The 144,179-nt window shown below is 32.3% G+C and overlaps 5 protein-coding genes and 1 long non-coding RNA gene across 6 annotated transcripts; 3 read left to right on the top strand and 3 right to left on the bottom strand.

Annotated features, from left to right (window-relative positions):
* Positions 1-13,093: 13,093 nt before the first annotated feature.
* LOC127737593 (uncharacterized) lies at positions 13,094-15,786 on the top strand. The gene is made up of 3 exons (XM_052248427.1): positions 13,094-13,756; positions 14,146-14,233; positions 15,105-15,786. Exons 1-3 carry the CDS (start codon positions 13,262-13,264, stop codon positions 15,494-15,496), a joined length of 975 nt encoding a protein of 324 aa, XP_052104387.1. The 5' UTR covers positions 13,094-13,261; the 3' UTR covers positions 15,497-15,786.
* Positions 15,787-26,874: 11,088 nt separating this feature from the next.
* On the top strand, positions 26,875-29,044 carry LOC127737597 (uncharacterized). The gene is made up of 3 exons (XR_007999708.1): positions 26,875-27,016; positions 27,675-27,762; positions 28,652-29,044. It is a non-coding gene; the product is annotated as an uncharacterized LOC127737597 (long non-coding RNA).
* Positions 29,045-48,088: 19,044 nt separating this feature from the next.
* Positions 48,089-61,278, top strand: LOC127737594 (uncharacterized). Its single transcript, XM_052248429.1, has 5 exons — positions 48,089-48,187; positions 52,977-53,141; positions 53,705-53,954; positions 54,697-54,813; positions 60,755-61,278. The coding sequence occupies exons 1-5, from the start codon at positions 48,159-48,161 to the stop codon at positions 61,127-61,129; spliced, it is 936 nt and encodes a 311-aa protein (XP_052104389.1). The 5' UTR covers positions 48,089-48,158; the 3' UTR covers positions 61,130-61,278.
* A 7,958-nt stretch (positions 61,279-69,236) lies between these two features.
* On the bottom strand, positions 69,237-70,607 carry LOC127699243 (thialysine N-epsilon-acetyltransferase-like; the record flags this gene model as incomplete). Its single annotated transcript, XM_052202999.1, has 2 exons — positions 69,237-69,422; positions 70,419-70,607. Coding segments are annotated over 2 exons (294 nt in total), but the record flags the coding sequence as incomplete, so codon positions are not given.
* Positions 70,608-72,252: 1,645 nt separating this feature from the next.
* On the bottom strand, positions 72,253-106,909 carry LOC127737595 (thialysine N-epsilon-acetyltransferase-like). Its single transcript, XM_052248430.1, has 8 exons — positions 106,807-106,909; positions 102,187-102,238; positions 97,799-97,861; positions 89,437-89,618; positions 77,668-77,719; positions 75,722-75,787; positions 74,708-74,844; positions 72,253-72,653 (listed from the first exon to the last, which is right to left on the bottom strand). The coding sequence occupies exons 1-8, from the start codon at positions 106,870-106,872 to the stop codon at positions 72,486-72,488; spliced, it is 786 nt and encodes a 261-aa protein (XP_052104390.1). The 5' UTR covers positions 106,873-106,909; the 3' UTR covers positions 72,253-72,485.
* Positions 106,910-112,169: 5,260 nt separating this feature from the next.
* On the bottom strand, positions 112,170-113,454 carry LOC127737592 (cysteinyl leukotriene receptor 1-like). Its single transcript, XM_052248426.1, has one exon. It carries the CDS (start codon positions 113,423-113,425, stop codon positions 112,331-112,333), a length of 1,095 nt encoding a protein of 364 aa, XP_052104386.1. The 5' UTR covers positions 113,426-113,454; the 3' UTR covers positions 112,170-112,330.
* Between the last annotated feature and the right edge of the window lie 30,725 nt (positions 113,455-144,179).

Below are 144,179 nucleotides of genomic sequence, written 5' to 3'. Positions count from 1 at the left end.
CTTTTAATATATTTTTCTATGAGACATTTTAGTACAAAAATGTGATCCGAAGTGCGAGCTTTCTTAGAAAAACCAATTTGAGTTTTATTTATGATATTATTATCAGATAGACATTTATCAAGTCTGTTATACAGAATGGTATTGAAAAGTTTGCCAAGACTATTATTGATGGCAATACCTCTGTAATTTTCAGGGTTCTGTGGGTTATCAGATTTGAATATAGGAGTAATGTAACTCTCAGAACATTTACTGGGATAAATGCCAGATAGAAGTATGGCATTAAAATGTTTAAGTAAGCAATCTTGAATATAACTCTGTGAAACTTTTAACATTTCATTTGTAATAGTGTCTAGACCTGGACTTTTCCCAGATTTGAATTGCCTCAGGGCTTTTTGGAGTTCACCAGGGGTAATTTTAAAGTCAATCTCACTGAATCCAAAGTTTTTATTTTCTAAAAGTTCAAGTTTACTCTTTATATCTTTTATCTTTGACTTTATATGTTCATTTTCAGGAATTGATGACAACTCAGAGGAATATTTGTACCAGATGTCACCATCTATGTTGTTTTTAGTTTCTTGATCATTTTCATGACGGAGTTCATTAACAAGGTTCCAATAATCTTTTGGATTTTCTGATTCTAGATTGCTTAAACGGTCCAAAATATTTTCTCTAAATTATCTTTTCTTTCACCTCCTTAGTTTGGCAAATTGTTTATTTAGTTAAAAAAAAGAGCCACGCATGCGCAATATCGGATCTTTCGGAAATTTTGATATTAATACAGCTTTATCATTAACATGTTTTTTCATAAGTTTTAAATCTTGGTCAAACCAATTTTTATGATTTCATGTTTTTACCCTTTTCTTCTTCTTTTTCAGTGATACCTTGCATACTTTCTCGTAAATTGAATGAATACTATATGTGGCATCGTTTACATTCTTTTTGTCTAAGACAATTTCGTTATTCAAAAAAATTTTCAGCTCATTTTGAATGACAGGGTGTGTAAATGATTCCTGGAAATTCTGAATACTTTCTGTGTCCCATTTATATCTCAAAGGGAAGTCTTTCATATGACTTTTATTTTTCTCCAATTAGAAAGATGCTAAGATCTTAAAAGTTATTTTGCAGTGGCAATCTGAAAAATTTGCCTTAAAATCTGAAACATTAAAATATAAAATTTGCTGGAGTAGGTTTTGAGAACCTATAGCATAATCAACTACACTGCATCCGTTAGGTTTGAAACATATAAATTTACCGTTGTTATCACCACACATACGCCCATTCAAGATACGTAATTGATTACCTATACAAAATTCTAGCAAGTTTTTCTCTCTGGAATCGGTTATTAAATCTTTACTGACCCTTTCCTCTGTAAAACAGTCTATATCATAATTTTCATCAATTATAGGAACATGGGAGGTGCTGTCACCATCAATATAGTCTTTTTCTGAGCCAGTTCTGGCATTAAGATCCCCTACTAGCAGGATGTCCCCCATAGACCCAAAACTATCAGTTATATCCTTTTCTATAATCTCCAATAGGTCTGTTTGGCTTTTGGGGGCATAGTATATCAAGCACAGATATATATCTTTGTTGAAATTGAAAAAATTCTCTCTTCAATTTTAGCCATAGGTATTCTGAGGTCCCATTATTCAAAAAAATCACACCATTACGAATTTCTTTGCGTATGAGAATACCTAGACCACCAAAATATCTGTTATTTTTAGATTTTGGTCTGCAGAATGGGTAGTACAAATAGTTATCAAATTTCAAGTGATGTTCATATCCAACATGGGTCTCAGTTAATAGTACTAGATCATTTTCTGCTAATTCTGATTAAAAATTCTTATCATTTGACTTATCATAATGTTCTGACAGCAACCCCCCAACATTCCAGCTGCATATATTTAGGCTAGTTTTCATATTGTATCATATAATAATGTATATTTGTATTTGTATATTTATTTGTACACACTAGCCTTTTTTTAAATCTCTTATATCTATATTTCTGTTATATCTATATTTAGTCGTACAATAAATTTGATTATTCCATATTGATAGAACTTTAGTAGGTTTTTCTATATGAATGGGATTTTGAATAAATAAGCATATTCACCTGAGGAAAAAGTATATTCACCGCGCAAAACGTCGCGTGCTTTTACGTGTATAATAACGATACAATGTTTGACGTTTAGTTGGTTTTGGTAAATAACTGTTATTTTATACATATTTTTCTCGCTCGGAACATGGAATAAAACAATTACTGTCTTTTGTTTCGGTAAATATGTGGTTTAATTGACTTTTGAAAAACCTAGTGACATTCACTTCGGCCGTTGGCCTCAGTGAATATCAGTTTTTCAAAAGTCAATAAAACCACACATTTACCTCATCAAAAGACAGTAATTGTATAATATTTCACTCGATATGTTATATAAAAAAAATAATAAAAAAAAAAGTGTTTATTGAAATAATCTCTCTACCTGAGGATTATTAAGCTGATATAGTATTCAAAATAACAACACAGCTCAGTACACTTTGTTTAAAAAGAAGATATTAATGAGGTTTGTATTATAGGTAATGTTGTAGTGTACAGTCTAATTTCTAGGTCCACGTCCATAGCCACGTCTGCCGCCTCTGCCTCCTCTGCCTCTGTAGGGTCGCCCTCTTCCATATCCAGTTCTACCCTGTGTACTGCGTGGAGGCAAATTAAGGGCTTTATCGATACAGTCACGACTATTTGAAGCTAGTACAGCAGTTCCATCAGGAGTAAGATGAAATCGGTCGTGAGCTATATATCTACTCATCACTTGTCCTTTGTAAGCCAAGTTGCAATTGTCGCAAAGGATAACAGAGTCATCTCCCCTGAACTTGGTTTTCATTAGAATTGTTATGAGTTGTCCATTTGAGTTGTGGTCTTCAGAATCGCTTCGCGGTGTTGGCAGGGAGATCACGATCTTGATATTATGAAATCGTGTACGTATATCATCGCATATCCTAGTCATTCTGTCAACACAGTCATTTGGAGTTTTGTTCATTAGCTCGTTCGTTAAGGAGTGTAGTACAATAACGTTTGGTTCACTCTCCAGCTTTTGGAGTTCTTTTTCGGTTTCGTCAATGGTATATGCTGTAACTTTGTGCACACTGTAATCTGATGAGATTGTAGGGTCTATGCTTTCAGTATTTGAGGTGCCCATAAGAATAACGGAAGGTTTTGGTGGCCTAGATATTGGCACAGTATGAAATTCTCCATCGCCTCTACTGGCATGTATTTTTAAACTAAGAATCTCTTTTTCTTTGCCTTCAATATCTTTGCGAAGAGCAGTAAATGATGATTCTAATGATTCTATTTTGTTTTTCCTTTCCCCCATCTCCTTGTTTATTTCACCAAGATCCAAGTCTAGTTTATTTATTTTGTCACTTTGTGTTTTATTTTTCTGTGTAAGCAACTCACATTTTGTTTCCAATTTAGTTTTCATTAATTCTTTTCAAGTGTTGTTTCATGATTTATATGCTGAATTTTGCATTTCAGTTCTCCATTTTCTCTTTCTAAATTTGTCTTTTTGTTAATCATAGATTCTACTTTGTTCATCATTTGAGTGAACCTTTCTTCATTTGCTTGAATGGTATGTTTATATGCAATATCTATTGAAGTCATTTTCGAAACCAGCATGTCAGTTTGTTGTTGACATATTTTATCAAGAGCGTTGGTAAAATGTTTTTCCATACATCTCATAAATTTTTCCATGTTATTGTTTTGGTCCACTGTCTGAGACACTGTACTTTGTTCGTGTTGTTCCATTGTTTGGTTCTCATTTTCTATGTTGGATGCCTATTTAGTGCCTGAAGGGATCTTTACAAAGGTGTTATGGTTAATATCTAAAGTAGCCGTATCTGTGATATCTGATTGTAATGCTTGTTCGGCAGTTTCAATCTTTGTTGAGTCTTTGTCTTCACAAGTTGACACATTATGGGCAACAACTTTCTCGACAATTTGTAGTAAGACGGGGGAAACAAGTGTAACGAACGTATCTTTGTGGTTTCCTTGTATTTGAATTAGGCCAGTGTTTATGTGTAGTTGTATTTTATACAGTAATGGATTTGGCTGATCTGTCTTTGTTGATAGTTCAATACAGATTGTTTTGTTTCCTGTTTTCTCAGACCAGTTGTCAGGTTCATCAAACCACCTCACTTCATATCTGGTCGATTTACCATAGTGTTCATAATATACCAGATGTAATGCGTTGATCCAAGGGTACAGTACACATGTTTCCTATGATATAATCTTTCTAATTCTAATGCCAAATTAGTGTTTTGACCCCAAGTCCACTGAACATAGGAATGTGGTAAGGTTAATCCTGTTTGTGAACGATTTACTATTTCCTAACAGTCATGGGACATATGTGTAGCAATAAATCATAAAAACAAACTATAAAAGTCAGTTGGAAAGAGTTTGACTCATCATGATTGGCACTAAACACAGAAACCGCAAAGGCAAAACAAACAAATACCAATCTAAGAGTAACTGGCGTTCCGGAAGGCCACTTCAAAGCCAGAAAACAATTAAAAAATAAATCAGCTCTAACGGTTTTATTTTTAAAGACGTCATATGCCGTCAGATAAAAGTGTGACCATAAGAATACCTACTTACTGTCTCAAAACTTTGTTGCCGAAACGTAAATAGATGTGTTTTTTTATGAAAAAAAATAACCTCATCACAGTGACAGTTAGTCTGACGTGTGACGGCCTTCTTTGTGATTTACTTGGGCCGTGGGGCGTCAAAGCGCAGTCCATATAGAAAACATGGAAAACGCCAACCCAGACATGGACGGCAAATTTCTGTTTCGAAATCGCAATATATCTATTTTCAAGTAGATAAAAAGAGGTGTTGATTGAATCTAGTTGCCACATATATGACCCCTGCAAACACTGCGAAATTTTGCTTAGTTTATTAATTTTTTTTTTTCTTTTTACAAACACTTGAAGGTGGAAAAGTCTGAAAAAATTAACTATAAATCGATCTATTATAGATAAATTATTTATTTAGATACTCGAGTTGTGAATTCGAATATATGCTAAATTGGATAGTCAATGGAGAGTACAAAAATGTATATACTATGAAATTAAGTGCACTAAATTTCATAGTGTATACATTTCCTTTGACTAACCGTTACTTAGAAGTGTTAAGTATGTGGTATAAAAATAGAAAATTGAATATTCAGTGCGAAGAATAAAAAAAGATTATTAAAACCCTATACCCAAGCGCCTGTGGAAACGACCTGTTCTTAAAATTCATTAAAAAATGAAAATCTTTTGTACATGTAAAACACATTTTCCTTAACTGTTTTAAGCTGAACAGACACACATTTTTAATAGTTATATTCATACAAACACAATATTTTACAATGTCCTGTCACGTGACAATTGCGTGCTCTACACTTTAAGTTATATACTTCAAATACAATAGTTTAACAGATAATACTTTTATTATATACCACTGTGGTATCGAAATAACTTTCAATACGTTTAGTTACCGATGTGAGCAAACTTTTGATTTATCACCTTTATCATTTAAAGAACAGTTGCTGTTGTCATCAGTTCACACACTGGTATATGCTTTTTCAATATCATCTACCGTTTGAATCCTCGACCAATTTGGTCATTTGAAAAGCTTCCGAGATTATATTGGTGACTCGGGTTGATACCATATACTTATCATATTCTTAATTAATATTTGTTGGAATATAAATAGAGAAGTGTTAAGTTGTGGACATTTTAGATATTTTATCTTGAATATGTACACGAGTTGGAAGATTTCGGCATGCATTAAATACTATTATTTTTGTTCTGACTCATTGTTGCCCCTCCGAATTGTAATAAAACAGAATTTTGTCAGATTCAGAGTAATGTGTAATTTGACAAAATATATAATAAATTTTACATTTTGTCAGTGTGAATTTTAATTTCGACCGAGTTGCTGAAAATATGTGCTATGAAATATTTCTAACTTTGAAGGGTGTTGTTTCGAAGCAAATACATGTACTCTAGCGACTAAAACTTCGTTAATTATTTTGATGAAAAACTTTGTTAAAAATATCGTCAAATAAAGCATTCTATCTCTTTTATGTCATGATGTGCTTAAAGGGAATCCATGCAATTTCATGTTGTGTTGTATTTTCGTGATTTTTAGATATATATATCGTGTATATTGAAATCAGATCTATTAAATAACATTGGTAACCGTGCTTGTTTTCGTAAAAAAAAATGAGATATACAACTTAGAATTTTGTAAGTTTCTCGAAGTTTTCGTACATCTTTAAAATTTAAAAACGAGCTTATTTGTCATTTGAATAGCTAAATTGGTTTTTTCAGACGCTCTGATTTTATTTTAATTAGGGAATATAAAATTTCATGTCAACAGTTTTGTTTCATAGATTATCAATAATACAATGCAATAATAATTTATTAACGTCTCACCATCAATAATACAGTATACACATTTCACATTGTAAAAGTAAACTTTTTTGTTTTAAATTATCAGTTAATGGCTAAAGCAGTAGCAAAATCAGCCAGTAGAGCATTAGAATTGTTTATTGTGAAGAGTAAAACTCATGGTGGTTTCCAGCACAAAATGTTTTCAAAACTGTACGGTACTATGGTATGGTCAGTTATTAGTTATGGTGCAGGTATTTGGGGAACCTGTGACTTTTCCTGCATAAATGCAATCCAAAACAAGGCCATGAGATTTTTCATGGGAGTTGGCAAATACACACCAAATTTATTTTGGCTTAAAAAACTGAGCAATAAATTGTACTACATTTTCTTGCACTGTTAAAGACAGAAACTAACAGACAATCATCACCGAAGGTTCTATTATATTCCAAATGCTTAAATATGTAACATTTCCAATGGCAATATGAAAGCGTCAGATGTATTCTTTCTTTCATTTCATTTTTTTCTCTTTACTGTTTATTCAAATGATTTCTAGCTTGTTTGTTTATATTTTTCCCACTGTGATTAATATGAAACAAAAAAAGGGGTATTTATTACTTTGTCATGGTTTTTAAGAGACATGTTTAAATGCGCAATTTTGCTAGTTTATGGATCCAATTTGTATTTATTTGCTTCGAAGCCGCAACTCCATGTCATACATTCTATTTAAAATGTCTGTGCTGGTTTTTTTTTAGGCTAAATGAAAAGCAATATATCCAATATGAGGACAAACATACTTTCTTATAAAAGGTTTATGTAGAATTAAAAAAGAAAGTAAGATGTATCATTTCTTGCAAGAACTGCAACAAATAAGGTTAACTTTTAAATTATTTAACACTCATATAGCCTAAATATACCTTGCAGAATTTCCTAACATATTTCAGAACTTAAGACTTTGGGGAATTTTATTCAGAACACCTGCGTTTATTTTACTTTACTTCCTTAAGGAAGTGTTTTCAAAGTGAATATGTTATTCATGTAACAGTATAAGTTGTCATAATTTATTTACGTTACGTTCATGATATGTTTCAGTTAACTTCTATTAATATTCTGGAACAATAAAAACATTCAATTTGGTTTACAATAAAAACAATTAATATAGGTACCATAATAGTATTCATTTGAAAAACATGAATAGAAGATATAAAAGGTCACACTTCAAAAACATTGGTATAAGGAACGCAAACAACGCCATGACAGTAAGAAGCCAAATTGTTTTCATCATATAAAATGGAAAAGAAAGAATATGTAGTAATAATTCAATATCACTTTACGTACGCGAAAAAAACCAAAAGCAAATGAACAATAGCAAAATAAGATGTGATATGGGTTTTGCTCTTTGTTGAAGGCCGTACGGTGACCTATATTTGTTAACTTCTATGTCATTTGGTCTCTGGTGGAAAGGTGTCTCATTGGCAAGCATACCACATCTTCTTATTCTTATATGATTGCCAATCAGACACCTCTCCAACAGAGACCAAATGGCGTAGAAGTTAGCAACCATAGCCTTAAACAATGAGCAAAACCAATACCGCATAAAAACTATAAAAATACCCCGACTGACAAATGCACAACAATTCAAACGAGAAAAATAAAGGCCCGATTTAAAAAATGTATGTACAAAAAAATAAAAAAAATAAAATATGACATACAATAAACGACAACCACCGAATTGCAGGCTCCTGAATTGGGACAGGCACATTACGCATGTGGCGGGGTTAAACATGTGTGCGGGTGCCCAACCAACCCCTTAACTGTGGCAGTTGCACAATATAAAAAAAAGTTTAAAAGGGCTTAGTTCATCAGATCAAATAAATGAGCAATAACAATCAACAAAAACACTAAAGACGCAATATTCAGATCTGAGAGTACTGTAAATTATTGAAATCTAGTTCAAAGCAAAACAAACAACTAATAAAAAATCACATATCTAAGAATAAAGGAATGCATTGCTTTTCTTCATCTCAAAGTCACAAGGGTCTACAACATGAACCAAAAATTATCACTCTACTAAAAGTTTCAAACGAACAAAGCATTGCGGTTTGAACACAATTTATTTTGCTAGTGTTGATGCAAATGTCCATATAATTAAGAACACAGTTGCGGGATGAAATAGACAAATTGTCAATTCACTTAGGTAAAAAAATTTACATCTGTATATCCAGGTAAAAGTATAGTAACAAGTTCAAAAGTTAGGTAAGATAAAAAAAAAACAATTTTTAATGCGAAAGTAAGCTGTCCTAGAAGATTTTTAGATGATATTGAGAATAACGGTATTTTCAAATATTATTTCATGGACATGTTTTATATCATCACTTAAAAACTACTTCAAAATTGTAATTTTATAAATTTTTAAAACTTCAATTCTATATAAAAACGGTTCTGTAATGATGAGAAAATATAAAATTAGCATCCGTCGCAGCCCCTTTTTTAATGCTCCACTTTAACAGTATTGCTATCCATAGCCAATTATATCATTGCAATAAAATTCAGACGACAGATAAAAAAAACCGCACTCAATCTATAAAAATAATATGCAAATATCCACCAAAGACGAAATGACTAGGGTGTACACTACTACAGATCACATAATTTATACCGGAAACAACGAAATAAATATAACACACATAAAAATATGACAACCACCCTGGATTGGTCTCTGTATAAACCTTATCGTTAGTTCTCAAGAAACATTACTCATATATACTTTTGAAAATGATTCACGATGATTCATAACAAATAGATGAATAATTCTGAATCGTTTCTATGGCACCAGACAACAATTCATAGATCAAAGTGTATTTCCGTTTATTGGCTACAGTTCAGTACAACCATGCATGAAGTCATCAGGCCTACAATTCTATTTTGAAATAATGCTTACAAATGTAAGTGTGTCTGTCAGAATATAATATTTCAGATGTTTTTTTTTCTGTTGCGTATGACAGACTTCGCATACAAACTTACATGTAAAGGAATTCAAATTGCAAATTCTATTCATATTTGTTTTTGTTTTGCTCGAATGACTTATAATCCATAACAAAATAGGGAGATGTTTTGACTGCCATGGGGAAAAATACAACCGAAGAACAGAATAAAACGTTATTAACAACTTGAGGTCGTCGTTCGGCCTTCATCACAATGAACCCATTTCGAATATTTTAATGCAAAAGGGCCCGGGACAATGCAAAATACAAAAACTGATTTAAGCTCCTAATACATAACCATGATAACATGCATATAGGGAAAACAATTAAGGCGCTTGAAAACAAATGACAACCACTGGTTTTGTCTTTACATTTCGGCTGCAAAAAAAGACAGAATATGTTATGTCATCTTCATAACTAAGCTGTAGGTGTAACACTTGTAGTTGTTGATAAATTAAGGGTCGAGAAATTAGTGTTTAGGTTTATTAACTTGTTGTTTTTAGCCTTTCATGTGACATAGAATTTCTTACTTTTGTGCATTCTCTTCGCAGTTTATAAGTGGATTAACTGGCCGCCTTGATACAGCTAAGAGTGCTGAAATTGACATTAATCACTACATGTAACCATAAACAAATCAAAATATTATTCTTGTCAGCCAAATTTTTTCTTTTTAGCTGATGACGTGAGAAGGAAATACTCCAAGGATTCGAGTTCATTGCAAAATATCTAACACAAGATTTGCGATAAAGGTCATTTATTCATAAAGCATAAAAACATAATACAACTGACTGTTATGAACAATTATGTAATAAACCAAAACAGAATAAATGACAATAATTTGTAAAGGTGGGGAATAAATACCGCCACAATCCCCAACCTGTATGAAATATTCCACACAAAATGAACATGGAATATAGTAGGAATATTGTAATGAATTCCTACCAGAAAGGAGTTATATTCTAGTCAGACAGTAGTAGGATTCCACACGGAAAATAGACGAAAAATTTAAATTAGCAGGAATTTCTTAGTAGGAATAATTTGGCGGGAAAATAAAATTCCTACTAGAAAACCTGGTAGGAATTTTTCAAAATTCCACATAGAAAAACATATTTTCTAGTAGGAATTTAAAAATATACAAAATGTAAGTGTATATTCACAAATACACAACTGGGTCAATCATTTAAGTTTGAATATCAACAACAAAGAACAAAGGAAATGTATGGAATAGATTTATTTTTAAAAAGTTGACTTTTGAAATGTATGAGGAAACTGTGATGTATTCAAGCTAGAAATTGTGTTATATATGTAGATGGACAAAACTGTTGATCAGATGAAATTAAAGAGTTATGAAAAAATAATGAGTAAAATTATGCACTATTGTTGAATTAACTAATATATTGGCAAGCAGATAACAATTTTCATATTAAAAGTATAAAAATTATCTTCAATCAACATGAGCCATATTTTCTCATATTTCAATATTGTAGTTGTTTGATCCTTGCAGCGTTGTGTTTCAACACAACTTTTCTTTCTTCTACCCTCCAACTTTTGAATTTGTGAACTGAAACTTGGTTGCATTCAACACAGCAAAATTTGTGTCATTAGCAAACAGGAATCCAGTTTAAGATAATTAAAAAGATTCCATGTAAAAAGATTTTCTAGTAGGATTAAATAAATTCTGGTAGGATTCTTGTAGTAGGAAAATGAACAATCTAATCATATTTCTTGTCTAAATTCCCACTTAAGATTTTCAAAACAGAAAAAAATCCATACAGACTTTTATAAATCCTGCTAGATGGTAGGATTTTACTAGTGAGAAAATAAAAAAATCCAGTCAGAATTTTGTTCATTTTCCATGTCCGTCTACTTTCTATACAGAATCTTTGATTCTAGGTAGATTCCTACTACATTCCTACTAGTGTCTAGGTGGAATCCTACTACTTATTTCGTACGGGAAGTCACAGAGTTGGGGAGCCGCCACCCGAGAAACCTTGGAGATAAATTTTATAAGAGATTGATTGATTTATATAAATAAATGCTTGCTTTCTTTACGTCCATTTGCAATCATTTCATTCATATTTAGGACGACACTAAAATGAAAAAGAGAAAGAAAAAATTGTGTGTATAATATTAAGCATAGCTCAATGTCTGGATGTAAAGGTAATAAGATTATAAAAAAGCAGAGCAAGCCCTGTTGACCTCTACCTTTTATGTTAGACAAGTACACATGCCAATGTAAGGCAAACTCTTTTGATCCCTCCCTACATTTCTATAGCATAATGTAAAAAAAATTACAACTTTTACAACTTCTTATTGTATTCAACCTATAAAAGTCTATTAAATATATTGAGATAAACAAAAATACCTTGATGTCATGTATTTTTGTACGATATGCAGAGTGTAAAACAAAAACTTTAATTAAAGACAAAATACACATGCATACATTTTTATACATGCAGATAAAAGATAAGCAAAACAGATGTAAAGAACAAAACAATAACTTGTAACTTTCCAAAACAAATTAATAAAGTGATAGAGCAAGCTGTGTTGACCTCTATCCATAGTCACATAAAAAGAGTGATTTACCGGTATCCTAAATGAGTTTAATAATGTCATAACACATAACTTAACTACTAGAATGTAGAGCAAGCTCTGTTGACCTCTACTAAGAAAATTACTTTTGGGCAAAGCAAGCCCTGTTGACCTCTGCCTAAGACATAATATAAAAGTACAATCTAATGTAGTTTAGTAGTTCGTTTTTGTAATGATAACACTCTTTTAGCTGTTTAATTATGCAGCACCTATTTGAAACTATGATCCTTGTAACACTTAGGGCTTACGGCTTTAAAATAAAAGGGACTTCAACTAGGACTTAAAAAAAGAGGCCCACTGATGTACCACACGAGAATTGAAAAAGGGGGCTAACTGAAAAAATATCAATTCTGCTTTCTACTTCCACAGTTAAAACCATGGTCCTTGGACCAGTTCAATGATAGTTTCAACCTTTTGATATGAGACTGGCGTTTATTCAAGTGGTGTCCAAAATTAACATCGATACTGACATTAATCACTACATGTAACCATAAACAAATCAAAATATTATATTGCCTGATTATACTGTTCGCAACTAGTCACATTTTTATACATGTATTACAATCAGAAATCACTTATTTTAATATAATAAGATTTTACATAAATGTGTGTTGTATATTGAACATTGAAGGTTTTGTGGAAATACGCCTCGTACTTTTCTTAATGTACGTGCTAACGAATTTACAGAAAAATACATCATTGTTTTAAAAACAACGACACAGATCATACGTTTGTACATGTACATAATACGTCTTGTATATGTACTTTTCTGAATGTATGCGAAGAAGTTTTTACAGAAACATACAGGTACAACAATTGCGGTTTCTGAGGATTTAAACTTTCTGCACTCAGTGATGTAAGGTCTTTGAACCAAAATCAGCGTTTATATTGACCTTCATACTTTTTATATATATATTAAAGTTCAAAGTGTCGAATGAATTTGGAAAAAAAGGCTTGAAGTATGGTTGAGGATAAATATAACTCTTCAAAATCTACGTCACGACTTTCGGAAACAATCATCAATGAGAAAAATTTTGAACTTCCTTCCTTGACCTACTTTAATGTTGGGCATTTCCTAATTTGATCATATATAACATCAGAAATGTAACACAATATTATCTTGGTGTTTTAGTGTTAGAAAACAATCAGTAGTTTTAATTTCTATTAAGTTATCAGTAATCGGGGATAAATAATGATTGAAAAAAGGTATTGAAAAAAATATTGAAATTTTGGATTGATAACATATAGTAAATAGAGACATGGAAAGACCACAGGTTGTGGAAGGACAAAGATACTCTAGTCTAGATAATAGAATAAATGATGAATTTGTTGCAATAGGACAAACAGTATTGCCATCGGCACCACCAAGGACCATGTCTCAACCAAGGCAACAGGTAGTGTTCACAGTGGAAGGAGATACTCAGCAAAGATCTCCCTCATGTCAGAATTCAAAGTGTTGTGTTGTAACCTGTTTGCTCATGTTTTGCCTAGTTTCATCTGCCGTATCACTTGGACTGCTAGGATACGGTATTTTGACAGTTTTGGACGTATATCACTGGTCAGCAGAATCAGTGGATGATTCAAGGTTAGATTCGTGGAAGTACACCGACGAAACAACATTATGTGTTACCTTATCTGGAAAAGATCTTCAACATTCTGGTTGTGCTAAACATCTATTTAATGATATTTCTGATGATAAAAATTACACATGTTGCGTTAGGGACTCTAGACAATATTCCTTTCTTTATCAATTGGTAAGTGTATCTGAATGCGACTGAGGAATTTTTAACGATGTCAAAATGTGTCTAAAAAGAAGCATATCTATATATATTTTTTTATTTATTAAAGATCACATCAGTTATTTTGTAAGGTAAAAAATATTGATGCCTTTACTTTCGGTATTTTATGCATCGATGTTATAACAGTAAAATACAACTAACGATAAACGTAATGACGAATAAAGTTAATTTAAATTTAAATGTTAAAATGCACAATTTGTTTACGTTCGTCCAACATACCAAAACTTTTGCGGAAATAAAAAATGAAAAAAGCCCATGGCACCAATGTAAATGAATAAAATGAAACCCAGGAAATAATGATATCACCATCATTGATATATTTTATATTTAGAAATTTATTTTAGATGAATGAAGAGCAAAGTCGTCGAGCATCCGCTGTAAACAATGACATATGTACCCACTCAAACGCCATATCGGAAGTTTTACACAACGGTAAGTATCCATAAGTGGTATTCATTTCCTATTTTGTGGTGATGAAAGTGTGATGTATGAGGAAAAGTTACATTAATTGGCATATAAAAATGCCTAATAAGTGAAACATCGAGCCTATTTTTAGTTTTGGTTTCGTTTTAATTTAGATAGTAGACATGATGAAAGTAATAGCCCATTAAAATCTTAGATTCAATAACCACGTTTACTTTATTGAATTATCAATCGATGGAAGTAAGTATTCCCTTTCCTTTCAAATATACGCAGGTTCCAAATGATTAATTTGCTCTGAACTATTTACTTTATATTGATACAGAGGAAAAGTAAAATAAAATGTTGAGAACGGGAAGATATCCAGTGGTCTATAATGCGCACTGATAATATGCAAAAATACTAGAAAATAAACGTTACATCACTATCTCAGGTTAGGGGAGGGTTGAGCGCCTGCAGACATCACTAAACCCGTCACATGAAATACGTGCCTTTCCCTAGTCAGGATCCTGTAATTCAGAGGTTATCGTTTGTTGATGTGCATCATATTTATATATTTTTCGTTTTGTACATAAACCAGTTTGTTAGTCTTCTCGTTTAAATTGTTTTACAGTTGTCATGTCGGGATATTTTATAGTTTGCAATGCGGTATGGGATTTGGTCATTCCTGAAGGCCGTGCGGTGACCTATAGTTGTTATAGCTTCTAAGACATTCGGTCTCTGGTGAAAATTTGTCTCATTTGCAATCATACCACATCTTCTTAATTTAGTATCAGAAAAAAACCTTCATCCAACAAGTACAGTTATATCAAGAAATAATCAAATGTATAACCATTCATGAAATAGCAAGATAAAAATTAAATCTTTTCTTATTTATATCTAGGTACCTTAATTTGGAAACCAGCAAAGGATTGTGAAATAAATGGAAAAACCACGAAAGCCAGTCTCTTCGAAATAAAGGAATCTGACATTTATATTGTATATATATCTATAGCTATTAGGTTTGAGAAAACTTACAAGAATCTACCTAATCACCAAATACGAATAAAACTTTACCGACGGCCCGTTAACGGTACAAACGGTATGAACGATGTAGAACTTATGCACAAGACTATGAACGTGAGGAAAGAGTTCCAAAGCTTTGAAAATGAGTTTTTGTATGGAGCATTTAAATTGCAAAAAGGGGAATATATATATATAGAAGTGAAAAATTCTGAATACCTGTATAACTATGAGGAAGCCTCTGCTATTGGATTTTTCAAGATCCAGAAATGAGTATTAAATGATATAACTTTTGTGATAATACGGTTGTTTGTAAAATATAAATATATTTATGATTTTTGTTGTTAGAGACAATTTTACTTCCATTGTGAATTAATCATCCGGTTAAGATACATTTGTAAATGTTTTTTTTTTAATTTGTATTGCTAGTGTACATAGAAAAAAATATTTAGGAAAATCAAACAGTCTTTTAATGTTATACTTCATTTTTATTTCTTATATTTGAAGTCATTAATATTTTTTTAACAGTTTATTCATTTATTAATTAAATCAATTTCCAACTATTTTCTCGACGTTATTCTTAGTAATGCGTTCAACAAAAATATTTTTAAGTTGTACAGAAATTTTAAAGTAAATTCAAAAGACAACTTTAGCATAGATATTAAACATGCATATCGTAGACGGAATAATAGGAAACAATATATTTTCCATGACATAAGAAATGATAAGCAACAGAACATGCGCAATAAATCTACGCTTATATTCCTTTTAAAATATTTACTCAATGAATAAGAAAATAGTTTTAACCTGCAAACAGTAACCCATATATTTTAGAATTGCGTTGGTGCTTTGTTGCTATCATACCCAACTATATCAGTCCTATTCAGGACCGATAACTCTGTCGATATTGTCGGGTATACAATGTTGTTGAAATCAGAGCAATTGTATTATATGTCTCTGTTGAAATGTATACAATAACAAATTTTTTTACACAAGTTTAACTTTATATCGATTTATTGAATGCCTGGATTTTGCTTAAAATATTGAATTAAAAAAATAAATAATAAAATCATATTCAATGAAATCTCGTTCAATTTTGTACGAAATAATACAAAATCCATTTAAATTAAAATTTGAATCAAAATATTTCTTTAAAATAATTATAGAAACATAAATATTAGTTTGATTATCTTTTAAAGCAAAAATTATTTTTTTAAAGATTTTTTTTTATAATATTCATATTTTCTTTAAGTTTATTATGATACATACTTCTTCTGGTTTGACACGGGGAAGAGAAGATATTTATTTGTACAGTTATGAAAACTTTTGTATATCACAAAATTTAAACTCTGGTAATACATGTATACACAGGATGTTTAATGTCACCTGGTTGCTTTTGGTTTGCACGTCTACCTGACAATATATTGTTATGTAACATTACATCCAAAGTCAGAGTTCACCTGTTCGTCAAGTGATGGGATTTTGAAGGTATGGAATATTTATCTATAATAATTGTTGGGATTTTTTTCTCTCTTGGGACGTAAATATTTTTTTGTTCTAAAAGAAATGTATAAATATATTTCTAAAGAAAGATAAATTATACAGAAAACTGGAAAAAAACCTTTTAAAAAAAGAAGAGAAAAAAATTTATTATAAATTTTATTGTTAACTATTTTCTGGTAACAGTATATCCTGGATATCTGTAAAAATAAAATGTTCCCGTGTCACACTTAAAATAATATTTTTTTAATCAATAAATTTTGAAATCAATCATATCGAAATATCACCAAAGAAAATAACAGAAAAATCAGAGATTCTACATGAAAATTAAATTAAATCAAGGAGAGTCTTACTATACAAATCCTCGATTTGATGCAACATTTCCATATACATCATCCGCCATTTTGAAAAATCCCGAAATATTCACTTTTTTAAATCGATTTTTGACCGAAATTGCCCAGAAATTAAACTGTTTTAAATAGTATTTTTCGCCAGATATATGTTTGAATATACTTAATCGAGTTGAAAAGTTTTATTTTTATTAACGGAATTTCTTTATTTGTTATACAAGTAGACATGGGTATCGGTACATTTAGCATTGAGTCAACGGAGAAATAACGAGAAAAAGTACATGTTTTTACGATTCTCCAGTGACAGAATTTAATCAAAAATTAAACTGTTAGGACCAACATTGTTTGATAGAAATATGTTTGAATATCAAGGATTGATTTGCAAAAGTTAGAAAACGGGTCAGGTTCATGAGAAAACTCAACTTTATTGAAGCACCTATGCATTTTATATGGGGCAATATAATACAAAATGGCGGCTAGTATACGTCACAAAAGTCACGTGATGTCTGACTTAGTTGGATATGACCCGTGAAGCTTAAAAGCCAATAGAAAAAGAAACTGCATTTTGTTTAGCTTTACCAAAAATACTAGTTTAACGCCACCACTTGTTAATGAGCCGTCATTTTCAGACTTAAATTGATAAATTCAACTTGTCTAAAACAAACTTCTATTATTGAAGTCCGTATGTTCACCACTACTACATTTTTTTAGTGACATTATGTTGTATGGATGTTGCCTTATAGACGTATAATTACAATGTCACGTCTCTTTTTATTTCTATCAAAATATTTAAGTAATACAAATTCAAGTAGACAGTTTTAAAATAGTCACTTAAAAGGAAAAGTGGTTGGTCCCCTTAGATTCATAGAGTCGCAACTTACTACTTATTTTTGTTTAAAAACCTTGTTAATTGTTAATTTTTTTGTATCATTTTTAATTTATAAAATATCTGATTAAAGATATTTGGAAATCAATATATATTTCAAATTTTTTTAGCGTTCGAAGCACCATCTGGATTTACCTTCACCAAGAAAGTTCAAAGCCGAATATTTGAAAGCTACGGATATAAGAACTGTAACTGTGAAGATCTTAAATACGTTATATCAATATGTTTTTATGTATTTTTTTTTATTCAAAGAGAGGATATTTTATTCGACAATAATCTAGCAAAACGGAAGTAATTTAGCTCCAAATATGGAAATGAAACACAATGTAGGAAGAATTAAAAAAAAAATGAAATAGGAACAGTACAAAATATTCACATCTGACTCTTGTGACCAACCAATACATTTTTCCAAAAAGGACAACTGAGGTATCTTTTTCACACTCTTAAATGAAAAATGTCCATTATAATAAAACTGAGAATGGAAATGGGTAATATGTCAAAGAGACAACAACCCGACCAAAGAGCAGATAACAGCCGAAGGCCACCAATGGGTCTTCAACGCAGCGAGAAAATCCCGCACCCGGAGGTGGTCCTCAGCTGCCCCCTAAATAAAATTGTGTATTGGTTCAGTGAAAATGGACGTCACACTAAGCTCCAAAACATATAAAGGAACTAAAATCAAAAAAACATACAAGACTTACAAAGGCCAGATTAATGTATAACAGTACAGTCAATGCACATATGTATTGTTTCCTCACTTTTCCTATTAAGCTGACATTCATTTTAATAGCTAAACAAGCTGAGTTCATGTACAATCAAGACTAAGATCAAATCATGAGTCCACGCAATGACATAAAGATTCGAACGAAGTCGAATTACTGTACGTCCTGAAAGATAAGGATTTAAAACCAAGATGTTTATGCTTATAGCTCTGGTTCATTGCATGGGTTTGACTTTATTTTTCGCCTTTTTTTCTATTATCAACTCTTCAACGTTTTTTTTTTTAATGTTTTGGACTTTCAAAAAAAATTACTTAACTGAGTGTTAATAAGGAATTGTTAATCAATATTATATTCTTGTAAATGTTTGAAAGAAAAGCAGACTTGATTTTTAAAAAAAAATTTAACGATATATTTCGTAAATCATCCGATAATTTATGTATCAATAAACTGCAGTGGAGTAAAAATATAAAAAAAAGTTCAGATTTTATTTCTTAACAAAAGCTACGAAATAATTCAAAGAAATGGAATACATGAAGAATAATATCAGTTCATTGCGCAATTCAATTGTTTCTAGAGTAACTCATGTGCACTCTATTGTGACCACCATTACAATATAAGCAAAGAGTTCAAACAAATTCAATAAACAAAAGCAAGCATGAGCTGTCAAAGCAATCATTTAAACCAAAAAAAAAAATTACTAAGGCAACTGTGGTGATATAGTTTCACACTGTATTCCTGTGACGTAGTATTGTTATTTTAGCGATATTTTTAACATTGCCACATTAGCAGGAGGTTTGGCTAGCCATAAAACCAGGTTCAACCCACTATGTTTTCTTAAAATGCCCTGTCAGGAATGGCAGTTGTTATCAGACAGTCCGTTTCTATGTATGTTGTCGTTTGCTTTTGTTGTAGTTCAGTGTTTCTGTTGTTCCGTTGTTTTCCTCTTATAGTTGATGTGTTTCCCTCGGTTTTAGTTTGTTACCTGGATTTGTTTTTGCTTAATCGAATAATGACTATAGAACAGCGGTATACTACTGTTGCCTTTATTTATTCATATTCCTTAAAATGTTTAATAAATACTTTTACTGATGCAAATATCGTTTGTATGTTTGACTATATCTGTTTAGATCTCACTAAAATGGAATATTCCAACACACATTTTAACGGTGATGCATTGTAGTCGATAAAACTTGTAAATCAACATACGATTCATGAAAACTTATTTGACAGTCTGTTCTCTTGTTATAAGGTTAATCCAACATCCCACGTTAAAAAGGAAGTATTAGCGCTCGTAAAATATTTTTACCATGCCATATTATTTATGTGCCTGTTCGAAGCCTGTTGTCCAGTAGGGTCGATGGTTCCTGTCTACCACAATTGTTTTTGTTTAATTATGTATTCTTTTAAGGATAACTATTCGGTATACATTTTGGTAAATGCGAAGGTCGTACAATGACCTGAATGGTTTACATCCCCATCATTTAGTTTTCGGTGGAAATATATCTTATAGGCTCTCATGCCTTATTTCCCTACAGCCACCTTGAATCATTTAGTTTGTTTACTTGTACATTTCTTTCCTTAATCAATAAGTCTTTTGTAAATGCTTAATATAAAAACATTTTGGACAAAGCAAACGAGACATTTAAAATTTTTAATTTACTGAAAATCGATCATAGCGGACTATATCTGACAAGGTATGAGCATTAAGGAACTCATAATTTTTAATTTCATTTTGCTGATAATTGTTGATAGAAAAAAAGACAACCTAACTTTCCAGATTCTCTATGCAAATGCTGATGTTTAGCATTTTATAATGTACATCTTTAACTTAATAGCTCTGTATGTACATGTCTGAGATTTTGCTTTCTAAACTTGTAGTTATTATAGTTTGTCACATAACAATTGCTTTGGATGCAGCAGATTCGTAAGTTTACATTTTTGTTTTGCTTTCATTTGACATTCAACATTTAATTATGGTCCCTGGTATGACAATTGCTTCGATGGCAGCAGATTTAGAGAGGTTTCGTAAATTTTGTTGGTACAACTGTCGACGGATTGTTAGCCTCCTATAACACCGGTTCCGTACTCAACGTTTGGAAATTTACATGTTTCACGTCTTACATTTATTGATAATTATCAATATTTTATATGAAACTGAAGACCACACACAATTCCTAACTTCAGACAGACTTTAGAAAAGTTTTCAAAATTGACATTCTGTATAATACATTATGGAAGCATTATCAAATGGCGGTTTTTACATTTTTTTTTACTTCTTTAGTTATATAAATTATCATTTATTAATGCACACTTGGAATATAAAATATGTATGTGTGTAAAGGAAGATAAAAATGAGAACCAGCGCTTCGAACATAGTAAAATTAGGTGTGTTTGATTTGAAATGTATTCCCCAGATCTCTCGTTCTTAAAAGTTTCATAGATTTGGTCAAGCAAAGCAAATAGTGTCCAACGGGGATTAAACACATCTGAAGTCAGATATACACATAAAATCGAGAAACAGAAGACCATGACAACACAAGAGAAGTTAGCATCTGTATAAAAACCCAAACCAAACGAATTGAATAAAAAATACCCCTAAAAACACGATATTAATAAATAATAACAATAATAAAACCCTTCCCAAAACCCCTAAGACAAATCTAACTTAGAAACTTCCCTGAAATACTTCAGTTTGAATTCGAGGAGATTTCCATGATCTTAGGTGGACTGAATTATTTTTCCTTCTTGTTTAATATTAAATTCGTATCCAGTATTTTACATGATCGGGAAGTATATAACGTGAAGTTTAGTTTTATCTAATAGAATCATGTAAACTCTCGATAGAAATAAAGGCTAAATTTTCATTGGACGATCTATTTAATATTTTCATTGAAGATATTTAAAAGTTCTGTTATTTGAAATTTCTGCAAGTATAAAGTGGCACTTATACCCCCTCTACGTATATCTATAAATAGGAAATGTATATGTTTACCATTACTTTTAAATCCACATGTATAAAAATAAAGAAACTAGTAAAGGGAACAAGTGAAACAAAATGGCGAGAGATGGTAGATCTACCGTGGCATATAGTATGCATAAAATATTACAAAACACGATAATAGTTTAAATTGTGTTATTCAACGATATTAAGGCAAACTAGTTTGTCCTATATCAAATATTCAAGGCGCCTTAAAAACATATTTCGTTGTATAAATATTCCTTCATATAATATATGCTTTTGTATTACTGGAAAGGAATGAGTTTTACAAGTACTGAATTCAACCGCACTATAGGTTTAGTGTTAGATACTTAACAATGCGAATGCTTTGTAATCATTTTGGTTCTTTTGCATTATATTTGTAAGACATTGCAATGTCATCTATCGCCGTTTCTATGTTGACGATAGATGTATTTATTAAAGTTATTGGTCACATGATTTAGTAACGGTCAAGTGATTGTTTACTATAAACACGTGTTTGTGTTTATATCAAGCACAGGGTTTATGTTTATGTTAAATATGATTGGATGGCATATACCCGCAATGCGGCTTTTACGGGTATATGCAGCTCATGAGATTCGTTAAAGACATGATTATTACTTAAAGGGTTATTTGAGAAAATAAAGTTATTCGAAGTTTGCCTATAGTTAACGTAGCAGCAGATCGTTATTATGTTTACCCATCCACCTACCCTTTTTGAGTTTATTATTGTTAATGTGGGTATATAAATATATTACATTATATTAATATGTATTTTTCCTCCTTTGTAGATAGCTTTTGATTGTGTATTCTATTATATGATTGAATTGGTAGTGTGCTTGCCTGAATTTATAGTGAAAGACTTTAGTTTGAAGAATTTTGATTGTAATTAGTATATTAAAGGCTGCTACATGTACACCTGTAGGCACACTTATCCTATTTATGTGTTGTTTTATTTGTTAAATAATTTATATTCGTTTGAGCTTGGCGAATTAGAATATAATTATAAAAAATACAACTACTTCGAAAACCCAAAATTATTCTTTTTACTTTTTGTATGAGAATTGTTCTATAAATATGATCACAAGGTCACGCTTGACTGATAGATCGTAACTTACTTAACGGTCAGTTGTACTATTTCATGCATATCCAAGACAATAACAAAATTACAACTTATACAAAAAATATGTTCATCAATGTAGGTCGAACTGAATGATGATCGGGAAATTAAAATAGCCACTACAAAATTAGGGTATGTTGCTGGCGTAGAAATTTTTCTCTAAGGAACTTATCATTTGCAGAAAAGAGAAATAATATATATAAAATTGAAAAATATAAATACTTGTATAACTATGAGGAATCGTCTTATACGGGACTTTTCGAGATCTATGAGAGAGTGATATAACTATGATCGTTTGTAAATATACATGTATTTATGATTTTTATTATTGGACAACAGTCGACTTATATTGTGGTTTAAAAAGTAAACTAACTGCAATCAAATATACATTGTCTGTAAATGCTCTTTGCAAAACATATTGCTTGTACACATGTGATAATTTTTAACATTTATTGGTATAAATTGAATATGTTTTCTACATTTTTTTAGACGTAATTTTTAACAATGCAGTCCTTTCTCCATAAACACGCAGTTCAATTGTACATAATATTCAAAACATTTATTCACTATAGCTATTAATCGTGCATATTGTATATAGAATAAAAGGTACGAATATACTCTCCTACAAATTTAAAATTATTATGGGTGCTAAAATGATATCCTTTATGAATATGTTTGTTCAAAGGATCAATAAGTTTGCATGGATTGTAACTTAATTTAGGTGCTGTATAAACAACATTGCCGTAACAAAATATGATGTGATATCCCGTTTTCATAAGAATTCTACAGATACAGCTAAAAACCAAATTCTTTATATCAGAAACGTTTCTTATTTAAATCAGGTTTAAACCAAATTCCTTTAAATCAGGTTGTCGGTTTTGTTTCTTTCTTATAACGCGACCTTTTTACGGATTACATGTACTTATATGGTTTGGACTATTCTAATATTTAATTTATACAATTACACAAATCCTCCTTTTGTCGTCGGTAAATAGATATCTAATTTTTCTTGTTTTCATCCAAAAGTAATTATGAATGTATTTCGTAAAAACACTTTGGGCCTTGCAAATAGATTTTTTAGATTTGTATTTTCTGAAATGTGATCGATACAGGTACCTTTACTCATAGTCTTTTGAATTTGTAAAATTAGGGTTTTTTCAACTCAGCGGTTTTACTATTTTGTGAATTCTTTAGGGATTCAAAAATCTAAAATAATGCAAGGGGTTATGTGAAATCCCTAAGCAGCTGTTTAAACCATATAAATGCCAAGGATGTATTTCAAAATTGTTTTTCTTATAAACAAAATACATGTTTGAGCTATCGTTTTTAACACGGACATTACTTTTTAAAACTTTTAAATACAAGGATAATACTCAAAAGGCATTTTTACAGTCATGAAGATTACTAATTTTCCAATTTTTTTGGCATATCATAGTTTGGATGACATCCCCTAATAGACGATTAACCTTCCACGTTATGTCTAGGTCTATTCTGTTCACAATTGTGGTTCCCAGAACAAATGCAGTTTACATGTTTTACTTTGACTTAATTATACAAAATTAAAACATTACGTTATAAATTTAATGCGTCCGAAGCGCTTTTCTGGATTTACCTTCATCGGGAACGCTAAAAACCGAATAAGTGTTTCTCTCGACCTTTTGCAGTTAATCCTAAATCTGACCCAATTGCAATTTGTTCCATCATATCGAACTGGTCAACCGGACAGAAATTGCTAACTGCTGAATGAAACAGTCAAGTCATAAAAGTAAAAAGTGATAAGATAAAGCATACATACAATTCATTAAGATTTGATCTGCACTTCATGACTATTATGAATGTGTTGCTAAATAAAAATTTTAAACACATTATTATTGCAATTAGTCAATGAAAAGGTGAGGGTTTGTAATTTTTTAATTGCTATAAAAATGCCCATGCAAACCAAGTTTTCATACTATATTTCTTTTAAAAAGTATTCTATATTTGTAAGAACAAGACACCAGTTTGAATTAAAACCTGTTATATTCGGTAAAATATATGTGAACATACAATATGTTGTTTGAAATGAGTTCTCTTTGTAAGATAATCAAATATATATTCATCATACTGGTTTGGCTCATTGTAATATGTCTTATCTCCCTTTAAAACTTCGTGAAAACGTATTTTAGCTAAAAGTATATTTCATGGAGCATTTTAATTAAATGGCAGTTTTTTTAGGCCACTCTATCATTTAGCGATGCAGTGGAATTAACATCTTATAGGATTGTAAATATGCTATAGTTTACCATTTTGCACTTTGATAACATGCTTGTATTTTCAACAGTAATTGATTAAATTTCTGACAAGTTGAACAGTTTGATTTGATACAAACTGCAATTTAGTCAGATTCTGAACGAACTGCAATATGTAGAGAGCAACTGTTACAATCAAGCCACAGTAACAAACTTTGTCCACCGAGATGGTTTCCCTGTTGACAAAAAGATATGATTCAAATAAACCAAATTAACACAAATGATTAAGGTTTTTCCATAATCCTACAATGCAGATTTTCATTTTAAATCTACACTCGTTTACTTTAAACAAAAATAAAAAAGATACGTTTTGATTTGTTTTTTTCTCAATCGATTTATGAATTTCGAACAGCGGTATACTACTGTTGCCTTTATTTGAATTCAATGACTTTTGATCTAGAATGCAATTAATCAAATAAAAAATAGAAAAAAAATAAGATTTGAACAATACGGAGGCAAATTCGATGACTGATTTTGATATATTGAGTCCATACAACTGTGGACATACTGTTAGCCACCTATAGGTACATCTCCTCAGCACTCAATGTTTGGAGATTCATACTTTCCACTGTTTATGTTCGGTGATAATTCTCATTACTATTATGAAATTTAATGCTATAAGACCGTCAAGAAATGATCCTAACCTCAGAAAAGTTTCAAAAGTGGAAGGTCAGTGCTGATTATTACACGTCTGAAATGTTAATCTTGGACAGTTTTAACATTCCTTTAGCATTGTTCGAATATATAGACTCCGACACGGCAATATATAACATTCATTTATATTTTATAAGTTGTTTATAATAAATGGTAGATTTTTATTTCAGTGAAACATAAGTATTTAGACCACCCTATTTAGTTAAGAAACATAATACGATCTGTTCGATGCAAAAAAGTGTTAAATGGACGATTAAAACATCTGCACTCTCATAAAAAAGAAAATTTAGAAATACAAGACAATTTCAACTCAAAGAAACCAAACCAAATAAAAAAAATTAAAAAAAAATTACACGAATAATGATAATAACAGTAAGAAGAAAAAACTCCCTAAGAAAAAACACAAACCATATTTACCGACAAATAATTAGCTAAATGTTTACAACATAGGCTATATTATTGTAGGGACAGAATTATTGGTTAAAAAAAATAGTTTTACAATTGGTTTAATAGTAAATTCTTCCCCAATATTTTATATGACCGTAAAGTATACATCTGGAATTTTAGATTTATCTAATAAAATCAAGTAAAATCTCAATAAAGTTACAGGCTAATATTAGCTCAGTAGATCTGGAAACCTATTTTGATTTTTATTCGATAATTCATTGTTGAATTTCCTCAAAATAGTTTTAACATCTATTTTTAGTGATCAATTTCCCTTTTGTTATTGGAGATTTCCGTAATTATATAATATAAATATTTAGGAAATGTACAAGTATGTCAATGCTTTAATTTTATAAAAAGAAACAAACCACAACCATATTAAATACCGGTAGACAATTTTATCTTTTGAACAAAATGCAAACAGAAATTCATGACAATGAATGGCAGGCTCATGAAACTGAACAGTCAACACTCAGGATTCATATTCCTGTCCAGTCACAACAAAAACAAAATCATAACAAAAAGCTTTTTTTAATAGAATGTTCCTATAGATATACTAGTATATTGATAATATTTTGCATTTTGTCGTTATTCATGTTTCTAGGAATATTAGGATATAGCGTATTCACTTTATTTGAAATTTATGAATTTTCGTTGAAAATTAAACAGACACATTACGATGATTCGTGGAGATATATGCATTTAGACGAAACAAGTGTGTGTTTTACACTACGACGAGAAGATGTGCACCATTCTGGCTGTGCTAAATATTTATTCCATGATATATCTGATCGTCAGAGTTTTACCTGTTGTGTAAGAGATTCACTTCAATATGCATTGCTGTATAGAATGGTAAGAAAATACTAAATGGAAATAGTGCACTAAATCCTGATATAAAATAGAAAAAAAAAGGATATTGGCTATCCATCCATGACACAAAATCACTACATCTAATACACTATGCTATTCTAATCCATTACACACACTATGTAACTGAAATTCTCTAAACGTTTAGATTATGGTACTGAAATAGAACGATAATTTTGAAGAACTGAAAAAGTACTCCATTATTTAGGTACATGTTTAGCACTTCAAATTCATAGTACTACAAGTTGCTTCCTTATTAACACATACCCCCAAAATGTTCTTTTATTTAAGGGAATGATACAAAGTAACAATTGGATGTCAAAGAAAGACTGACAATACCTGGGTTAAAAAGAAAATATAGTTAATCAAAGAAGAAAGGAAGAAGTACAGATGTACTTACATAAATCTAAATAAAAGGAAATTATAAATGTTGTAGTAGAACGCCTACTAAATTGGATTACCTTGTCGTATCAACTAGATATACAATTGTTTATTTATCTATTTCTTTTAATTTGCAACTAAGCAAAACGTATAATATACATGTATTTATAAGGTATATAAATATTCGATGAGTAATTTTTTCACAGAAAAAATACAATAGTGATAACAAGGAAGCTATATTTTTTTTACATTGTTTTTGCAGATATTCCGAGAACAAACGAGGCGATCATCCGGAGTGGAAAATACAGCATGTAATCATGGCATTGAAAAAGTAGAAACTCCAGAAAGTGGTATGTTACATCAAGTTAAAAATTAAAGATGTCTAAAGACAAATTGAAACTGTATATGAAAGTCTATATGTTTAGTTATCTCATTGTTCACTTATTGCAATCACCTGGCATCGTCCTTCATCCATCCCACATTACATTTTCATAAATATGATAGTTTAGAGTTTGACCAGAGTAATCTTGTCATTTTTAATTTCGTTATATACTAATTGTTGCTAGATAGTCCATGCATACAAAACAATTTAATTGAAACTTGTTGGAAAATGACATAACTTCTTTGATATTGTAATTTCAAATTCGCGGAAATTTCTGCTGTCAATGTGGACATTAGTTTAGGGGCCAGCTGAAGCCAGCCTCCTGGTGCGGGATTTTCGCGATGCGTTACAGACCAGTAGGTTGATTTGGGTTGTTTTCTGCTCTTTGATCGTTGTTGTCTCTTTGACACATCCCCCGTTTCCATTCTCCATTATATTAGACAACTTCAGCTAATCTAAGACCATTCTGGTTTCTTTCATGTTTTATATAGTTTGGTTCCTAAATGTTTAGTGACGAACGAACCTGGTGAAGGTTAAAAAGAGACATGTGCTGAGTGTTCACTCAAATAGGTACCATACCTCTATGAAATTCCTTCACATTTCATAACTTGATTGGTCCGGCACTTATAGTGGACGCTTTCTATATGTTTGAACTGGCAATTTACTATAATGTAAAAAGTATAAGAAATTTCATTTCTAAGCTATTTTTAAAATGCTGTGTCTCTATAGTGATTCAATTAGTCAGAGGAAGTAATCATCGAAAAGTTATATAGTACAATATTTTTCAGCTATTTATGTACAAAGAAAATCAATTTTATTTTATTTCATGTATTCATTTTAAACTTTTCTACTTTTAGAAATCATTCCTTGGTTACCGATTAAATCGTGTGAACTTAATGGTCGGAATACAACTACTGATAGGATACATATATCAGACAGTAATATATATTATGTATATTTATCGGTATCACTGCGATTTAAGGAAACGTACCACGAACTACCTTACAACCAAATACGCATTACTCTTATCCAGAGTGAGACAAATTCTACATTTATCAATACTAAAGAGAGGAAACTTATAAGCAAAGTAGTGAAAGTTCCCAAAGAAAGATATAGTTTTGAAAATATATTTATACATGGAGAATTTAGATTGAATCCAGGGGATAGTCTATTTGTTGATGTGCACAATAACAAATACTTATATAGATATTATTCTTATATTGGTATAATAAAAATTTAATTTATTCTTATATATGGTTTATCAATGAGTTTTATAGTAGTCCTACTTTCAAAATCCTTGGTTTAATGAAAATTTAATTAATTCTTATATTAGTTTAATTATTTGATTACTTAACTATCACGTTCGAAAATAGTTTACGTGTAGAATAACAATTTTTTGAGTTATATTGAAATAAACATATGTACATAAATAAACTTTTTTTATAATTCTTCCAGTTTTATCGCGTCGTTTTGAAACAGACAATCCGAAATACCGTACAATGATTATGTCACTGGTGCATGTACGTGTACTTGCACTTCCAGTATTTTGAGAAGACTTAGTTTGATTCTTTAATTTTTGAATCAAGTGTTTGATTTTCCTAGTCATACAAATGGGGTTTTTTTCATAGCAGTCGGTCATTTTATTTGCGAAGTAAAGCATCAATCAATCAATCAATCGGCTTCCTTAATGTACTTGTCACTCAGCTTTAATCAATCTGTCGATTACTTGATATACCTTATCAGTGTTATTTGATTTTAAAAATCAAAAGTATTGAATTCTTTACATCAGTGTGTAGTGAGGGTAAACAGTTTACATTTTAAGATAAAGAAAGTGTGTTTCAAAGGAAATTTCTGGGGATTCTTACACCACTGGTTTCTGAAATAAAGGACTAAAAAGGGCCATCCTTGGTAATTTCGTTGATTTTGGAGTGGAGCATCTATTTCTTTTTCAGTTTTGACGAGTTTCATTCATCATGCTGTGTTTTTGTTTTTCGTGTTTTGTTTTTTCTTAATTCTGCATCTGGCATGAGTAACGAATTTGCCATAGTATTTATAGTTTTTGAGTTGTTAGGGTCCAAAATGAAAAAATATAAACTTTTTATTTCTTGTCAAGTTTAGAGTGTTTTTCTTTCTATAGATTCCTGATTACATTTTTCTGCCTGCATTTGGAATGAGATTAAGGATACCTCTTACAGTTTCAGGGCTAAAAAGTACCGAAGTGGCTACAAGCTTTTTTTTAAATCTGGTGTGAGCTAACATATTGACCTGGAATTTATAGATCATAAACTTTAACGGTTCAACTTAGACTGAACCTCAAACTATCAACTTTTTTATTTTTCGATCTATAGATTGTTTATTCTTGTCTACAATCTGCCATTAGATTTGAAATAGCTCTTACAGTCTCCGAGCTAAAAGGCACCAATGATGCCAAAGGGGTCAAGATTAGCGTATATATATATGGGCCCGTAGAATCTTTATTTTTCATCTTATTCGATACTGTTTGTATTTTAGTTTCGCATCCTCGTGCGAATCTATTAGTTTCATTTGATATTCACGCCATCTTGAAATTATTACCTAACAAATATCGGTTCTGGTTGGTTGCCTTATGATTTGCCTAAGGTTCTAAATGCTAGAATGATGTATAGAATTGGGAAGATATTAAATACGGAAGATAAGGAATAAAACTACAGTATGGGCATTCAAGATCCGATTGAAAATTATTGCTTCATGTTGATGCACATACATACATGTATATTCCTTATAATTTTATTAGTCACATGTACCTATAGACAATAGACCATTAACAATTTTTATTAGAGCAAATACATTTATGTTGCGCATGCGTCAAGTTGTAATACACGATATCTCGAGGGAAATTTTTGTCAAATGTTGTCAAATTTTCGGAAACGATATCTGTTTTGTGATCTTATTTGGACATCAACACCGTATTCTTCGTATTTGGATCATACAAAATCAACTCATCCGTGTATAGTAACTATTTTTACCAATATCTAACCTTTCGTGATTATCTTTAAATTTGCACCTGGATATGTCCATCTGGTAATGACACCAACCTATAAACTTCCTTCTCAAGTAAAGCATGAAGTATAGAAACAAGAAACCAATATGAGGTACTATCCGATAACTTTGATCCATCAAACAAAGCAACACTTACATGTACCACTAAATCATATGGTAAGATAGATTTTGTATCAATTAACTTCAACGGAATTAATAAGAGGTAAAAAACTGAAACTACAAGCTTAGGATACTAGTCGACAGAAAACCCAGACATAGTTGCGATACAATAAACCAAAATTGACAGCAGTATCAAACCCAATGAACTTTTTCCAGACTCATTAGGATATGACATATACCTCAACGAAAGAACAGCAAATTGTGGAGGGACTATGCTGCTTGTAAAAGCTTGCATTTGATTTTTATGGGGGGCTAGGATGAAAAATTTTGTCCTGCCTTTTTATTTTTCCCTCTTTTCGGTCCTGCCTTTTTATTTTTTACTCTATTCGGTCCTGCCCTTTTTTTTTACTTTATCCTGACTTTTTTTTTACATAAATTGTCATCCTGCCTTTTTTTTGGCAAATAATCTCATCCTGCCTTTTTTTTTACTCCAAACTCCTGTCCTGCCTATTTTTTTCAAATTTTAACCTAGCCCCCCCCCCCCCCCCCCCCATAAAAATCAAATGGTAGCTCCCTTAGCACAAATGGAAGAGCTTGAAAATGGATCAGAATCAACCTTGAGCAGATTCACAATTAATGGAAAACCTCATTTTATAGGTAGCTTGTACCGGTAACCAGATGCACCAGCTGATCACATAAAATTACTGAAAGACCAATCTGACCAGATAAAAGAACAGGGCAAACGTAATTGTCATCCTCAAATATATCTTCTTGAGGATTTCAACTAACGTAAAATCAATTTGAAGACCAAAATTAACAAAGATACCAACTCCTGTCTTGCTCATAGCGAGGGTCAGACATTAATAGATATATTGAACGAAGCAAGTGTTGAATGACTAGTTCACTTCCCGGCAAGAGAGGAAAACACCCTAGACCTGCTCATAACAATTTTATTTGCAAGGCAAAGTTATCAACTTATACTCACCAGATAAAGTCAGCGACCATAATATGGTTAAGGGTACTCTAAGATGTACAGTTCCGAAAAAAACTAGACCAATGAGAATTTTTTTTCAAATACTCAAAAGGAGATTACAACCAGATGACAGAAGATGCAAAAAACTGTTTTACAGATTGTTACTTCAAACGCCACCTTAACAATCGACCAATAGAGGACAATTGGAAATAAATAAAAAAAAAATCATTCTAAAAAACAAATAAGAAGAATGTACCAATTAAAATAGCGGGAGGAAAACAGTCATTACTCTTGATTAACATCAGCATAAAACGACTAAAAAAACGAAAGAACAGAGCCCATGATAAATACAAGAATACGAGGAGTCCAAGGCTAAAGCCTAAATAACAAAGCATCAGAAATACCAGAAATAAAAAAAGGTAAAATCAGTTCATAAAAACTATGTTAACAACCTGATAGGAGATATCAGACAAGATACTAAACCATGTTTAAATACATATATAGCCAGAAAGCAGACAAACAAGGGATTCCATCACTTCAAAATCGTCAACGAGAAAGCTGAATTATCGATCAGTATCACTAACTTGTATTAAATGTAACTTACTAGAAGACATTATATGCTCAAACCTTATGCAACACTTTGAAGACCAAAATATACTCAACAACAGACAGCATGCCATCAGAAAATATCATAGCTGTGAGACATAACTATAAAGTGTAATACACGACTGGCCAACATCCATAGAAAACAGGAAAAAGACTGACATCTTTATACTTGATTTTGAAAAGGCATTTGATACGGTACCTCACGAACTTCTAAAATGTAAGCTCAGCAGATATGGAATTCGAACAAACAAATTAGATTGGATAGACTCATTTTTAATACAGAAGACAATGCGTTGTAGTAAATGGTTGCAATTAAAAATACCACATCAGTGCTCTCAGACGTCCCGCAAGGTACATCTTGTCTTTGGTCCGATATCATTTCTGCTACACATCAACGACATCTCTGAAAATATTACATCCGATATCAGACTATTTGCCGATGCCTGCGTTTGCTATACAGAAATCAACACCATCAATGATTGTAAAAAATACAGGAAGACATAGACAGACTAGGAAATTGGGCAGCAACACAGTGTATTAGATTTCGACCGGTCAAATGTGACATGGTGATACTTAGCAGAAAGAACAATAATGTAGAATTTGATTATACCTTGAAAGACACCAAACTTGTATTTCTATAATCAATCAAGTATCTTGGCGTAAACATCACAAGTACCTTATACTGGTGAAAACATATTGAAGAAATCTGTGATAGGTCATACAGAACACTTGGATTATCAAACTTATCATCTTGCCCCCAGGAGGTAAAATTACAAGCGTACAAAGGACTTATACGACTGGTCCTTGAGTATTCAAGTGCTGCCTGGGTTACCCATCAGACGTATCTCAAGGAGATATTAGAAAATATCCCAAAAAAAGAGCGTCCGCTTTATTTCATCAAACAAAGATTATGAACCTGGATTAATGACAGTGATTCTGAAATAGCTCAATTTACCATCATTTAAAGATAGAAGACACAGAGTAGACTCATACGTCTGCACTAAGGATTAAACAATAAAGTCCATATACCAACAGATCAATTAGAAATACCGGGAAGAATCATCAAATCAAAGAATAAATATCATTTCCTCAGACCGCCAACCAGAACAGACTCACTCAAATTTAGCTTTAACCCGAATACTATTAAAGGTTGGAACTCAATACCACCGGACATTTTTGACAAGATAGTCGTCAATAGACCAAGTCAGATTATTTGCAAATATTGTTAGGGAAGGTGGGTATTTGGACCAATCGCTATGTGACGGATGCGCGCGGTGTAATAATGTCCATCGGACGTGTCGTCGTACAATATTAAGATCAAGATTTAAATTAGATGGTTATTGCATGAAATACAAACCGTGAATAAAACACCCTTGTGTTGCCCCTGTGTTGAGCTACCACAAATAAGCCCCATTTAGTTAACATTTTGTATATCTTTATTTAACGTTTATTTAAACTGTTTTCACTTGGAATATATGTTGAAGTTACTGACAGACATCATTTTTGGATATATGAAGGTCGACTTCTATTTGGCTTATCTCAACACAGGCCGGGCAACCAATTAAAGAGTATCATGTCCATACGTACCTGCTGAGCGTACCTGTGACAACAAAACAGACAATTGTATACTATATGGAAGTGACAGTGGTATTCATATGAATAAAAACTACAAATACATGTATGTGTGTATTCTTGTATAATCAGTTATGTTCATATACACAAACTCTAAAAAAAAAATTTTAATTATTTACCTATTTTTTTGCAACAGTTGCGCTTGATGGAAATTCTTTTTTTTTTGCAATTTCTAAAAGACTTGTTTATTGTTCAGTCCAAGTCGTGAAATTTATTTTGTATGGTATCTGTAAGGTTACTGGTTGTTTTAAATGATAGTATTTTTTTCGTTTTAACTTTCATAACTTGTAAAATTACTAGGCTCAATGAAAGCTAAATATAACATAATTTTTATTTCGGCCGAAAATGAATAACATACACGACGACTCACATAGATAAAAATAAATAAAATTGAGAATGGAAACGGGGAATGTGTCAAAGAGACAACAACTCGACCAAAGAGCTGAAAACATCTCAAGGCCACCAATGGGTCTTCAACACAGCGAGAAAATCCCGCAACCGGAGGCGGGCTTTAGCTGGCCCCTAAACAAAACTAAAATGTTCAGAGAAAATGGACGTCAAACTAAACTCCGAAACATATAAATGAAACAAAATCAAAAAAAAAAAACATACTACAAGACTAACAAATACCAGATGTTCCTGACTTGGGACAGGCGCAAAAATGCGGCGGGGTTAAACATGTTTGTGAGATCTCAACCCCCCCCCCCCCCCCTCCCCCCTAATACCTCTAGCCAATGTAGAATAAACAAACATACAGCAATACGCACAATAAAACTCAGTTTAAAAGAAGTCCGAGTCCGATGTTAGAATAGGTAACAGAAGAAACTATGCAAAATGACAATGACCAATGTACATATATATAAAACACAAGACAAAACTACATGTACAAGACGGGCTACAAAACATTTTTTATCCACCAAACAATAAAAACAATTAAATAATATAAATAACTAAATGGAAACAAGGAACGGTATGATACAAAAAAAGAGACAGAAAAAAACCGTAGTTAATTCTGATAAATATGATAAGGACGGATGAATCCAAGGGGTGAGATACTCTCTTGAAAATTCAACTTCTTCAACTGCTAGATCTACCCTAACTTCCTTATATATATACTGTTAATTAAACAGTGGGGTCAAGATAGAATCCAAGAGACGACACGCTCCCTTGAAAATTCAACAACTTAAGGAATATATCACTTCCTAAAAGGTAATTCATACCAATACCCTGGAAATGATACATTGATGGTATTAATCATAAACATACCAATACCCTGGAAATAATACATTGATGGTATTAAACACACACACATACACATAATATATATGTACATGTGATTAAATAAATGCTGAGACGTTACGCACAATGTTGGTGACGTTTTCTGATTTCATGCTCCTGACACCAAAAATCGGCTTTAAATAAGAGAAATACCGGAAAGACCAAGTGTCATTTGTGTAAAAAATCTTTAAAACGCTTGAGAATTAAATTACAGATGGTCTATCGGTTTTTTTTTCAGTTTTGTCAATCAGCTTTCCGAATACTAACGAGAAAAATCTTATATATTTCAGTCGTGTAGACGGGTAACATACTAATGTTGTTCTTCGAGTATTCCTCCTATTTCGGGTACTTACAAGTATATAAAATATAACAATGCTATACCATTTGGAAGAGGAAAGTTAGGACTTTGGGGCGACGTGTGTAAGACGTAAATAACGCAATTTTCGTGTAAACACCAAGGAAATATATCACTCCCTTATGGCACAGTAGTTCAGAATGCATATATAGCGAGAGAATTATGTTATCAAATTGATGATAGCGCATATCCTTTTGTTTAACAAGTTTTGAAAACTCTTTGAAAGCAAAATTATCAAATGTAAAAGAGCGAATCCCATGAAAACTTCGATATCATTATCAGAAACCCAGCCAAAAGTACACTGTCACAACAACGTTTAGAAAAAAAACTGTTTTATAAAGAAATTATCAATATTGAGTAAAACTGTGCATAACATTTCATCAAGTCAGAAAACATAACATGCCTCCAGATCTATAACATTTGAACGGCGTTTATTCTTACAGCAATCTTATTTTTAGCATTAAACAACAAAGTACTAAGTATATGAATCCCCAAATGTCTCTCGTCACAAAAGTTTTAACCAATGTTTTACGTTAGTAATTTCCGGCGTTAGTTATAGAAAACAATGAAAAATAATGTGTTATGCATATTAGAACGGAGAAATGAAGCCAGTAGGATAAATTCCGAATAAAAAAGAAACAATTGTATGCATTCAATTATATTTTTATCGATTAGAATCGAATATCGATGCGTTGAAAGGGTGTCCACCAAAATGTCACAATGTTAGCGTCTTCATTTTTTCTTTGAATTATAAGGGACAAGTTGTTACAAATCTTCAAAAAGAGTGAACACAACATCAGTTGTTTGAAAAAAATAATTATAATCTCAAATTCCTTTGCAAAAGGAACATTTCGATATATTTATAATAAAGATTAATACACAAATCAACAAAATAAAGCGGTCACATGGTGGTCTACCAAAATGTCACAGCATCTCTAATTTGACGTTTTTGACGTCACTATTATAGGGAACGTACTTTTGCATTATGGTGTTTTTGTAACGTATCTATTTTATTAAAATAATACCTAACATATTAATTTAGAATATATTTTTCATTTCACCTCGTTGAAATGCGTTCCTCTTTTCAATATTACATTATGAGACAGCAACTCAACAATAAAAATTATGCATATTTACACAAATCTTCCGAAGACCAAAGTAGAAATTTAAATATTACTGACATCATACTTGTATAATATTCATATCAATTTAAATGTTGATCGTTTTTGACTTATAATAAATTAACCCAACTGCAATAAATTAATTTCGGAGATTTTTTTTGACAACTACAACAAGTAACAGTAATATTAATGATAATGCTGTCCGGCCACATAAAGGTAAAGGCCTCCTTCTTTGATTGCAAATAAGGATCTAAGGGAGCTACCATTTGATTTGGGGGGGGGGGGGGGGTGGCTAGGATGAAAAATGTTGTCCTGCATTTTTTTTTTTAGTTGTATCTCTGTCCTGCCTTTTTATTTTTCACTATATTCGGTCCTGCCTTTTTTTTTTATTAGTTTATCCTGACTTTTTTTACATGAATTGTCATCCTGCCTTTTTTTTTTTGCCAAGTTACTCATCCTGCCTTTTTTTTTACTCAAAACTACTGTCCTGCCATTCCCCCCCCCCCCCCCCCCCATAAAAATCAAATGGTAGCTCCCTAATTGGGACACCCTTTTAAAACAAACTTTAATAAGAACAATTATGAAATGAATTGTGTACCTTTTACTAATTTTACTTAAATGTAAATTTTAGTAAAACCAACCGGTCTAGGTAATATGGAGGAAAAGAAATTTTAAATCTTAATACTCAAATTCAGACAAAGATTTTATCAATAATATTAGCTCTCGAAAATCTGCTATAATCTTACCAACAGAGACTGAGTTAATATGAACAACATCATTCTTGCCTAAATGAACAATATCGTCAGAGTACTTTGATAAATAAATATTATTATTATTGATTATATGTTTTATAGTGTAGATCCTGGCTCCCCTGACGGCAGGAAGTTCCATATTAACTATGTCGTCCTAATATTTACCACACTTAAATTGAGTGAAAACTACTCACTTATAAGTTTATAATTACATTAGATGTAGGTTTCATTATAATACGTTATTCTGATTGGCTAACTGCAATCTCGCGTTATTCCTTAATCAACTTCATTACACAATGAAATGTATCATTCATGAGGACACGAAGTCCCACAATAAAGTGCACAGGTAAATTAAATAAAAACTTGATAAAAATCGTGTTTTCATGATCCTAGCTAAAAAATGTAATTATAAGTATTGAATGCTTCTTTTTGTAACTTCATAGGGTTGTAAAAGCGTTGACCGTGCGCACATTTTTAGAATGAAGCGCTTCCGCGCTTCATACAAAATGTACTTCGGTCAACGCTTTTACACCCCAATGTAAAAAAAAGGTCTAAGGGACGTAACTAGAAAATAAAAACAGACGTAATCTGCGCTGCGTCATTACTTGAAGTTGTTTTTGAATAAAAACGAACCAATGTATAATTAAATGGTGGCCTTAGTGATGCGATTCAAAATTATTTTACTGCAGTTTTAATTTTTGCATAAGAGACAATCACTTATCTTTTGTAGTGATTTTTATATGCTTTCACTGAGCTGTCAACAAGAGCCCTTAGTTTTTCCGATCGCTCCAAAAATATTAAATCAAACAAAAAGATGGTATAATATTATCGTGAATAAAATCATACCCTGTAATTTGAGGGTAGATCAAGAGACAAGTCGTGTCAAATAATGATTGATTGGTGTTTCCTTTACGCCGTTTCAGCACAAAAAGGCTATATCACGTCGAAAAAAAATTTGACCTCAGGATTATATCAGAATCAGATAGATAAATATCTGTAGACATTCTATCTGACGCTAGCTCATTGCCGGGTCACATCAAGAAGATGGTATAATATTATCGTGAATAAAATCATACCCTGTAATTTGAGGGTAGATCAAGAGACAAGTCGTGTCAAATAATGATTGATTGGTGTTTCCTTTACGCAGTTTCAGCACAAAAAGGCTATATCACGGCGATAAAAAATTTTACCTCAGGATTATATCAGAATCAGATAGATAAATATCTGTAGACATTCTATCTGACGCCAGCTCATTGCCGGGTCACATAAGATCCGGTCTAAATAGCCATACGCTGCACGTCACAATGGGGTAAATCTGTTGAGGGATTCTCATTGGTAAATATCAGCTTATTCCGTATAACGTACAGGCTTTCTTAACGTCTGATTGGATAGTATTGGGGTGCATCTATTATATGTGAGCGTATCCGTAAGTGAGGCCGAAAAAAAAATCATGATAGTAGGTCATAAAAATCAAGTTGATTTAGTGTAGAGTTGAATCGATATTTAGATGTAGAAGAGGGGTGGGTTGATGTAATCCTTATCAATCCAACGTCCATCACGGCACACTAAAGTTCTGATGACGATACGGCCTACATCGAAGGTCAACTTCCAAAGGGGAAAATAATAAGACTTGATACGATTTATACATGTAACTTTTTCGGGAAGGGGTATTCGCCACACATACTAGGCGTCGTCACAGGTCGGCTTGGTTTGTTCTGTCCCGTAAGGTGTTTTGAAAGCAGGTATCCATGTATGTAATAATATTTAAAGCGTTGTCAAATTTATTTGTGTAAATAAAAGGAGATTTAGGGTGTCATAAATAAGACAGCAACCAAATTAACGCCAACGCTAAACAAGGTCAACATTCGGGTTTCTTCAATGGATACATGTATTTAAAATATTTCGAGCTCTGAATTTTCAAAAAAAATAGACAATTGTGGATAATTTTACAAAGGTTTCAAAAATATGCAATCAACACAAAATTCCTTAAATAGCAAAATTTAGTATACAAATTTAGGAGACCTTAAGTCAAATGAACTAAAACGAACTCTGTTTGCTAACATCTGAAAAACAATAATCACAGCTTCATGTACATGTTTGTATTGTAATGTTTTGACAACAAATGGTATATATTTGAACTTTGATCGATACATGTAAATAGTGCTGGCAAATTTTCAAAACCATAGTTTTAGTAAACATGTTTTGCGACGGTTCATAAAACTCTCATAACTCTATATAGCTAGGACGGTAAAATTGACGTCACCAAAATTCAAATGTGATCTGTGTTTTGTGGTAATAGGCGTTGTGTATAAGATTCATAACATTTGGTTGAGGCAAACTTAAGTTAGAGAACAGAAACGAAAAATTCAGCAATTTGTCCATTTGTAAAGGGGCATAACTCTAGAAAGGTAAAAGTGACGCCAGCCAAATTCAAACTTGATGTGTGTTTTGTGGTAATAAGAATTGTGTATAAGTTTCATAACATTTGGTTGAAGCAAGCTAAAGTTAGAGAACGGAAACCAATTTCGGGACGTACGGACATACAGAAGGACAAGGGTAAAACTTAATGCCCCCTCCGCTACATCGGGGGCATGAAAATCAAACGACAAAACCAACGGCATGTCATTGATTTATGTTTAAAGCAGTTATAAACGGAAAACAAATATAATACACAGCATCAAACGACAATCAATGAAATTCAGGCTCATGGTTTTGGTACAGGCACACATCGATCTTGACGGGGGTTTACCATGTTTGCGGGCGCCCAACCCACTCCTAACCTGGGACGGTAGTGTTAAAGCGCAACATACATCTATAAAAGCGCTGTTCCTTTGCTTTTGGGGTTTTTGTTGTGCATGTACTGGTTTGTGTCATGGATGGATATCCCATATCCTTTCTTTTCTATTGTGTAAGAACTAACTGTAAAAACCAATTGAAAAGGGTTAACTTTTCGGATTGATACAAGGCCAAAAACTATCTAAAACAAAGACCAATATAAAGACAGAAAGTAACGACCAGAGAGTCACACGTGTATTTACTTTACTCCATAGCATGCCAATTTGTCGACTTTTTCAGAACCGACTTTAAACCGATGTACTCCTTCAACAATTTCCTGCAGGAACTATGTACCCTTATACACTACTGGAACCTGCTCAAGTAGGATATAGGAACAATTAGTTCCGGTATAGTTAAGATTCATTGGGATCTAAAACGTTTGTGAGTTGGTTTATCGGGACAATTAATGAAAAATGTTGATCACATTTTTTTAAACACAAACAAACAGAGAGTAAATGAATATAATGTCTGCTGAAAAATTGAATCATGAGAAAAAGTATACCGAAATTAGTACAGGCAAAAACACAAGTGATTTAGAAATTAACCTCTTCCCAGGGTTTAAAAATGTAACCCTTAAAATACTGTATTGGCCTTTCCTTTTAGTATTCCACTTTTCTTTTTTTTTTTTACCTCAATACAATTTATCAGCAAAACAATATTCTGAATGGATGAAAATACAAAGCAAAAAAAATGTTCTTAACAAAATAAGCTATAAAACTTTCAAGAAAAGTTTTTAATACTTGAGGTCACTATACTCGTTGATGAGTTACGGAATCATTCCAGTTCCCTTCTTGAAACGTGACATGGAATTTACCTTGTCTCCCAACGGCACCAGTAAGAGGCAACAAAACATTACTCTAATGCAAGCAATCAAGTTTTGTGTTTACAAAAAGGTTGATTTTGCGGATCGTATTTATCAGAATAACACGTAAGCTGAGTGTGCCATATGATATTTTAGAACAATAAAAGTTATGATTTTTTTTATCTATCTATATGATAATAATAATCGAACGGTAAAAAGTCTTTTAACCAGACGCTTGGTACTGGTATATGATAGTGCGAGTGGGGCATCCGTGTACTATGGACACATTCTTGTTTATTATTATCCCGATTTCTTTCCACAAAGAAATCTTATCCATTGAATATTTGGTAGGTTACTCTTAAATGTCCACAACGTAGGGGCATTTTTTCTCCGTAAAATATTTTGTAAAAAAATAACCCCATAAACTTGGAAGTTTTATATGATGAAAACCTAAATGTGTTTATATATTTTTCTATAATTCAATGATATTACCTCTGCACTTTTGTTGTTCTTTTAAATGAAGCAGTTGGGTGTGATGATAAGAATAATATTTAAAACAAATGCCTTTTAAATTATGTTGAAAGAAAGTTTTATTTTATGTATCGAAAAATGAAACAAGTGATTATTGACATCCCCACTGGAAGGCCTCTGACAGACTCTGTGTGCGTAAAATCATTGTTATCGATAGGCCGATGACAAACAAGTTAACTACAATGAGCATAAGTTTTAAGAGTATAAACTGTTTGATAAAAGAAAAGTCTATGAAGATGAAGACGAAAAAAATGAAATAATCATCACTGAATAACAAAGAACCATCGAACAGTTCGAATACACCAACCGTGTGACACGTGTAATGGAGTGTTGCAGGACTAATGCATACTACCTGCCATCAATTCGTTAACAATGTACAAAAAATTTGCAACGGAAACGAATAAAAAAAAGTCGTAATTGTTGAAAGTTGCCGTTCTAATATATAACGTCAGAGTACCCAAATTGCACCGAGTACCCAAATTGCACCTATTCAGCAAAAACAGCAGCGGGAATCTTACAAGTTTTCCTTGAAACTAAACAATTTGTATTTTCATGATTTGACATTATACACGTCTTTCAACATAGGTAGGCTATATTTGAATATACACAAAACGTTCATATCAACAGATGATGTATTCACTAGAAAAAGTAAAATCTACGGAACATCGCAAAAATGAGCAAATAAAATATGTTACAAGCATCCATTTCTTAAAAAATGAAAACTAAACATGGACTAATGTCAAATTGTTCTAAATATTTGAAAAAATAAAACAAAACATCTGTTATTCGATTTTTAAGGATGTGAATTTAAGCATGGATGCAATTTGGGTACTCCTCATTACAGAATCATGGATCGTTTGGAGGTTGGTTCAAACCCATTTTTCTATGATTCAAGATGGATTCAAAATTAAATTGGTGTAACTATACAGTAAATAAGGATACATCTACAAAATAAACACAGAATGGAAACTTTTGTATGGATCATAAATAAACGTAGGTGAAAAAACTGTCAAAATAGGTGCAATTTAGGTACCCTCACGTTATAACGTTACAGTACCCAAATTGCACGGAGTACCCATATTGCACCCATTTAGCAAAAATAGCAGCGGAAATCTTAAAAATTACAACTTTTCTTAGAGACTATAAACAATTTGGATCGTTTGGAGGTCGTATAAAACACATTTTTCTATGATTCCATGTGAATTCAAAATTAAATTCATTTGGTGGAACTATATAGTAAACTATATTAAGGATACAACTACAAAATAAAATATGATACACAGATTGTCCACTATTTTCTAGATCATAAATAAACGTAGGTGAAAAAAAAATAGCTGACCTTATAATTTTAGAATAATAGGGTTCAAATATATAAATATTTATGTTATAACTTTATTTACAAAGGTTTTTAAACCAATGGCAAGATACGAATTATTTTTCGATAATCTCTAACATTTACTCATAAGATAGGGTAAAATTCAAAGAGATTCAAATGACATAATAATGGGCAAGGTCAATCTTATTTAAACGGTCAACTCCAGTTTCATTCAAGGCAAGACCAAGTCAGTCAAATTGATCCAAAACACTACAACTCAGTGCATCAAGATGATCTACTTAGACAAGGACTGCCGAGAGCTCCACCACCACCTTATCAACAGAATAGTAATCTCTATTACCATAATAAAATATCAGTGGAAAGACACAGTGACAATGGGCAAAGAAAAGAAAAGTCCAACTCAGAAGGTAGCTTAAGTCCGCTAAGGCATGCCGAAACAGAAATTAAACTGACCCAAGCAATTGATAAACTTACAAATCCAGAGTCTCTGCTAAATGAAGAACAAAACCTAAAAGAAACACCAACAATTACTGCAACTCCTGACACTGAAATAACAGTTCCAAATGATCAACATGTTTACCATCCTTCAATGAACCTTCCTCAACATTCAACAGAAGAAGAAAAGCCAAAACAGCATTTTTTAGGCAAAATAAGCCAACCAAAGGAACCACCAGACATCCAAAAACTAGGACAGGAGACCGAAATACTACTGAGACAATGCTAGATATTGTCTCAATGAACATTGAGGGAATCAAAGGCAACAAGGTATATCTGAAAGAACTTTTACAAACAAACTCAATTCTATGCTTGCAAGAACATTGGTTACACGGATATGAATCAGTCGCACTAAAAGAAATTCGGCCAGACTGCGACTATCATATCTCAAGCTTTGATGATAATCTAATTGATTTGGAACTACAAAGAAGAAGGGGGAAAGGGGGAGTAATAACTATATGGCCTCAAACAATCTCACATAAGGTCAGGAAGCTAGAAAAAGAAGAAAGAATAATAGTCATAGAAATTCAATCTGAACATGTTAAAGTAATCCTAATTAATAGCTATATGCCAACAATGGCAACAGGATCAGACAAAGAGTACAGAGAACATCTGGATAAAATTTCGTCAATGATTGATAAATATGAGCAAACACACAATGTCTTCATAGTGGGGGATTTGAATGGAACACTCATGCAAAGTAGAAATAATAACCATGACAAACTGCTTAAGAACTTCTGCAGTCAACATCAGCTAAAGCATACAGTTAGAAATGCTCACAAACCTACTTTTTATCACCATAATGGAAATTCCACTTCGCAGATAGATTACATCCTAGAGAACTTCAGAGGCAGTAATCTTTTGGATTCAACGATTATGGACCAAAATCCCCTTAACAGTTCAGCACATGTACCAGTAAAGGCAAAAACCAATCTGATCGTTAAGGGGGAAACTAAGATGATCAGCACAACAAGCAAAAAGAAAACTATTCTGAAATGGGAAGAAACAAACATAGAAAATTACCAACAAAAAGTAAATCAAGTGAGGAAGAAGACTGAAATGCCAAATGAAACTGATGTAGAACAACAAGTAATTAATATCATAGACATTTTACAGGAAGCTACTGAATTGAGTGTTGTTAAGAAAATAGTTGCCCTGAAAGGACCAAAGTGGAAAGCCTCGCCAAAAGTAAAGGAATGTATAGAAAAGAACAAAAAAGTATTCTATGCATTGAAGCAAAAAGATCGACCAAAGAATGAAGAAAATACAGAATATCAAGAAATGAAAAAACATAAAAGAGAACTAAGGAAACAGATAAGAAAAGAAGACCATATTGATAAACAAAACTTTTATAACAAGCTGATGGATAAACCTGATTCAAAAGCTTTTCATATACTGATCAGAAGAAACAAGCATGAACCCAAAGATGCAAACTCCAAAGTAATTAAGAATGAGAATGAAGAAGAAGTCATGAATCCAGAAGAACAGTCACGTATATTTGCAGACTACTATAAAAAGCCAGCAGTTCCATCAAATGAGGAGCATTATGACGAGGATTACATAGAGGAGAGCAAGTACAGACTAGAGTTAATGAACAACATTATTAAACATCAAATAGATACATGTAACATCACAATATTTAGTGAGGAGGAAATAATAAAAGCAGTAGACAAGCTCAACTCTGGAAAAACAGCAGACGAATACTCACTCACAGCAGAACATTTCATATATGCAGGTAGAAGCATAAGCCCAAATATAGTGTCTCTATTTAACAACATAATGCAGACAGGAGAAATACCTAAAGTGTTCAAAACAGGAATTTTGACACCTGTACACAAAAAAGGAAAGGACTCCACCCTACCAACAAAATATAGGGGAATAACTGTTCCATCGGCCCTAGGGAAAGTATTTGAATATGCCTTACTAGACAAAATGATAGCTCTAAATAGCAACCAATCAGAGCTACAATTCGGATTTGCACAAGGACTATCTCCGATTATGGCAGCATTAATAGTTTCAGAGGGCATAGTCCATGCAAAGCAACAAAACCTGAAATGTTCCTAGCTACACTTGACAGTCAGAAAGCTTTTGACGTCGTCCACTACATGATTCTTATGGAAAAACTCTTTTATGAATTGCCACCAGACATCTGGAGAGTGGTTCAAGATTTATATAGCAATACGTCATCAAAAATTAAATGGAACAGCCATCTAAGCAAGCAATTTTCAATAAACTAAGGAGTAAGGCAAGGGGAAGTTTTATCAACCCATTTATACAAGTTATATATAAATGAACTACCTGAAGAGCTAGAAAGAAGAGGGTTAGGACTAGATATAGGTCTTGAATATTGTGGAAGTCCATTATGCGCTGATGATATTGTATTAATGACAACAGATGAAACAGAAATCCAAGCAATGTTAAATATTGCCTACAAATTTTCCTGTCAGCATCGCTACAATATTCATCCGGAAAAGAGTACACTTATCAAAACAGAGAGGATATAAACAAGCAAACAACAACATCCTATAACTCTGGAGAAAAACCAATAAAAGAAGACCAACAGACAACCCATCTTGGCATCATCAGAGCAAGTAAGAACGAAACAAAACTGAATATACAAGAACATATCAGTGTAGCCAGGAGGACACTATATACTTTAATTTCTGTTGGACTAAATGGACAAGAAGGGCTAAACCCTATAACAGCATACAAAATATATCAAGCCTATGTGCTCCCAAGACTGCTATACGGATTAGAAGTACTATCACTGAATGCCACCCAAATGTCAGATTTAAAGCAATTCCACCTCAAAACTCTCAGATGCTTCCAATCATTGCCAATTAGGACATCTAGTGCAGCAGTTTATATGCTATTAGGAGCCCTTCCGATTAAGGCAGAGTTGTACAAAAGACAGTTGAGTCTCTTGTATTCCATACTAGCATCAGAAAACACAAAGCTGAAAAATGTAATGGAACGACAGATGACGGTAAATGCAGGGAACTCTGACAGCTTCTTTTCAAGAGCACAAGAAATCCTGAATTTCTACAATCTACCATCAATAGCAGAATTTAAAGAACATCTGCCCTCAAAAATCCGTTGGAAAAAAAAAGATATTAACAGGACCATTGCTGATGAGTGGTCAAACTTCTTACAAAAAGAAATGGAAGAAAAATCCACACTGAAACATTGTAACATCCAAATACTTAAGATACATGAAGCCCATCCCGTATGGATAACCTTACCTCCAGTAACATACGAGGTCAAAAAGGCGAACATTAAAGCTAGGTTTCTGACAGGAACATACCTATTACAAGAACATATTCAAAGGTTTAATGGAAATAGTGATGAGCAAAAATGCCTGCTGTGTCAAATAGAACAGGAAGACTTAATACATTTCCTACTAAGATGCCCAGCATTAAATGAACAACGTCAAAAAGTGTTTCCTGCACTTAAACAAGCTATAATGTGCAATATAGGCCAGAATAAGTGGCAAGAACACTTTACTGGAAACAAAGAATTACTAATGCAAGTAATTATTGACTCAAGCAAATTACGGGAAAATATTCTAATTTTCAACGAAGAAACTTCAACAGAGATAGAAAGAATAAGCAGAAAACTGTGCTATGACCTCCATTGTGGAAGAACATTATTACACAAAAGGATAGCTGTAGCAAGGCAGTTTGAGGCAAAAGACCCCGCGGGTGCAAAGACTAAATAACTAGAAATTTAAAAAAAAAAAAAATAAAGTTAGTTAATTATCAGACAAATATCTTAAAAGGAAACTTAAGAGGAAACTTAAATGGACAAAGTAACACAAAAAGGAAAATTCAATATTTTAGATTTTAAACAGCCTAAATTAGTAATGTGGAAGATTAAATATTTTAGATTTTATAAAAGTTCTATGATTCCTTTAATCCAATTGGATATTGAACTGTAGAACAACTGGTATAATATAAAAATACTGATATAAATTCTGTACAGTAAACTAATAGGCCTAATTATTATTAATTTTAGTGGTGTACATAGTAACGATAAATCCCAGACCATTAAATAGTAATCTATATTTTTATTTATCATTTTATTTTTTTCAAGAAATAAATAAACTGAAGTATGTCCTTTTAGTTTTTACTATTAAATCTATTTCACTCCTTTTAGATCTGTGCTTTTAAGCAGAGACATATTATACAACAAAATTATATGTCTCTGTTTTAAGATATCTTAACTAACAATATTTTATGCTTAATGTACATAAAATAGTAGGTGTAAATATTTTTATAATAGACTTTACATTACTACGTGATTTTAGGACAACAATATTTTTTTTAAGGATTGTATATATACTAATCTAGTCCGTTCCATGTTTTTAAACAATATTAAATGAAAATAAGGGTTTTTTTTTTGTTTACCGTGTGACACGGGTGCTCCGTTGCGGAGGAATTTACCCAGAGAAGAAGACATCTCTCCAGCATATTATCATTGCTTTCGCGTTCCCCTTACTTAGATTCCCCTGATGGCAGCTGGAGTGAAAGAAAAAAATTGGTACTTGCCTATACTAGTTTATTATGAAATACTGAATTAGGTTATAGATAGATTCCGAAAAGAAATCATTTCAATGCATATACCTCGAATGTTGGAGGTCGTTAGCTCGATCCCCTGTTGGGCTTTTACAGAAATAGTCTTCTGTACCGTCCCCGTATTGAAGATATAATTCAGGGCTGCCAAGTCTAATTAGCGTGAGACTCACCATTAAGACTTATTTGGCGGCATTTTCCTTTGATCTTTACAATTTGGGACAAATCTCAAGCATTTGCTTCATGAAAACCTGGCAGTACTGATATACAATGTATATGTTTTATTTACAAAATAGAAGCCCTTTTCCTTTTTGGACCTGTGTCTTTTTCGGACCCCTTACAGAAAGAGGACGAAGTCTGTATAAATTATTTAACTTTTAAGCATATTTTAACCAGAATCTGTTGAAAAAGAAACTGAAATACGGAAACGTTTTCAATGTTCAAGTCCTGATGTTAGACATGTTAGATACATGTATACACCTTATCGCTAATCCCGCTTGACCTGAGAATCAGTCCCGCTCGAACTTTTGACGTCATACAACAATCACTTTTCCATTGTGGCGTCAGATATTTTCTATTATGACGTCAAAGTTTTACGTGAACTTGTGTGATGTCCAGTAATGGCGGACAAATAGCGATAAGGTGTATTTTAGGTGTGACGTCATTTTCAATGTAAAAACAGAAACACTATCATCAGGTTGCTTTTTTTTTTGTATCAAAGCATTATTAAAATAAAATGGTTATCATTTTCTTTAATCAACGAAGATACCAAGTCAGCTTGTTATTCTTATCAGATACTGAAATTTGATTGATTGATCAGGTAAGTTTCCATACCTGTCAACCTATGACAATGAAAGTGCAGGTGATGACCTGCATAGAAGAATGAAATCTCAGGTCATAACGCATACAAACTGAGCTGAGTTTACACAGCTAGTTGAACTTCTTGTCCAGGAAGAATTACGAATTTGCCGGTATTTCATTGAAATCACTTTATATCTAATCAGTCTGAAGGCTAAGGAATCCGGGTGAAAACGGGTTATTTTCCGAATTCCCGGGTTATTTGGTCACCCGGCGGGGTGTCTTCCTCCTATTCCCGTTTTTTAAAAATCGCTATTCCTTCTATTCCCACATGCAAATAACAATAGATGTTTTGATAAATAGTTTGTTTTTATAACAATCAAGGTTAATTAAAAATTCATCTAAGATTTACCTGTATTTTATTTTTAAAGAAAACATATTTCTTACAATGTTTAAGTATAATATTTAAAAAAAAAAAAATTCTATACAATGTTTATTTGTAAGATGTTTTTTTTTTTCTTCAAAGAATTACTTAAAAATAAAGAATAAGTCAGATGAATAGAACTAAGATTAAAAAATCATTGAATTTGTAAACTTAAAAAATTGTCATCTGAACAAATAAATGGATGATAGATAATATTATAACAAAATATAATCTTAAGATGTGAAATAATGGGTGAAAACTGTTCACTTTACTTCTAAGCATGAATAATAAATGGACAGCAATCAGATTTTATTGATTTTAACTGACTGAGTTATCCAAGCTGAAAAAATCCAGCACCCACATCCAAACATCTTTAAACTCATAAAACTACTGAAACCTTACTGAAACCTGAGGAAGCTTTCAACGCCCTGACCATGATCCAGTATGCAGCCGGTGGGAAGGGAGTAGCCCAAAAACGAAAGTATTTCGAAGTCAACAACATATTTAGAAGAGCTTAAGGTTAGACACCGCAACCAGGAAGTCACAACAGAACAGTTTGGTGATGCAGCCTCCCACCTTCTTTGCGTAGAATAGATTAATAAACTTCAATAGACTTATATACAGTGAATTTCTAATGTGTGTGCTACAATATGTCATTTGTTTTAGTGCCGTTGAATTATTTTTTCCATATTACAATGTATGATACTTGCTTGAATCTACGGTTGAATTGTGTTATAAAAGAAAAAAAATAGTTTACTTATATTTGTTTCCATTTCTTTCATATTTGTTTTAAGTAAAAAAACAGAATTCATACACATACAAAAATAACCTATTACCTGTCCTAAAAACACTTGTCAATTAAAAGTTGATTAAACAATGTTTATACAGTATAATCCTTTGTTTGCACAAGTTTTCCCCCTATTCCCACATCAAAATTTAACTTTTCTTACCAGATTTGAAAAAAGTGGGAATAGGAGGAATGAACCCCCGGCGGGTGTTCCGGGTGACCCCTCATAATTGTGAAAATCTCGGGTCACACCTGCAGGATCTGGGTCAGTTGACAGGTATGAGTTTCCTAAGAGAACACATTTTATTTGCTATAAAATCGTATGTTGAATGAGCTCCAGAATCATTTTAAAATGTAAGGAATTTACTTTAATTGTTTAACCATGTTAACTGGCAGTGTTCTTTCAATAATCAAAAACAAAAAATTTGGGGGAAACAATATGATGCTCCTTCGGCTTCCTATATTTTACTCAAAATATCGTGGCAAACGAGACGGGAAGAAAGAAAGAGATATCTGCGCAAATGTGGGAAAATAAAAAAGTTAGAAAAAAAACGATTTTGAGTTCATACAATCATGTCATACATTATAAGTATATATTTTTTTTTTTTATAATTTATTAAATTTTATTGATTTTCTTAATGTAATTGGGGACTTAGTCCCCATATTAATCAACCAATAACATCCTTCGGATCATTAAGTCTGTTAAGACATTAGCTGTGGAACCTTAGCTCTTAATTTTTATGTCCTTTTGATATTTTTTGACAATTGCAGGTCTGCAAATTGTCAAAAAATATTTAAAGGACCTAAGACCTATGGTTGGGCAGCTAGTCATCAGAACATATGTTTTGTATCTTCCTCCTTTACCATGAGTAAATGTTGTAAAGGAGGACATTTAGCACACTGTACAATGCTGTATCGGCACAGATTAATGTGAACTTTTGCCTACCAAGTTCCCCAGCCTGGGCGATACAATATTTACTACCAAAAAGTTATCCACCCTTTAAATAACATGAACATTATGAACACACTTATTTGAATTCTGATTCGCTCATCCAGAAAATATAAAAAGTGCGAAATATATATAAAAAAAAGGGACAAGGTCTGACATCATGAATACTGTTTGATAGTTTCGAACATTTAAAGTACTTATGGATGCCCTCTAGTGAGCACATGTCTCACTCAGTCTCAAACAAACCTTAAAATATCTCCAGAAACTTTTCTCAACAAAAAACTATAATCAAACATGTCCAGAACATAAAATATACAGTATTAGGATAATGCTATTTTATCCATGAAACCAATTTAACCAAAAAATTTCATTGCAGTTGACGGATTCTCGATTCAAAAATTTTCAGATCCTCATTGGCATGCTCGTGTTAATGTATGTATGTTTTTAAGTTTGTTGACTTCATTATTTCAACAACGTGCTCATGCTTATGCAGATAGTGATATACAGATACAGATGTCTTACAATATTTGCATGAGGGCATCGTGCAGAAAGAGGGGAGGTGTTGGTATGGCTGATACTTCTATTTTATTTTTTATAGTACAAGAATGATGTTATGAAACATGGAAATCTAAGTGATTTCTCGATAGGGTAATGCAGGTTTCATGGTCAACTGTGCAGTGTGGTGCAATGCACATTGCATTGTAAGCACTTTAGCACCTACATATTTATCAATTTATATCAAAGGTTTATATCAAGGGTATGATAATCAGCACTTATAAAATTATTTGTAAAAATATCAATGTAGCAATCTAATGCCTACATTTCTTGTAGGATGAAATGTATTTTTATGAAAAAGTTTTAAAGAACCCAAAAAATAGATTTGTGAGTTACTTATCTTCCTTGGACAGATAATACATGTATTTGTGCATCAGTGGGAGACATAAGCATGCTATTCTTTTATTTAAATATTATTTTCTGATTTTTTGAGGAAATAAGATTTATTTGCATGATTTTCATACTTTAACTTTTTCTTTTCAATTCAATCATAAGAGCTGTGTGATATCACAAGAGTAAGAAAACAATGATGGCAGTTTTGGATCAGTCACCCAAATGTGTCATATTTACCTGTTTGGGATTTACTATCCTTATTGGGATAAAAATTTACTGCACACAAAAATTATTTTTAATTTATCAGAAATATTACAAAGTGTAAAAGGCAAGAATTTTGGCTAGCAACTTTTCTGAATTCCTGATTGTTAAATAAGAGATTGATTCCTCGGAAGAAGGTGGTTTTCAGGGGATCAATGTAGCAACTTATTAATTTTCTGGAAAAGTCGATAACCGAAAATTGTTTCTATTGATCTAAATAACATGAATAAACATGATAAATGCACTTTCAATTTGTTCGCTTAGAAAATCGAAATTTAGCTATCCAGCACATTTTTCAATGTCATCATGGTTATATAAACAAAACTATCAATTGTTGTTACCAAATTAGAATTTAAGTACAGTGAAAGTATACTTTTTAAATTCTTGAATTCCATTTTTTTAATTTTTTTTTGAAAAATCCAGCATAGGTTCATGGATTTTTGAATTTGTGGATACAGAATTATTGCATTATCAGTCAGTAGAAAAAAATGCTTTTCACTGGGTAACACATGTCAGAATGATAAAATTTGTGGTTTTCATTTTAACCACTAAATTCACAAAAAATGGTATCCAATAAATAAAAGTCCTTTCACAACTCCTTCTTTTCCAATGTAAATACAGAGTATGTGTACTAATAATTTTTCTTGCAGGTCAAATGTTTCTCCCTCAGAAATATCAGCTGCTAGGTGGCCATTTAGATTTTGTGATATAAAGCAAGTGGAATCATGTGAAGAGGTTTTAGAGCAGGGAATTTGGGAACAAATTGTGTCTCATAGTGGAACAAGAGATTGCACAGAAACATGGAATTCAACACAGTAAGTAGATTGGACAACTTGAATTCAACTATTATAGCTGTCATCATGGTCTTGTATATTCTTTTCTATTATACATGTACATGTACATGTACTTAATATACATTATATAAAGGGGAGTAAGGACCTTTTTCAAGATAAAATAATGGATTGGGCCTTTATTTTTGAGTGAATTCAGTATTGGGTCTTTATTTTTGCTGGAATTTAGGATTTACACCTATTGGGACTCTTGGAATTAATGATTTTAAAACTTTTGGGGATCCAGGAAAGAATAATTTATTTTTTGGAGAATTTGGGATGACACCCCTTCTTACCACTCCTGTATATAGTTGGTTATATTAAAAGTACAATGTGAAAAGTAGTACACAGCACCTCCATGCTCCCCTACTTAGCTGTTAGGCATAAATACAGACAATTTCCAATTTTAGACAAAAATATGAATGATTTTCCCAAATATTCTGGACTGCAAGTTCTGATCCCAAACTGAGGTTCATTAATCCATGTATTTGCATGTTTTCATGATAAACGATCACATTCAACATTTCAGGATTTTGATTAATTTTTAGGATAAAGCAGTGTCGTAACAGATTTAAATCCTTTGGACGCAACTGTGCCAGTTCTCTTGGTAGAAATCTTTTACACTGTTTGCTGATGAAACATTTTGATGGACGTTTTATTGCTCAGCAAAAAGTACCTTTAAAACCATTTGAGATATATACTGCCCCATGCAGATACGCCAAGTATAAACCCCTGGTGGATATTTGTCTGGATGATCCTAGTTATGATGCTAGCATATATTTAAATATCATTGAAGTGGTGAGTACCCTACTTTATTATGATTTGTTCAATTTGTTTAATTAATTAAACTAAAAAAGTTGCAAGTAAAGTAAAGTAAAATATATTAAGATTGAAACAATATCAACATTATACACAGGTGATTAAAAATTCATTGCTCAATTAAAAGTAAAACATATAACCTTTGATTTAATCATTGAAACTTCAATACCCCAAATAATGCTGAATATTTTTAAACCAAAAGTAACTCATGAAAGCCATACAGCATATTGCCCCTGCGCAACGTAGGGAACATAGAAATAATGGGCATCCATATTTACCCACATGGAAAATAAGAATAGAGGTCATCATGTATAAACTACTGTTATTGTAATATCATAAGGATAAGACAAAGAACACAATATTAAGTAAGTTCAAATAGAAAAGAACATTTACCAAATAAAAATTAAAGAAGAAAACAAAAAGAGGGTCCATTCGCCGGCTAGCTTACAACAGGAAGTTTTTGAGAATTATGTTTACTGATGTGGGGCTAATGCACAAATAAGTCCCAGAACCAGGTCATTTCAATAACAGACAAATGATCCAGAACACACATTTGAGACAGACTGCATTGTCTGGCTTCTATCATTAGTAATCTGTAAGTTTTCAAACATTGCATCTGCATTCCTCCACAAAGTGACACAATTATCTATTACATAGAAAAATGAAGGCACTCTATTGATCTGTGAATTTTTGTTTTTGATTGTAACACATTTTTTCGCAGGGTTCAAAACCTGACCTGGAAGATAGCATACATCAAACAATGTTTTCTACATTGAGCGGTGGTAGATCAACATCTCATTGTTGTATTATTAAGGTAGCTCCTAGAGGAATTTTTCAGGTAAGTAACAGTCAATATAAGAAGTAATAATATTTCAACACCATAAAAGAATGCAGGGTATCAATTAACTTTAGGTTGAAGATGTAGGGGCAGTCTGGCATGGATTAGACCCATGACAAATTTGCTAGCACTAAAACTTCTTGTGTTTAAAATAACTTTACCTTACAATCTATGCTGATTTTTGAATTTCCTGTGAGGAAAGTCATAGAATGCGAGACGTAGGGGTAACAATCCTGTTGCAGTGTAAATTATTTAATAAAGCTTTATATTTCAGAGGGAAGAAGACCTGGATGCTTCTTACTCTGTAAACAAATGACTTTTTTTTCTGTCCTTCAAATGTCCATTGTCTTTGACCTTAGGTTCATGGTTCATAGACTGATTAGAATTGTTTTGTCCTGTGAACTTTTCACTTATCAGTAATAGGATAATAATATTTAATATATGGGATCCTTGAAAGGTTTACATGCCCATCAGAGAGGGTTCACCTGACCTCGACCTTATTTCATTGATCAGTGATCAAGGTTAAAGTTAATACAGTCCATTTCACAGATCAACTATATTCGGTCTATAGTATGTAAGGTGTGCATGTCCGTTTGGACGGTTTCATCTGACCTTGACCTCATTTTACATGGTTCATTGGTCAATGTTAAGTTTTTGTGTTTTGGTCTGTTTTTCAAATACTATAAGCAATAGGTTAACTTTATTTGCTGTATGGAATGGTTCATGTCTGTCAAGCAGGTATCATCTGTGTTTGACCTCATTTTTACTTCGGACTCAGAGAGAAATGGTTCAAAATCAGTATATGTGTAAGACTCAGATCAACATCTGGTCTCCTATCGATGTCCGTTCCTCAAATCAACGTCCAATCTTATGTCATAATAAAGTAAGACACCAAATGGACATTTGATTCTATACCACCCCTCCCCACCCCCACCCCCACCCCCCCCACCCCAACAACAACAAGAAAAATTTACCCCCCTTTTTTTTTTGCTTTTGTGACCCCCCCCAAAAAAATTTTTTTTACCCAAAAATTTTTTGTGGTCGTATAAAAATTATGCATTCATAATTTTATTAATGAGGTTAACTTGTTATGATATATATCAATTTCAAAATGACATATTTCATCTGATCATTTTCACTGACAATAACTCTACATATTGCTGCTATAGACTGGGAATTTAATTTGTTTTTCACTTATAAAACTGTTTCCATGTCCCAAATAAGGAACCTTGTCAGCAGTTATCGGATGTTATAACCAAATTCTTTACATTATTAATTATACAGAATGGATTGAAAACAGCAATAAATAAGATCCTTCAAATTAATTGTTTCTGTTCTTTATTTGCTACTTTTATTTTAGAGCTGGACATAGTGAATAGACATCTGTTTATTGTTGATAGCTAAATAAATCTAGATGTTGTACGGTTATTTTTGTCGTTGGGTTGCTGTCTCATTGATATATATCCAGATGTTCTTTTATTCATATGAATATGAAACAAGGAAGAACCAGGGGATTAACTTCTCTCACACAAAATAATAATGTCCATGATGTAATCTGTTGTTGGTGGTTTTCTTGTTGTCATTTATCCAGTTCGTTTTATTTGGTTTTAGTTGTTTCTATGGGACGGGATATTGTCTACTTTGTTGTTCCTTTTCATAAGTCAACTTAGTTATGATTTTCAATGTATTGAAAGACAAGAAACAATTAGTCTATTTAGGTGAAGTATTTTATGAAATCAAAGCAACCAACCACTACAGAAATCAAACTGAGAATAAATGAAACGTTGATGAGAGAAGACTCTGATCGATGGGAAATCATTTTTGTCTCGCCTTGACGGAGTCAAAAAGCGAGACATATGTATGCTGTTTCCGGCGGCGGCGTCAACAATGTATTAGTTTGTGATTAGGTCTAGTTCATGGTGAACCACTAGTGGTAGGTCAATGATATTTGATATGCAGTTACATTAGCATTGGCACATCTCATTACAATGGAGATTATTTGGCCTCACCCCCTCAGTCAAGGTCTATTGACTTTGAAACTTTGCTTAGTTTACATGAATTAGTTTGTGATTAGGTCAGTTTATGGGGAACCACTAGTGGTAGGTCAATGATATTTGGTATGCAGTTGTATAAGCATTGGCATATCTCATTTCCATGGAGATTATTTGGCCCCGCCCCCTCAGTCATGGTCTATTGACTTTAAATCTTTTGTTTAGTTTACATGTATTAGTTTGTGATTAGGTCAGTTTATGGGGAACCATTTGTGGTAGGTTAATGATATTTGGTATGCAGTTGTATTAGCATTGGCACATCTCATTACCATGAAGATTATTTGGCCCCACCCCCTCAGTCAAGGTCTATTGACTTTGAAACTTTGCTTAGTTTACATGAATTAGTTTGTGATTAGGTCAGTTTATGGGGAACCACTAGTGGTAGGTCAATGATATTTGGTATGCAGTTGTATAAGCATTGGCATATCTCATTTCCATGGAGGTTATTTGGCCCCGCCCCCTCAGTCATGGTCTATTGACTTTAAATCTTTTGTTTAGTTTACATGTATTAGTTTGTGATTAGGTCAGTTTATGGGGAACCATTAGTGGTAGGTCAATGATATTTGGTATGCAGTTGTATTAGCATTGGCACATCTCATTACCATGAAGATTATTTGGCCCCACCCCCTCAGTCAAGGTCTATTGACTTTGAAACTTTGCTTAGTTTACATGAATTAGTTTGTGATTAGGTCAGTTTATGGGGAACCACTAGTGGTAGGTCAATGATATTTGGTATGCAGTTGTATAAGCATTGGCATATCTCATTTCCATGGAGATTATTTGGCCCCGCCCCCTCAGTCATGGTCTATTGACTTTAAATCTTTTGTTTAGATTACATGTATTAGTTTGTGATTAGGTCAGTTTAAGGGGAACCGTTAGTGGTAGGTCAATGATAATTGGTATGCAGTTGTAGAAGCATTAGCACATCTTATTTCCATGGAGAATATTTGGTCCTTACTTCTCAGTCATGGTCTATTGACTTTGAAACTTTTGCTTAGTTTACATGTATTAGTTTGTGATTAGGTCAGTTTAAGATGAACCACTAATGTTAAGTCAATGATATTCGGTATGCAAATGTATTGGCTTTTGCAAGTTTCATTTCCATGGAGGTTATATAACCCCTACCCCTAATTATGGTTCATTGACTTTGAAACTTTTACATAGTTTACAAGTTAATGTTTGTGTTTACATGGTTTAGGTTTGTTTAAAGGGAATGACCTATGAAAAGTCAATGGTATTTGGTTTGCAGTTGTATTAGCATTGACACATGTTATTTCCATGGAGACTGTTTAGCCCTGTACATTCAGTCATGGTTCATTGACTTTGAATATTTGCATAACTTACATGTTAAAGTATTGTAATTTTAATCTCAACATTTGCATTATCAAAATAACAAATAGGCGAGACATATCTCTGTGTTAACAGTTTATGGTAATACATGACACATTTGACGTCGATAAGAAGTTAAAAATATTTGACCTTGATTTGAGAATGGGACTTCAGATTGTACGTCAATTTGAGAAAGGGCAGTCAATTAGAGACTGGACGTCAATCTGACTCTAATATATACATGTTCTGTTTACATTGTTGTCTGCTTTTTCATTGCTTCACTTGGGAAACTCCCAAATATTTGGTGGAAATCTGAAGGATTACCGGTACTCCAATTAAGGAGATAATATTCCTAAAATAGGGAGATTTTTATTGCCAGTATTTCTTTAAATTATGAGTATGAGTCTATGATGATGGTTTATTGTTTAACCTTCATTGGCAACTATTACATGCATAATAGGACAAGATGTTAAAGTACTATGAATAGGAACCTTGCTTTGTTAATAGACAGACAAACAGACAGACAAACAGGCTGAGTACTGGTAGGATTTTTAATGTGCTACATTTGTTGTAGTTCACTAGGTAACTCAGTCAGTAGGAAAACATGTCACTCTAACCAACACTGTGTTCTGGCTTTGTGCTGACCAGTCTGATCTCTTACTTCTAATTGCAGTGTGCTGAGGGTAGAAGCAGCAAATACCTTTTTTGAAGTATGGTTTGGTCTGGTTCACAAAAAGAATCATTCTTCATTATACATGCATCATGTGAACTTATTTTCTAACTTTCCGCTTATTTCCAAGCTGCAGATTTCAAGGACAAAAAGGAAGAAAAATGTGTTTCATCAAGAAAATCATCCAACCGTACCTTCTATTCATACAACTTAAAACTTATATATGTCAAAATTCAGACGAAAAGTGGTTTATAATGATATTGTTCTGTTTGTTCATCATCAGTCATATCAGTTGGCTAATGGTGTCACTTCTGCAAAAAAATAGTAAAACTTTTTTTCCAGATTTTGAACATTTAAAACCACAACTCCTCCACAACCAGTTAATCTGTACGACTATTTTTATAAAAATACACATCTGCAACTCCTCTAAAACTACTGAATTGATTTCATTCTATCATAAACCTTTTCTGACATAGATAGTGCAGTTGTGCATCATATGCTTGTGTTCTCTACACAAACAGTTTGTAGCGACTATTGATTTTGGATACAAAGGTATGTGGAGTTTTGTGAGTTCTTGTCTCACTGAAGTTCTCATGATGCTGCATATACAACCTATGTATTTCTTACATGTAGGTAATTGCTGAATTTTTCGTTTCTGTTCTCTAACTTTAGTTTGCCTCAATCAAACGTTATAAAACTTAGGCACAATGCTGATTACCACAAAACACACATCATATGTGAATTTTGGTGGCATCATTTTTACCGTTCTAGAGATGTGCCCCTTTACAAATGGAAAAATTGCTGAATTTTTCGTTTCCGTTCTAACTTAAGTTTGTCTCAACCAAATGTTATGAAACTTCTACACAATGCTTATTACCACAAAACTCAGATCAAGTACAAATTTGGGTAGCGTCACTTTTACTGTTCTTGAGTTATGTCCCTTTATAACGTTATATGCAAGTGAGGGCATCATCTGTGTCCCATGGACACATTCCCCATTTATTTTAGATTAGATAAATATACAGCAAAATATGCAGTTTTTTTCTAAAATCATGAAACTTTGATAAAAATTAATTATTTCCAAAGAATTGTTATACAAATGTAGAGCATACTTATGTAAAGAAGATTTTCCAAATGTTTTAACAAAAATCCGCTTGTGTTTATCTTTTGAAACAAAAAAGTTAGGTATGTCTATTGTCTAAAATTTCGACCCCATTTATCTCTTAATGTAGCACATGAAGGTATATTTTTTATTACAGATTTGAATTGGCTAGGTGAAAAATAGCTTGTATGCAAATTTTTGTAAAAAAATCACTGGGATCAAAACTGTATCGTATGCCCTTAAGGATGAACAGAGGGTGTAAAATTTTTAAATACAAATAGGTGATTTTGAAGTTGTGGATGCTTTGCGTTGACTCCTTGAATTATAAATAAGATATTTATTTATTTCAGTTGAGGAAATCACAAATAATATTGTATCCATATATATACGCAAAAATCACACATGTGCTCAGTGCCACTGTTCACCTTTCTTAAAGGGAGGGTGAGCTTTTGTTGTCACTTTTTGTCACCTGTCTATCATTTTTTCAAATAATGTATATTTATTGAAAAAAATATTCCCCAATATACTCACTGAGTGAATTTAGAAGAAAAAATTAGTCTATCAAAACTCATATTGACCTCTACAAACGTCTCTAATTGCATAATATTACCATTATTTTAATATAAGGCAGATACATTAAACATTGATATACATGTATGACCTTAAAAAAGGGATATGAATTTCTACACTGTTATCATACATATAGATTAGCTAGCTTATTACTTTGACATGATATATTTATATATACAGTACATTGTACAAACAGGTATATATCTTCTGTTGTTACAGGTGTATGTTGGGAAGATAGATTGGCCAGTTGAAATGCATCAAATGATGATGATTTGTGGAAGTAATGTTACAAAGGAACTAGGATTTAATCACCAGAGTCATTCTAAACCTATAATAGCAAAGTATGCTCACCTTGGAGATATTTCTCTTTCTGAAGATGATTGCCCTGTTGTTTCATTATTACTGAAAACTGTCGAGATTCTCTCTGAATCAGAAAGAAGCTCCTTTCTTCCTATCACTGGTGATATGATGGAAGTTATTGAGACAAGGAAGAGAACAATCAAACACATTTCAAGTTGTGTATTTGATGATTTAAATCTTTGCAATGCCAAATTTGACCAGTGTTCCTCTAGAGAAGATAAACCGAATGGTTAAATTTTTGATTTATGAATTTACAGCAAAATCATATATGTACCATCAGAATTATAATTTGTAACCATCAAGTTACACCATATTGAAGTTCTTCAATTTCTTTTCTTTTTGTTCCTTACAATGTGCAAATACAGAATATTTGTAATTTATAATTAATATATAACTTAATTCAACAGAATTTGTCTCGGAAAAGTACTGTTAACTAACTAGTTTTCCTGAGCAATTTTTGATCTTGACTTTTGCGAGTAGAAAAATAACACGAATATAAATCGTATCGAATATGTAAAACTTGGATCTTACTTTATTTAAATACATCAAGTTAAGTTGAAAATCAAGAAAGGAAATCACCGTGATGTGGGCTAGAAATGGCTTAATGTGAAATAAAGTATCCAGGAAAATAAGTTGGTTTACAGTATTTTGTGCACAAAGAATTTGGTGTTTGTGATTTTTTGTCTCACCTGCGAAAAAAGTTGCAGTATGCGAGACATAGGTAGTACTATCCAGCTGCGGCGTAAACTATTTGTATAAAGCTTTATAATTCAGAAGATAGAAGACCTGAATGCTTCATATCTTGTATGCAGATACCTTATGTTACAAAGTTTCCTGATGTCATATGCATATGCCCATTGTCCTTGACCTCATTTTCAGGAATCAGTGACTGCTTGGAAAAAAATTTGAGTTTTTTTGTCAAGAGAATTTCTCACTTATTATTAGTAATAGGATAACTATATTTGGTAAATAGGTTTCTTGCAACATCTACATGTCGGACAGACAGGGTTAACCTGACCTCGACCTCAATTCATGGATCAGTGATCAAGGTTTAAGTTACCCGGTACGTGATTAGGTCTGTTTCTCAAATACTACAAGCAGCAGGTCAACCATATGTGGTGTATGGATTGATTGTAAGGGGTACATGTCAGACTGGCAGGTTCATCTGACCTTTACATCATTTTCATGGTTCATTGGTCATTTGTTAATTTTTTGTGAATTGGTCTGTTTTTCAAGTACTGTAAGCAATAGGTCAACTATATTTAGTGTATGGAATGATTGTAAGGTGTACATGTCTGTCTAGCTGTTGTCATCTGACCTTGACCTCATTTTCATGGTTCATTGGTCAATGTTAAGTTTTAGTGTTTTGGTCTGTTTTTCATATACTAATAGCAATGGTTCAACTATATTTGGTGTATGGAATAATTGTAAGGTGTACATGTCTGTGTGACAGTTTTTATCTGACCTTGACCTCATTGTCATGGATCTTTAAGAATGTTACCGGTAAGTGTATGTGATACTTGTAGTAAAACCTTTATCTTTAAGACTTTCAACATAAAATCAATGGTCAGTAAAACAGGCGAGACATTTCAGCGTGTGCACTCTTGTTGTATTGATTACGATGAATTATACTCCTGTTCCAGTGAAGGTTATCTAGGAGGACCATCTCGTAATTAGTGACCTCGGTCAATGTTGTTTGTTAAGTAACATTCTTAAAATGGCAATGGCCAGCTGAATTGCTGAGGGATATCCAATATACACACAAATCAATTGTAGGACAACTCAGTGTTTTTGTTTCTAAGCTTTTGTCATGCACCAGCCATTCATCTTTTGCAGGGAGCTTGGTTGTTGCTTCTTTGAAGCTAAATTTTTAGAAAAATAGTAATCTGTTTCAGAAATGAAATGAAAAAAAATAATTTGTTTCCATTGGAAATTAAGAAAAAGTAAGCAAATGTCATTGTGTTATTGAAAAACATTGTTTGTTTTTGAATAAATGAAAAAAAATCATTTGAGGTGATAAATAAATAAATAAACATGCCCCCCCCCCCCCCCCAAAAAAAAAAATCAATGATAGGTGCATAATTATCAATTGTAGCTCAACTATGGTATCAAGGTGTGATCTGAGCAAAGTGTTTTCAAAAATATGTGTTTATTGACAATGACTTATATCAAGTTATCATTCATTAGTCAAGGCCCACTTCTTTCACACTAGGGGCCACTTGCGCATTTCAATCAAAGGAGATGGTACATCTGGGGCTTTTTGGCCTTGCAAATTCATAGAAAATATGAAATGTTTTGAAGCCATTATGAATCACTTTTTTAAAGAGTTCAGATGTAAGGCCTTCACAAAATGTATGTACATATTAACTTTGGCTTTATATCACAGTTTGGATTGCTATGTACTTCATTAAAGTGAGGTCTGAAGACAGATTCTATGATTTATTTTCAACAATAGGCACATTTTAGGAAAATTTTGGGCAAATTAATATGGAGAAATTGTCACCCAAAATAATGTTTTGTCATCTAAAAGATAAACAAAATATTTAGGTCAGTTTGAACCCAAAACATATCTGGTAAACACATCAAATTTATGGAGTATAAAAATAAGATGTGGTATGGGTGCCTATGAGACAACTATCCTTTAGAGACCAAAGGACGAGATTGTAAACGACTAAAGGGCACTGTATGCCCTTCAACAATGAGCAAAACCAATACCGTGTCGTGACAAAATTGTGAAATAATTCACACATACAAACCAATGTTCTGATTTATGCTAAATGCATCAAAGTTAAAACAAATAAGGCATACAGCAACCAAAAGCAACCACTAAATGTGAGGCTCCTGACGAGACAAGTTTGTCAGCACACAACCTTCCCCCGAACATGGGCAGATGGTGTAACAAGACAACATAAACAAACTATAAAATCAGTTGACAAAGGCTTAGCAGATCAGCATTAAACACAAAAAAAACTTAAAAATAGGACGAAAAAACACAAGGTACCATACTGAGAGTATATACACAGTCACTATAAGCTAGTTTAAAGTCAATCCAAACTTACAAATAAACCAAATTTTCCCAGAAGTTCCTTCTTAATTAAACTCTCATATTCCTTTGTCAGATGCAAAATGACAGATTAATACTTGCTAGTTATTTGAATTGTTTATGATGGTTATCCATTCTGAATAATTATTTGTTTTCAAATGTATCTGATCTAGATAACAAAAACAACACTTTAAAAATGCATGCATCAGAAGCACTTTTCTGGATTTACCTTTATCAGGAACTCTCAAAGCTAAATATTGGAAAGTAAAGGATGTATAAGATGATGAAGGTAAATCCAGAAAAGTGCTTCGGATGCATGAAACTTATATTGCGTTGTTTTCATTTATTTCACGCTGCACTGCTGGAACAGTATACCTAAGACTCACTTTTTGACTCCGTCAAGGTGAGACAAAAACTATGATGTTTAGTTCATAAGATAAGGAAATACCAGGAATTAGACATAAATACAATTCACAATACAATACAAACAATGAAATAAAAAAAAAAATAAAGAACAATTTAAGTTCTTAAAGTAATATATAGACAAAGAACTTATAATTTTAAATATATAATGCAAGTGTGATTGATATACTGACAACAAACAAATAGACAAAATAGATATCCCAAGTCAGGAGCCTCTGGCCTTTGTTAGTCTTGTATCATTTTTAATTTTAGTTTCTTGTGTATAATTTGGAGTTTAGTATGACGTCCATTATCACTGAACTAGTATACATATTTGTTTAGGGGCCAGCTGAAGGACGCCTTCGGGTGCGTGAGTTTCTCGCTGCATTGAAGACCCATTGGTGGCCTTCGGCTGTTGTCTGCTCTATGGTCGGGTTGTTGTCTCTTTGACACATTCCCCATTTCTATTCTCAATTTTATACATATATATATATAGCACATAATTAGTTTAGATAAACATATAATCAACAAGCAAAAAAAAAGTTAAGCATGTCTACGGGCCATCCTGTGTCAGCAGCAAATAGAAAAGCATTATGGTTTCCTAAAGGCAGCTGACACCAGGGGGCGATACCTTATGGACCATAGGCATGTCAAATATGTGTAAATGTCTCGTTCCTACCTGTATCAAAAGCAAACAAGGTAGCATCATAGGTAACTTTAATGCAGTTGATACCAGGGGACGATGTCTTAATGATATAAGAGAACATTTGAATAAATTATGTATTCTATTAACATATATATATATATATATATATATGTATATAAAAAATTAACTAGTATTCAGATCAATATTTATTTCTAAGATGTCCAATCAAATGTACATACACATATAGATTCCCATTAAATAATATTCACTAAGGAAGATGTTTGTATATAAAATTACATATACTAACATTTTCTACACTAAATAACCAGATGATTTTGTTGTGACTGCTCATATTATTAAAATAAGAATTACATTTTGCAATGCTAGCTAACATATAATTTCTATCATCCTCAAATTTGTTGCAATCAAAAAGAAAATGAGCCTCGTCTTCGACAGTGTTGGAAGAACATTTATTACATATTCTGTTAAGTCAGGGAATAAATACCCTGATATCTACCTAGTTCTATTTGTAACTTATGAGAAGATACACATAACTTTATATATATATACTAAAAAGTAAGTAAGTCAAACTTTATTTTGATTCGGCATATTGACAAACATACAAACATAAGCTCTAATGAGCTTTTCACCGAATATAAAAACATATGCAATAACAAATAAAACAAGGCATGCAGCATGCAAATAAATAATAAAAAACAGGACCACATTTAACTCTAGCATATACATGCATCTTGCTAAATGCCAAAACATATATATGAAGCACTAATACAGGAATAATTTTAAAAATTTGCAGTTTAAAATTTTTAAAATAATTTATAAAGTAAAAGTTTCAAATCTTGTAATTATTAAAATGTAAAAACAAAATTTCAGTTGCAATGCAAGCTGTTAATGCAGCATAAAAAGCATAAATAATGTAACACAAATTACCTACAGGCAGATCAAAAACAGTCTGTTCCACTCAAGGACTGAACAAGTCTTCTAAAATGTGAGAAGCTGTTAACAGTCCTGAAATGGTCTGGTAAGCTATTCCATAAAGAAACAGCAGCAAAGCTAAAAGTTTTTTTCCATATGAGGTAGTTCTTACCTGTGGTATTTCCAAAATATTACTGTATCTAAAAGAATATTTAGTGTGTTTAATTTGGAGCAAATTTTGTAAGCATAAAGGAGCCAAATTATTTAAAATTTTATCAGTCTCAAGTGCCATTGTCCTGGTGCGTCTTACTTGTAGGGTTGGAACCTTTGCGTTCTCAAGAAGAGTTTCAGAGGATGATAAATACCCGGTAGTCGTCATATACAAATCTTAATGCTCTCTCTTGTATTTTTTCCAGTTTTTTAGAATTTTTCTCTGTACAAAAATGCCAAGCCAAAGGGCAAAAATTAAAATTACTCAAAATGAAAGTATGAAAAATTGTAAGTTTATTTAATCTGTTTAAAAAGGATCCAATTCTCTTGAGAACATTCAGCTGTTGTGATGCCTTTCTACACAAGTTACTTATATGTGCATCAAATTTTAGTTGGTAATCAATATCAATTCCTAGTAAATTAACGGTTTCTTCACATGATAAAATATTTTGCTGAATTTGTATAGATGGATTTTTTGCAAAGGTTCTTTTCCCTACAGCAATAACTTGAAATTTATCAGGATTTGCCTGCATCTTATTTTCTTTAAACCAATCAATCAGCACTTGAGACTCAGATCCTAATGTAGATAGCCTTCCAAGACGTCATAATTATTTGAGCTAATAGTTATGACCATCTCGTATCTATATTAGAATCTGAGTCTCAAGTGCTGATTGATTGGTTTAAAGAAAATAAGATGCAGGCAAATCCTGATAAATTTCAAGTTATTGCTGTAGGGAAAAGAACCTTTGCAAAAAATCCATCTATACAAATTCAGCAAAATATTATATCATGTGAAGAAACCGTCCAGTTACTTGGAATTGATATTGATTACCAACTAAAATTTGATGCACATATAAGTAACTTGTGTAGAAAGGCATCACAACAGCTGAATGTTCTCAAGAGACAATCCGCACAGGCTACCCGTTCGAGGGACTATGAACATTCCAGTGGGAAATTACAGTTTCAGAACAACCCGGTAGCTTCTTAACTGCTTGCTTCAAACCGCAAGCTTTCAACTTGAACTTATTGGTTTACTAACTTCTCAGTTAAACCTTCTTTATTTGCTGGTATTCACTTTCCGATGCGTAACCATCAACAGCCAAATAACAAATGTTTACTTATGTGGGTTTTTAACAACCTTGACTGGCTATAAAGACCTCACACGGCCGGCCCTGGCTTGCGCCTTTTTGGGCAACAAATGAATGAATTCGTACACTGTATATACCAATAGCGCGGACCCCGAAGAAAGGTGCGCTATCGATTGCGATCAAACTTAAATTAGTCACAGGAACTTTTATGACACAAAACAAACGTGCTAGCTTTACAAAAAGTAAATCTCCTTTGTGTAAACTCTGTGATGATGAAGACGAAGACATTGAACATCTACTATTAAAATGTAAGGTTCTAGAACCTATAAAAAGTCCCTTCATAAATCAAATTGAAGATAATATACTTAAAGATGCATCCATTTCCTTTTATAAATTGTCTGCAAATACCCAGACACAATTAATTATGGATTGTACTAAACTTAGACATCAGAATTCAGATTTATTATTGGATAGAAAAACAGAACAACTATGTGAATTAATATCCAGAAAATTGTATGAACTGCATACTATAAGAGCCAGAACCCTTAAGTATGCAGAAGAAACATTCAAAATAAGTGTATACTGATTGAGTATTAAACTGATTTAACAGAACTAGTGATAACAATTAAACTACCAATTGCGGACTTGTATATAAACTGTAAATACATATTTGTATGATATTTTGGATGGTGGAGGGTCATATATACTATTGTACTCTACTAAGAGGTTGTCCTGAAGGACGGAGAAAGATTCAGCGGTAAGGTAAGGTAAGAAGAGCAACCAAGGATAAAGTGATGATTTTTAATGAAGTTTTCGTTAACGTATTGTTCAAACGGGTAATTTATGATGGATTTCAATTAAACAATGAATTACAAATATTGTCTTATGCTTCAACTGTATTTTTGTCACAATTATTTGGCCTTTTTAACTTTTTTTGATTCGAGCGTCACTGAAGAGTCTTTTGTAGACGAAACGCGCGTCTGGCGCAAATACAAAATTTCAATCCTGGTATCTCTGCATGATGAGTTTATTTACATGTGTTATAAATAATAGTAATCTCAGTCAGGAAACTGTCGTACAAATAGCGAACCCATGTAATTAAAGATCATAAGACATTTCTCCAATTTGGTTTTAACATACAAAACAATCAAATGCATTGTAGCATGATTTTAAAAAATGGTTTGGTTAAAATACCTACAAATGTAGCTATGTAATGACACCATGCAAGATAAGCAAAAACTCGTAAAATATACTTTCTATTCAATTTCGTCTGAAACGTAATTACACAATATATATGATGGTCTATATAGGGGATTTCATATCTGTATTCTTTAATTTTGTAGGCCGTTTTTCTCTCTAATTTTTATATATTTTGCCCATTATTCTCTATTCTTTATAATTGGATATGTTTTAGCACTTCATTATTCTCTATCCTCTATATTTGGACATATGTAAGCACCCCGATATTCTATATTCCTTATTTGTTAGCCGATTTTCTTTATTCTTTATCTATTTTGCTTATTATTCTCTATTCTTTACATTTAAGTACCCTTAATTAATTTTTTTAAATGTTTTGGGGCTCATTTTCTCTATTCTTTATTGTTTGCCCATTATTCCCTAACATCACCCAAACCTTCATATATAAACAATCAGGTGCGTCAGATCTTGATGAACGAAACGCGATGTGAGGGTAAACGAGACAGCAACCTAACATCACTATTAACATATATTGTGCGCTTGTTAATTTATGTAACTGAATTATTTATTTACAAAACACCGAGAAAAGACTTAATTATTGTTTATATTAATAATGCTATTTTTTATAAATTCAATTGAGGTGATACGGGAATGATTGACGTACAAATAAGTGACAGTTGTTTTCCATTTGTTTGATGTGTTTGAGCTTTTGATTTTGACATTTTTAAAGGACTTTCCGTTTTGAATTTTCCGTGGAGTTCGGTATTTTTTCTATTTTACATTTTACACACCATCTCTTGTAAAAACGCGGGGTGGGCATATGTCTACTGTGATGTCAGTATATATTCATTTACAACTGTTGCTTAAAGTTATGAACGCTTTCATACGAAATAGATGTCATTTTCATGTCCCGGTCAAATCAAAAGCACTTTTCTGTTTGTAGTAGTCTATCGAATTAACATTCCAATTTAACACAACAAAATCTAGCCGCGGACACTGCATCTCTATTCATATTTGAAATAAAAAAGGTGTTTTTTTTTCGATGATTTTACTTTGTTTTTATAGGTTTCTATGGTTGCTAAAACGTTGATAACAAACACATAAATGCGAAAAGCAAAATGTGCATGCTATAGATAAAATCATAGATACCAGGATTAAAATTTTATACGCCAGACGCGCGTTTCGTCTACAAAAGACCCCAAAAAAGTTAAAAAGGCCAAATAAAGTACGAAGTTAAGTGCATTGAGAACCCAAAATTTTTAAATGTTTTGCTAAATACAGCTAAAATAATCTATACCTGGGGTAGAAAGTTCGAAAAATGCAAAATTTCGTAAACAATTAATTTATAATCATGACCATATTAATCATAATTCATGTTAACACAACAGTGATAGATTAGTGTGGGATGCATGATATTAGACGTAGAGCACAGTTAGTATGTTCACAGAAACTGTGAGCATTGTATATATAATATTTAGTTTTGTCTATGTTATACAGGTATAAAGGCATTGTATTTCTGAGTTTTATTGTTTAATTATTCTCTCTTGTACATTTTATTATATCACTGAACGAGATAAGATGGCTGAAGGCTGGTCAGATCTTTTAATCTCTGTTCAATGTATTTACATTTTTCTTGGCTGAAGTCGAGGCGAATGTAACTTAACATATTGTATGGACTCTTGTATATTGTTGATGTACTTTGATTTGATGTGACTTTGTGTTGTAAGAATGCTGTCGCATAGACGTTTTTTTAAACCCCATTCCCTTTTATTCATATTCACATTCCTTATGAAATGAACTTTCAGTAAATGAAGAATAAAGAAAATATTTAATTATTTTAATGTTTGAATTATCTTCTAGCAATCAATGTTTTTTTTTTAATAAATAGTTGTCATTTTTTTATACTGTATTGCATTCAATGTATTGGACAATATGGCAAAAAAACTATAGATGCTATTCTTTCATACACCATATTGTACAGTTTTTACGATAATTTCTTACTTAGGCTATTGTAGCGCGCATTTTAGGAACATAAGATTTAACTATATTTTCAATTTTCTTTTTGAATTCCGGTTTAACATATAGATCTCCCATGTAAATACTCCTACCCTCCCATGTAGAGTATGTGTAATGATACAAAGCATATCCGACAAGAAGTGGTTTATCTACAATATCACATATATTTGGAGTGGTTTATCTGAAATATCACATATGTTTGTAGTGGTTTATCTACAATATCAAATATATATGTAGTGGTTTATCTACAATATCACATATGTTTGTAGTGGTATATCTACAATATCACATATATTTGCAGTGGTATATCTACAATATCATATATATTTGTAGTGGTATATCTACAATATCACATATGTTTGTAGTGGTATATCTACAATATCACATATATTTGCAGTGGTATATCTACAATATCACATATATTTGCAGTGGTTTATCTACAATATCACATATGTTTGTAGTGGTTTATCTGAAATATCACACGTCTTTGTAGTGGTTCATCTGAAATTTCACATATTTTAATAGTGGTCTATCTGAAATATCACATATGTTTGTAGTGGTTTGACGGAAATATCACATATGTTTGTAGTGGCTTAACTGTAATATCACACATGTTTGTAGTGGTTTAACTAAATATCACATAGGTTTGTAGTGTATTAAAATAAAAACGTACAGCAACGCAATGCAAGATTGGAAAACAAGTGACAAGTCACTAATACAAATTCCTCTCCTAGAATTATTTGTTTACCTGATTATGATATTTATCATAAGTTGCAAAATCAGGCTAGATTATTTCTCTAAAAGTTATTTAAGGATGTTCGCTACTCTGTTTCAAAATAACAAGCTTTTTGAAAGACTGTCATAAATTGATAGTATATAAATGAAGGAACTAAAAAAGCAGAAAAAAATGAAGGGTCCGTGTGCTTGTTTTCGAGATATAAGCCATTGAAAATTTGGCGGGAAATGATTCTCTCTAGATTTTTCATACATTTAACATTGGCACCGTTTTTCTTTCAAAAACATTGAAAAAATAACAAGGATTTTATAAGATTTTCAAATATGCTTTTTAAACTATATGTAATAAAATTATGAAAAGAAAAGTAGGGGTTAGTGGACAAAATTTCTTAATGGAAAAACTATGGACAAAACCAGAGGATTCCGAATATCTGACAAAAAATCAAAAACAAGAGGAGCGAACATCCTTAAGTGCATCATCATTTGTTGTAAATTTATAAATATTTTAACTTTATCATTGTGTAAAAAAGCAACTAAATACGAGTCGGAATAATAAGAACTCTCATCTTAAATTCTGAAGTCATTATTTATATGTACTTGTATCATTTTCTCAAATTGCACGAATTAAACTCACCTTTTCCTTGTCAGTCCATCAATGTCAATTTCATAAAGAATGTGAATACTTTATATAATCTATAAAGTTGACTTATTGCATAATCCTGGATGATATACACTTTTGAAAATCAGATTTCTCTGTATGGGAAAAAATAATTTGACGAAATTTGAAACCCATTAAGTATAAAAATAAGAAGATGTGGTATGATTGTTAATGTGACAACTGTCCAAAAGAGACCAAATGACACAAATTAACAACTAAAGGTCACTGTACGGCCTTCAACAATGGGTTAAACCCATACCGCATGCCCTTTTAAAAGGCCCCTGGGAGCTGTTTTTCATAAAACAAATATTGTGAAGTTTGAATCATTAGATAAGGAAACAGATTATTGTTGGTTGCTGAAACTTCCAGTGGCAACTATTTCATGCAAAAGAAAATAGGAGGAATATGAAACAAGATGAAGTCTATAACTTTGCCTTATATTTTACATCGACTTATATACATTTTATAACATAAAAAGGTTGCCTAATGTACAATTACCTACCAATATAATTTTAAAACTATCCCGTAAATACAATATGAAATATTTACAATGTGATGACAAATAAGCACAATATTTTGGGAAACAAATTCCCTTCTACATTCTCGTATAACTCTTCTTAAATACGCCTGCTGCCTCCATTAAAGTAAAACGATTTTCCTGTTTATTTACTCAATAAATTCTGCATTGCTTCTTCTGTAAGTCTATATATATGAAGTTGTTCAGTTTCAGTCAGATTAATAGCTCCTTTTTGCTTGTAATAATCGACAGCCACTTTATTCCAGCATGGTACTGCCCATTCCATACAATTGCAGTGAGTATCCAGAAATACCTAAATTACAAAAACACATATAAAATCATTAAACATGTATATGTGCTTAATGATATATTGTTCTTTTTATCAGTGGTTGGTGGAATTATTGTCCAAGCAAAATACTTGCTATTACCTCGTACCTTTAATAACTATTAGCTTGTCGTAATGTTCTATCGTATTGTTTATTTGTGTGTTTCTCTGTCCTGTATGTTCTTCCATTTATTTGTATTGTAGTCTTATTATGTAATGTTGCCATTTTAGTGTTATATTTAACATTGCCATTAAAGCGGGAGGTTTGGTTAGCCACAAAACCAGGTTCAACCCACATTTTTTTTTAAATGTCCTGTACCAAGTCAGGAAACTGGCTATTGTTATGTTTTAGTTCGTTTCTGTGTGTGTTGCATTTTAGTGTTTCTGTTGTGTCGTTGTTCTCCTCTTATAGTTGATGTGTTTCCCTCAGTTTTAGTTTGTAACTCGGATTTGTTTTTTCTCAATCGATTTATGAATTTCGAACAGCGGTATACTACTGTTGCCTTTATTGCATCACTTATAATGAAGGGGGGTATGATACCAGCCATTATCATGAATTTGGCCCCTGAAATTTCAAAAAGGGTTAATTTATTAAAGATTTTCTTTATGTTAGTTTAATAAATAAATTGACAAGTTGATGTAATATGGTATCTTTAAATAGTGCAGAAAGGTCACTTGTGATGCCCCCTTCCGTGGGGAAAATTTGGTTGGTTATATAGGGAATCACTGAAGCATGACTGGAGCGGGCCCCCCTTAGGTCAGTCAGCGTCCCCCCCCCCCCCCCCCCCCCCCTTTATGAAAAGTTCTGGATCCGCCACTGAAGTGTTATTTGGTATATTTATAATACTTTGCTAGATTTATAATATTTGATAGATTTATTATACTTTGGTAGATTTATAATACCTTTTGATTCAAGGGGTCTTATCATACCTTCTCCTTTAGGTTTCCAAATATACTGTTCATTGGTTCAATATGAATGATGCTTTTTTGCAAAATATTTTGAATTTAGTTCATTTTCTAAATTGCTACAATTTTATATTGCAATAAATCTTTAACTAGGTAATAAATTAGTTATAACCTATTTCATAATTAAAAAGAATAATTTCTCTTGTAAATACATATATCCTTTTGTTTATGTCAATGCTTGTGCTTTATAGTATTTTTCTCATTTAATTTGCTGCATGTTTGCATGAATTTGTTATGATGTTAAGTAATTTTAACATTTCCCTGCATTCACTGTCATTTCATGACCTCTATTTTAGGTCTACCAAGGAAGGGAATTATCATTTTTACAAATATAAAACTTCTTTTCAAATACACATATTCAGCATTTAATTTTGACATGCCTTATCCTTAGATCCAACTTTTCTTAGTATACATGTTTAGAATACTTGATTTCAAGGGATGATTTCAGCTTCCCAATTGTGAACTTTCCATTTATATGTAGTAACATTCCAGCAGCGCCTGTAAAGGAGTATATATCTCCCAGTTGGTGCGATATTCCAGGGCTTGTTTTTCCTATCATAATTTCCTTTATAGAGGGTTGCTGCTCACAAAGAAGCTATTAAACCAAGAGTTCCAAGTGGTGAACTTGAAATCATCCCTTCATAAATTTTACGGACGCCATCACGAGTTGGTTGACCGTTATGGAATATACGTTTCCCAGATGACAGCGGATATTTTCCAATTGTCGTAACTACAATCCCGTCCCCTTTCCCCGAATGTGACCTACCGAATTAAGACTTATTACCGGGTTTGTACTAACACGAGGAACACGACGGGTGCCACATGTGGAACAGGATCTGCTTACCCTTACGGAGCACCTAAGATCACCCCAGTTTTTGGTGGGGTTCGTGTTGCTCAGTCTTTAGTTTTCTATGTTGTGTTTTGTGTACTATTGTTCGTCTGTTGGTCTTTTTCTTTTTCAGCCATGGCGTTGTCAGTTTATTTTTGACTTCTGAGTTTGAATGTCCCTTTGGTATCTTTCGCCTCTCTCTTGCCACAGATATTATAAAAATAGTTTAGATGACATATTGTTTTACCTTGACAGCAGTCTTTAATAAGTTAGTACCTATTCCATTATTTCTATGTTCAGGTTTCACATAGAAGTCCTCCATATACACTGTTTTACCAACCCAAGGGGAATAAGTATAATAATATAACAAATATCCAATTACGTCTGAAAGGAATGAAAAATTGAATCATTGTACTTTTAAGCATTCTAATCGATTTCGATAAATTCCATTATTTAGATGAATGATATTATTTGGGATCCAGAATTCTGACATGGTAGATAAACACTATCTTATCTTGTAAATGTTTCCCTTTTTTGTTATTTGGAAGATTTTGTAGTTGATTGTTGATCTTTATGAGTGGTAGTCAAAATTATTCACAATGTTTTTCTACTAGATTAGAGCTTGACATATTGTGAAGACACTAATATATAATTGTTGGACTGTTTTTGCATGTCCGTTTTGTTGTTGCCTGTCTCTTTGTTACCCAACTGACACGAACCAACATCGCTTTTTATTTATATTACAATTAAGATCCTTGACAAAACAGAACTCAGATGCAATGACATTATACTTAGTATCCGTTGAAGTTTTTATTTTCTACCATTCATACATGGACCATTGCATTTCTATTTGATACATTCGGTTCTTATGTTACATTATTTTCTGTCGTATTTGTCGGAAATGAATGAATACAGTTCTGAACTTCTGGCCTATTAGACGATGCATATCTGGAATATTTTTATCAGCTTATATATGTTGATTTCCATCCAATTAATGTGTGGCAATTTTGGGCATAAAAACATACAATAATATATGCTTAACGCATGTTTTTATAATAAACTAAAACATTCTTATCAAATTCACATTTACAACATTGTTCCTTTAGTAATTAAAAATGCTGATACAAACGTTCAAGTTCATTGAACTAGATAAATTATAGACATGTAGCTATCGAATCCTTATTCAAGTTAGTTGTCTTTTAGTAATGCTAAATCTATCATTGCAATTGTTAGTTATTGGAATGTTTATAACTAAAAATACCTTTATTCACTTCAGCAACAAGACAATGAAATAAACTGTTATTACCAAACCCGTCTCTTTGGAGAGCTAGAAGAAATATAGCAAATCAAGTAAAGTAATAAACATTGTTGAGAAGAGAAAATAACTCCCTTTTATATTTTGTATAATGAAATATAAAGTGAGAGAGGATAACTAACCCGTATTGCTGATATGATGATGACGATGAATTGTTTTATAATGTCCAGTAACAATTTTAACATGCAAATCAAGACGATAATATGTATAATATACTCGAAAAAAATTAGCAACACAACTTCTGACTAAAAATAAAGTACAGCAAAATCTTGATTTATCTTTCAAGTTTGTGCTTCCTTAATCTTCAAACATTTGTTAAAGTTATGTTGGTCAAATTTCAGACAGCTACACTGTTCGCAAACTTAGAGGAAAGAGTTCAAAATTGAAAGTGACCATTTTAACAATTTTTTGCACATGGTCTAGTTAAACAAATGCATACAACGTACAGAATTAAAAAAAGTGGTGATTCTGATGGCATCATTGTTAACATATGAACAGAAACTAACACATTCCCCTCGCAAGAACAAAATTTAAAAAAAAACTGGTAGGGGCACATTTTTACCCCCAAATTTTTATCATAATTTTTTAGATTTCTAAACTGACTTATTTAATCAATTCAATATCCTTAAAATCAGGAATGCTGTTAATTTAAGATCTTATTAAGCATTTACTACAAAGATATATGCTCTCAAGGTTTGACCCCATTAATTTGAGAGGAAGTGTTGCAAAACTTTTTTTGAGAAATATAAGTTTAATGCTTTATTCAGCCTATGCCAACATTTTGAAATTTAGGCATAAAATTGTATGAAAAATGTTGGCATATGTTGAATAATTTGTAACAGATTAAGTGCTATAAAAAATAAATTGATTAGGGGCTAATCAATATACAACCAGTTTTAAACTTAGCGTTTAAATGTAGATAACTACACAGAAATCTAAAGATGAAACCCCACTAACAAGCTGGGTGAACGGATATGGTGCTCCCAAAGAATAAACAGTAAATTTGCTGTTCATGCTCAACTAGTGGTTTCCTCGTGTTGATCATTGCAAGTAAAAGCGAGTTTGCCCCTAAATATAACAATAATATGTATAATTTTTATACTTCAGGTAAATGCAATGGTTATTTTCTATCTCTTCATTCTAATTAGATAAAAGAAAGATTACAATTCATATTACAATGTCCTTTAAAATATGCTACTTAACAAGATAGAAATTACACAGCAAGGCCGTGATATGTTATATGAAATAACGTAACATTATTCTGTGTCACCTAAGATTAATAATGTAAATAAGTTTACCCGAATTATTTGCCCTTTACATACGTTATTTCCTGCCAAGTTATCTAACATATATCTCGATGTGCCCCGTGGTTGTCTAAATGTTTGTGTTATTTTTGCACGCTTCAGTGTGATCGTCGGGCTAAATTATGACAGTTAATGTTTGATTTCTTTGCCAGATTTATTTTATTTATTTTACTCCATGGCTTTTTCCTTCATTTTAAATTTGGCATGATCGTCAGTTTGCAAAGAATTCCGCTCAAATCGGTGCTAGGGGCCGTCTTAAACTTTTATTTTGCATCGTGTTGAAGGCCTCAATGTAACTTTGAGATGAAGAACAGCAATAATAGCGCTGTTCCTTTGCTTTTTGAGTTTCTTGCTGTGCGTGTACTGATTTTGTATCATGGGTGGATATCCCGTATCCTTTCCTTTCTATTATAACATTTTATACATATAACTTAAGTTTTACATATTTGCAACTTTAACAAAACACAAAATACATTTAAAACTCTGCTAAAGAAACTTACGATGTATTTGGCAGTAACAATGGCATAAAAAAACCACTACCACCACCAATGCAAAACTTGGGACTCAAATGAAAAAAAGTATACTTACTGTCTGCTTTGATTTTCACTTCATGTTCACACTTTACATGTGCAGCTAGTTCCTACAATATAATAAAATGCTCCGCTGGGGCGCAGCTTGACACGACCGCAGAGGTCGAACCCTGAACAGTTGGGGCAAGTATGGACACAACATTCAAGCTTGATACAGCTCTGAATTTGGATTGTGATTAAATATTTGACACAGAATGAATGTGGTCTAAGAACTTAAAAAAAATTAATTTACCTATTCAAACCATATCATTATTATTTGCTTTTATATATAAATCAGAAATAACCAATTTAAAATGGAAAATTTTAAAGAAAAAAAAAGGAAACCCCCCCCCCCCTCCCCCCCCCCCCCAATTTTTTGAACCCCCTTATAATCCATTACCCCAAAACTCAATAACAGCCTTCCCTTTGTGGTATGGTACCTTGCAGTACAATTTCAGAGAGATCCATACACTTGAACACAAGTTATTGTCTGAAAACTAGAAAAATGCTTGTTTTTTGGCCCCTTTTTGGCCCCAAATTCCTAAACGTTTAGAGCAATTACCCCCAAACTCAAACCCAGCTTTTCCTTTGTGATATGGAACCTTGTAGTACAATTTCATAAAGATCCATACGCTTACACACAAGTTATTGTCCTGAAACTAGAAAAATGCTTGTTTTTTGCCCCTTTTTGGCCCCTAATTCCTAAAATTTTGAGGCAATTACCCCCAAGATCAATCCTAGCCTTCCTTTAGTGGTATGATACCGTGCAGTACAATTTCAGAGAGATCCATACACTTGAACACAAGTTATTGTCTGGAAACTAGAAAAATGCTTATTTTTGGCCCCTTTTTCCTAAACGTTTTGGGCAATTACCCCCAAACTCAATTCCAGCTTTCCCTTTGTGATATGGAACCTTGTAGTACAATTTCAGAAAGATCCATACACTTACACACAAGTTATTGTCATGAAACTAGAAAAATGCTTGTTTTTTGCCCCTTTTTTTGCCCCTAATTCCTAAAATTTTAAGGCAATTACCCCCAAAATCAATCCCAGCATTCCCTTTGTGATATTGAACCTTGTGGTACAATGTCAGAGAGATCCATACACTAACACACAAGTTATGTCTGGAAGTTACAAAAATGCTTATTTTTTGCCCCTTTTTTGGCCCCTAATTCCTTAACTGTTGGTACCATAACCCCCAAAATCAATCCCAACTTTACTTTTGTGGTATTGAACCTTATGGTAAAATTTCATAAGAGATCCATTCACTTAAACTAAAGTTAGAGTGCGAAAACCAATGTGTCTTCGGACGACGACGACGACGCCAACGTCATACCAATATACGACCGCTTTTTTTTTTTTTGCGGCCGTATAAAAACAGAATGTGAAGCTCTTCTAACCTGCTTACGGTACAATAAGTGTGCTAATTTTTCTTTTTCCGACTAAAAAGTTCGATACAACATGTAAAAAGCACGTCGATAGACAATACCATGGCTGCTGTTACATGGAGTAAGAGGAAGCTTTATTACATATGAATGAGGGAAATGTGTGAATACGTCAATTAGACAGCAATCCAATGAAAAAAATAATAGTGGTAGCATTGTTTGAATGCAATTTTCGCCATCAACTATTATAATAGGTTTCATAACGAGTGAGAATTGTATACCGCTTCATATAACCTCTAGGGATTTAATTTCGGAAAATAGATAACAAGCCACAACCATAAGAGAAAAATAGATGTGTCGGAACGACACGAATGGCCCTGCTCACAAACAAGCTTGAAGCCATTTTTAAAATTTAAAATTCCAAAGCCTGTATTTCTTCTAAAAATCAACGGAGCGAAACCAAACGTATTTTCACGAAATTTTCTTAAGTCCAAAGCCCGTAATTTTGGCAAAAAACAGCGGTGCGGAACCATGCAAACGTAAACTCGATCTGTAACTCATCATAGTTTACTCATGCACATTCTAAAAATCTGCTTAATATGTGAAGGCGTTTAGAAAAAAAGTCCGTATAACGGTTCGTAGCGGAATGACGGAATGACGGACAAGGCTAAAACTATATGACCCCGACCTAAGTCAGCGGGGCCATGAAAACATTAAATTTATTCATTTAGTTTTAGCTAATTTTACTACCAATGTCGATTTTTCGTTCTATATTATGTATTTTAGCATAGATATTTGTCTATCGACGGGTCTAACTCTTCGAACTTTAAGGTTAGAAATACAAGTTTGGTTACAATTGGTTCATTGGTTTCAGAGGACAACATTTGATTAACACCTATTGTTGTCAATACTTCCTTAGAACTTTTGGATCAGGCGAGCTAAACTTGTCGTTGGTTCGTGTCGGTCATATTTGTTTTTCGTAAATAATTTTGTTATAAATTAGGCCGTTAAATTTCTCGTTTGAATTGTTTCACATTTTTCATGTCGGGGCCTTATAAAGCCGACTATACTGTTTGTGATTTTACGGGCCATACGGGGGCCTATACTTGCTTACATCCACTAATTTGAACTCTGGTTGAAATAGCGATCATTTTGACCCCTTATGACCTGTGCCATTTTATAAATTCTCTCATTTTAAAGGGACATTAGCTAAGAGATATAAAATATAAAAAAAATTAAAATATGATTTTTTTTTTTTTTCAATCATTAATGAAAGTGATATTGTGAAATGTTATCGTTTTCATAACAGTGTGGACGAGACCATTTCTTGGCGAGCTCGGGTCTACAATTGACTGGGTCAGATTAAGTGAACGTTCGTCTGTAACGGCCACTTATTACGTCGTACTTATTTTAGACATTTAAACTGTGTGGTCGCCAAAAGTTTTCAACGCCTAAATCAACTAATTCTAAAAACTAGTACAGGAATAACCCTTGTGTTTTGATTAATATTGAATACTTACATAACGTAAACATTCTTTATTGGCGTGTTTCTTATGTTTTGATAAACCTTTTTTTATGATATCACACGTTCTTTAAACATAAAAATGAATTTAACTAGCTTCAAAAGTTACAATGTGTGTGTTTGCTATTATCTTTTTCGAACGTCAACGCGATTTAACCATTGCAGTTGCCTAATTTTTTTCACTTAGTATCTTTTAACTTTTATCTTGTGTAAAATTTTATTTTAGAACAAATGCATAATTAACTTTTAATAGTTGTGCAATTACAAAACATAGACAAAATATACTTTCGTACGGTCCTTTTCGTACTTGCAGGATATTGGACAGTAAAAAGCTATTTTGACCAAGCCTTATGAAATTTGCATTTACTTTACGAAATAGGTAAACTGTATAGTTTGGTGTATATAGGAAACTGGAACTTTTCTGCTAACTACTGTACTTGTGAAAAACCCTTGGCAACAGAAACGTATTTATGATTATGCAACGACTATTCTTCCTTTTCTGAGTGTGTGGTTTTTTTGTTTTTTTGTTTTTTTTGGGGGGGGGGGGGGGGAGGATTTTTTTTCTCATGCACATACATGAACATTACTTTTTCAATCTCAGTGTCGTATTTTTTTCCCGTCCCTTATTTTAATTTTAATCTTTTTTCTGAAACAAAGTATGTTTTTTTTCTTCCCAATTATTTTTAGAATCAATTTGATTAAAAAAAAAAATCGGCGCAACTTACACACACACAATAATGCACGGCAGTTTATATATCAACTTCGTCCTTTTTAAGATCGCAATGAAAATGAGTATATTATATATGTAACATGGAACACCCCCACACCCCCTTTCCAGTCCGACTTAATACCGGCACAATGTGTGGTGGTGTTAATCTAGTTTAAAATGTAACTCCTTCCCCTTTTTTGTATATCTCGACTATATTTGTCATTAAACAATACAAGAAAAATAAACTACGCAGTGCAGCTACCAACAGGATTACAACATCTAGAACAGTTAGGAAATTAATTTTAAAAATGCGGTCAAAATTTGCTCGCAACGGAAAAAAGCAACACCTTAATATGGTTTTAAATTGAAATATTGTTATTATTTTCACAACGTCACTTTTTCCAATACCAAAGACCACATTGTGACTTCTAGATTAAGTACAACCATGAAAGCCATTTTCCTTTTCTTTCTTCTGTTGTAAGTTTAACTCCGTTATTTTGTGTCATGAATTGGTACTGATGGCATCTCGTATGTTTTTTTAAATAGGAAGAAAAAGGGGATCTGGTTGTGAGACACAAACAAAGGACAAAAAATTGAAATAATGGGCACCATTCATTCTTCAACAAGAAAATAAGTTTTGTAAGTAAAAGACCCAAATTTGTGATATAAAAGAATGGTATATCGACAAGTACTGCAATTTAGTTTATGACTACATGTATAACTATCTTTGGTCAAAGAGACAAAAAGGATCACACGCACATGTAACGGTTTCCCCTGGACATAAAAGCATTATACAAAAAGAAAAGTCTTTTAGTTAATTATATATACATATAGATATATACATAAATTTAGCACATACTTACAACTTCTCGTCCAATCATATTGCTTGATTATGCCTTCTAATTTTCATAGTACATACTTTTTCCGTGTACTAAGTATTAAACTACGCATGAATGACCACAAGGGTAAGATTTCATTGTATCGTAATCAAGATATGAAAAAAAAAATTGCCATTGGCTATTTTGAAATAACATGCTGTGTTCCAAATTAAATTAAATAGTTTGTAATTAGTTTTCACATTGGTTTTTAGATATCCTGCTATTAAAAATTTTGGATCTAAAAAATGTTCTTGACAATTGCAATTTTTTTTTTATTTTAAATAAAGAGTAACACATACGGTTCTTTTACCTTGATTAGAGTACAACGCTATCGTAAAATTGTAATAATTTATCAACCATATGCAATTATACTTTGTACACAAAAAAAGTGTGTACTATGAATTATTGTGAAGGGAAATTAAGGCAACTTGGTGATTTTTATTAACTTTCTTGGGGAAATTGATCTATTTCGTCATGAATGAATTGATTGATTATTGGTTGCTTAATGTCCAGTGGCAAATATTTCATGCATGTATTGAATTGAAAAACCGTGATAATGTCTAAAGAGAATGTGCCATCTATATATATATATACATATTCTGATAAATCTTTTAGTTTTTTACTTTGAAAAAAAACACAAAACCTATAATCTCTGATCTATAATTATTGTTAATTGCTTTTTAATGCTCTCCGCTAGACTTTCTATGGGGACAAATATCTATATGTTTCAAATAATTTTAATTTGTTATAGCTTTAGTTTTACTGTGAAATTGAAAAGTGTTTTCAAAACATGTATAGTTTCCACTGCAATTTAATTATTGTCTGCTTTTGGTCAATTCATTTTGTCATCTTACCATGTAAAGAAGTACAAGTATTATGATAGTAAAACACAGCTTTATGTCAATATACATACTTACACCAGCAGCTACCATCTTTTCATTCTGGAGTCACTAGGGCCCGTTTTGAAATAACATATCTAACAATAATACTGGTGAGTAGATTTACAAAACATAAAATTCTTTAATGAGCTCTGTTTTACAAACACCTGTGATACAAGTAGTCAGCCAAAATAAACTATCAATTATAGACCAATTAAAAGATTACTCAAGTTGTAAATATGTGCTAAATTGGATAGTCTATGAAAAGGTATATACTATGAAATTAAGAGCTCGGGGCAAGACCCTCGCTCTAAATTTCATAGTATATACCTTTCCATAGACTAACCTAGACAGAGTCAACTGAGTTGTAAAGTACTTGAATATCCAAGGCAAACTGGTCATATGAGCTCTCTATATGACTGAAAGATTCAAACGATGATCCATGTGAAAAATATCCAGTTGAAAAAAAATGCTTTTTTTTCATTGTCCGGAACTCTTTTCAAAAACAAATCCTCTGCATTAAATAAATGGTAGGTTACTCTTAAATGATCACAACGTGGGAGTATTTTTCTCTTAAGATATTTTGTGAATTAACCCCATCAACTTAAAGATTTTACAATTAAATTCGAAATTTATAAATGTATTTTTCGATTATTTAATGATATAAGCTCTGAACAATACTCTCTAAAACGAAACTGTTGTGTGTGCTGATATAAAGAATATTTAAATAAAATAAATTCCTTTAAAGTTTTGTGAAAAGGGTTTCATTTAATGTATTGCAATGTGTAACAAGTTTACGGGATTATCTCTAATAATTCGCTTTTAGTAGCCAATTTGGTTCAATTTTGTCAAAATAAGCTAAAAAACATCGCGGATGCAAGTGAATAATTCGACCTCATTGAATCCGTATTCACGTGAACTTCAATTTAACCATTTGGCTGGAGATGGGTTACGCAGGTATTCAGCTATTAAAAGTAAAAGAATGTCAACATTCAAAGTGAAACAAGGATGAACCATTTGGTTGACTGATTCGATCCACAAAAAAATCATTCTTATACAGGTAAAAACGATGATAATCATATTTTTTAACCTACAATATGAAATCAAACAGATCTAGAAAAATCCAATTGCACGTGGTCGCTATCGGTATATATTTATATTTATGTTTATATCGGGTTAACTTATATGACCGTCGGCAGTCTTCGGAGGTCATCTCGATGGTTCATTAGATGACGTCTAGACAAAAATACACACGAAATGTTGATACATATTATTGAGTCCATGCATTGATAATTGTTTATTTTAGACTTTTTGTAAGATGGATATACGTTTTAATATGTTATAAATATGATATGAGAATTTGAGTCAAATCAGTGAACATGAATTTGACAGCTAATGCCCCTTTAATTATCTCCTATAACAATTCTTATAAAATTGCTGGCGATACTGTTCACCTCCTCAGTTAATTTAATGTTATACCTTACCATAACAAGAGACATAATAGCTTCACAGTCCTCATAGTTTGCCGAACGAACGGAATACACGTTGGCTTCCATCTTCTTTGCCTAGGCTGTTGATTTATATAGTGTAACAGTATTCTTTCTTTCATTCAATTGTGCAATCGGACATACAATGAAGAATACATTCTCCAGTTTATTTTTAAATTAGGTATTTAACTTCCGTGTACCTATCAAAAACACCGCCATAAAAACAGCGATCCCGTGAAATTAAAGATTAGTAGAAATTGCTCCAGTTTGATTTTAAATGTATATTAATTCTTATAACAAACAAAACAATCAAATGCATTATAGCATTATTTAAGAAAACGAGTTGCTTTCCTCAAAAAAAGAAAAGCAATACGTGAACCTAAGACCGCTGACTGGTCACCAAAAGATTGTTGCTGAATTTTTTTGTTTGCTTTTGAATTGAAATAATTGACTGTGGATAGAAGGAGATAATGATGAAGTTAAACTACCTTTATTAAAAATATGTAATAGTGTGTACATTCTTGCACAAGTCGGTTGAAAGCAGTGTTGGATAGGTGTGAATAGAAAAGTGTATATACAGCTACTATTTGAATATACATTTTAAAGCTTGACTATTTCATTTATTACTTGGGATTGTACATCATTTTTTATAATCCTATTGCAAATCCCAGTTTCTATAAACCTGATGTATAATGCAAATTGCACAAACCAATCGCAATATAAATTTAAACACTCAGTTTGCTTTATAATCTGGATGCATTTATTTTATCTATCACATCTTTATATTTTGTTTCCTGCATGGATGCTTTCATATTCTCAACTCGTTATTGAAGTTGTCTGTACTCATGGTAGATGTTGTACAGATAAATTTAAAGTCCATTTTCCATGTGAAGTGAAACCCTGTGGCATGCAACTTATAAGAAGGTTTCGTATTTTTTTCTTGAGAGTAACACACCAGCTTCATTTGGACTTCTTATATAGAGACTTATTTTGGTCTCATAAAATATCTCGAATTTTAAGGATTTCCTGATTTTACTTAAATCAATCCAAATATTTTACAGGGAAACTTGGTTTTGAAGAATATCTTATTTTAAGAAGGTTTATGAACACCTGAACAAACTCTCAAAAGATTCAAGTTATATAAAAAGACATGTAGATATAAAAAAAAAATTACCAGGATTAACATGTTGTACGCCAGACGCGAGTTAAGTCTACAAAGACTCATCAGTGACGCTCGAATAAAAATAGTTAAAAAGGCCAAATAAAGTACGAAGTTAAATAATTTATTCCTTGGGTAGAAAATCCTTGGTATTTCGAAAATGTCAAAGTTTATAAAAGGACAGTGGTTCAAAAAAGAAAATGAAAGAGAAACAGCAAGAGGTCAGAATACCGTAAGCAATGATGACCGTGCTTGAAAGTCACATGGGAAGCTCTTATTGCCATGTCCTGAATTAAGATAAGAAAAGCGAAAATTCGCATTCGCGAGTGAAATTAATATTTATGCATGAACGTGGTATTTTTGCGCAAGAAATAGTAAATAGAAAGCATACGCACTGATACTCTTGATAAGAATACGCATTTGCGTCATCACATATATTAATCTAATAGTTGAATTCGGATGTCAAACTACCTACCTCAAGTGTTTTGACTCCGGATTCATTGACATTTTATCCGGAATTTTTGTGAACGCAAACCGATAGTGTGCGTGTGAACAGGGTGATGTATAATGTGAATGAATCAAGACGTGTAGGATAGCTGACCAACACAATGAATACAATTTTCAAAACCGTACCATAGTACAAATATTTAGATGCTATAAGGTTTAACTAATAAAAGAAAAAAAAAGGGGAAAAAATAATTAACATTATGATAGTAAGTACATTTTGTTATGATTATTGTAAAATATAAATTACGTTTTTTGTGACATGCAAGGATTGAAAATCCTTGTGAATTGAAACCACGCAAGTATTTTTTCATTCACGACCGTTTAAAATTTAGATATTTAGCTAACTTTGGGTACGCATCCCTGCTCATTGGTGCTCATACGTTACATATAATTTTCATAAATGTAATGACTGATCAAACCTGTGAGACATAATGCACGTATAATTTACAATTTTAATTATATTCTATAATTATTAGGAATAAATTCAGTCTCAGTTTTCCCTTAACAATGAGTATTCTCTTAGTCTGGTAGAATCTATTAATGAAATAAGATATTTTTTTTACAGAAAAATCCTTTTGTTTGATTATCTTTCTGCTTTCCGACCACTGTGTTTCCGACCTTAGATAAATATTTTTAACAGAAATATCGTTTTCTTAATTTTCTTCATTCTTTCCAACATTTTCTCATGCTATGATTGAAATACTAAATATCAAATGATAAACGTTCAGAAATAATCAGTTTATTCTGGGTCATTGTATATCAATAAACTATTCCCAGGTTTATTAAATACAACACACACAACGCGTAGAGGGACCGTCTCAAAGCATGAATTATATAATTGCGTTATCATTATACTTGATATTTAATAAACATTCACATTATTAAAAATATATATGTTTTGTCAAAAGGCAAATAGGTTCTAACATTTAAATGATTTTTAGAATGCAACCTAGTCTTTATTGTTTTACTTTCAAATCTACAAATGAACCGTTTGTCGGATTATTGAAATATACAATGTCACGTTGTAGCCTATCCATAGAGGGACCGTATCAAAGACATAAATAACTACTTATATAAATGATGGAAAATTTTCGAGACGTTCCGAGAATTGTGATTCCGAGGATATCGAGTGGCCCATAGACACTTCCAAAACTCGCCAATATATAAGCGTGATCCCCCTGCACGCAAAAAATAGTTTGGTTAAAATACCTGCAAATGCAGCTAAGTAATGACACTTCATCAAGGAGGTTCGTCTTAATCTTAATTACACAATATTTATGAAGGCCTAGGTTTATATTTTTAGCCCATTTTCCCTAACTTCTCCAAATTATTCTCTATTCTGTACCATCCAAACCTTCATAAATTCATAAAAAACCTAATCAGGTTTAAGTCGTCTAAATCCGAGAATAGAATCAAAATGATGCTCTGTTTTATAAATTTAATTGAGGTGATAAAGGAATGGGTTGACGTATAAATAAGTGATGTCTTTACGGCACATCTCTTGTAAAACAGTGGGCTGGGCATGTCCTTTAAATAATGTCTACTGTGATATCAGTATATATTTATTTACAACTGTTACTTAAAGTTATGCAGCTATAAACGCTTTCATCTCATTCTGTTTCATACGAAATAGATGCCATTTTTCTGTCCCAGTCAAATCAAAAGCACCTTTCTGTTTGTAGTACTCTATCGAATTAACATTCCAATTTAACACAACAAAATCAAGCCGTGAACACTGCTTCTCGATTCCAATCTGAAATTTAAAAAATAAAACGAATGTTTTTTTTCCGATTTTATTACAATATAAAAATTTCTAGGTTCACTAAACGCGTTGATAGAACGCTTATTTTGTATAAAATGCGTAAAACAAAATGTGCTATGAATTAATGTTGAATGCATGATATCAGACGTTAAGTGAGCTTTTTGAACTTGTTTACAGACACTGTGAGCATTTTCTATATGACAATTAGTTGCATCTATGTTATCTGCTCTTTGGTCGGGTTGTTGTTTCTTTGACACATTCCCCATTTCCATTCTCAATTTTATACCGGTATCAAGAAATTGTTTTGTTCTAATTTTTATTGTACGATATTCCATGTACATCTTATTATATCACTGAGATTCTGAGATAAGATGAACAAGGTTGGTTAGATCATTTGTGTTTCTGAGATAAGATGGACGAAGGCTGGTTAGGGAGAAACCATTTAATTTCAAGGGGGTATGTTTTTTTTGTCTGAGTCAGAAATTTTTGAACATTTTTTTTTAGTTTTTCGACGCTATCAATCTAATTATTTTTTTCAAAATTTAACTCTTTAAGGTATGGGGAAAATTTGGATTCAGAATATTTTTTTTTGTCATCTGCTTGACCACAATATTTTTTTCATCAAATTGGGGATCAGAATATTTTTTTAGAAAAAAAAACATACCCCCCAACCCTCTCTTGGAGTTAAATGGTCGTTCCCTTAGATCATTGAGTCGCTGAGATAAATGGACTAAGGCTGGTTAGATCATTGAGTTTCAAAGATAAGATGGACGAATTCTGGTTAGATCATTGAGTTTCTGAGATAACATGGACAAAGGCTGGTTAGATCATTGAGTCTGAGATGAGATGGGCGAAGGCTGGTTAGATCATTGAGTCTAAGATGAGATGGACAAAGCTGGTTAGATCATTGAGTCTGAGATGAGATGGGCGAAGGCTGGTTAGATCTTTGAGTCTGAGATGAGATGGGCGAAGGCTGGTTAGATCTTTGAGTCTGAGATGAGATGGGCGAAGGCTGGTTAGATCTTTGAGTCTGAGATGAGATGGGCAAAGGCTGGTTAGATATTTGAGTCTCTGTGTAATTTTATTTTTCTTGACTGGAGTCGAGGCGAATCGGAGCTTAACATATTGTACACACTATTTTTGTTATTGGTGTCGTTTGATTTTTTTTTGACTTTGTGTTGTTAAGATGTTGTTCGCAGTGACGTATACCCAAATTCCCTTTTAGTCATACGCTACATTCCTTGTGAACCTCAAGGATATAATTAATAAAAAAATATTTTATTATATAAATGTTTGAATAATCCTTTCATTTTTTAAGTTTTAATGCTCTGTTGCTTTCAATAAATTGGGCAATATGGCAAAGAATTATTATATAATATTCTTGCATACACTGTATTTCAAATAGTTTTTAAAATCCTTTTCTTATTTGGAATATTATAACGCTCATTTAAAAACACAAAACTAAAATGTATTTACACATTCTTTGTTATCATAGGATTACCTTTGTAACCGATTTCCAAAGTTGTGTTCCGATTCCTTGTCCTCTATATCCCGGTTTAACATATAAATCTTCCATGTAAATACTCCTACCCTCCCATGTAGAGTACGTGTAATAATACAAAGCATATCCGACAAGTAGTGGTTTATCTGAAATATCACATATGTTTGTAGTGCCCGGTTTATCTGAAAAGCACATATGTTTGAAGTAATTTAACTAAAATAGCACATATGCTTGTAGTGTACCTGAAATAGCACATAGTTTGTAGGGGTTTAACTAAAATGTCACATATGTTTGGAGTGGAAGTGAATACATTTCCCTCATGCAAAGCTATGATTCCTTGCCAGGCTTTGACTACACGTATTGTCCTTTTTGGTTTATAGACTCTTCCTTTTTCAATACGTTTTGGATTTCAAATATAATGGACACGATCACAATTGAAGAGACATTTATTGTCGAAATATTCATCTGGTACACAAACATTTGTACGTTGATACTATTATCTGAAATATCTGTAGTATTTGTAGTGGTTTATCTAAAATATCACGTATGTTTGTAGTGGTCTAACTGAAATATCACATATATTTGTAGTGGTTTATCTAAAATATCATATGTTTGTAGTTGTTTAACTGAAATATCACATGTTTAAAATAAGGAGATGTGGTATGATTGCCAATGAGACAACTATCAACCAAAGTTCAAATGAAGTGGATGCAATTATAGACAATCGTACGGCCTTCAACAATGAGAAAACCCCATACCGTATAGTCGGCTATAAAAGGTCCTGACATGAGAAATATAAAACAATTCAATTGAGAAAACTAACGGCCTAATGTATAACGAAACAATTTACGAAAAACAAATAGAACAGACATGAACCAACGACAACCACTGAACTACAGGCTCCTGACTTGGGACAGGCACGTACAGAATTCACAGTTAAACTAGTTTGAAGGCGCAAACACTCCCCTAACCTGGGATAGTGGTGCAACGGAACAACACAGGATCAAACCATACAAAACAACAAACAAAAACAAATACGAGAAACATGTTTTTGGTTAAACTGAAATATAACGTATGTTTGTAGTAGTCTATCGGAATATCACATATGTTTGTAGTGGTCTATCTGAAATATCACATATGTTTGTAGTGGTCTATCTAAAATATCACATATGTTTGTAGTGGTCTATCTGAAATATCACATATGTTTGTAGTGGTCTATCTGAAATATCACATGTTAGTAGTGGTCTATCTGAAATATCAAATATGTTTGTAGTGGTCTATCTGAAGTATTGCATATGTTTGTAGTGGTTTATCTAAAATATCACATGTTAGTAGTGGTCTATCTGAAATATCACATATGTTTGTAGTGGTCTATCTAAAATATCACATATGTTTGTAGTGGTCTATCTAAAATATCACATATGTTTGTAGTGGTCTATCTGAAATATCACATATGTTTGTAGTGGTTTATCTGAAATATCACATGTTAGAAGTGGTCTATCTGAAATATCACATATGTTTGTAGGGGTTTCTCTGAAATATTACTATGTTTGTAGTGGTCTATCTGAAATATCACATATGTTTGTAGTGGTCTATCTGAAGTATTGCATATGTTTGTAGTGGTTTATCTAAAATATCACATGTTAGTAGTGGTCGATCTGAAATATCACATATGTTTGTAGTGGTCTATCTAAAATATCACATATGTTTGTAGTGGTCTATCTGAAATATCACATATGTTTGTAGTGGTTTATCTGAAGTATTGCATATGTTTGTAGTGGTTTATCTAAAATATCACATGTTAGTAGTGGTCTATCTGAAATATCACATATGTTTGTAGAGGTCTATCTGAAGTATTGCATATGTTTGAAGTGGTTTATCTAAAATATCACATGTAAGTAGTGGTCTATCTGAAATATTGCATATGTTTGTAGTGCCCGGTTTATCTGAAAAGCACATATGTTTGAAGTAATTTAACTAAAATAGCACATATGCTTGTAGTGTACCTGAAATAGCACATAGTTTGTAGGGGTTTAACTAAAATGTCACATATGTTTGGAGTGGAAGTGAATACATTTCCCTCATGCAAAGCTATGATTCCTTGCCAGGCTTTGACTACACGTATTGTCCTTTTTGGTTTATAGACTCTTCCTTTTTCAATACGTTTTGGATTTCAAATATAATGGACACGATCACAACTGAAGAGACATTTATTGTCGAAATATTCATCTGGTACACAAAAATTTGTACGTTGATACTATTATCTGAAATATCTGTAGTATTTGTAGTGGTTTATCTAAAATATCACGTATGTTTGTAGTGGTCTAACTGAAATATCACATATATTTGTAGTGGTTTATCTAAAATATCATATGTTTGTAGTTGTTTAACTGAAATATCACATGTTTAAAATAAGGAGATGTGGTATGATTGCCAATGAGACAACTATCAACCAAAGTTCAAATGAAGTGGATGCAATTATAGACAATCGTACGGCCTTCAACAATGAGAAAACCCCATACCGTATAGTCGGCTATAAAAGGTCCTGACATGAGAAATATAAAACAATTCAATTGAGAAAACTAACGGCCTAATGTATAACGAAACAATTTACGAAAAACAAATAGAACAGACATGAACCAACGACAACCACTGAACTACAGGCTCCTGACTTGGGACAGGCACGTACAGAATTCACAGTTAAACTAGTTTGAAGGCGCAAACACTCCCCTAACCTGGGATATTGGTGCAACGGAACAACACAGGATCAAACCATACAAAACAACAAACAAAAACAAATACGAGAAACATGTTTTTGGTTAAACTGAAATATAACGTATGTTTGTAGTAGTCTATCGGAATATCACATATGTTTGTAGTGGTCTATCTGAAATATCACATATGTTTGTAGTGGTCTATCTGAATTATCACATATGTTTGTAGTGGTCTATCTAAAATATCACATATGTTTGTAGTGGTCTATCTGAAATATCACATATGTTTGTAGTGGTCTATCTGAAATATCACATATGTTTGTAGTGGTTTATCTAAAATATCACATGTTAGTAGTGGTCTATCTGAAATATCAAATATGTTTGTAGTGGTCTATCTGAAGTATTGCATATGTTTGTAGTGGTTTATCTAAAATATCACATGTTAGTAGTGGTCTATCTAAAATATCACATATGTTTGTAGTGGTCTATCTAAAATATCACATATGTTTGTAGTGGTCTATCTAAAATATCACATATGTTTGTAGTGGTCTATCTGAAATATCACATATGTTTCTAGTGGTTTATCTGAAATATCACATGTTAGTAGTGGTCTATCTGAAATATCACATATGTTTGTAGGGGTTTCTCTGAAATATTACTATGTTTGTAGTGGTCTATCTGAAATATCACATATGTTTGTAGTGGTCTATCTGAAGTATTGCATATGTTTGTAGTGGTTTATCTAAAATATCACATGTTAGAAGTGGTCTATCTCAAATATCACATATGTTTGTAGGGGTCTATCTAAAATATCACATATGTTTGTAGTGGTCTATCTGAAATATCACATATGTTTGTAGTGGTTTATCTGAAGTATTGCATATGTTTGTAGTGGTTTATCTAAAATATCACATGTTAGTAGTGGTCTATCTGAAATATCACATAAGTTTGTAGTGGTTTATCTGAAGTATTGCATATGTTTGAAGTGGTTTATCTAAAATATCACATGTTAGTAGTGGTCTATCTGAAATATTGCATATGTTTGTAGTGCCCGGTTTATCTGAAAAGCACATATGTTTGAAGTAATTTAACTAAAATAGCACATATGCTTGTAGTGTACCTGAAATAGCACATAGTTTGTAGGGGTTTAACTAAAATGTCACATATGTTTGGAGTGGAAGTGAATACATTTCCCTCATGCAAAGCTATGATTCCTTGCCAGGCTTTGACTACACGTATTGTCCTTTTTGGTTTATAGACTCTTCCTTTTTCAATACGTTTTGGATTTCAAATATAATGGACACGATCACAACTGAAGAGACATTTATTGTCGAAATATTCATCTGGTACACAAAAATTTGTACGTTGATACTATTATCTGAAATATCTGTAGTATTTGTAGTGGTTTATCTAAATATCACGTATGTTTGTAGTGGTCTAATTGAAATATCACATATATTTGTAGTGGTTTATCTAAAATATCATATGTTTGTAGTTGTTTAACTGAAATATCACATGTTGAAAATAAGGAGATGTGGTATGATTGCCAATGAAACAACTATACACCAAAGTTCAAATGAAGTGGATGCAATTATAGACAATCGTACGGCCTTCAACAATGAGAAAACCCCGTACCGTATAGTCGGCTATAAATGGTCCTGACATGAGAAATATAAAACAATTCAATTGAGAAAACTAACGGCCTAATGTATAACGAAACAATTTACGAAAAACAAATAGAACAGACATGAACCAACGACAACCACTGAACTACAGGCTCCTGACTTGGGACAGGCACGTACAGAATTCACAGTTAAACTAGTTTGAAGGCGCCAACACTTCCCTAACGTGGGATAGTGGTGCAACGGAACAACACAGGATCAAACCAAACAAAACAACAAACAAAAACAAATACGAGAAACATGTTTTTGGTTAAACTGAAATATAACGTATGTTTGTAGTAGTCTATCGGAATATCACACATGTTTGTAGTGGTCTATCTGAAATATCACATATGTTTGTAGTGGTCTATCTGAAATATCACATATGTTTGTAGTGGTCTATCTAAAATATCACATATGTTTGTAGTGGTCTATCTAAAATATCACATATGTTTGTAGTGGTCTATCTGAAATATCACATATGTTTCTAGTGGTTTATCTGAAATATCACATGTTAGTAGTGGTCTATCTGAAATATCACATATGTTTGTAGGGGTTTCTCTGAAATATTACTATGTTTGTAGTGGTCTATCTGAAATATCACATATGTTTGTAGTGGTCTATCTGAAGTATTGCATATGTTTGTAGTGGTTTATCTAAAATATCACATGTTAGAAGTGGTCTATCTCAAATATCACATATGTTTGTAGGGGTCTATCTAAAATATCACATATGTTTGTAGTGGTCTATCTGAAATATCACATATGTTTGTAGTGGTTTATCTGAAGTATTGCATATGTTTGTAGTGGTTTATCTAAAATATCACATGTTAGTAGTGGTCTATCTGAAATATCACATAAGTTTGTAGTGGTTTATCTGAAGTATTGCATATGTTTGAAGTGGTTTATCTAAAATATCACATGTTAGTAGTGGTCTATCTGAAATATTGCATATGTTTGTAGTGCCCGGTTTATCTGAAAAGCACATATGTTTGAAGTAATTTAACTAAAATAGCACATATGCTTGTAGTGTACCTGAAATAGCACATAGTTTGTAGGGGTTTAACTAAAATGTCACATATGTTTGGAGTGGAAGTGAATACATTTCCCTCATGCAAAGCTATGATTCCTTGCCAGGCTTTGACTACACGTATTGTCCTTTTTGGTTTATAGACTCTTCCTTTTTCAATACGTTTTGGATTTCAAATATAATGGACACGATCACAACTGAAGAGACATTTATTGTCGAAATATTCATCTGGTACACAAAAATTTGTACGTTGATACTATTATCTGAAATATCTGTAGTATTTGTAGTGGTTTATCTAAATATCACGTATGTTTGTAGTGGTCTAATTGAAATATCACATATATTTGTAGTGGTTTATCTAAAATATCATATGTTTGTAGTTGTTTAACTGAAATATCACATGTTGAAAATAAGGAGATGTGGTATGATTGCCAATGAAACAACTATAAACCAAAGTTCAAATGAAGTGGATGCAATTATGGACAATCGTACGGCCTTCAACAATGAGAAAACCCCATACCGTATAGTCGGCTATAAATGGTCCTGACATGAGAAATATAAAACAATTCAATTGAGAAAACTAACGGCCTAATGTATAACGAAACAATTTACGAAAAACAAATAGAACAGACATGAACCAACGACAACCACTGAACTACAGGCTCCTGACTTGGGACAGGCACGTACAGAATTCACAGTTAAACTAGTTTGAAGGCGCCAACACTCCCCTAACGTGGGATAGTGGTGCAACGGAATAACACAGGATCAAACCAAACAAAACAACAAACAAAAACAAATACGAGAAACATGTTTTTGGTTAAACTGAAATAGAACGTATGTTTGTAGTAGTCTATCGGAATATCACACATGTTTGTAGTGGTCTATCTGAAATATCACATTTGTTTGTAGTGGTCTATCTGAAATATCACATATGTTTGTAGTGGTCTATCTAAAATATCACATATGTTTGTAGTGGTCTATCTGAAATATCACATATGTTTGTAGTGGTCTATCTGAAATATCACATATGATTGTAGTGGTTTATCTAAAATATCACATGTTAGTAGTGGTATATCTGAAATATCAAATATGTTTGTAGTGGTCTATCTGAAGTATTGCATATGTTTGTAGTGGTTTATCTAAAATATCACATGTTAGTAGTGGTCTATCTGAAATATCACATATGTTTGTAGTGGTCTATCTAAAATATCACATATGTTTGTAGTGGTCTATCTAAAATATCACATATGTTTGTAGTGGTCTATCTGAAATATCACATATGTTTGAAGTGGTTTATCTGAAATATCACATGTTAGTAGTGGTCTATCTGAAATATCACATATGTTTGTAGGGGTTTCTCTGGAATATTACTATGTTTGTAGTGGTCTAGCTGAAATATCACATATGTTTGTAGTGGTCTATCTGAAGTATTGCATATGTTTGTAGTGATCTATCTAAAATATCACATATGTTTGTAGTGGTCTATCTGAAATATCACATATGTTTGTAGTGGTCTATCTGAAATATCACATATGTTTGTAGTGATCTATCTAAAATATCACATATGTTTGTAGTGGTCTATCTGAAATATCACATATGTTTGTAGTGGTCTATCTGAAATATCACATATGTTTGTAGTGGTCTATCTGAAGTATTGCATATGTTTGTAGTGGTTTATCTAAAATATCACATGTTAGTAGTGGTCTATCTGAAATATCACATAAGTTTGTAGTGGTCTATCTGAAGTATTGCATATGTTTGAAGTGGTTTATCTAAAATATCATATGTTTGTAGTGGTCTATCTAAAATATGACATGTTAGTAGTGGTCTATCTGAAATATCACATATGTTTGTAGTGGTCTATCTGAAATATTGCATATGTTTGTAGTGGTCTATCTGAAATATCACATATGTTTGTAGTGGTCTATCTGAAATATCACATATGTTTGTAGTGGTCTATCTGAAATATTGCATATGTTTGTAGGGGTTTGTCTGAAATATTACTATGTTTGTAGTGGTCTATCTGAAATATTACTATGTTTGTAGTGGTCTATCTGAAATATCACATATGTTTGTATGGTGTTTCTTAAAGTATTACTATGTTTGTATACGTGGTGTTCTAATTGAAATATAACTTATGTTTGTAGTGATTCACAATGTTACTGAAATATCACATAAGTTTATAGTGGTTTACAACGATACTGTAGTGATTAACAATGTTACTGAAATATCACACAAGTTTTTAGTGGTTTACAACGATACTGTAGTGATTTACAATGTTACTGAAATATCACACAAGTTTTTAGTGGTTTACAACGATACTGTAGTGATTTATCTATAATAAGTTTGTAGTGATTATCTGCAACATCACATATGTTTGTAGCGGTTTACCTGAAATATCACATATAATTGTAGCGGTTAAAAACTTAAATATCACACATGTTTTGCTGTTGTTTATCTGAATTTTATATGTTTATAGTCGTGATAGTGGCTTAACTAAAATTTCACATTTGTTTAAAGTGGTTTATAGGAAATATTACATAATTATTATTATGTTTGTAGTGGTTTATTTGAATATATCAGGTTTTTTTCACTCATTGTGGTTTCAAGATATTTTACTCTTATGTTCTATTTCTATCCACGGCGGTCATGCTAGTTGATTGGGAGGAGCAAAACCACAAACTTTATACTAGCTACCATAAGGATCTCTCAGCCCAAATTTGGTTGAAATTGGTCCAGTGGTTTTGAATTTTGAAAATGTTAACGACGACGAAGGCACAAAGTGACGGGTATGTAAAGCGTACCAGGTGAGCTTAACAACATTTTATTGCTATATTAAAAGCCTGTGATCCTGGCTAACAGAGAAATTTAGTCACTTGTTCGGGTCTTATGGTTGCTGTTTGTGTAAAAATACAGTTAATTATCAAAATGCCGACTGAATGCAATCATAACACTTACCTTTAAGTTCTGCTACAAAACAATGATAAAACTTTTCTTCCCCAAATCCATCAGTTCGCAAAACTACAATAAACATGTATTGATTTCAATAAAATGTTTTATTCTTATTCATTTAATAGTTTTGAATACTACATGTAAGTTTATTCCAAATAAATTTCTAAAATATTTACCGCCATTCCATGAAAACTTTCTGATTTATCGCTCCACTTAAATTACATTAGCAATGTTATATTTTAAAATGACATCGCTAGGCCCACAATTCACAGAAAATCACCATGATTTTGGGGTAAAAATATAATTTCTCGCTCCTGAAAACTGAAGTTATGTAGCATAAAATTTCATAAAATGCTTTATCTCACCAAATTTAGGCATCGCTAGCTAAAATATTCATTCATGAAAAAAGTTTTAAAAATTAAAATGTCGCTCGCTCGCACAAATTTTTGAACATTAAAGTCCTAATAACAAATATTTAATTTGGAGTGGCCTTATATGGTTGAGTTTATACATGTAAAACTTTAAATTTTATAACAGCCTCTTTTTTAAAATAACTATTTTGCTTTCAGTTCGCGAACTTTTTCTTAGACCAAAACAAATTGAGATGGGAGGGTTGAGATCTCAAAAAAACATGTTTAACCCCGCCGCATTTTTGCGCCTGTCCCAAGTCAGGAGCCTCTGGCCTTTGTTAGTCTTGTATCATTTTTAATTTTAGTTTCTTGTGTATAATTTGGAGTTTAGTATGACGTCCATTATCACTGGTATACATATTTGTTTAGGGGCCAGCTGAAGGACGCCTCCGGGTGCGGGAGTTTCTCGCTGCATCGAAGACCCATTAGTGGCCTTCGGCTGTTGTCTGCTCTATGGTCGGGTTGTTGTCTCTTTGACACATTCCCCATTTCCATTCTCAATTTTAAATATAGTAATAATTCAGTTATGTTTCCTACATTCTGACTTACTCTAAATTTGCATACATACTCCTACACATTAATGGTCATTTAAGATTAAGTATGGTTAAGCACTGCGAAAGTTCAGAACCTTTTCCCTGTATTAAAAGTCAATGTAAAATATGTTTAAAAAAATGTTTTTTCCTACCTACCTACCTACCTACCTACCTACCTATCCTGTCATTTTCTGTCATTATTTTTGACCTTGTGTAAAATTAAAAAAAAACATTACTAGAACACAGACACGAAGATTTTTAAATGGACCTAATTAAACATGCCATACAAGTAGATGTAGGGAGTGCAGGATCGATTGCTTATGAAAAAAATGAAAAGACATAAAATCAGAAATACAACACAAGATGAAGACATACTCCGCCCCAACCTCCCAGTTAAAATGGCGAAAAGATAAGATAATCAAAGAATATGTCATGACTAGATATATTCATACATAATATAAACTTTTTATTTGTTGTCCCTTACCAAATGAATAAACACAAAGACAAGATAATTGCACAAAAGGCCTAATATTGTTAAAAAAATCGCAAATGCAACAACATAATATGAGATAACGTCTGGTATCTTTGATAAAAATTATTATTCATTGAAAAAGAGATTGCGTTCTATTTTTCGTTTCTTACCACTAGAATTTTCTATTTCAGATTTCAAAAAAAGAAAAAAAAAAGATATAAAAGAACATCCGATTATAATGCAAGCCAGGGAATTGTTCATTTCCAATATCGTGAAAAATATAATATAGAAAATGTGACACAGGCAAAATGATCAGAATATCCAGATCTATCTATCTATCTAGATATAGGAAGATGTGGTATGAGTGCCAATGAGACAACTCTCCATCCAAGTTACAATTTATAAAAGTAAACCATTATAGGTCAACGTACGGCCTTCAACACGGAGCATTGGCTCATACCGAACAACAAGCTATAAAGGGCCCCAAAAAATTACTAGTGTAAAACCATTCAAACGGAAAAACCAACGGTCTAATCTATATAAAAACGAGAAACGAGAAACACGTATGAACTACATCAACAAACGACAACTACTGAACATCAGATTCCTGACTTAGGACAGGCGCAAACAATTGCAGCGGGATTAAACGTTTTAATGGTACCAAACCTTCTCCCTTTTCTGAAACAATAGTATAACATCACAACACAGAAAAACACACTATAAAATATCAATTGGAAGGCTTAACTCAATCAAAAAACATAAATTAACATACTATGAACGAATAAATTTGATCTGTGATACCTGAATGCAAATACACATTTAATAAAAAATTACAAGGGATAAATAATTAAAGTCAAAAGTAAATAAACAGGTTTAAACAAAGTTAAAGTATGATATCACTGTGAAATTTCAAACAATTTATAGAAAAACATCACTTTTGAAGAAACCTGCGTCATATTATACACAGGTAAATGAAAATAATTTTGTTGTTAAGTATACTTCTTCTTCTGTGTGTATAAAATCTTCCGTTTAGGAATGCCAAGAAATTTCTTTAATATCAATAAAACTAATCTAACACTTGGTACATATGGGGTGAATATCAACAATAAAAATATACAATTAGTGCTAGATAAAACTTCCTGTACAGGTCCAAGAACAGCATCTAAGGAAAAATGAAATAATTTTGATGTTCATAGTACGAAGAAGTGAAAATTTGTAGTAATTAAATACCAAATAATCAAAGCTGGTATATAGACAAGATCCATGTTAACATTAAATAACAAAAAAACATTACAAATAGTATCAACAGGTCAAATTAAAAAGAAAGTACGATTTGAGAGTACTCGCAGTTACTGACAGCTAGTTAAAAGCTTAAAACAATTAATAATAAAAAATCATGCATCAGGGACTAAAATCAACTAAAATACCTCCCAGGGATTTAGTATTTTAACGTCATGAACAGTCAAAGAAGACATGACGTGTGCAATGCCAAAAATAAATGTATCGACAGGCAGTAGGATAGTTAGGAGTGACTTTTTTATAAATAAAAATGAACGTGTGTTTAATTTGCTAATGACAAAATCGATATTAGTGCCAATGTAAACTATATTCAGAGATCTAATTACAACATTGGTACGATAACCCTTACTAATAAGTTTGTTTAAAGGTTCGATGAGTTTACACGGATCACATAATGATTTCCGCGCTTTAAGTACAATATTACCATAAAATTTAGGATGTGAAATACCATTTTTAATAAGTTTTCTACAGGTACAGCCAAATTTACTAATCAAATCTTTGTATCTATGAAAGAATTTAGTAAAAGTTTTAAGTAATTTATGGTAACGAAATCCCTGACTTAATAATTTACCAGTGATGCATTGATTACGTTCGTTAAAATCTATGACATCACTACACACACGGGCATACCGAACGAGTTGGGATATATAAACACCGTATGATGGAGACAAAGGCACATCGCCGTCTAAAAAAGGAAAATTAACAATAGGGAATGAAAAATTGTCTCTTTTGTCGTAAAATTTTAGTATGGAGTTTCCCTTTAGAAATTTTTATGTCTAAATCTAGAAAAGGACAACTGCTGCTGTTTATGTTAGATTTAGTTAAAGTAAGTTCTTTTGGGTAAATTTCGGTAGTATATTTAGAGAACTCTGGATTATTTAACGAAGTTACCAGACGTATCACAATCATAATTTGTTGCCCTTTAGATTGTTAACTAACATTAGGGTTTTTTCACCATTATCTTGGAAACTTTATCTAAAGGATTATAGGAACAGTTGTAACGTATTTAAACGTTAATGCAATTTCCATCAGGTGTATCTTTTGTTTAATTTCTTCGCATCTCTTTTTATTCAAATTGTAGTGTGAAGCTCAAAGATTTGAATGCATCCTTTGGATTTAACTGATTTGGTAGGGCTGAATAATTTTGGATCTTGAAGATGTAGATGCATCGAAGAAAGATATCAACGGAAAATTAAAATAAAGGATAATAAGCCATTGATAAAATGATTCCGTGCTACTGTAACTGTTCAAACTTGAACGATCCTGGCTCAACTTTTACCATGAATCCCAGAAAGAAAGGTATAGAAAGACAAAGATAAAAGCATGGAAGCATGGAAGAGGGAGGATATCAAAATTTGTCTGAAAAGAATCTTATAATATCTTCAAAGTAAAATTAGCTTGAAGAGTAGAATGCTTATTTTTCTCCGAAAATTAAAAAAATGTATAAATCTAAAATTGATCTAAAGTGAATTACAAAATATCAAATAAATTGTCGCTTAATGCAAAATAATTTGAGTTAAATAACACAAAGTAACAGGAGCCGGAAATATTCACCGGAAGACATTACTTTATTTGTCACGAATGGGTTGGGGAAATATATTTCAATGTGCACCTCAGCACCAAAATGTTGGGACATTTATCCCCGAACTTGTATAAAATGTTTAAAATACAATTACACACCATCTGCAGTGATCTTCACTTGTTCCTCCAGTTTTTCGTATACAGCAAGTTCCTGCAAACCAATAAAATGAATGATCTTATTTCAATAGCTAATCATACCTTATTGATAACACTATATAAATGTAACATTTAAACATTTTTAGATATACTATGTATTAAGTGGAAGTGATGAGCCACTAGAATAGGACACTACTATTTCGAGCTTCATAATTTATGATAAGAGCGATAAATTTAGATTATATGATACATATATAACAAGGAGATGTGGTATGATTGCCAATGAGACAACTACCCAAAAGAGTCTAAAAGACGTGGACTTGACGCAATTATAGGTCACTGTAAGGCCTTTAACAATGAGCAAAAACAATAATGTATGATACTAGTTCAGTGAAAATGGACGCCACACTAAACTTCGAAACATATAAATGAACCAAAACAAAAAATAAAAACATACAAGACTAACAAAGACTGAGGTTCCCGACTTGGGACAGGCGCAAAAATGCGTCGGTTTTAAACATGTTTTGTGATATCTGAACTCTCTCCTTATACCTCTAGCCAATATGGAATAAACAAGCACACAACAATACGCAAAGTAAAACTCAGTTTAAAAAAATTCCGAGTCCGATATTAGAAAAGGTAATAGAAGAATCTAAGCAAAATAACAATAAATTAACAAAGGACTACTGGCAGTTACTGACCAGCTCCAGACCCCAATTGAACTGATCGAAAGATGATCGAAGTATGACTTTAATCTTCTATAAGGCAGCAATTACTGAATCAATCTGTTTAAATGTAGTGTTCCTAATCAAATAATTCTTTAGGAGGACAATTTCATGTATCACTTAAAATGAATTTTGCCTTATTAATAATAAGTATAATTTATCAAAATCAGAGAAAATGTAAAGCTGTATAGTCCAAAAATCAAAAACAAAAAATAAACAAGAATGTGTCCATAGTACACGGATGCCCCACTCGCACTATCATTTTCTATGTTCAGTGGACCGTGAAATTGAGGTCAAAACTCTAATTTTGCATTAAAAAGGGACGAAAGATACCAGAGGGACAGTCATACTCATAGATCGAAAACAAACTGACAACGCCATGATAAAAAATAAAAAGACAAACAGACAATAATAGTACAGATGACACAACATAGAAAACTAAAGACTAAGCAACACGAACCCCACCAAAAACTGGGGGTGATCTCATGTGCTACGGAAGGGTAAGCAGATCCTGCTCCACATGTGGCACCCGTCGTGTTGCTTATGTTATTACAAATCCGGTAAATAGTCTAATTCGGTAGGTAACATTCGTGAAAAGGGAAGTGTGTTGTAGTTACGACGTAAGGAACATATCCGATATCATCTGTGAAACGGTTATTCCATAACGGTCATCCAACTCGTGATGGCGTCCGTAAAACTTACGAAGGGATGATTTCAACTTCACCATTTGGAACTCTTGGTTTAATAGCTTCCTTGTGAGCAGCAATCCTCTATCAAGGAAATCATGATGGGAAATACAAGCCCGGGAATATCGTATCAATTGGGCGATATATACTAGTACTCCGTATGAAGGCGCTACTGGAATGTTGCTACATAGAAATGGAAAGTTCGCTGAAATCATCTCTTTTGTCGTAAAGTTTTGTTTTCAACCGACCCTCATTGTCAATTTCTAGATGTAAGTCAAGATATGAGGCAGACTTAACTATATCTGTAGTATCCTTTATCTCCAGTTCGATGGGATAGATTCGTTCAACATAGTCACCAAATTTTGTATTATTTAGTGAGAGAACATCATCTATATAGCGGAACGTAAAGTTAAAGGATATTGCTAACTTCTTATCTTTCTTCCTAAGAAGTTCCTGTATGAAGTCAGCCTCATAATAATAAAGAAACAAGTCGGCAAGAAGAGGGGCACAATTGCTTTCCCATTGGAATTCCGACAGTCTGTTGAAAAACACGTCCTCCAAACGTAACAAATATGTTGTCAATTAAGAAATCAAGCATCTTGATAAAATTAGAAAGATCTTATCATAGGGAACATGTGTACTAAGTTTCAAATTGATTGGACTTCAACTTCATCAAAAACTACCTTGACCAAAAACTTTAACCTGAAGCGGGACAAACGGACGAACGGACGGACGAACGGACGGACGAACGGACGGACGAACGGACGCACAAACCGAAAAACATAATGCCCCTCTACTATCGTAGGTGGGGCATAAAAACGCAAGTGTTTTCGTTTTCCATTTTTTATTTCTCGAAAAGTAAAACGTATGGACGCAAATATATACGGACCCTGTATACATGTTTAAGTAATTTGGGATATTCAAATATATACGGACCCTGTATACATGTTTATGTAATTTGGTATGTTCAAGTATAATATTTCCAGTTGAAGTTGGGCACTGGGATGGAATTCAGATTGAAGAGAAGGTCTGTCATCTGAATAGTTATAATTATCTTGGAAATGAATTTCATTATATCCGTGTTTATCTGTAAAATCCCAGAATAACTAGCCTCTGCCAGATTAAAAAAAAACAAGAATGTGTCCATAGTACACGGATGCCCCACTCGCACTATCATTTTCTATGTTCAGTGGACCGTGAAATTGGGGTCAAAACTCTGGCATTAAAATTAGAAAGATCATATCATAGGGAACATGTGTACTAAGTTTCAAGTTGATTGGACTTCAACTTCGTCAGACACTACCTTGACCAAAAACTTTAACCTAAAGCGGGACAGACGGACGGACTGACGAACGGACGCACAGACCGAAAAACATAATGCCCCTAGGTGGGGCATAAAAAGATTCCTTCATAAACTATTGAAACTTGACAATATTGAAATTAAAGAGAATGTCATCTTCAGCAAACATTTTGTTTTTTTGAAGAGTAAAAATAAAGACACTTCTATGGTTATTTACAGTGTATGTTTGTAAATAGTATTTTGGTATTTGATACATTCGTGTGACGCACAGTTCATAATTATATTGTGGTGTACTAGTGTACTGTCGTAAATCCATGGGAGGTGTTCGTTGTTATTCTGTGGTTTACATGTTGTAATGTACTATTATATTATTTATTTATGTATTTCTCTGTCCTGAGTGTTCTTAGTTTCTGTCCTGAGTGTTCTTAAGTTTATTTGTACAGTATTCCTGTTACGTAATGTTGTCATTTTAGTGGTATTTTTAACATTATCATATAAGCAGGAGGTTTGGCTAGCCATAAAACCAGGTTCAACCCACCATTTTTTCTTAAAATGTTGGGTTCCAAGTCAGGAATATGGCAGTTGTTATCAAATAGTCCGTTTCTATGTATGTTGGCGTTTGTATTCGTAGCAGTTCAGTGCTTCTGTTGTTCCGTTGTTTTCCTCTTATAGTTGATGTGTTTCTCTCGGTTTTGGTTTGTGACCCGGATTTGTTTTCGCTTAATCGATTTATGACTATTGAAAAGCGGTATACTACTGTTGCCTTTATTGTTTTATATTATTGTAGATGTTATTATTTAAGTTGATTATACAACTTATCTATGTGTATATTATTTATTTCTGTCTCACCAATAAATGCATGTTATCTATGTTGTCCTCTTGGACACATCTGGTTCTAGAGTTAAGAGGTTAATAGAACTCTTGTGTTTCTTTTTATAATTAGTATATTTTTATTTCCTATGAAGATTTCAATCATTTTTAAATACAAATACAGTCCAAGAATTAACTAAAATCTTTCTTTTTTTTTCTCTCTAGTCGATTGTATTGTTAGGAACAAGGAAAATGTTCCTTTGGGTTGACATAGGCGACCTTTTGTAAATTTCTTTTGATGTTTTACCTTTATTAAGGAAACCAATGTTGATGAAACTACAAGTAATTATAGTGTCCGAGCATTTGCCTCTTACTGTGATTTTAAAACCTTCGATGAGGATGATCCCGGTCGTAGATTTCCCGTCCAAACATTGTGAAATTGCAGCTTCATGTCCCAAAATTTATTGATCGCCATTTACTTTGTTCTGTATCTCTTATAGCAACCGACATTTTTACATAAACGATCAAATGTGGAATGGTAATGGTGATCTAATCCTTTTGACCTTCTTATTACAAACAGGATATCTCATCCTGATATTTACAGTGATGTGGTTTTATATAGAGCCCTTTAATTTGGTTACTTATTGTCAATTTTATGAATGAATCATTTTGAGTGAAACAGCTAGGTATGGGATAAATTTTTCTCCAATGAATTTAAACAAATCGTTTACGCCTTTATAACTGCAAATCCAATCAAAACGGAAACCCAAATTCTTGTAATTTAATTTTTTAAATAAATTAAAACATTCATATTTCGTTGTATGCTTTGTCTTAAAAAAATGTATTATTGTAAATACTAGTAAATCAGAACGCACATACTTATTATGTTCTCTTTTTTTTTACCGTTCACACGGTGACACTTGCAGTGACTACATAAAACAAAAAATTAAAATTCCGCGCCAAATAAACTTCAGATAATGAAAGGGAAGTAATTATATTAAAGTCGACATACAACGAGGTGATAATTACCAACCTTGGCGTTGGAAAGTTCATTAATACTGAAGACCTGATAAGTGATTTCTAGCATTTTATTTCATCTTACCTTTATTAGGTCTGCAATTTGTTCGCAATCGCCTGGTTTTGCAAGTCTCACAATGAAATTAGCCATGATCCACGTGCGTGATGTTTACAAAGGTAAAGTGGTAAAAGCGATAAAGTCATTGTCGGTGTCGATTGGTTAGGATATTTATGAATTCACTCTCAGCTGTTTTGAACTTTTTAATTTTTAAAAGCTAAAAAGACGGGCGTTTTCTTTCACAAACCTTTTTCAGTGAAGATAGTGACTGCCAATATTTGATATTAGTTTTATATATCGGAAAGGAAGGGATATTATGTGATTACGTACATCATGTACATATTTTTTCCTCTGGAAACTTTGTTATAAAAAATGTTATTATTATAATAATATCTGGAACAAATATCATATATCATTTATTACGCAAGGAACCATTTTTATAATATTCTTCCCCTGGAAATAATTTTCTTAATTTTTCACTATGATCCGTTTGAAACTAATATATAAATAAACTTCTATCCCATGACATGATACAAAATACCAACACACACTTGAATGAACCGATAGAAAGTTAAAAGCGTTGTCTTGCTATTCTTCATCTCAACACACAGAGTATGCAAAGATATCCCCCGCCTCCCTCTTTGAATGACGTATGGTCCATGGTTATTGTGTGTATTATATACTATAGCTAGTTAGTATATTTAATATTACAACATGTAATTATTGTATATCCTATAGTTTCACAAAAATATGTATTTGAATCAAAAAATCATAAAACAGATAATAGCATGCTTTTGTCTTTTATTACCTTACTGGAGTCTTTTAAAAAAAAAGTTTGTTACAATGGCTGGAATTATCCTCAAACTTTGATACACTGTTGCTCCTTAAGTACTCCACCATAACTCGAAAAATTAAACTTCACTACGTTCACGGTAACATGTATGTTATTTAAGAAATAGATAGATATTGTCGACTGTAATACAGTTATCATATGTCATTGTACTTTCTTTCTTTTGTTAATCCACTAGTCGATTTAAAAATGGGATGATATAAAAGATAACAAAACATAAGTACAAATAGTATAGTACAAATAGTATGTCATTATAAAGAATGCTTGTAGTTAACGAAAGCAAGAACTTAACCTGCTTAAGTGATAGTTTACACTCAAATGCCCCTTGCTATTATATAAATTCAGATTTAATAAAGAAGAAAAGAAAAGAAAAACAGGCACACCACCTACCCAATGCACACCCACAAAAAAAAAAGAAGAAAAAAGAACATTTTAGTATTCATACAAACTATGAATTATCTTTATAATATTTTCCCTCAAAAATACCTGGTGCATATTTATTATAAGTTGGTGATCTGTCGAAATATTTTACTGCAGTACTAATTTTTACTGTACTTGTATAACACAGTCAACATTATGCGATTATTTATGCCATACAGTCAAAACACAAGAAACAATGTAGAAATATAGACTGTAAGAGACATAAGTAAGCATCATAGGTTGAATTCCATAAATTAGAACACTGTTTATTAAATACACAAGGTATCACAAATGAGGAATACATTGTTTCAAAGGACACCTTCTATAAATAAACAGGACGAGGGAATGTATACCTTATTTAATTCTTTATGTGGTTTTTAAACATAGATGAACGAAGAGGGTAGCTTGTTTAGTCCTGTAACCTAAGCCTAACGTCAAGTGAAAATACCACACATAAATGAATGTCTTAATTGTGAGTAAGAGGCATGGTACACGAAATCTGTTAGGAACTATTCAATATTAGTCCTCTGGTATGGTACTCGAAACCTGTTAGGAACTGTAAGTTATTGATGACTATGAAAGTAAGCCAGACCTTCCTCTTAGTCGACATCTGAGATTTCCTGACCACACTGAGGAATATCTCAATCGACTGACTATTAGCCCATTGACTTCAACAGTGCGTGGTCTAGAGGGGAGAGTTCTTAGCATGCATAGAACATGGCACTCTCCCTATAAGAGGCATCATATTTAATGTCCCCATTCAGAAAGGATACTGATTTATACACCCCACGCAGCCAAACGGACTTTTTCCAGCACTATAGTTGTAATAGTGGATAGATGAAGATCCTATTTCTATACCCCAGTCTTCTAGCACGAGTTGTACTAGTAGTGGATGGGTGAGGTCCCTATTTCTATACCCAAGTCTTCTTTCACGAGTTGTACTAGTGGATGGGTGAATTCCCTATTTCTATACCAAAGTCTTCCAGCACGACTTGTACTAGTGGATAGGTGAAGTCCACATTTCTATACCCCGAGTTTTCTAGCACGACTTGTACTACTGGATGAGTGAAGTCCCTATTTCTATACCCAAGTCTTCTATCACGAGTTGTACTACTGGGTGAGTGAAGTCTTTACTTCTATACCCAAGTCTTCTAGCACGAGTTGTACTAGTGGATGAGTGAAGTCCCTATTTCTATACCCCACGCAGTCCTTTGGTTGAAAAAATGTGAGAACAAAGTTTTACAGGTATTAACCATGTTAACAGATCACATTACAAGGTCGTGTTTGGTTGTAATGCAAATATATGATTTTCCTCACCTGCATTGCCTCAGAAGAATCTAAGGTCTTTACAATCTAATTAAGATGTTTTTTTCAGCATCTTGAACGCTCAGATAAGCTAAAAGATGTAAGTCAATCTAATCATTCTAATGTTACTTTTGATCTTTTGAGAACACGGATAATATAAGAAGATATTCGTGTATGTGCTGTGCTAGAACCCATGTTTTAGGACCTTTAGTGTTATATCAAAATAAAATATTTACAGAGTTGAATGAGTGATGGTAAGGGTTTCACCAAATATGCTTGTAGTGCCAGTAGTAAGACCAGATTTAATACCAAACGATATATTTTCAAAAAATTAGGACAAATGACAGATCTTGCCAACGAAACAAAATCGCTTGATTCTAATCTAAATAAATGTATGAATATTGTGGAAATTCGAATATCACATTTTGAAAATAATCTAGATAAAAAAAGAGTTCATAATACGCCTATTTCTAGAATAAGAAACAAACCTCAAGTACTCGCAAAGCGGTTTGTGTTCATACCGTCAGATAAAGCAGCCCACAATGTGGTGGTGGTACAATGTATGACGTAAATACTACAAGGAAGTTTTTAAGAATATCATATTAGATTCTTCTACATTCAGGTTATTGCGCTCCACAGAGAGTCATATAGTAAACAATTAAATTAACATTATCACATCTGAGTTTAAGGCATCACCTGAACATTCGAAGGTCCCTACTTTGTATTGGTTACCTAAACTATACAAAAACCCGTAAAATATCGTTTCATCTCGGCCTCTAGTAAGTGTTCTTCAACTATACTTTCAACGCTTTTGTTCCTTATTTACAATCAAAGAACCTATCATCAACTTTTGTAATAACACATATGAAAATAGTGAAATTAACTATTTTTGGAGTGTAAAAAATTTTTGGATGTTTTAGATAAATTACATACTTTAAAATTTGATAGTCCTTTTAATTCGGTTGAATTTTGACTTTTCAACTCTTTGCACTACACTTCCATGTAATCTTATCAACCACAAACATTCCTATTCAATTAAATGGTCGTTTGAACAATCTGATTGCTTCATTTGCTGCAACTAATATAAAGCCTTCTTCTCTAATGAGAAATGTAAATATGCTAGATATACTTACTGGAGGTATGATTTAAAGCTGTTGGGGCCTCGGTGGCCGAGTGGTCTAAGTAGTTACTACTGTAATCACTAGCCAGTCAACACTGAGGTTGTGAGTTCGAACCCCGCTCGTGCGGGTGCACTCGACTCCAATCTTAATAGACTAGGATTGTCAGATTTCCTATCGAAGGTCGGTGGTTTTCTCCGGGCACTCCGGCTTCCTCCACCAATAAAAACTGACCGCCACGAAATAGCCCAAAAAGCGGTGCTTAAAAGTGGCGTTAAAATACCAAAAATCAAAAATCAAAAATCAAAATTTAAAGCTGTTAAATTTCTCCTTAAAAATATTCATGTACGTTTCGGCAATAAATTTTATCGACAGGTTGTAGGTATTCCTGTGGGCACCTATTGTGCCTCTTTAATAGCATATTTGTTCTTGAACTGTTATGAATCACAGTTTATAGCCAAACTCAGTAAAGACCTGTCTTTATTCCATTTAATTGATAAATTCAACAACACTTACCGTTAACTTGGTGATAGTTTTTTTCCTTAGATTATCAAGATATTTCTAAATATACTGCCGAAATTTACCAAAGGAACTTACTTTAAATAACTCAAATATAAACAGCAATAACTGTCATTTCCTAGATTTAGATAAACTCATCGTAAATAAATATTTCCAGATATGGTTTGGAACTTCGGCTGTACCTTTAGAAAACTTATTACAAACGGGATAGCACATCCTAATTTTTACAGTGATGTTGTTTAGAGAGCCCGTAAGTTTAGATACTATCCGAGTAAACTTATCGATTTTAATAGGTAACCAATTCAACACTGTAATTAGATCTTTGGATATTGTATTTATTGGTATAAATTTTGTTATCAATGATTTAAACCCAACTAAATATTATTGTTATTCACGGTCCTACAATTTGTCAAAACCTATATTTTGGCAATGCACAAGGTCGTGTTTTATTCTGACTGTATAAATGACATCTTTACACTAAATTCAAAATGATTGTATTTTGAATGTGTACTGTTTTATATTTTAGTCTTAGATACATGATTTTTTTATTAGTTGTTTATATGGCTTTGAACTAGCTTTCAGTATCTGCGAGTACTCTCGGATCTGTACTTTGTGTCTTTTTTTGTTTTGTTAGTTGTTTTTTATGCTTTGTATAGATTTGATGAGTTAAGTCCTTTTGAATTGATTGCTATAGTTTGTTTTTATGTTGTACTGTTACACCACTGTCCCAGGTTAGGAATATGGCTTGGCACCAGTTAACATGTTTTACCCGCTACATTCTGCATGTGCTTGTCCCAAGTCAGGAACCTGTAATTCAGTGGTTATCGTTTGTTGCTGTATATCATATTTGTTTTTCGTTTATTGTTTTGTACATATTTCAGGCCGTTAGTTTTTCTCGTTTGAATTATTTTACATTTGCCATATCGGGGGTTTTAATAGCTTACTATGCGGTATGGGTTTTCCTCATTGTTGAAGGCTACAAGGTGATCTATAATTAACGTCTAAGACATTTGGTGTCTGGTGGAAACTTGTCTCATTGGCAATCATACCACATCTTCTTTTTTTATATTACATGAAATAACAAATAATTGTTGCTTTCGGTCCCTGTGAGAATTGTAAATAATTTAGTCGAATGCATTTTTTATTTTTTAAAAACTCTTAAAATGCATGCCGATGAATTCAGTAGTTAACAAAGAATTATATACTGCTCTGTTATCTATTATTTAAAAGATTTATTAATATCACAAAAGTACAATGAATGAGGTATTTTTTTGTTCATGTTTGAACATTTTACGTTACATAAGATTCTACTCAATATTTGTTATGTCCTTCTCTATCATCAGAATTTTGTCACGTTTGCTTTATCCTGGTGATAAGCTGCGGAAGGTTCGAACTCCACATGCGTGTGCTTCACATCAAACAAGTTAAATAACTCTTTCCTAAACTTTGGACTTGTCAAACAATACATAAAGAAATGAATGGTATTGTTTGTATATTGTAAGAAATTCGAAATTGCCCAAACAAGGTCTAAAGCTGCCCGTCTTTCAGAGGATGCTCCAGGAACCCAAAATTTGTATCCAATCAAATAAATAGCTATTGGCAAAGTACATGTAAAATACACAATGTTTACGGTTAAAAGCATTATGGTCACGTGTGAAATTTTCCTTAAGCGCCGTTTATTTTTACTGTGACGTCCATTTGTCTTGGGAACATGCCCATTGCGATATGCACTGGAAGTAGAAGGGATTGGCAGCTCTATTTTTAGATTCCGGCTGACAGGATCTTTATGGCTCTCAATACGTTTGTTTGACATCACAATTTGGCGAATAATAAAAATATTACATACCATCATTACTGCAAATGGGCCAATACAAAAAGCGCATAAATCAATCCATGGCCAAACGGATAGAATAAAACTAGATATCCCATAACATCCTTTGTTTCCATCTATAGCAACTGTTTTAAATAAATGGCCATTTAAAGCACATAACAGAAAGCAAATTGATGTAACTGCTATCTTAGCATGTTTCATGGTACAATAGTCTTTGCTTTTGAATGGCAAACACACCGATATACATCGATCAATTGTCACAGCAACCAAAATCCAGGTGCTAAAATCTAAAGAAAAATATACAAGAAATACATGCAATTTACATCCAAAATTCGAAAACGATCTTAAATCAATGTCAAAAGCATGTCGGAGCCATTGTCGTAAAAGTCCAGTGTATAAAACAGAAAGGTCTCCGAACGCAAGAATAGTTAAATAGAACATGGTTGTAGAGTTCCGCATGGACTTCCGTAGTAGAACAATGATGGACAGAATATTTGCAAATGTTCCAACAATGATCAGACATGGTGACAAATATTTCCAGATATTGACGGATGCAATATAATTCGGAAAATCTTTTATAGACAGTGTAGAATTTTCAGCCATTTCTTCTTACCTCATATGAAAAAAATTAGGAGGTATGGTATGATTGCCAATGGTTGATGTTTCTAGTTGTTTTAAGTTCAAGTTTTCATTTTCTATAGTATACTGTAACAATTGTAAATGTCTCATTTCACTGACAGTCCTATTACTGTATTTTGAGTTCTCTTCTAGTGTTAGATCCAGAGATAATCATTGGAAGTATATGAACGGTTTATCGCTGAGTCTTCCGAATATAAGGAGCACAATTAGTTTTGTTTTGTTTTACCGTTTATCAAAATTGTATATTTATTGAAAACAGTAGATCCGTCAATGCCATTAGAAGCTATACTGACATTATTCGATCACAAAGTTGTATCCGATTTCCAGTTTATCATTCAGATAACCACGGGACCGCTTGTTATGGTTGTAACACTATTAAGATGTTAACTGCAGACGGTCTCTCGAATTTCCCAATCTAGAAAATAATTGGAAATATTCATTACATATTTACACAGGAAATAATCTCCTTCAACTTGATGTAATTGACATACAATAAATGCATACTAGGACAAAAACTGAACGACAATACACAAGAAAATTATCAATTTAAAAAGAAGTGTACACCAGTATGAAGCGTGCAAGTAAATCACCATAAGTACGATACTAAAGTGTACATTCGAATGTTTATATCAAATGTTTTGACATCACATATCAAACTTATACATGATCCCTGTAGTGTAGATGTCCTATGGTTGCTCTCTCAATGATGTATACCCCACATCTCCCATCATACATATATTCCCTAGCGTGTATGCATACGCCACAGCAAAATTGGTATCTTACATATATATTTTGAGTAACACTTTTTCAAGGCTCGTGTTTGCGACCTCTACGACGTTGAATGTGTATACAAATGTAACGTCAACTCTAACTGCATGTGTTTTCATAGTATTGTAGAAACCATATTTGAGAATACCATACAATTATTTACAGAAGTTAATCATTATATGATATTGGACAATGTCACGCCTATCAAATGAATAATTGATGAAGGAATTAAAAACATAAGTTAGATATTAAGACCTTAAGCCTTTGAAATTACTTTAACCGAAAACATCAAACCTTAGTACCCAGTTAATAATACTATGATCCATCGTAAGACTTTATAGATTTATTGAGTTATTGCTTTAATTAACGAGGACGACCTGTTATCAAAAAGAAGAAAGAAAACTTCTGAATTATAAGCGTCAACAGGAAACAGCGAAAGTTTTCATTAATTTTAATGTGTGGGCGATGTATTAATTAATAAAGTACTATATTTCGTCAACACGTACACCAAAACGAAAAAAATCTTTTTTGTTCAATTAAAGACGAGAGATTTAAAGTTAATCATTTATTTGAAATACATTTGTCTTTTGAATTTATACTGATTTTACCACGGGTTGGCCCTTTATGCTAAATATTTTACCACGAGCGACAGATTGACTTAGATGGATAATTATCTCATCAGCAATCTTGTCACATCTCTCTATAAAAAAAAAAAAAAAAAAAAAAAAAAAGCCCAACACGTTATAAATTTCATGCGTCCGAAGCGCTTTTGTGGATTTATCTTAATCAGGAACGCTCCAAGCCAAATATTTGAAAGACAATGATGTATTAGAAACCGAAACAATTGAAGAGCTAAAGGACCAAAAAGGACATAAACTAACTAGTAGCCAAATCCATCTAAGGTCAACTTTATATTTATTACTTTCTAATCTTTAAAACAACATTTGAAACAACAATTCCTAAGATTTTACAGAATTATCTTATTAATAACAAGATGTTTCTGTAATATATCTTCACGGAAATATGATATGATTGTCGGTATGACAATATGATCAATATCAACCAGAGACCAAAGGACGAGGATGTAAACAATTATAGGTCACCGTTATGCCTTTAACAATGAACAAAATGGTTATTTGTGTCGTCGGGTTTCTGTCTCATTGACTTATCCTACATCTCCTTAATATATTCATACTTATTCAAAGATTTTCTTTCATGAACCGCAACATATGATAAAGTACAAAATATCATATTCAAACAAATCTGCATCACTACAGCAATAATTGAAGCTGGATGCAAACAAATCTGCATCACTACAGCAATAATTGAAGCTGGGGGCAAAAAATCTAGATTGTTTTTAGCATGTTATTTAGGCCATTTTTCTGTTTGACAGTCCGTATTTTCACACCCGTACCGCCCATAGGTCCAGAAATTATTGTAGTGTTTTCAACAAAGATTTGACCCTCGATCTTTTCAATTCAATTTTATGGAAAAACGATCAGAAATGCATATGATTTTTTTTTTGGACCTCTTGATAGTGAATGTCTATGGTTTCAGGAAAGGTATACTAAAACTCTAATGGATTGAAATTCTCCTTTGGACCAAATTTTGGAGACTTTTGTGAACTTTCACCCCCCATTTTGCAATATTTTGTATCAAATAGATGCAGATTGTTGCCATGGTTACACCAAAAACAGATTATATTTCAACATTATAACTATTGGAAATCAAATCTATGGAAGATGCTCTTTCCATAAATATGCACATGCATAACACAAATATTAAGCCTTATTTGTTAGAAAAGAAGGGAAAGAGAGTGGTTAAAAATCATGAGTGTCAATTTTAAGTTTTTTTCCTAACTGTGTATTGCTACCTTAGATAATATAATAAACTGTTGGAAACACACAGCAACGTTTATTGTGATATCTTTTAATCATCAATTGTGTCGGTTATTATGATATCTTTTAACCATCAATTGTGTCAATTACGAAATGTCATGACATTCAGCCTAATAGTATTTTAGGAAAAAGGATTTTTTTAATATTTTTATGAGATAAAAGTTTTTTTTTAAGGTTTTGAGACACAATTTTATCAATTTTCTGTAATCTTTGAATTTTACTACCACTTAAACTCATAAAAAATACCAGGATTATAATTCGGTATGCCAATAAAACTCATCAGTGCAGTTGGAAGGACAAGTCAAATACGATTTTAAAGAGCATTAAAAACCGAAGTCACAAGATGATTTTATCCGTATAAATGTTAAATTCATTTTATTACTGTGTATGTATGTATTAATGGAAAATTTTAATTATAGAAAAGCAAATTTAGTAAATTCTATAGTTACAATTATATAAGTGAAAATATAGATTCTAAATATGAGTTGGCATATGAGACACATATTTAGAATTATAGTGGATGGGTATTAACTGTATAATGTATATTTTTATTATGTTATTATATAATTTACAATCAATTTGGGACAATATAATATATAATGAATAGTTATTATTATGTTGTATATGAAGAGAAAAATTCCAAATTAGTAATATTTACTGTTTTTTTTTTATTAATAAGTAATTAATATTACTAAGTTTATTGTAAGATAAAAGAGAGATGTGGGTATACAGAAGTCAATTAGACAGCAACGTAACAACACAACGACAAACAACAAAAACCATCTAGAGAGCAACCTACACTTTGTACAATCTTCAAAGATAAGACAGGGGAATACTTATGAATACTTAGTGAATGCTAAGTAATTTACGCGTGAATAATTAGTAGATTACTTGTAAATACTTAAAAAACTATTTGTGAATACTTTGAATATTATTTATGAATACTTAGATTAATTGTGAATACTAAATATATTACTTGTGAATACTTAGTGAATACGCAGACGTTAACGTGTGAATACTGTGTAGGATACATGTGAATACTTCGTAGGATACTTGTGAATACGTAGTAGATTTACTTGTAAATACTTAGTAGATTACGAGTGACTACTAAATAAATCACTTGCAAACACTTATTTAAATACTAAGTCTTGTGAATATTTGGTAGGATAATTGTGAATACGTAGTAGATTTACTTGTAAATACTTAGTAGATTACGATTGACTACTAAGTAAATCACTTGCAAACATGCACTTATTTAAATACTAAGTCTTGTGAATACTTGGTGAATACTTATTGAACACTTATTATATTACTTGTGAACACTTAGATCAAGATTTAGAATAGCTAGTAGATAATTTGTGAATACTTAGTAGACGTCTTTTAGTATATTACTTGTACATACGTACGACATCTTCTTATTTATATTGGTAGAAATGGTTGAATTAAGTTCAATAGGTTGGAATAAAAGAAAATATGAGTGTAAAGGTGGTATATTCATAGAAGCGATAACATGAAAAAAGTGCAGAATTAGGTGCTAAAAATCAAAGCTAGTTCAAACTTCAAACAGATAATACTGATAAAAAAAGAAAACAGTTTATCCGTAGGAATTTACTTTGCCCATGAATATGTAATATAGATGAGGAAAGAAAAAAAAGCAGTTTACCCGCAGGAATTTACGTAATATACTTGAGGAAAGAAAAGAAAGCAGTTTAGCCGCGGGAATTTACTTTGCCCATGCATATGTAATATAGTTGAGGAAAGAACAGAAAGCAGTTTACCCGCAGGAATTTACTTTGCCCATGCATATGTAATATAGTTGAGGAACAAAGTATATTATGCCCAATATACAATTGAATTGGCGCAGTTCTGCGGTTAATATTAAACAATTCATATACCTATAACGCTAATGGGTTTAGGTACAAAAAATGATGTTTTTTTTAAAAGCAAATCATGAAATGCTGTTTATAAAGTGATGTGGTATGATTGTCAATCACTATCCAACAAAGACCAAAAAACAACTACAGGTCAACGTACGGTCTTCAAAAACTCGAAAAATAAACTAAACCTTTACCGTACAGTAAGCTATAAAAGGCTCCGGGATCACAGGAATATTAAACAATTAAAAAGAAGAAAAAACAGCAACCTGACTTAAGTCAATAACATAAATTAGACGAAAGTCCGTAATGGCAAACAGCAACCAGCAGCAATCACTTTAGGCTACAATGTACATAAAATTATTCTATATGTCCCTTATCCAAAAAATTGGTTGTGAAATGGTGCGAAAAGATGTAATACATATTACTTCTTTACTGAAAAAAGGAAACATCTTTTACATGCCATTTTAAAAAGTTATAACATTCAGGTAAAATATAAAAATAATCCCTACCTGCAGTGATCTTAATTTGCATAGTAAATCAATGATAGAATGTATAATTAAGTGTTTCCCTCGTTCAGTTTTTGCTGCAAATAATCCATGAGATAAAGTGTTGTTGTGTTTATATTGGCCATACCATACATTTGTTACAATTTATTATCTAATATATCGTATCAAAATCAGCACTTAGAATGCTTTACTCTCGATCTACTTCAATGGTATTCTATAAACATCTCTTGTAAGTGTAAAGATCATTATTTTTCTTAGTGATTAATGTGTAGTTATCTTAAGTAATTAATTAAAAGCTGATGTTTGCTTATAAACAATCAGTCAGCATAAAAAGAACCGTTTTGAAGACAGCATACCAATTTAGAAAAGTAATGTAAACTATTTGCCTCAAATGTTTACCAATGGGCTCACTTTAGTCTGCGCTTGCTGAACTGGACATACAGGTTCCCTTTTTATCATATGAAAATATAAAATCATTGATGCCACTGCTGTTCTACGTATCGTCCCCGAGGATTTCACCAGCCTAGTAGTTTAATGGTACTCTTGTGTTGACACGACATATCATTGATACGTCATTTTTTTTAAATTTAATGTTCACAAAACTTTTTATATCTACGTTTTCCTATCCATGTAAAGATGGCCATAACCAGATTTGGCACATTTTAAAAACTTTTGGTGGCCAATGCTCATCAACTTCCATATGTGCTCGGCATTTCAGCTGTTTTGATTCGAGCACCACTAATGAGTCAGATTACCATGTTCTTATGCTTCACTTTTTTAATAATGCATTAGTGATTCATCAGCTAGTCGCCTAGGAGAGTAGCGATAACATATACATTTTATATATATAACTTCTACAGAACATTGTCATGCTTTTTCCAAAAAAAGATGCAATTGTTTATAATAACTGGTCTTGATAAGAAAAAGGCTGGTTTTTAGTTTAAGTTTAGTCTTACACATGTATGTATAATAATGAATTCATTGCATATCATTCGTGCAATTTGATGTGTTTACTTTTAAATTTATACGCAATTTTAGCATTATTTATTCATTACCTCGTAGATTTCAACATTTTTGTATATCGGTGATTTATGGAACCAATGAAAAGAAATCAAACAGTTATAAAATTTAATGTATCTTTGGCTGAATTTAGAGTTTATATCCATCATTAGATTGTATTAAGCGTAATAATGATTGCTTTGTCATCATTATTTGTATAAAATAAATGATCGGCCTAATTAACATTTACTGTAGGTCAATGTTACCCGTATAATGAAATAAACCATATATCAGGTAGAAATGGAAATCATTATAAGACTTTCGACTATTTAAAGTTTTACAGCTAATTTGACAGATGGTAAAATTGGCACAAGGAGTCGTTGACAAAGCAGCCTAATTATACCTATAAATGTTCAATTGTTCTGTAACTTTCGTACGTTGAAGCGAAGTATGCGTAATTAAGTTTTATTTCCGATTTTCAATAAATTTTGTATGCATGTAAAAATCTTTAAGTTGCATTTGAATATTGAAAAAAATAGTTATATAGCTTTAAATTTTACATTTCAAGAGAAACAATCAGTGGCGAATAAAAAAAAACTTTTTTTCAATTTGAATGGCAATTTCTCGGAAGTTCCTACCCAAGAGATTTGCTTTAAAAGTGCAGATTACTGCTTTGAATATTACCAAATTCATGATATGGAAATATTAGGGGGTCGCCTGCGTGTGCATGATTTGTTCTTGCTATCTAATGAATCATTTAAGTTTGAGTGATGTATAAAAGACATGAAAAAGTTCAAGGCACTATTTTGTATTGTCGCGCCGTCACGGCGTTACTTTGATTTTGTCCTGCCGACAGGTTTTCATTCCAAATAACCACGGCAGTCATTCGGTATATCAGGAAAAACGAGCGTTAAATAATAAATAACGGTGGTTATGCATCGCGATCGGATCGTTAGGCAAAAATAACTTAACATCCAATATACTAGTAATAAGGCTACGGGCCTTACTTGTAAAAAAATAACCATCTTTGTATCTATAATGTTAAAATGCATTTGCGAATATGAAGCGAGAGGGGGTCTATGGGGTCTTACCTGGGAATGTGTTGGGATCGATTTCCTAGCTAAGTCTAAATATATCCGTTGTGTTATATTCTAGATCGTAACAATATGAAAATAAGGAGATGTGGTATGATTGCCAACGAGACAATTATCCACCAGAGTTGAATATAAGCAATTATAGGTCACCGTACGATCATCAACAAACCCATACCGTATAGTCGGCTATAAAATGCCCCGACATGAAAAATGTAAAACAATTCAAACGAGAAAACTAAGGCCTATTTTAAAACAAATCAATTTACGAAACACAAATATGACAAACATGAACCAAAGACAACCATTGAACTACAGGCTCCTGACTTGGGACAGGCACTTAAAGAATGTGGAGGGGTTAAACATGTTTGTTAGCACCCAACTCTTCCCTAACCTGCTTGGAGCAGATGTGTAACAGCAAAACATAAGAACAAACTGTAAAAATCAGTTGCCATTGGCTTCACTCAAAATATCAGTACGAGGCACAAAAACAACAAACATACAAGCAAAAGACACAAAGCAACGAAATAAGAGTTCTTGCATTGACTGAAAGCTAGCTTAAAGCCAATTGCAACTTTTATTACTTCATATTCTCCCAGACCAAAGTATCAATCGGTACACATCCAACGGATTTAGTGTAAAGACGTCGTAAACAGTCTAAGAAACGCATGAGCTTGTGCATTACCAAAATGTAAGTACACAGTATCGACAGAATAGATTCTCTTGTCTGATGATGCATGCATACTAGTACCAGAACACGCTGTCTTGATCAGTTTGGAGATGATAAATTACCGTAAGGTTTTTTTTCTCATCGGAACTTCATAGAATGTTTTTAATCTAAAGGGATAGTCCATTCATTTACGCTAAGCATGTGGCACTAGTAAGAATAGCTAACATTGTCTAACTCTAAGTCAAAATCATATATCCGGATAAAGTGATCTTGCGAACTGCTAATATATTTTTTTTTTAGCTCGAACGAAAATAATTTATCTCGTCGTATCGCATACAATAATGGCGGGACTTCTGTTAATCGTACCATTCATTGTTTCCACTGTCGCTATTTAGACATTGCATAGCATTGAAAAGTTTAAACTCAACAAAATTAAACCAGGAATTATTTCGGGATATGTTTTATTCATATATACAAGTTCTTCTATGAAATTGTTCATACATTTTGACGGTCATTTTGAAAATGGCAGCCAAGGTATAATTGTTGGCACCGGGAATCAGTTCAGAATGGAACATAAATTCTTACGCAAACAGATGTTTCTCAATTTTTGTGACTTTTTTTAAATAATAGCTTACTTTTACCCGCAATTTGGACACGATTATCAATTTAGAATAGCATAATTCACTTAAGTAATTGAATCAAAGCCTAGAACAGAAAGAGTTTCTTCAAATTTGTGTTTTTTTTTATTCAAAACTATTTCTTATCAAAAATTTGACTCTTGGAATCAATCTGGAATTCCTTGATATAATACTTAAATATAAACTGTTTTTAAATCCAAGCACATTAAGATGAAAGTTATAATGTGTTAATTTTTAAAGAAAAACTAAGTGTTTACCCCATTTTCCTCCAATTTTCACATGCCGCAAATTTGAAATTCCCGGAATTAATTATCAATTTCCATTTTTTTTTCTAGCTCAAAATGATATAACTTTTAACAAAAATGTTCCCCCTTTTTTGATAAAAATAATCGACATGGATCATCCTCTTTAAGATATAAATGCTGTTCATAAATATTATTGATATCAGATTAGGCATTTTTGGCTTATAAAAACGTCATAAAAATGTTGACGGACGAGCAGACATACAGTAATTGCTTTATGGCACCACGGACTAGTCGGCGTGGTCTTATTGAAAAACCAGATCAAATTGAACATTCATAGCCTAACAGATTATTCCCTAATAAAAAGTGAACAGGAAAAAGTCAAAGAAGTCCAGTCTTTTGCTATATCAAGTACATAATAATAATTATACATGTATAATTACAAAAAGATTTGAACACTTTCAACAATTTGTGCAAATTGAATGACAAATAAGCGACACCAGATCTTTCACGATCCTTTTCGTGATCTCAAAAAAGTGGATCCGATCTTTCACGATCATGAATATCAAATATATACAAATATTCCAATTTTGACCCATTTTCTGATTAAGCCTCTTCAAAACAATTTGAGAGCCATTTGAACACATTAATATAGAACAATATATACATTGTTCAGAGATTAGTAATTAAGTCATTCATATAATGAAAAAAATCATGTTTGTTTACAATATTTTTATATCATTGAAATGTTGAAGAGCTATCTGTCTTTTATAGTTTATAAAAACGGTGAGATTTTAAACTCTGATTTTCTAAGATACTGATCATAGTGTTGAACCATTTTGACAGACAGTTTTTTTTTCAACATTTGTTTTTCAATAATTCAATAAATTAGATTATCTAATGACCTCGCCTGTGTCTTTTCGATAAGATTTCCTTCACGATCCCATACCAGATCTTTAACGCTCCTATCGCAAAACTTGACCACCGTTACTTATTCTTTCACGATCATTTTTCTCGATATACCGAATCACAGCAGTGATATCGAGAATACTTCATATCTACTAAAACTAATCAGTGTCAGAACCAATATCAATGTTTTATCAATTAAAAATGTTAAAACAACGTTTAATTTTTAAAACACAACTGTGAACGAAATTTCCAGAAATCTCGCTTTAAAGTAAAACAACCAATTTTATTTGCTAATTGAAATTTAAGCTGAATAAAATAATTTAAGACAGCAGAGAAGATAATTCTGTTTTAATTGTTTATTACTAAGACTTAAATAAAGAGTGAGCTATTTATACTGTAAATTTATGATGTCTCTAGTCTGGTCAAAGGGTCAGAGTGTCCTACTTAATCAAACGATAAATTGTTGAAATTAGATAACATGTTTTAATGTGCAGAGAAATTTTACTTATGACCAGTGCATGATTGGATTACATCTTTCTTATTGGTCACTGATCTTTCGGGGTCAGCACGAGTTCACGTATAAGTGCGTTGTGACTCTTCCTTTTATCATCAGCATTTGATGTGTTTACTTGTGATTCTTATCAAACAATTTGTTAAAAATTCCCACCTACATACCTCCCTTAATTTTATCTTTTGAAGTAGATATGTATTTATAGAATAACTAATCGAAGAATTCAAATAGAGAAAAATATTCAACGAGTGACCAAACAACACATTAATTCACGAATGCGCGTAGCGCATGAGTTAATTATCAGTGTTGTTCAGTCACGAGTTGAATATTTTTCGATATTTGAATTCTTTGATTAGTTATTCTTTTTATTACATTGGCAAATGGCTTTTTTTAATGAAATTAATGTAGAAAATGTAAGGAACTATATCTTTTTTCTACGCATTCACAATTTGTTTTGATCCGACGTTATCGACGTCTTGACAACGCGTATTGTTGTATGACGTCAGAGAGTGAAATAACCACGTTTATTTCACATGTGAAATTATCGGTTTTTATTTGACTGGGAAATCAGTGTAATTCATTGCTACCAATGTAATAAATATGTTTATTTGTGGGGCAGATTTTTCTCCCCACCTTTGCTATTCTTTGTCATTTATTCAATTGATTAGTTGATGTAAATTCGTATTAATTATGTATTATTATTTCATATTAAATATGAACTTTTATGTCAAATGTTTTATTTGCAAAATGTATTTTTTGCATTTTATGATTTTGAATAAATGACCTTTTTTCGTCAGTTTAGTTTTTATATCATATAGCAAATCAAGCTCCGACTCTGGCCTGTGTATACATTGTATGTTTATGGTATCTAGCCGTCTGTCTTAAAATAATTTAAAATGTTGTTTTTTTTTCGCAGCATTTTACGTTATAGATCTGCTCCAATCAAATTTTAATTTCAAGAAGCATAAATGATATACATATAATGCTGCGAATAAAATCCATATATATATATATATGTATATACTTATTCACAAAAATCCGCCCTATAACATATCATACTTTGAAGAGAAAATGTGGGTGTTTGGACCTCTAACGTCGTAAGAAGGGTGTTAGGTAAAGCTGCTTCTGAGACAATATGATGTTACAAGATCAACAGTTGCTGAGGTAAAGCTGCTTCTGAGACAATATGATGTTACAAGATCAACATTTGCTGAGGTAAAGCTGCTTCTGAGACAATATGATGTTACAAGATCAACAGTTGCTGAGGTAAAGCTGCTTCTGAGACAATATGATGTTACAAGATCAACAGTTGCTGAGGTAAAGCTGCTTCTGAGACAATATGATGTTACAAGATCAACATTTGCTGAGGTAAAGCTGCTTCTGAGACAATATGATGTTACAAGATCAACAGTTGCTGGGGTAAAGCTGCTTCTGAGACAATATGATGTTACAAGATCAACATTTGCTGAGTTAAAGTATTTGACATTGTTCTATGTTAAACATACGTCGTAAATATATATAATCATTACTGTACCTGTCATTTTATTTACTGTTTTCCCTTTTTTATAATATAAATAATATTATTTGTTTGTACTTTAACTGTGGCTGTTTGACTTCTGAACCTTTAATTGACAAGATGTTCCACGTTATTGCCATAAATCATCAAACAGCAACATCAATACAGTAATAATATGAATAGCAAATTACCTTCGGCAGATTAATAATATTCCGCCTGTATTGATGTCCGAATGAAACACTAGATATTGTAGTGGTTAGTGAGTGCAATGGCTAACTCTGATTGATGACGATGATGTTTGAAGTGTCATTTCTCATAATTGATGATTGATTGATTGGTTGTAGTTTGATTAACGCCCAGTGGCAAATACTTCATGTATGTTCATGACGAGAACAAATTAACAATTTATACAATAATATAACAAAGGGCTTGGAATTTGGAATGCCACTGGAAAATGAAATTTAGCCTTGCAACAGACCACCAATGGACCCCTCAAATAGTTGTTTCAAGGGTATTAAACCTGTAGATTCTCTCTCTACGCAATGAGTCGCAGTGTAGGTCCCTATTCTGACCGGACGTGGCTACATGTAAATGTATGCATCCCACACAACCAAACGTACACGTCACTTTGGCAAGGGTTTTATTGTCAGTCGAAAGAAGACCAATGGATGATCATATTTCTATACCCAAGTCAACCCATTGGGTTTGTTATTTCTAAAAGTGTAACAAGTGTATAAAGCGTACAATTTGGAAAAAAGGGAGTTCACTACACAATATACTTGGATTTCAATGAAGGTAGTCTATGTATTACTGGTAATTTATTGAGTCAAGGATTTTGTTACCACACATTGCTTAAAACCTTAACTAAATTTTTCCATAGATACAAAGATTAGGTTTGGAAGTTTAGCTGTACATGTAGAAACCCTATTACAAACAGGATAGCACATCCTAATTTTTACGATGGTGTGGTTTACCGAACCTGTAAATTTAGATACGATCCGGGTAAAATTATCGATCTTTTAAATAAACTTATTCTAAAAGGTTACCATTGCTTAATTTTTTGATCGGTCAGGTATAAATTTTGATTTTGTTATCAATAAATAAAAATCAAACTAAATATTATTGTTATATAAATATGCACATTGTGTATTGATATCACAACACTTCTTCTAAACCATGTCATTTTGACCCCTAGATGTCAGAATTTTAGATTATGATAATCTTAAAATACTAAATCTGGTAGGCTCTCATAAGTATGCCTAAATATATATCACAATACTTTATTTTGCCATTTTACCATGGATAATTGAAATACATCTAATATTGTAATTTAGTAATAATGTCTATTGTGTAATAGAAATAAGAAGATGTGGTATGTGTGCCAATGAAACAACTATCCATCCAAGTCACAATGTATAAAAAGTAAACAAATATAGGTCAAAGTACGGCCTTCAACACGGAGCCTTGGCTCACACCAAACAGAAAGCTACAAAGGGCCCCAAAATGACTAGTGTAAAACAATTCAAACAGGAAAACCAACGGTCTAATCTATATAAAAAACGAGAAACACTTAAGAACCACATCAACAAACGACAACCACTGAAACAGGTTCCTGACTTAGGACAGGCGCAAACAAATGCAGCGGGTTTAAACGTTTAAACAGGCACCAACCTTCACCCTAACCTGAAATAGTAGTGTAACATTACAACAGAGAAAGATTAAGACTGTTTGTCTTTGTTAATTTGTCGTTTGGTGACTGTCTCCTGATGGATACATTTATACCTCACATTTCCGTTTATTTATATGATGCTCCAATACTTACCTTAAATGAAATACGTACGTGTATGTTGGAAATGATACCGCAATACTTTTTTGTTAACCATGGTATTTTGAACAATTGGAAAAACACCGTACATATCAGAATTTCAAATAATTATAGCATTAAAACTATACTTAATTTTGTATAATGGTCCAATAAGAATCCGCGGTGAATAATTCAGATTATGATTATCATAGTAAAAAGAAATGGACTACTTTGGAAATTACATTCATAATACAGTTTTGTTATCAGTCATAGTATTTTGAGTTCCAATCATTGAAAATTGCCCAACAACACTTGTTGTGTGATAGGAAACTTATCATTCAGGCCTATGGAATTTTAATCCCCCTGTTAATGAATTATTACCAGAGTAGCTGATTTCAGTAAAAACCTGAACCTTTAATTTGCTGTCGGAGAAACAAAGATATGAAAATAAAACTCCTAGCCCGATAAAAAGTCAAATAACAAAAATACCGAACTCCAAGGAAAATTCAAAACGGAAAGTTCTTTATAAAATGGCAAAATCAAAAGCTCAAACACATCAAACGAATGGAAACAACTGTCATATTCCTGACTTGGTACAGGTATTTCCTTATGTAGAAAATGTTGGATTAAACTTGGTTTTACATGTAGCTAGCTAAACCTCTCACTTGTATGAATAGAATTCCATTATATTGACAACAATGTGTGAGCAAAACAAACAGACATAGTAGGTAAAAATGTCAAAAATTGGGGTACAGCAGTCAATATTGTGTTATTATCTTAATCACTATAAAAACAAATAACTATTTCAACAAAGAAAAACAAAATGGCATATAGACACTCTATAGACAAAGTACATAAGCAACAATGAAAGACAAGAATACAAAATTGTCCATAGAACAATAACACAATGCCGAATTGTATAAATACCGAGCCACGCCAAAAGCATATTACCAAAAATGGACTAAACAGTAAAGGTTAAAAATGTACAAGGACAAATAAAAAGAACACTATAACACGTAATTAAGATGATAAATCTATACTAAAGACCATCATGTATTATTTGTGAAGTTGATACGGAATGTTTATCAACAAGGTCTTGGTATCTTCCAGTATTTCAGTAAAAATCTTAACCTTTAATTTGCTGTCAGAGAAACAAAGATACAATATAAAACTCCTAGCCCAATAAAAAGTCAAATAAGAAAAATACCGAACTCTCAAGAAAAATTCAAAACGGAAAGTCCTGCATACGGAGTATATATCTCTCAGTTGATACGATATTCCAGGGCTTGTATTTCCTATCATGATTTCTTTGATAGAGAGTTGCTGCACACAAGGAAGCTATTAAACCAAGAGTTCCAAGTGGTGAAGATGAAATCATCCCTTCGTAAATTTTACGGACGCCATCACGAGTTGGTTGACCGTTATGGAATATCCGTTTCACAGGTGATGGCGGATATGTTCCAATTGTCGTAACTACAATCCCGTTCCCTATTCCCCGAAAGTGACCTACCGAATTAGACTTATTACCGGGTTTGTACTAACATGAGGAACACGACGGGTGCCACATGTGGAGCAGGATCTGCTTACCCTTCCGAAGCACATGAGATAACCCCTAGTTTTTGGTGGGGTTCGTGTTGCTCAGTCTTTAGTATCTATGTTGTTTTTTTTTGTGTAGTGTTGTTTGTCTTTTTCTTTTTTAGCCATATCGTTGTCAGTTTATTTTCGACTTATGAGTTTGAATGTCCCGTTGGTATCTTTCGCTTCTCTTTTCCAATGAACGTTTTAAGAAAAAGGACGAGACGTTCCTTGACATAACCCTAGTTCATCAACTTTCTGCTCAAACACTGGTGATGTTTTATAAAGTCTGAGTAGCAGCTGCAAGCTCTTGAATACCGAATGAGTTGGGAAATGTATATCCAATATGCAGGTGAAGTTGGTATATTACTGATAATGTGGGGGAAATTTATAATTTCTAAATTAAAATCGTCTCGTTTGTCATAGATTCTGGTATTGAGATGACCGCTTATGTCAAATTCGAGGTATAAGTCTAAAAATGAGGCGGAGGAAGCCGTGTCTGTTGTTTCTAGTATGTGCTGAAATTTAAAAAAAGGAGAATAGATGACAACAGAAAACAAACAGTAAGTTGATAACTTTATTTTGCACAGTCATGACAATTCAAGGATGTATTTTGGCAGATTGATTTATTCATAATTATCCAAAAAGCTGTCATAGCTTCAGCTGTATAAAAACTTCATTGCATGAGACCTAATTATAGACAAATATTATTGACTTTCACGGAACAACGTGACTAAAGAACAAAACCTATGCATATATATTTGTGATAGAAATATTAACACATTATTTTATAATGCTAAACAAAGTAAGACCAATAAAAGTTGTCTTTCGTTGATAGTTACAGGAATGAAATATATTACTCGTTCTTGTTAGTGGATTAAAAGACAGTCCGCTTTTTCTGGTGCATTTGTGACGAATCAGAAATTAAAATTTCCTAATTGTTTTGTGTTTTGAATTTGAACAAAATATTTCAGAAAATAACATTGGAATTTATGTTTTTGATATAAATGTTCAGCATGTTTAAATCGGAATAAGGTGTATTATAATTGACATATATTCTAATTGTAAAGGGAACTATTATCTTTTTCAAGCGATTCCTACTAAATTTCTAAAAGTGAAGAAAATATACCACACTGTTCATGTTACAGGACACAGAGTTAATTTACCCTGATTATTTTTATTTTAAATTAGTTTAGTTGGTTGAACGACACACATCATATGTGAATTATCGCACTCATGTAAAATATACTTGTTCATGATTTTATCCCCATTTTGTGATTAATGGAGGGAGTTGGTATCTTATTTCATATTTTCTTACTGTATGTAGAGTAATGTTAATTACCATTGTCCTAGGACATCAATTCAATAACAAAATATTACCGAAGGAAAAATATAAAAAAATGTTTTATACAAATATGTTTGTTTATATCTCTGATACACATATCAGCTGTGTTGCCTTTGGCTTGAAATAACCGACTGAACGATCAAACGTTTGAAGGTTCCAACTACCTCAGGAAAACATGATCTTAGATGGATTTGGCTATTATTTTATGTTTCTTTAGGTCATATAGTGTTTCGGCACTTATACATTCTTGGCTTTCAAATATTAGATTTTGAGTGTTCGAATTACTGATGAACATGATGAAGGTAAATCCAGAAAGGCGCTTAAGATGCATAAAATCAAACTCCGAAACAGTGGTAACGTCTTCCTTGCTACACTACGTTGACTTTATAATGATAGTTTAGCGAAACAACGTCACCACTGTTTCGGAAATTGGCATAAAATTTATAAAGTGTTATTTTTATTTTTTGTAATCGTTCTTATTCTTTTCCAAGTTCTTACATGTACAAACGTTAAGCGTTTAATACTGGTTCTCTGTAACTATTTAAACTCTTACATAGGGAGTGTGGCACGCATGGTCATGAATTTTCTTCAAACTTCACACACTCACTAGTCTTGATGAAACAAAAAAAAAAATGGAAAAAATTTGGTTGCTAAGCATATCGGTTGCCATAGCAATCGATGACCAGTTTTACCTCTTCTGGACATCTATGATTTAAAGATGAAAAAGGCTATTTTCAACATAATTTTTCATAATAAATAATTAAGAAAAAGAATATTTTTTTATGATTTTATTAAATATATGCATTTTATAAATGTAATTTAATAACTGATATTTTCATATTCATTTTCAATCATTATCACATATACCCCCCTTTTTATGTGGTTTGCATTAGGTAAAAAATACCCTTTTGAGGTCATTTTTGAATGCTCACCATAATTTTTTGCGGACACCTCAGTTTAAGTCAACCATGAATTCATAAAAACCATAGACTTATCTTATCAATGATGCGAAAAAGTAATGGGGAAGTATGTCTCATTATTTTGTTACCATGGATACAAAATGCTTAGTTTTCATTTTTTAGTTACTGAAATAAAAAATTTTGAAAATTTTTGAAAAAAAAATGTTTCAAAACCTAATTCTGCAGTCAGAAAAAAATAAATAAATATACAACTGTGATGCTATGAAAACAATTTCATGATGATACACAAGTTTAAAACAATTTTGAAAAAGTTTCAGTTAGTTTCTTAAAAGTGCACAAAAGTAGGAAAACTAAAACACTTATTAAGTTTCACTGTATACTCACATATGTACATATAAATAATTTTGCTAATAAAGTATATCGATGATCGTGTTACCACTTGAAGGAAACAAACACAATTTCTCTAATCTGGATAAAAGTGCTGATTATGAAGAAATTTCAGTCTGTTTTCATGATCATGAAAAATGTACAAGAAAAACAATTACCCAATCTAGAAAAAACAAAAAAAAAATCATTTAAAAAATATATATTCAATGGTGCAATATTTGTCATTAAATGTGTTGCCATGGAAACAAGCAGTCCATTTGCAAAGTGCTATTTTTTACAAATTCGTTTTAATGAACTTCGATACATATAGCAATGAATGTATACAATTTTGCTTACATTATGCAGGTTTTCTTGTATTTGAGAAATATCTATAATATTCCAGGCATTATTAGTGATAGTGTTGCCATAGAAACAACAAATTATATGCATAAGCTTGGAAAACACTTTAAAATAGACTAAATCTCTCATTCAAAACTCTCTTCTGTAAGTTTTCAATTTAATGCAGTATCAAAGAATGATGGTTTTTACAGTCAGTCCATCAACTATTATTCAAATGCTGTAGTGAAGATTAAAGATCAAAGTGCCACTTGGTGTTGACATTTTGGAATTATAGCTACTAGCTCCTAACTATTCATACATAATTTTAAGAAGCTACAATCAGAAAATTGACAGTTAAAGAACATGAAGAAAGGCCAAGCTTAAAATTGTTTGTGTGAGGCACAGAAATAAATACTTATCACAAATGAAAATAATCAATATCGTTAGTGGTGGTGGTGGTGGGGGGGGGGGGGGGGGGCTGGGGTGTAAGATTATGTAAAAAAAGAAATGATCGATTAGTTGTGGTTTGCTTTATGTCCAGTGTCAAATATCTCATGCATATTTCAGAAGAGAACAAAATCAATAAATTTAATAGGCACATTGTAGGTCCTGTGCTAGTCTACTGACCAAAAATTAATTAAAGGTAATAATTTGATACAATTCAACACAATAAAAAATAGAACAAAAAGAGTCAGACGTTGATCCTCTAAATAAATGATAATTGACCATCTAACCTTTCTTTCTACAAAGGAAAAAACACCTATATTATGAGCTGTTTATTTTTCTTATTCATTCTTAAACTAAATGTTGAAATGGCAAAGTATGTATAGCTATACGTTTTGAATAATATTGTATTTTTGGATGATGAGTATCTAAATGAAGATCATTTTTGAGGTGAAGTTGAAAAAAATAGACAATTTCAAAAAGGTACTACAATAGGGGTAGGCTGGGATGAAGGCAGACAATCTGAAATACTGGAAATTTCATTAGGTCAAAAGAATTAACACAAGGGTGCTTTAGCAAACAAAGGGCATAACCAGCAAGGGCGGGTACGGTCGGCCGTCGACCCGATGGTCCCTGCTATCCATCCGACACATTCCTTGTTTGCCATTCTGGCAGGGGAGGAATTTTCGAGATTTTCCAAAAAGTTCCGTTTCCCTTCGAGGACCCGCGGAAAATCTGTCAGCGTCTGGGTGCGGGTCTTACAACGAGCAGCGGGGGAAAAAATATACCATCTAGACCATTTTCATATAAGGGGTCCCATTGACTGCCTATAGAGATGGCCCGCTACATTCTTGCTTTAGTAATTCTATATGTAATCAACCAAATGTTTATGGATTTTTAGCAGCAAATTAAAAAATATTGACAATATGATAACTCTTTACACAGGGTAACTTTAAAAGAATTATGTACATGTGTATAAAATTTTATTTTCACTGAAAGCCCATTACAGAAAGATGTTTCTCAAAATAAGTATATTGTCTTTCTTTTAACAAAATTTAGATTTTACTTTGAAACAGGACTCAATGTTTATAACATAATATACATGTGACTTTTTGTCTGTGACTTTCTGTCCTACATTCTGACCGTTATCATGACCAGGAAAAATGACTTTATACCTATTTATATGAAATAGGCTTTGCATCAAATTTATAGAAACATTTAGATTGAACCATTAATCTTATCAAATAAGAAAATATGAAATGCTTTTCAAATATATTAGCAAACGATAAATGAATTGACTTTCCGGAACATTTAAAACTAAGACAAGGCTCTAGCATACTTCAAGAATGTATTGACTTTCCGGAACATTTAAAACTAAGACAAGGTTCTAGCATACTTCAAGTTAAGTCCGCGAATATGTTTACTTATATTTTATGAAAATATTTCAAACTACTAAGATATCGTGCATGCAGGGACTCGGGCATACCTCAAGTAGTCCGCATAATGTTTATTTGTTTTTATGAAAATATTTAAAACTACCAAGATGCCCTGCACAAGGCTCGGGCATGCGTTAAGTAGTACATGGAAATAATTATTTACTGTTATGAAAGTATCAAAAAACAAACTATATTGGATTCATCAACTTACATGTATTTATGGCCTATACTTCACACCTTTTGTGTGTTACTTTATATTTGTGATCAAAGGTGTCAAATTATAACCGGTAATATACAACATAATTTACAGCACAGTTAAATACAATATTCTACTCAATACCATAAAAAGTTTTGATAATCCGGTGCTTGTCATAGTACCCTAAACTGTTTTTCCCATTTGTGTTTAATTATTTGATAAAGACTTTACCATTCAATCTTAATGTTGTTTTTTTTATAAATTTTAAGCCGCGTGAAATCCTATAAGATATAAATAAGTATTAGGTAGTACAACAATCAGGACACAGTCAACGTTGGTCAGGTCAAGTTTTTTACCCCAAAACATATATTTTTCCTGTTTTTTTTTTTTTTTTTAATAATAAAATTATAAAATAACACAGAAATCGGTTAGGTCATTGCTGTTGTTGGTCAGGTCATTGTCAACGTTAGAAAGGTCACGTTTTCGGAATTTTTCGGGAGTTTTTAATATTTTTTTCTATTTTTTCTATATATTTATATATTAAATGATCAAATTTTATTATATTTCAAATTTAAAAAAAAATCCGTTAAGAAATAAAAAAAGTAATTAGCATTTTCATTTGGTCCTGATTTTCAGCGTTGGTCAGGTCACGTTTTATGACGATTAAAAAAGTTTTCTATATTTTCTCTTATATTAATGTATTAAATGGTCTAAATTTATAACAATTCAAATTTGACATAAATCCTTTGAGAAATAAAAAAGTTATTAGCATTTTCGATTTGGTCCAGTCATTAGTTTAACCCACCAAAGGGAGATAATTCGTATTGTGAGGAATATTGCACAATGATCATTTTTTTAGAAATTAATTTCACATGTTTCTAGGTAGTTTCCCCATAACTTTTTTTGATTTTTGATAAAAACAAGACTGAAATTAATTGTTTTTGTGTTTCTTTTTAATAGATGTAGCCCCATAATTTCACAACACTACACCAAATATTGTATTTTTCTCAAAAATCCCAACTTTCTCCGCTGTTACTATGGTAACCAAAAAATATATATATCGGTTGGCATTATTTTTCTGACTAGGCTAATAGGATCTACATATCAGCCAATTTTCAGAAAGATCGGTGACTATGTGTGCCGAAAAAGTTTAAGTGGTTACAGAGAATGAGTATTTAAAACATTTGGAGAAATTACTGTTTCATATGTCTCAGCTACTAGTATATTTTATATATGCATTTGTTTAGCTGTTTTTGTTTTTTCTTCTGTTTCTTCGTTGATAATGACTCCTTTTTAATGCCTCATTTGGTATTCTTGCGTAAGCATAACCAAAAACAAACATGTCAAATAAATGAGAATAGTTAATTTATGTTGGTTCAATTACCGTTTTTGGAAATTAGAAAAAAAATGCTTAAAGATAAATGAGGTTAAACTTCGGTTGATTAAATTTTTGGCGTGTTAATATCAGATAACGCTAATGTAAAGAACAGTGAAATAAAAACAACGTTTCCAATTTTATGTAACATTTCTGCAGTTTCCAATTGGCAGTCTTTTCGTTGTGTACTTTATAGAATCTCAGATTAACTCATTCATCTACTTTTCTGAGACATTTGGTAATTGCTCTATCTCATTGTTCAGCAAATTTTACCAATAACAAAAACGTTTAAAGATTTTTAGTGACTATGAAGTCTCCAATTACGACATTCAATACCGAAAAACACATCAAAATCCTGTGCAATACATTATTAGATGTGCTAATTTCTAATTTCTACAAATTCGATACCACTGTAAAGTCTCACATAATATATTACAACATTAGTAACAGATATATGTTACTTTTCAGGATCTAAAGATCTAAATGTTGGAAGGTTTTATCTTTTTCATCAATGTTACATCATAGTGCTTATGAGAATTGAAATTCTGTGTTTCTAAATGTCTCTTTTTTTATCAGACTGTTTGAAATCTTGCAATAACATTAACGGTACAAATAGTATTGCACCAGATGTGCATATCAACAATAAATGTCTCGTCATACTCGTGACCAAAATATTTTCAAGTCTAAAACCTAATACAAACGTTGAAGTGCTGATAAAACCACAAAGGACTAAAAGTAAAGCCAAACCGGGATATGAAAAAGTAAAATCAACGACATATTATGTGACCGATGTTTGGGGTTTTCCAATAATTTGACAACTATAATGAGAGTGGCTTTTGATGGCTCTACCCCTGCAATTATGATTAAACCAACATTAACAGTGTGTTTGAAAAAAAAGAGATGTGGAGAAAATATGCTACCAAACCCTACAAATTACCAAAACACCTTGAGGTCAACACGATTAGATGTGTTTATAGTTATTTTGCAATGAATGGTAGTTATTTATTGTTGCTTTTACTGAGGATCACATTCACCATACTCATTATTACCATTAATTCGATTGCATTTACCGTCAGTCATATTTTCCGGAATTAAATCTGGACTTTAGCGTGTGAAATTCCCTGTTTACTATTGGTCTGATTGTAAAAATGGAATCCACGATATTTCATTTCTGAGGATAAACAAACCACCGTCAAGTACGTTTTACATTGATTATTAACTGATATAAATATATCCTTTAGTTCCGTTAACTTGACTTTCGTGTTTGACGAAATTGTTGATATCTTTGTAAAGAATTGCAAATTTCACTTTGGTTTTTGACTCTATTTATTTACATAAATAAATGTTTGCATCCAGGATTGCAAACGTTCATATCTTTCAATCGAACACATGGAAAAATAATGTATTTTCATTTCTATCGGTTTATTAACCCTACTGTATCACTTCTGATGGAAATAAAATTACAATCTTCAATCACAAGTTGGTCTATTTATAATTTGCCGACATTACGATTCAATCAATCGGTTATTCTTACTGAGCCAGGTTCAGCATATTAAATTGACGACAACCTAGCGGTTACCGGGACACTACGCAATACCGCTTGGAAGTTTGGTTGTACCTGTAGTAAACTTATTTTTAACGCAATAGCACATCCTAATTTTTACGGAGATGTTGTTTACCGAGCCCGGAAATTTAGATACGATCCGGATAATTTAACTTATCGATCCTTTAAATAAACTTATTCTAAAAGGGTACCAATTCAATACTATAATTCGATCTTTGAATATTGTTTTTATTGGTATTGATATTGATTTTGTTATCAATAAATCAAAATCAAACTAAATATTATTTTTAAAAACATATGCACATTCATGTCTCTACAATCTGTCGATACCTGTATCTTGGCATTGCACAAGGTCATGTTTTTCTCTGACTGTTAATGACGTCTTTACACTAAATCCATGTTGGATGTGTACTGACTGGTGTTTTAGTCTTAGATGTATGATTTTTTTATTAGTTGTTATTGACTGTGAACTAGCTGTCAGTAACTGCGAGTACTCTCAGTACTTATTGTCTTTTTGTTGTGGGGATGTATAAGTACCCTGCCACGTCCACTCTGTGTTTTTGTTAGATGTATTTCAGATTTGTATCGATCTGATGAGTTAAGCCCTTTTTTACTGAGTTTTATAGTTTGTTCTTATGTTGTACTGTTACAACACTGTCCCAGGTTAGGGGGAAGGTTGGCGCGCCTTCAAACTAGTTTAACCCCGCCACATTCTGTATGTGCCTGTCCCAAGTCAAGAGCCTGTAGTTCAGTGGTTGTCGTTTGTTGCTGTATATCATATTTGTTTTTCGTTGATTACTTTGTACATAAATCAGGCCGTTAGTTTTCTTTGAATTGTTTTATATTTGTCATTTCGGGCCTTTTATAGCTGACTGTGCGGTATGGGTTTAACTCATTGTTGAAGGCCGTACGGTGACCTATAGTTGTTAATTTCTGTGTTATTTGGTTTCTTGTGGAGAGTTGTCTCATTGGCAATCATACCACATCTTCTTATTTTTATATGTGTCACAGTCAAAACGACAACGACGTTGAGTAAACTGTTAGTTACTTGATTCACAACATGGGTTCTGACTACACGGAACGACAAGACGACTAACAACGCCCAGAGGGAGACGTCGCAGATTAAGTGAAAACTCCACGACCATCGCCTTACCAAGACACAGGCCAAGTACGCCAAAGCTAAGACATCAAAGAGCAAGAAAATACAGAAAGCGGAACCTCGAAAGTATCTGATATGTGCAGCCTAGCATGGAGAAAGCAATTCAAAGCAGAAACTGTCAGAACAAAAAAGGTGTTTTCTGAAAAACAGGCCTTTATCCTTAAAAAAAGAAACTAAACAGAAGAATACATTTGACAACAAAATCCATTATAAGGTATAATTTGTAAGGTGCTTCGAGTGGATAGAAGGATGGGGACTATACATTGAAAAAGACGGTATGTTGGATAGGGCATTGTTCTATCTTGAAACATACAAGCATCGGACCATCTAATAGTTACTCTACAGGAATTAACGTCATACAGCGTAGTAAAATGTATTTTTTTATATATTTTTTTTTCTTTCAGATCTCCATTTTTAATGGTTTTCTGTGTTCTTTTAGCTAAAACGAATATATTGGTCCCTTAGTTTTCAAAATTGGTTCAGTAATAAAAGTCAAAGACTTTAGTGTAAAACCTAATGTGTTGGTTAAATTTCTAATTGCTGCCTTTTCATGTTTAAAATCTTAAAATATTTAAATACAAGAGCGATCGCAATGTTTTTACTTTCCCTATTGTTAATTTTCGTTTTTTGGACGGTGATGTTCCTTTTGCACCGTCTTGCGGTGTTTATATATCCCAACTTGTTCGCTATACCAGTGTCTGTAGTGACGTTTTGGATTTCAATGAGCGTAATCTATGTATAACTGGTAAATTATTAATTTAGGAATTTCGTTACCTTAAATTACTTAAAACCTTTACTAGATTCTTTCCATAGATACAAAGATTTTGTTTGCAAGTTTGGCTGTATCTGTAGAAAACTTATTTCAAATGGAATAGCACATCCTAAATTTTACGGTAATGTTGTTTACCGAACCCTGAAATTTAGATACGATCAGGGTAAACTTATTTTTAAAGGTTACCAATACAACACTGCAATTAGATCTTTGAATATTGTTTTTATTGGTATAAATATTGATTACGTATCAGTTAATAAGACCCATAATAAATATTATTATTATACAAATATGCACTTTCACGGTACTTCAATCTGTTGATACTTATATTTTGGCATTGTACAAGGTCATGTTTTTCTCTGAGACTGTTAATGGCGTCTTTATACTAAATCCATTGGATGTTGGATGTGTACTAATTGATATTTTAGTTTTAGACACATGATTTGTTTTATTAGTTGTTATTGGCTTTGAACTAGCTGTCAGTAACTGTGAGTTCTATCAGATATGTACTTTGTGTCTTTTTTGTTGTTAGGGATGCATAAATACACTGCCACGTCCGGTTCTTCTTTTTGTTAGATGTTTTTCTGCTTTGTATCAATCTGATGAATTAAACTCTTTTCAACTGATTTTTATAGTTTGTTCTTATGGTGTGCTGAACACCACTATCCTAGGTTAGGGAGGGGTTGTGCCTTTACTACACACATGTTTAACCCCGCCACATTCCTTATGTGCCTGTAGTTCAGTGGTTGTCGTTGGTTCATGTCTGTAATATTTCTTTTTCGTAAATTGCTTTGTTATAAATTAAGCCGTTTTTTCTCTATTGAATTGTTTCATATTTTTCATGACGACTTTTATAGCCGACTATACGGTATTGGATTTTCTCATTGTTGAAGGCCGTACGGTTGACTATAATTTCTTAAATCCACTTCATTTGAACTTTGGTGGATAATTGTGTCACTAGCAATCATACTACATCTCCTTATTTTTATATTTACAGTAGACAAATTGTACAAATTATAGCACTAGAATTTCAATTTTATTTTGTACGCATTCCAAAGCCTTGGTTAAAAATTTGGAAAATACTGAATTAATTTCTAACAGCGGGCACAACTATTGGCTTAATTCATGACAAAACGTAACATTATACTTGACTAAAAATATCTAAGGGCATTAGCTGACAAATTCAAGTTCACCAATTTGACTCAAATTCTCATATTTGATTTATGACATACTAAAACGTTTATCTGTTACAGTAAATGTGTATAATTATTCATTAATATGTATAATCTTTGACATTTGCAGAGCTCATGTATAATCACTGTTTACTTTAGTGCTTAATATAATTTCTAAAAAAAATTCAAGAATTATGCATAATCACTTAAACAAATGTCAGGGATTATACATAATAAATGGAATGAAGAGACATTAAAATGAAAGTTTAAATTAGTTATTCTATAAAATCATATTTAGAAATCTTTAGAAACATAAATATCAAAATGATAATCTTCAATACTCTAATACAAATCATAAATATATTTTTATAAATTTCATTTTATTTGGATGACATCTACTATTGCACATTAACAAATCAACCATTTTCATGCGCTAGTATTGTTTTTTTTGGCAACAACATCCACTTAAAAGAAACGTGTTTTTCACACATTTGATTTTAGTACACGTTTAAGAGATAACAAAGTTTATTAGAAACATCAGAAAATGCCAAAAAAAAAGGTGAATCAGCCACTTCAAATTGATTAACGTTTTGTGTACGATCCGAGCAAAATTCTATGTTTTGTAGCCGGGTAATATCCTTTTCAGTCCGTTCATGAACAATGGTCATTATATTTTTTGGGGTCTCCCTTTACGATCAATGTCGGTTTTTCTGTACATTTTGTTGCATTATTTCGCTAAGGTTAAATTCCTTGTTCATTAGAACATAGAAAACATAAAACAGATGTTTGATAACCTTCATCGCCAATTGTTTTACAGCAAATAACACGCACTGTGCATTTATTTTCAGAACACGAATGTGCATTTGACGCTGTTTTAGGCAAACAATACAATTCATGGCAAAACTGTGGGTTAATATCCCTAATGCGCTTCAAACTGAGGAACTCAACTATAAATAGAAATAAGAAACCTGCATGCAATGATATTGAACATGAAGCTAGTTTTAGTAATTGACTGAGCTTATTATGACATTAACCTTTTATGTCTGTTTGGGTTGCTCGCCCAATTTTCTCAATATAACGGAACTATAAACAACTGTCATATAAGTGGGAGGTTTGGCTAGCTTTAAAACCATGTTGAACCCACCATTTTTTTCGAAAAATGCATGTATCAAGTCAGGAATATGACATTTGTTTTTCATGCTGAAGTTCAGTTGGTTGATAACATTTGATTTTGTCAGTTTTTATGGACTCTCCCTTTTTGAAATTACCTTGGAGTTCGATAATTTTGTTATATTTTTTTAACCATTTGTGCTTTGTTGAAGATTAGAAGACTGTACAATTAAGATGTAAAACCTTTGGAGTTATAACGTGTTTATAAAGAACCGAATTTCAAAAGAATTTAACTGTTTTCAAATAGGAACTTTTCACTTGCTGAAGCCGCATTACTTGGGGAGTTTCAGGGTTTCCAAATTTGTGAAAAATTTAATCTCACTTCGTACCCCGAAAATTTAATCACATCTGTGTAAATGTCTCATCTTCGAAACGAGCCATCATACATACCAAAGTTTACAATATGGAGAGAGGAATGGAAGAAAAGGCAACTTTTGTCGCCTACCTGAAATGACTTGCGCATCTTGACCCATGTGCAGTTATAACTATCATTGAGAATGTTGGTATTATAAATTTTAATTTGAAAACAACTTTTTTGATAATGAGTTAATGTGGTTCAACATAGTTAAATAGCATATCACTGGACAAAACTGTTCACATAAACCTAAATAAGAAAAAGAAATAAAGATTATTTGATTTTTTTTATCAAAAAAATTATCTTTCTATTATTGATAATCCCGGAAATAGTATCAGGGAATTTGTGAAATAATTCTGAAAATTTTCAGTGATTATGTAAAATCACTGGATATTTTTTAGGGATTTTATATAATCACTTATGGCTTAAGTAATTATGCAAAATCCCTGAAAAAATCAAGGATTCCACATGAACAATTAATATCCAAATTACAAAACGTCTAAAATAAAAATTGATAATGCATGGACTCGATAATATGCATCAGTCTGTCTACAATTGTCTTAGCCAAAAACGCAAAATGGGCAAAAATCGTCATATAATCCGATACAAACAAAAAAACAAAAACAAAAACAAAAAATAGCGAGCACGTGCAATTTGATTTTTCTAGGTCTGTTTGATTTCATATTACAGATTAAAAAAATGTGTTATTCATCGTTTTTACCTGTATAAGGATGATTTTATTAGGGATCGAATCACTCTTGTTTCACTTTTGATGTTGACGTTCTTTTTCTTTAAATAGCTGAACACGCCTAGTACGTGATCAACTTATCTCTCGCTAAGGGATTAAATTGAAGGTCACATGGATACGGATTCAGCGAGGTTTAATAATTGACTTGCGATGTTTTTTTTTTTTATAGAATAGAGAATGGAAACAGGACATGTGTTAAAGAGACAACAAGCCGACCAAATAGCAGAAAACAACCCAAGGCCACCAATGGGTTTTCAACGCAGCGAGAAAATCTCGCACCCGGAGACGGGCTTTAGCTGACCTATAAACAATAATATATATACTAGTTCAGCGAAATGGACGCCATACTTAACTCCGAAACATACATATTCACAAAAAAAAAACAACAAAATACACAACACTAACAAAGGCTATATATAGGTTCCTGAAATGAGACAGGCGCAAAAATGCTTTTGTGAGATCTCAACCTTGAACTAATAATACTAGCCAACGTGGAATAAACAAACACATAGCAATACTCACAGTTTAGCTTATTTTGACAAAATGCTGGCCAAATTGACAGCTTATAACGAAATATTATTTCAAAATACCGCTTTTACTTATACTTGAAGAAAAAACAATCGTATTTAAAAATTTTGTCTAAATCGTGGCTAACTTAATTTGATTTATTAGACGCTTAAAAATATTTGACAAAGCTTAAAGGAAGAACAAAATAAAATCAAAATTAATCGAATTAACACTCAGCATTCTATAAACTTTTTTTGTTTTCATTAAGATTTCAGTATTTATTTATATTTGCTACATTTCAATATACATTTAATGACCGTTCATGACTATGTTGACCGTTAAGAAAATCTGTGGCACAGAAAACTACGGATATGTTCAATCTGTCATACCCACAATTCCACCCCCTGTTAATGAAAGACGACCGATTGCGATTTATAATTGACTTTTTACTTGTCAGAAGCAAACCGACTTATGTCACTAGTGCAGCAGGAACAAGACACATGAGTTCATCCAGAGTTTGATTGAGTTCATCCAGAGTTTGGTGGAGTTCATCCAGAGTTTGGTTGAGTTCATCTAGAGTTTTGGTGGAATTCATCCAGAGTTTGGTGAAGTTCATCCAGAGTTTGGTGGAGTTAATATTATCTAGATGTGGAGTTTTGTTAGTCATTTTGACTATATTCCTTTGGCAATAGAAAGGCTTGTCAGACTTTTCTTCAGATCACTCATTGTAATTGAACTGTACCTCTACCTAATGAAATGTTAAAAAGTAGCTTGCAGTTATTTTTTGCTTTGTAGATTCACATCCTTAAAGAATCATACCAAACAGTAGCAGAAATAATTAACAGCAAATAGCTCAATAGTTACAATCCTTGTTGCTGTCTGAACGATATATTATTTCTTAATTAGTTTGCCTTTGGACATTTTTTCCAGTTTTTACAAGCATGGACAAAATAAGCATCAGACAGACTGTTTATGTTCTTTATAGATCTTTGAAGTTCAAAATATTAATGTCGTTATGTTTACTTTGTTGGCATTCTGGACGATTTAAATCAGAGATGTCAGCGGTATTGGTACGCCTAAGAGCGAATATTTTAATTATAGTAAAAACATATAAATGGTTCAGACATATTAATGGATAAAATGGTATAATAGAAACACAAGAGAATGATTTTACCATTCGTTATCATTCAGTCATACTTTTTTTGTTTTGTTGGGCATGCAATCTTTATCAGTACGTTGAGCAAAAGAATACACATTTTTATTGGAATAATTTCCATTTCTGTATAAAATTAAAGTGTTATATGAAAGAATTAAACATATTCATGTAGCATGTGTAGGTAGAGTACATAATATGCAAAAAAATAAGGATACTAAAACAATTTCAAGCGACTACATAGACCTTGTCAGATCGAGCATGCAAGGGTCAATTGATTAAAAATATAAGTTGGAATGAAGACATCTCAAAAGAAAAGAGTTTAACCCTGATACATATTATTGTGCCTTTCCGAAATCAGGAACCTTGTCGGTTGTTGTCTTAATGTCATGATATATTTGTTATTGTGAGAATGTGATAACGATGATAGATCGTTGATAAGTTTAATTTATTCACATATAGATAGATATAAGATGTGGTATGAGTGTCAATGAGACAACTCTCCATCCAAGTCACAATTTGTAAAAGTAAACCCATTACAGGTCAAAGTACGGCCTTCAACATGGAGCCTTGACTCACACCGAATAGGTTGTAGTTGCTATCATACTTTACAACACCGTATATATTGTCTATTTCTTCCTTTTTACGAACGTTTAAGCATTTCTGATGACGCTTAATCCAGAAAGCGCTGCA

Source organism: Mytilus californianus, unplaced genomic scaffold (genome assembly GCF_021869535.1).
Source record: "Mytilus californianus isolate M0D057914Y unplaced genomic scaffold, xbMytCali1.0.p SCAF_4, whole genome shotgun sequence".
Taxonomy (NCBI): Eukaryota; Metazoa; Mollusca; class Bivalvia; order Mytilida; family Mytilidae; genus Mytilus; species Mytilus californianus.
This window is presented reverse-complemented; position numbering and strand designations above follow the sequence as displayed.

Bases quoted from the DNA above. Each gene is read 5' to 3' on its own strand.
- LOC127737593 (XM_052248427.1), top strand. From the start codon at position 13,262: ATGGAAAGACCACAGGTTGTGGAAGGACAAAGATACTCTAGTCTAGAT. The intron at 13,757-14,145 runs GTAAGTGTATCT...AATTTATTTTAG, and splicing joins ATTCCTTTCTTTATCAATTG to ATGAATGAAGAGCAAAGTCG. The intron at 14,234-15,104 runs GTAAGTATCCAT...ATTTATATCTAG, and splicing joins ATCGGAAGTTTTACACAACG to GTACCTTAATTTGGAAACCA.
- LOC127737594 (XM_052248429.1), top strand. From the start codon at position 48,159: ATGGCAGCTGGAGTGAAAGAAAAAAATTG. The intron at 48,188-52,976 runs GTACTTGCCTAT...TTTTTCTTGCAG, and splicing joins GGAGTGAAAGAAAAAAATTG to GTCAAATGTTTCTCCCTCAG. The intron at 53,955-54,696 runs GTGAGTACCCTA...ATTTTTTCGCAG, and splicing joins ATTTAAATATCATTGAAGTG to GGTTCAAAACCTGACCTGGA.
- LOC127737595 (XM_052248430.1), bottom strand. From the start codon at position 106,872: ATGGCTAATTTCATTGTGAGACTTGCAAAACCAGGCGATTGCGAACAA. The intron at 102,239-106,806 runs GTAAGATGAAAT...ATTGGTTTGCAG, and splicing joins AAATTGCAGACCTAATAAAG to GAACTTGCTGTATACGAAAA. The intron at 77,720-89,436 runs GTAATCCTATGA...ATTATATTGTAG, and splicing joins TTTGGAAATCGGTTACAAAG to GAACTAGCTGCACATGTAAA.
- LOC127737592 (XM_052248426.1), bottom strand. From the start codon at position 113,425: ATGGCTGAAAATTCTACACTGTCTATAAAAGATTTTCCGAATTATATT.